Source organism: Malaclemys terrapin, chromosome 13 (assembly GCF_027887155.1).
Source record: "Malaclemys terrapin pileata isolate rMalTer1 chromosome 13, rMalTer1.hap1, whole genome shotgun sequence".
Taxonomy (NCBI): domain Eukaryota; kingdom Metazoa; phylum Chordata; order Testudines; family Emydidae; genus Malaclemys; species Malaclemys terrapin.
In genome coordinates this window covers 38,426,664-38,568,596 of record NC_071517.1, presented here as the reverse complement: position 1 = coordinate 38,568,596, position 141,933 = coordinate 38,426,664, and the positions used below count along the sequence as shown (strand labels likewise).

General features: G+C 49.4%; 4 protein-coding genes and 1 pseudogene across 5 annotated transcripts; 2 read left to right on the top strand and 3 right to left on the bottom strand.

The window, feature by feature from the left end:
• The first annotated feature begins 1,354 nt into the window (after positions 1–1,354).
• LOC128847251 (zinc finger protein RFP-like) lies at positions 1,355–11,048 on the top strand. The gene is made up of 7 exons (XM_054046640.1): positions 1,355–1,786; positions 3,787–3,882; positions 4,465–4,695; positions 5,672–5,694; positions 6,425–6,540; positions 8,802–8,861; positions 10,203–11,048. Exons 1-7 carry the CDS (start codon positions 1,370–1,372, stop codon positions 10,718–10,720), a joined length of 1,461 nt encoding a protein of 486 aa, XP_053902615.1. The 5' UTR covers positions 1,355–1,369; the 3' UTR covers positions 10,721–11,048.
• A 44,755-nt stretch (positions 11,049–55,803) lies between these two features.
• On the top strand, positions 55,804–66,330 carry LOC128847246 (zinc finger protein RFP-like). 2 transcript variants are annotated; one of them, XM_054046633.1, is made up of 7 exons: positions 55,804–56,261; positions 57,693–57,788; positions 59,718–59,948; positions 60,727–60,749; positions 61,482–61,597; positions 63,128–63,160; positions 64,401–66,330. In XM_054046633.1, the coding sequence occupies exons 1-7, from the start codon at positions 55,845–55,847 to the stop codon at positions 64,910–64,912; spliced, it is 1,428 nt and encodes a 475-aa protein (XP_053902608.1). In that variant the 5' UTR covers positions 55,804–55,844; the 3' UTR covers positions 64,913–66,330. The 2 variants fall into 2 exon arrangements, with proteins under 2 accessions (XP_053902608.1, XP_053902607.1); XM_054046632.1 differs by lacking the exon at positions 57,693–57,788 and having other exon boundaries at positions 55,819–56,261.
• A 2,860-nt stretch (positions 66,331–69,190) lies between these two features.
• LOC128847254 (uncharacterized) lies at positions 69,191–80,270 on the bottom strand. The gene is made up of 4 exons (XM_054046643.1): positions 79,964–80,270; positions 71,552–71,695; positions 70,401–70,991; positions 69,191–69,761 (listed from the first exon to the last, which is right to left on the bottom strand). The coding sequence occupies exons 3-4, from the start codon at positions 70,954–70,956 to the stop codon at positions 69,352–69,354; spliced, it is 966 nt and encodes a 321-aa protein (XP_053902618.1). The 5' UTR covers positions 70,957–70,991; positions 71,552–71,695; positions 79,964–80,270; the 3' UTR covers positions 69,191–69,351.
• A 3,168-nt stretch (positions 80,271–83,438) lies between these two features.
• Positions 83,439–99,993, bottom strand: LOC128847247 (zinc finger protein RFP-like; annotated as a pseudogene).
• Positions 99,994–107,404: 7,411 nt separating this feature from the next.
• On the bottom strand, positions 107,405–139,483 carry LOC128847366 (uncharacterized). Its single transcript, XM_054046755.1, has 19 exons — positions 139,041–139,483; positions 136,952–137,047; positions 135,318–135,450; positions 135,006–135,103; positions 134,652–134,674; positions 133,804–133,919; positions 132,566–132,672; positions 132,072–132,198; positions 131,656–131,715; positions 129,788–130,289; positions 127,288–127,338; positions 127,139–127,197; positions 123,721–124,187; positions 120,133–120,228; positions 114,518–114,748; positions 114,158–114,180; positions 113,632–113,747; positions 109,393–109,452; positions 107,405–108,502 (listed from the first exon to the last, which is right to left on the bottom strand). The coding sequence occupies exons 1-19, from the start codon at positions 139,449–139,451 to the stop codon at positions 107,985–107,987; spliced, it is 3,294 nt and encodes a 1,097-aa protein (XP_053902730.1). The 5' UTR covers positions 139,452–139,483; the 3' UTR covers positions 107,405–107,984.
• Positions 139,484–141,933: the final 2,450 nt, after the last annotated feature.

The following is a 141,933-nucleotide window of genomic DNA, read 5'->3' as shown; positions in this document are numbered from 1 at the left end:
AAATAAGCAAACAGAAAATAACAAACCAGTAACCACTTTGTCTGTTCTTCAGCCACCACACTTAAAACTCACTTAGAATTACTACCAGTACCTCAAAACAATCAGCTGTGCACAGATCGTGCCGACTACCCCACTGTGATGGGTTGGATCACAGACCCCCTTGGGAACTGCCAACTGATGTGCGAAGCCTACTTCTATCCTTGCCTTCCCTGCCAACTCAGGACTTCAGACCCTGGGTCTGTGTTGGAGCAGACGGGAGTGTCTGGCTCAGCAAGACAGGGTGCTGGAGTCCTAAGCTGGCAGGGAAGGCAGGGTTAGAAGTAGTAGTCTTGGCACATCATGTGGCAGCTCCCAAGGGGATTTCTGTGATCCAACCTGTCACAATCCCCTCCTGCACCTGGAATGGACAGGTGGCCTGAGAGCTCTCTCTTTATCCCACACCATGTACCCTGCAGGCCCCTAGTACAAGCTCCCCTCACTCCTGCTGCCCTCAGCCACTGGGCCCCAGCCCATAGCTTGTGGGGAAGAGCTTGGTCTCTGTACACCATTGAGTCCCTGGTCACTCTGCTGGGACTGACAAAAAGGGAGAAAATCGGTGCAGACCTTGCTGGGTGTGGTTGCGTGAAAGGGGAGTCACCTGCCCCACTAGGGCTAAGGCTGAGATTCCAGCATATTCCACGCTAGCCACTGAGCCACCATCAGATGGACTTTCAGCCTCTGTGCATATGGTCGGGGCGAGGAATTGGATTATTGCCCTCAGGGAGCTGCTGAGGGATGGAGAAGATTTACATGCTCACAGGAAAAATAAACGGTTATAAAGCGTTAACTTTTTGAATCTCAGTGTCCAGTGTCATTAAATAGTTATTGGCTGACCAAAATATTGTCTGATCCCTCCTGATTTCCCACAGCTGTGAATATTTAAATTGATAACAATTGGAATGAAATGCTGAAACCCAGATTTTTGTGCAACTGTGAAAGTTTAAATCAATAAATATAAAAATGGCTTAAAATAAACAATATCTGTCAAAATTATATATCATAAAAAACGAATTCTGCCAAGTCTGACTATCACTCCTTAGACACACAGGCCCTGCTCCTCCAGGTTCATCCTCACAGGGGGATGCTGATGTCCATGTGAAGCCCCAGTTACCCTCGACACCAGCACAGGGGCTGATTGCAGGACCAGAGCCCGAGTGGTACATTTTTCACCAAAGCCTCCAGGGATGTAAAGTTACGGGTGGGCCCCTTCCAATTCAGCAAACAGCACGAGTCAGTTCCAGGAAGGGAAATACCCCGTTGCTGCTGAAGGCGGGGCATAGTGTGAACTCAGGAAATTGAAACTTACGCTGTTACTCTGCCCAGAGGAGCCATGGCTGCGGAGACCCTTTTGGAAAGTCTCCAGGAGGAAGCTTCATGTCCCGTCTGTCTGGAGTATTTCACAGAACCTGTCACTCTGGAGTGTGGGCACAATTTCTGCCGAGCCTGCATCACCCAGTGCTGGGAGGGATCCGATACAGCCACCTCCTGCCCTCAGTGCAGAGAAACTGTGCAACAGAGAAACCTCAGGCCCAACAGGCAGCTGGCAAATGTTGTAGAAATTGCCAAAAGGCTGAGTTTACAGGCAACAAAGGCAGCAGGAGGGGATGGGGTGTGTGGGGAACACCAGGAGGCTCTGAAACTGTTCTGTGAAGAGGATCAAACCCCCATCTGTGTGATCTGCAGAGAGTCCCGGGCTCACCGCGCTCACTCTGTGGTTCCCATACAGGAAGCTGCCCAGGAGTACAAGGTACCGAGTTGCTGTCCAGTTTAATGGGTAATAACTTTGGATTTTAATTACAGGTTAGTGGCATCACAAGTTGCCCAAGACAGGTGTAACTGTGTCATTCAGCTGTGTGTAGCCTTCATTGCATGAAAGATGCTGTAGAAATTAATGATACTCCAGCCTGGCAAGAATGACAAGAGATGAAGATTTTAAAATTGTCTGATGTGGGAAAGTTTTCTCTGAGCAGTTGAATCCTTTTCAAACTCAGCTCCCACCAGTGAAATAAGGGAACTCTCTGCAGACAGGAAGTTATTAAATGACTAGTGAGGTTTTATTGACAAGAGCTGCAGGCCAGTCTATGGGAGTGCTGCCTTCAGACTGGAGAAGGGGGAGTTACAAGCTGTGGCTATTATTGCTGATTGCATCACAGTTTATTATTGTTATTTGCATCCCAGCAGCCCCTACAGACCCCAGATGAGATCTGAACTCGATTGTAGGGGGCCCTGCACAAAACCCAGTGAGGGACAATCCCTGCCCTGAGCCATTCACAGTCTAACTGGACAAGAGGGACAAAAGGTGGAAGGGGAAACTGAAGCACAGAGAGGGGAAGTGACTTGTCCAAGGTCACTCAGTAGGTCAGTGGCAGAGATGGGTATAAACCCCCACTTTTCCAAGGTCAAGCCAGTGCCCTAACCACTAGGCTACACTGCCTCCATCAGCAGCACTGAGCAGTGATGAAGTGCAGACAGTAGGAGGGAAAGACTCCTTGATAAAGGCCCTAGGCCCAGCAGGGAGACAAGGTTTCCCACTGAGATTCTGAACTCCTGTGTTGCTCCATGAAGGGTTAAACTCAGATGCTGCCGGCCTGCACTAGAGGAGATCATGGGGCTAAACGCTGTGTGAACCCCAAGCACCTTGAGTCCACACACAAAAGTGCTCCAGACAGCGCAGGTTCATGCCAAGTACCACTGGGATTACACTGGATTGTAGTAAAACTAACCACAGGCTGGAGCTGAGCCAGTCTGACCTGTTCTAGTGTGTACGTAGGCAAAGAGCAGCCTAAGTGGTTCCGTTAGTCCCACCAGGCAGCCTTTTGAAATCTCCCAGAATGCACTGCTTCCGGGATCTTTACTAGGGAATGGGACAGTGGGGACCTACCCAGAGCGCATTGCCACTGAAAAGGTTTAGGACAGTACTGAGGCAAACCCCAACCGTTCTTTATCCAAATCTGCATGTCTAATTAGGGAGGCTACTGAGGCATCCCCGGAATATAGGACATCCCCACGCCTGCCTCCGTGGGCCCTCCCACACCTGAATCAGTCAGCCTGTGTGGGCCCACCACCACCTTTGTCAGCACGCCCCCACCTGCATCATTCTGCATGGAAGTGCTATCCCCACCCTTGCCTCCACCCTCACTGGTATCCTCCTGCATCTTTGGTCTCCTCTTCTCTCTTTTTCATTGGACAAACACATGTCCAGTGCTGGGTCCCTACCAGACAGGGATAGTTCTCCACAAAACTGGGACTGCGCAGCTTCAAACCAGACGAATGGCCTCCATACTTCTCATGGGGTTTGCCCTGGTGCTTAAACCAGCTCTGTCCAACCACTGCAATCCCCAGGGATTCAGGGCTGAAATCCAGCCCATATTTGAACCCTGGTGGTTTCTGGGACTTGTATCACTTTGTTCGTTAAACCTTCTCAAAAACAAGTTTATTGATTCACCCCCAAGTGACTTCAGTGTCCTGTTATGCACTGAACCACTAATCAATTCACAAATACCAATAAAGTTTGGTTATAATTGAGATCTCTGTGTAATTACTAAAAAGACTGAACCTGAATGGGTAACAAGTTTGAATATGACACACTCCCAATCTGCATTAATAAGGTTTCATCTTCTTGGTGGCCCTGATGTCACAAAGTGATTAGGACCAACAGTAATCTTGAGTTTGGGTAGGAAAACATCCAACTCCACACCCCTCTCAACCCTCAAAGTGAAACTTCCCAAATCCTTTTGGTTTCTTCAGGAAAATATTCAGGCCCATTTGAAGACTCTGCGGGAAGAGAGAGAAAAGCTGTGGGGATTTCATGTGACTGGAGAGGGGAAACGCCAGGAGTATCTGGTAGGTGCCTGTTGTTATTAACCAGCAGAGAGTGGCAGTGGGAGGTCTGTTTGGAGGCAGATTCCTGCGTGGCCTTGGTGAACATCGGCTTGTGTGTTTCTCCATGATCATAGATTGCTGGGGTTAGATTCATGTGTAGACAAGCCCTAAGCTTCCATTTCAGCTGATGAGTTAATATCTAGCTCTTGTGGCTTTCCCAGAAATCCCCCCAAGTGAACTGAATGTCACCCATGACATGCTGTCCACTTGTCTAGTCATTTTGTGCATTAACATGTTTGTTTCTTTTTTCTCCCCTGGTGTCTGTCAGTGTAGTGCTGAGTCCTGCCTCCTGCTGCTCTGGGTCTGAATTCCCAGAGGCCATGAATAACTCAATATGCTGACCATGACAGACATGGAAACCTCCCTTTCAGAGATATAGGGGCTGAAGGGGAAGCTGTGAGAGAATGCTCTCCCTAGGGTAAAGTCAAATGTCAGAAATCAGGATTTTCAACGAAGTTCTCCCTCCTGCACACTCAGCGCTCCATGAAAGGACCCCAGGTGCCCTTCCTGTCCCTGACCAGCCCTTTCCCTATTTTCATACAGAAACAAATACAAACCGAGAGGCAGAAGATTGTGTCTGAATTTCAGCAACTGCGGCACTTCCTGGAGGAACAAGAGCGGCTCCTGCTGTCCCAACTGGAGAAGCTGGACGAGAAGACTGTGAGGATCCAGAATGAAAATGTCAGTAAACTGTCCAAGCAGATTTCCCATCTCAGTGAGCTGATCGGTGAGCTGGAGGGGAAGTGTCAGAAGCCAGCAAGTGAATTCCTGCAGGTGAGACTGAGGGAGAAACAGAGGTGCCGACTCCATGGGTGCTTAAATGCTAGAGCACCCACGGAAAAAAATTAGCAGATGCTTAGCACCCATCGGCAGCCAGCTCCCCCCACCCCCGCTTCCCCTCAGTGCCTCCTGCCCGCTGGCAGCCCTGCTGATCAACTCGTCCCCCTCCTTCCCAGCACTTCCCACCTGCTTCAATCAGCTGTTCCGTGATGTGCAGGAGGCACTGGGAGGGAGGGGGAGGAGTGGGAAGGGGGTGCGCATGAGGGAGGGGGCAGAAAGAGGTGGGGTGGGGGCAGAGTGGGGGTGGGAAGAGCTGGGCAAGAGTGTGGCATGGGGGAAGGGGTGGAGTGAGGCTTGGGGTTGTGCACCCCCAGGGACAATTGGAAGCCAGCACCTGTGGTCAGAAATATACCAGCTCCCCACACAGGGAAGGGAGGGCTCCTGAATCATAAGCACTGGGGGCCAGCAGTCAGAGATCTCAGTGTAACTCGGCATGTGCATTGCTGACATATGAATGACTATTATCTTTGCAGCGTTACAGACACATAGATATTAAAGGTGGAAAAGCATCATTAATTCAGGGAATCCATGGCCCTGGGGCCAGGGTAGGGCCTCTTTTCCCCATATTTGCAAAATGCCTACCATGGGATCTCCTCTGTGCGTCAGATGGGACTAAGGCTAGGTCTACACTACCCGCCTGAATCGGCGGGTAGAAATCGACCTCTCGGGGATCGATTTATCGCATCCCAACGGGACGCGACAATCGATCCCCAAATCGATGCTCTTACTCCACCAGTGAAGGTGGGAGTAAGGGCCGTCGACTGAAAGCCACAGAGGTCGATTTTGCCGCCGTCCCTACAGCGGGGTAAGTCGGCTGCGATACGTCAAATATTTGCGTATCTTAAATCGACCCCCCCCCCCGTAGTGAAGACCTACCCTAAGATTCTCTCTCTCTCTCTCTCCCCTCTAGGATGTCAGAAGCACCTTGAGCAAGTACGTGGCTCTCTCACTCCACCTCACACTTCACAATGCTTGGAAAGAGCTTGATGGTGCTGTTAGCACCACGTCTCCCCAGGGCTCTATAGCAAAATGTGTGGGGAAGGTCACATTCTGGATACAAATCTCTCTGATCAGCTTTATCCTGAGGTTCTCACCCTTGCACAGAAGACTCTGAAATTATCCATTCAGTGGGAAGGACTGACCTAAAGTATTTCCCAGAGATGTCACATCCTTGGGGGACTGGCTGCCCAGGATAGTGAGGATGGAATATGGGCCTGTCACTGCTGGGGCCCTGGGTACCATTCAGCCCAGGGCAGCAGTGGTCAAGAGTCTTTCCCACCTGAGGACTGTTTGGAGACCTGTGTGGAATGAGCTGAGGAGGGGGGAGTTAGTGTCTCAGTCTAGTTCCTAGTGGTCAGATTTCTACAGCACTTCACCTGGGAACCTCCTGTCCCTCAGAGCATGGAGGCCAAGGAGTGAATTGGCCATGGAGACTCAATTCCCCTTTTGTCCCCAGAGCTGATATCTCCAGGCCACATTTGAAGAATATTAATGGGACCTTTGCGGGGAAGGTTGCATGGCCATGGGCTGTGTCTCACCTGCTTTGAGGCTGGGAGAAGTAGAGGAATTCTAACTCCAGGCCCATTAGAGCAGTGACTCATTAGTAAGCACTTATAATGAGTCACTAAATGAAATATAATCACGTGAAATTGTTTCTCTTCAGGTGGGAGAAGGGGAAGTTCCAGCCGCCAGAGGAGATTTCTCCTGAACTGGAAGAGCAAATCAGTGGTTTCTCCCAGAAAAGTATTGCGCTATTAGAGGCTCTGAGGAAGTTCAAAGGTACCTAGAAGGGATCTAGGAGGGGAAATTGGGATCAGTGTCTGAGATTGTGGGAAGAGAATGGCGCTAGTCAGTTGGTTTAGATTAGACTTCTAGTTCATTGTTGGATGAGAATGCCACATACTTAGAGTCCAAGACACTCAGACTGATTAATTCAACCCCTTATTTGTTCCAAAAGCAAGTCTTGCTATTACAATTACTATGAAAGTAAGAAATGACAGACATACCGAAAGAAATACTGTTCATCTACCTTCTCCAGGGGAATAGGCAGGTCATGATACATTTTTCCTATGATGCTCCTACTACCCCTTACAATGTCTGACATATTAAACACATCCAGATTATATATTTATTAGTTCTTTTCCAATCACCTTTGTGTGTTATTCATTGTAAGTATCTTGTATAACTCACACACTACACATGCATGAACGTTCTAATTGGCAGGACTTTTGCTGTCCCAGCTATTTTCAAGTTATTCTCTTTTCTGATTCGTTCATTACCAGTCATTACACACTGATGTGCACAGGTCACTTTGACCCTTCTCTCCACATGGGATTTTTTGACTTTGGTAACTGCTCCTTGACAGCACATTCTGGGTGCCTGGTGTCTTTAAGCACATTGTGTGGTCAAAACATCTCTTTGTCCCACAGAGCAACTTATGAACACATCGCTTAATAACAAGGTCACTTAAGGCAACATTTCCCTTATGTCCAGCAAACTGCTCACCAGGCCAAAGCCGACTCAGTTAGTGCAAATGCACAATCTCCGTCTGTCCAAACTTATGTTTAAGAAATGACCCTTGCACCAATTCTCAATACTTAATAAGTAGTGGAAAGCAGAGAAATGGAACAAATGGAGCAGGGGCGGAGGCTCTGAGGAAGTTCAAAGGTACCTAGAAGGGATCTAGGAGGGGAAATTGGGATACATGTCTGAGACTGTGGGAAGAGAATGGAGCTGGTCAATTGGTTCATAATTAGATTATGCTTCTATTTAATTGTTGGATGAGAATGCCATACACTTAGAGTCCAAGACACACAGACTGATTAATTCAACCCCTTATTTGTTCCAAAAGCAAGTCTTGCTATTACAATTGCTATTCAAGTAAGAAATGACAGACATACCGAAAGAAATACTGCCCAGTTACCTTCTTCAGGGGCATAGGCAGGTCATGATACATTTCTCCTATGATGCTCCATCTACCCTTTACAATGTCTTACATATTAAACACATCCAAATTATATATTTATTAGTTCTTTTCCAATCACCTTTGTGTGTTATTCATTGTAAGTATCTTGTATAACTCATACATTACACATGCATGAATGTTCTAATTGGCAGGACTTTTGCTGGCCCAGCTATTTTCAAGTTATTCTCTTTTCTGATTCGTTCATTACCAGTCATTACACACTGATGTGCACAGGTCACTTTGACCCTTCTCTCCACATGGGATTTTTTGGACTTTTGTAACTGCTCCTTGACAGCACATTTTGGGTGCCTGGTGTCTTTAAGCACATTGTGTGGTCAAAACATCTCTTTGTCTTAAATAGCAACTTATGAACACATCACTTAATAACAAGGTCACTTAAGGCAACATTTTCCTTATGTCAAATACGATGATTTCTGAAAATCTTATTTCATCATATAAAAGAAAAGGTTCTACCAATCAGAAAGGATCGGACACATTACCTCCCAGGTTAGCGAATGTTTCAGATCTTACCCAAATACACGTTACAGCCATTTCTTATTAACTAAACTATATTAAAAAACAAAAGAGAGAGAGTATTGTTAGAAGATCAATATACATACAGACATGAGCTTGATTCATTGAGGTCCAGATTCATAGCAGAGATGGTGAGCTTCCTAGTTGTAAAGAGTTCTTTCAGAAATAGTTCATAGTCCACTGTCCAATATCACCCTCAGAGCATACCAGCATAACTGGGACCTCAGTCTTGCGACTCAAACTTCCCCTGATGAAGCCTAAGCAGCTCTGAGATGACAGAATCAGGACCCAAGGATCTTTTGTACAATTTCATGTCTTTTGACAAGTTGGGAGTTCAGAAGGATGTTGGTTCCATTGCTGGGAGATGCCTGAATGAGAGAGGAAAGAGAAGGTTTCAGACCGTTTTTACATTAAATACCTGAGTGTGTCTCTGTCTGTTTCTGTGTCGTGATGAAAACACAGATCTAGGAGTTAAGAGTGGTGATGCTGTTATAAATATGAAAGCTGGAAAACTCACGTCTCTTATCCTTTCCCCCTCCAGACATTCTGCCGTCTGCACTGGAAAGAAAAAGAGGGCAACCACTAGGCACGCACAGACAGGGTGAGATTGCAGCCGGTTCCTGGCATTGGCCCCAGAGTGGCTCCACCCCTGCTCCACTTCCTCCAGGGCTCTGCCCCCTGGCCAGGCCAGAAGCCAGAGCCGGGGTCTCACCCAGGGAACCCGAGCGGCACTGGCGAGTCCTGCACCCTCCACCTGCCCTGGGGTGGTGCACTACGGGGAGCGGGGACATGGGCAGGGGGCTGCTCGCAGGCCCCCCAGAAACCCACCCAGGGCAGGTGGAGGATCAGGAGATCTCCCCAGCAGCCAAGGCTCCCAGCCTGGCCAGGGGTCAGGGGCTCAGCGGGAAGAGGAGGAGGGGGCAGGGCCATGGAGTGGGTGGGGCCACCAGTAGTGGGACCTCGTGCCCCACCCCCAACTTCTACCAAGGGTCCGGAACTCCTGGGGAGATCCCAAGCTGACATCACACAAACAATCCTGACACCAACTTTAGTGCTGAGTTCATGCCCACGTTCATGAACAGAAACACTCACTGAGCAGCACCAAAACAGAGCTCTCTGCCCTGAGGGCTGACACATCCCTCTGCTTTACCCCGGTGCAGGGGGTCTCCCCTTCACTCTTCTCCAACATCGTGCCTTTCCTGTGGGCCGGCTGGACTCTCCCATTAGAGCTGCTCACTGCTTCATGGACTGGGGAGATGTTCTCCCTCCGATGCTGCCAGCTCCTCCCTTCTATCTGCGCTGGGGATGGGGCTACCCCATCTAATGCCACCTCCTACTGTCTGATTTTAAGCAGCTCTTCCCCAATGCTGCATCTTCCTCTCTGTTCCCCAGCTTGGGACTGGAGGCTGCCTTTAAGCTCTGCTGCGAGTGACTCCGTCGCGGCCGCTGCCCCTCGCGCCGCTCCTGACTCACCGCTGTTCGCTGGGCCGCCGCGCCCCGCCCGGGAATAAGTCGGTCAGGAGGAGTCTGTGCAGCCATGGCATTTAAAGATAGTGGCAAAGCACCTGTGGAACAGGAAGTAGCAATTCACCGTTTAAGGGACAGAGTTTCCCTCGGGGGTATAGAGCTGGTAACTGACTCCTCTGTCTGTTCCCTCCTCAATGAAAGCTTCTGACACCTTCCTGATTGTGTCTCTGCTGCTGGGAATGGAGCAGCCCCAGCAGAGGGAGCAGGGAGCTGAAGCTTCTGGAAGCAAATGAGAAACACACTGAGGAATTTCAGTGACATCTCTGCTCAGTCTCAGGTGCCCAATACAGAGGCAGCTCCCTGGGATCCAGAAGTGTCCCAGCCAAGACAGGGCTGCTGGGGAGTGTGAGAAATGGTCCCAGCCTCCCCCAGGGCTGAGCTCTGCCCCTAATGCTCTGATTCTCTCTCTCCCCAGCGAATGTGACTCTGGATCCAGACACAGTTTATCCCCAACTCGTCCTGTCTGAGGATCGGAAAAGTGTGAGATGGGGAGACACACGGCAGGATCTGCCCAACAACCCTGAGAGATTTGACACTGTGTTCTGTGTGCTGGGCTGTGAGGGATTCACGTCGGGGAGACATTGCTGGGAGGTGGAGGTGGGGGATAGGCGATTCTGGGCTGTGGGGGTGGCCAGAGAATCTGTGAGGAGGAAGGGACGGATCAGCCATAACCCTGAGGGGGGGATCTGGGCTGTGGAGTGCTGGTGGGGGGGTCGGTTCCAGGCTCTCACCTCCCCTGTGACCCCCCTGCCCCTGAGCCAGGTCCCCAGCAGGATCCGGGTTTGTCTGGACTGTGACCGGGGGCAGGTGACATTTATCAATGCTGGTGACAAGGCCCCGATCTTCACTTTCCCGCCAGGCTCCATCCCTGGGGAGAGAATCCGACCCTGGTTCTGGGTGTGGCTGGGATCCCAGCTCAGACTGTGTCCCTGAGATGGGGGAGCAGGGGAATATCTCACTAGGAGCCCTGAAATCAGCCTATCTAGCCTCGCACACCTTTGTCTCTATGGCTCCTTCCTGTGTACTTTGTATCATCAAGTCTCTCTGACCCTGGAGGTTGCTTCCAGTCTCAACTCTGTGCAGCCTCTGGACTGTCAAACCGTAGAGAGCATTGAGTGAGTGAGGAAGAGAAGCCAAATCTCATCACTGCCCCAGGGATTGTGCAGCCTGTTTGCCACTGTCCTCTATGAGCCAGGAAGACTCTGGGGATCCTGGGTCAGACAGTGTCACTGAGACATGGGGGGAACAGCCCACCGGGAATGGAAAAATGGGTTTCTCTAGCCAAATAATCCTAGCCCCTATGGCCTGGAGGACTCCTGTCTCCCAAACCTCTGGCCTCTTAGCTCTATGACCCCCGGAAGCTCCTTCCCCCTCCCTCTCAGCAGCACCAGGGTGGGAGGGGGTGGGTGAAGATCTTCTGGAGGTGCAGGAGGGGAAAGGGAGCCCTGAGGGGCAGCTGTGGGGGCTGCGGGGTCACAATTGGTGGAGGGACTGGGGGCAGAAGTGATGTGATGTTGTGGGGCTGGGGACAGGCATATGTGGGGTGGCAGGGACACAGAATTAATTGGGATTTGGCATTTTGGGAAGAAGCTGGAAGCTCTGCAACAGCCAGAAGCTCGGGAGAGGAAGACCCGGGGACTGGGAAGTGTGCATGCATCCCAATATCCAGTAGAAATGAGTGACTAGCGTAGACACTTCCTACATCGATAGAAGGGGCTTTACAATCAATGCAGCAAATCCACCTCTAGGAGAGGCAGTACCTAGGGCAACAAAGAATTCTTCCCTTAACCTATCTGCATCTACATCGGGGTTAGATCAACCCAACTACATCACACAGGGTGTGAAAGTTTTCACAGCTCTGAGCGATGTAGCTAGGCTGACCTAAGTTTTAGGTGTAGACCAGGTCTCCAGAAGAATAATGGTATATCTACGCTACAGTCGCTACTACAGCAGAGCTACAGCACTACAGCTGTGTTGCTGAAGTGTCATAGTGTAGATGCATCCTGCATTGATGGAATTGTTCCCCCCCCCCATTGTTCTAGTTTATCCCCCTTTCTGAGCAGCTGTAGCCAGGTCACCGGCAGAATTCCATTGTCTGCACCAGGGGTTAGGTCAATCTACTTGCAGCACTCAGAACACACAATGTTTCACAGCCCTGAATAATGTCACCAGGTTGACTTAAGTATTAAGTGTAGAGCAGGCCTAAGAGCGGTTTCCCTGGAGCTAGCTGAAAACACAGAGTCTGAGGGACTGGCTGGAGCTTGGTGTGTGTGAGACAGAAAGCCAAGAGAACCAGTTGTGAGTATGATCCCAGCAGGAAACGGAGAGACAGAGCTGGCTTCAGGCACAGGGTTCCCTGGAAAGGGAGATGTGGAGTTCTGAGAAAAGAAACTGTCGGCTGCTGTTTGTTTCTATCGTGTTCAGGACACAGGAATGTGTGGACATTATTCGTAAATAATAAAGTTATCACCAAAGAAATACCAAACTCCTATAATCAATTTCTCCTGCCAATGGAAGAACCTAGCAAGGCCCCAAACACTGGCTAACTGCTGAGGTCAAAGGAGCAATGGTACAACCCAGGTCAGATCTAGACCTGTGGAGGCAAATGCGTTGGTGGGAAACATTTGCCGGGAGCTCCAGCAGCAAAGAGCCTGTGCAGAGGAGCAGATTGCTGCTAATTGTGGACTTGAGCATGTCCAGCTTTGTGTGCCGAGCAGTCCCCATTGTCCCGTCTCTCCGGCCTGACACTCCCCTGCCCAGAGTCAGACAAACCAAAACATGGATCCCTGGCTCGTATTCCCCCCAGCAGACCCAGTCAACACAGTGATAATGAACTCAGTATTGGCCCCAGGAGAAAAAATGACAGGAAGAGACTGGGGCAGCTGGAACAGGGTGGAGGATTGGGGTGGGGAACGGGTAGGATTGTTACTTTCCCTTTTGTGTTTGGAGTTTTACAAAGTTAAAGCCTAAAATCTTCTTTCTAGCTCTTAGCTCATGTTTTGAAGGGGCTGGGCTGTAACCTTTAGACTGTGATGACATAAATCTTAGAAGATTTACCATAAAATCACCCTTCAGCTCAAGGGTTGCTCTGGGTTAATGAGTTGCTGCCATTTTCATGCCTTGTCACTAGGACACACCAGCTGCCTCTGCCTTAACCCAGGGAATCCCCTGTAGCCCGACTGGTCCCAGGAGGGTGGTTAGATGTTCAGCAAGATACAGTGAAGCCAAGGATCCTCTACACACACACTGTCACTGAAATAACTCAAGGGGGGTTTAGTTCCCACCTATAGTTCATAGATTCATAGATTCTAGGACTGGAAGGGACCTCGAGAGGTCATCGAATCCAGTCCCCTGCCCTCATGGCAGGACCAAATACTGTCTAGACCATCCCTGATAGACATTTATCTAACTTACTCTTAAATATCTCCAGAGATGGAGATTCCACAACCTCCCTAGGCAATTGATTCCAGTGTTTAACCACCCTGACAGTTAGGAACTTTTTCCTAATGTCCAACCTAGACCTCCCTTGCTGCAGTTTAAGCCCATTGCTTCTTGTTCTATCTGTAAGGGGAGTGTTGCCCCCTTACTAACATTCACTGGGGGTGTTTTGGTTGGTTAGCTCCCAGCACTAAAAGATTGGGGAGAGGCCAATGCTCCAGGTCAGCCTCAACATCTGAGCCTGATTGACAGGGTGGGCAGCTAATCAGAGAGTCAGGAGGCCTGGGGGGTCCCGTCCTCCGTGTGAGCTGGAATTGCCTGGGTCAGACTGAGTGGGGCCGAGCTAAGGAGAAAGCAGGGGCCCGAGCTGAGCTGGGGAGCAGAGCCGTGCCAGCCAGAGGGGCCAGAAAAGCAGCTCAGGAAGCAGGTCAGAGTTGCGAGCAGAGCTGCAGCCACAGAACCAGAGACAGCCCAGGTAGAGCAGATCCTGTGCAGCCGCAGAGCCAGGTGTGGTGAGCAAGTGGGGCCAGCCAAGGGGGGACCTTGGGCCAACGGCCCAGTGCAGAAAGACACCCCCAGACAAGGGCCCTTGCAGGCCAGACTGGGAGGGGGATCTTAACCTGATGGGGGGCTGATGCTGGGAAGAAGGGTCCCACCACCCAAAGCTCAGAAGTGTGTGGCCACCACCATTGCAAGTGTCCAACCCGCAGCATCCCTGCCATGGCCTGAGAAGGAGGCCTGGGACCTACAAGGAACAGACTGTGAAGTGCCCTGACGTTCCAGAGACACTGTTTGTGATGTTCCCTGCCACAGAGCGGGGTGATGTGTTTTCCTTCAACCTTTTCCATTTTTCCTTATTCTTTTTTTTAAGTAATTGTTAATTAAACAACTTGTATTTGTTTTAAATTGTATGAAATGATCAGTGGGTCTGGGAGGTGCCCAGTGCAGAGAGAGAACCCCGGAGTGGGGACACCCTAGCTCCTGTCCTAGGTGACCACAGCAGGGTTGGGGGTCGAATGCCCAGGAATCCTGGGCCCAGCCTTGTTGGGGTTACGAGGACTCTGCCAGACAGGAGAGTGGAAGGGGAGTCCTCAAGGGCAGGGAGGCCTCTGGGTACAGGGAGTAGGAGCGAGGACTCAGATCCTTTCGCTAGCCCACTTCACCGGGGTAGTGCAGAAGCCAGGAAAGTTCCCCACAATAGCAGGACCATTCCCCCGCTTACATATCCTTAGAGGCTAAGATGAACAAGTTTTCTCCCTCCTCCTTATGACACCCTTTTATATACCTGAAAACTGCTATCATGTGTTAGGGGGCTTATTCCTTCACCCTCTCACTTCCCTGGTCCTTCTTGCATGAACAGAGAGCAACAATACCCGAAGTCCGAAGGTGCAAACAATTCTATGTTTATTGGGGTGAACTTCCAGAAAGCATGATTCCAGTTTCCTTCCTCAGTGTCCCCCTTCCCAGCTCTGACACCACAGAGCCTTGCCTGTGTCCCTGTTCCTGTTCCCATTCCCTGTTCCCATTCCCCCCCTTAGCAAAACATGATTCCAATTCCCCCAGTCCCTGTTCCCATTCCCCCCTTACTTCCTGATTGACTGCAGACTATATAGTAAAACTTGAGTTCTGCTTAGCTATACCTTAACCAATCATTTTACTGAAATTTAACTAACCAATCCTAACATATTGTAACATGTTATTTAACCAATTATATCCCACCACCTTATTTGGTTTACACCCAACAAAATTAATTATACAGCAGACAGAAACAATCACAGAACCAGACAGAGATTATACAGACAAACAATAGGGAAGTGGAGACTACAGTGATAGAACAACACAGAAATGAGGATTTCACATCCCAGCTATTGATAAGTGAGTTCTTGCCAGACAGGATGCTATCAAACTAAGTTTCCTTTTACATCTTCTAGGCTCTTCCTTTTCTCTGGAGGTGATAGGAATATCAGGACAGAATTGTATTCCTAACAGCCCAATAGCACCTTATTTCAATGTGACTAGTTTGGAATGTGAGAATGTGACCATACACTTCCCAGTTTATGGCTGGCCTCTGCTGCTTAGCCGAAGGCCTTAGCCTAAGAACAGGGCCTCAGATTGTCACGGTAAGAGAAGGCCCTACTCCGGCAGACAGTGATTTTGATTCTTTCTTCTATAACTCTATAACTAGCTAAGTGATAAGAATACACCTAAATTCTTAAAGTATAGGCGTTTGCAGACAGGCCTGAATATCTATATCCTAACATCATGTCCCCTCTCAGTCTTCTCTTTTCCAAACTAAACAATCCCAATTCTTTCAGCCTTCCTTCATAGGTCATGTTCTCTAGACCTTTAATCATTCTTATTGCTTGTCTCTGGACTCTCTCCAAATCTTTCTTGAAATGCGGTGCCCAGAACTGGACACAATACTCCAGTTGAGGCCTAACCAGCGCAGAGTAGAGTGGAAGAATGACTTCTCATGTCTTGCTCACAACACACCTGTTTGTGTGTCTGTTTGCACTGTTGTTTCAGTGCAAGTCTGTGTGTGGCTGTGGATGCCCTCATTGTATATTAATATAACTCTTCTGCCCGGTGGAGCTGGCAGCAACCAGGGCCGGGTTTAATATCTAGGGATTCCTCTTCAACAATACAACACAGAACCGGCTCTAGCCCCCACCCAGTAACCTGCGAAAATTACACACCACCCCTGGGTGCCTCTGGGAGGCAATACTTCCCCTCTCGCAAGCACAGAGTCTGAGTATAGAAACAAAACTTTTAATGAAAGGAGGGAAATCACAGGGCATTCATTTGGGAAAACACTGCAAGCTGGATTAATAAACATAAAACCATGAGCAAAACCACCACCCTGGAGTACTTTGGGCAGTGACCTTTTGTCTCAGGCTCTTTAGTCAAGCAACCAAAAGTTCCTTTAACATACCCGTCCCTTCTCCTTCTGCCGCACTCACAGTGAAGACCCAGAATTTAGAGGTGCATCTGCAGAGTTCACCTCTCCCCCTGGTGGTGGGTGGAGGGGGTGCATCTTGCTTCCTCCACTGTCCAGGCATTTGCTCTGGCAGCGGCTGCCTTGCCAGCCACTCACAGCTCTACTTACCACTGCACCAGCTGCTCAGCCAGTTATTAGCTCACCGCCCCACACTCACTAGGACATCTTCAAGTCATACCACTTAGCACAGCTCTCAGTGATTTCAGCTGTTAGTGTGGGAAACTCACTGGTAGCACAGACAGGGCAGTCTATTGTATCGGAAAAACTCTCCCAAAGCAGATCTAATGCTTAAACCCGATAATCAGTTATTTCAGCTCTGTTCATACATAACAAGACTCCCCATTGAATCTTAACCATCTCTGTGATTACACAGTGGACACAGAAAGGATCAGATCACATCCAGGGCTTCCACCATCTAGTACAAATATCTCACCACCCCCTCACACCTCCACTAGTCTTTGGAACCCATGTCCCCTGCATAGCGAGTGCAGTTTAGTTGAGGGTGAGTCCCTCAATCAGGGTATGCCAAGCACAGTTCTGTTGCCCTTGATTCACACAACAAGGAGAACAACCCTTTAGTACCTGCCCCAATAACTAAGTGACTGGTGATCCAACACCAGCCAAAAGTGACCATTTGGTCAAAGCAGCTCCATCATGCTGAGCACCTAGGCAGGGTGGGTGTGTCCATGCAAACAAGGGCAGCTCCTGAGGTCCTCTTCCCCAGCTCATCAGTAGGTGTCAGGGGAGAGCTCATTCAGACCCTACTTACATTAAGAATGTCCTAGTTCAATTGAGGGCACATCTACACAGTACCTGGGAGGTGTGATTCCCAGCTCAGGTACATGTAAACATGCTGATACTGCTGGAGCGAGCACACTACCAATAGCAGTGAGGCCGTGGCAGCAAAGGGACGGCTTGGAGTAGCTGCTGGAGGGGAAGCAGCCCCAATGTCGCATGGAAGGGGAATCCCAGTGGTGCAGGGGGGCTGAAACCAGCGCTCCAGGGCACAGGCTGGGGGAGGGGCTGACTTTAGGGTGGACAGGATGTGCTGTGCTGGAGCCCTATGTCCTGGCCCCAGGCTGGGGGTGGATTTCACCTTCCCACCCCCTGGCACTTCATCTGCAGAGAACCCAGTTACTAGGATGCAGTGAATGGCACTTGGGGTGACTGACCAAGTCACTTAGCGATTGATCCAAAGGCCTTTGATGTGGTTGGGAATCTTTCCACTGATTTCAAGGGGCCAGCCTGCAAAAGAAGTTTATTAACACTCAGGTTATCGGCATCTTGGGGAACTGGCTAGTGAAGGTTTCTCAATAATTTTAAAATACAAATGACTAAGATCTATTGTCATTTTAATGATCATTTTGATTGTTAAACCCCCAGAGACCAACCAATCACCATCTTCACTGACTTGAGCTGTAGATACCTAAGGAAAACTGCACTGAGCACTTGTCCCTTTCCCTCGTCCCATAGTAACCAGACTGGGAAACAGGTACATACTTCAGGCCCAACCCTGAAAGGTGCTGAGTACCAACAACCCAGAATGAAGTCAGGGCCCAGCTCTGCTCCAGGCATTCTGAGAATTGTCTCACTGGAATCAATAGATGCAAATACCATAGACTGAGGCCATCATGCGCCTGGCTACTCCCCACTGCCCTTTGCTTCCAGTTCCCTGGAGTTTCTCCCAAGGTCTCTGTCTTTGACAAAGCTGCTGCTTTACAGTCGTAACCAGGATCCAAGGTTTCCTGAACACCCCAGGCTGTACCAGGGGTTTTCTCAGGAAATGGGGGGCAAAATGTTGTTTTGCTTCTTCTTGTATTTCCAGAACTCATTGTTCTGCTCCAGAAAGGCAGGTGGAACCCTGTGGGTCTTTTTGTGGGGCTCCAAGGTGTCATCTCATACTCCTGTTTGTTCCATATGCCAACAGACTTCCAGTGTGTTTACTTGCAATGCTTACCTTTTTTGTGAAAGAAAGAGACACATTTAACTGCCTGTCCAGGTACATTGGCCAGCCTGTGACATGTTCCTTTACGGCCTGTCTGGGTGTTTACTGCATATAACCATGTAACTCAGGAACTGTTCATGGAGCTCTGGAGGGAGCTGGCTGGTCACGGTGCCCATCAGCCTTCAAACATGCGAAGATGTGGCACCAGCAAGAAATATATGTGCTGAATAGCTGAAATGTGGAACAGCTGTGTTTGGTTGCACATTGTTCCATAACCTACAGATAAAAATGTTTATAAACTATAATCCTGCTTTAAAGTATTTTTTCCTTATTGTGTGAATTAAACAAACCATTAAAAAAAATAAAATAAAACAAATTGAACTACAACGCTTTTCTCCCTGGCTCTGCTACATGATTTGAATCTTGTCTTTTCGGAGCCCCACCATACCAGCTCTGGGAATAATTGTTGTGCTGTGTGTAGACCAGCCAGTAGAGGGGATGTGACATGTGCTTTGCCAGTGGGTTACACAAGTATTTGCTAGTCATCATCAGTAGAACATTTGTGATCAGGACTCTGGACTCCTATTGCTGGCTCTGCTGTAACGGTTAGAGACAGGTGACCTAATGAACAGATAGTTGATACTTTCAACCAAGGCAGTGGGGCTGAGTAGCTAAGACCTGGGCCTTCTATGTTGGAGACCCTGGTTCTATTCCCCATTTTGGCTTCAGTGACCTTTTGCAACTTCTCTGGTAAATTAGGAGTAGAATGGGTGGCAAAGGTGTTCAATACTAGACTGCCTGCTAGGGCTGGAAGGTCAAGTGAGAATTGTACTTGTCCTCTGGCTTGTTTCACTTTACCCCAGCCCATGTTTTTTGACCTAGCTGTTGGAAAGTGTCCCCACTCCCCCATCCCGCTGTTCCGCTCAGCAGTCTGGGAATTGTCTCATTGGCACAGTCAGCTGCCTGCAAGTGACATGGGCTGAGGGATTCATCTCTCCAGCCTCCCCCTCACAGCTCCTGGAGGCCACTTCTGTTGGCCAAAAATAATGGCATGTCATCTGTGTTTGACTGATGACTACAGTTCTCAGGCAGTACATTCACCAGCAAAAAACCCGCCGACAGTGAGAACCTCTGCTTCAGCACATCCACCAGAGCTGACAGCACCTGGCTGCCAAGAAGTAGCAAGACTGGTTGAAAGCAAGTTTGCCTTACACAATGGTTACAATACATCTCATCACAGTCTGAGTAAAGACGTAACAATATGGTATCTTGTTGCTCATGAAGTAACCAGCTGCTTCCCCAGAGCATCTCCGCCCAGCACGCCTGTCCCATCGCAGTTGCAGCTCCTGTTCTGGGTCCAGGCGGCCACTCCCCAGATTCCCTATTGAATCTGATCTCAAATCCACTCTGCTGCAAAAGAGTCCTGGCTGCAGTGCCCAGCCACAGGAAACAGCAGCAGAATAAAGGCATGTGACTGATGGCTACAGATCTCCAGCCATGCCTTCTCCAGCAAAACAGGAGCAGTGCCAGCCTTCCCTTTAAAGAAAATAATTTCAGCTCACACCATCCAGCTGCAAAAACTTAGGAATTCCACAGTGCACTGCATTAAATAGCTGTAACATTGTATCCAGCTGTACGGCAGCCCCTGTAACCAGCTACATCCTTGGCAAGCGTTCCCTTCTCACCACAGCTGGATTTCCATTTCTGGTCCCAGGAGGCTGCTCCCCAGATTCTCCCAGGCCCCCTCTGTCTGTCCCCAGATCCCCTCCTGCAGCCAGACTGGAAAAGGGGCCTGAGAGCCTTGGAGACAAGAGATCTCTGGTTAGCCCATCCCCTGTACAGCGCAGGAGCCCCAATGCCAGCTCCTCTCACACCCACTGTCATCTGCAGAGAGCCAGGAGCCCCCGAGAGCTGGGGAGACTGTGCAGGGAAACAGAAGCAGTAGCCACTTGGCTAAGAACAGGTGTGACGGCTGCCCTCTTGGCCAGTGCACCCAGCACTGAACCAGGGACTCCTAGAGCTCCCTGTTTATCCCACACCCTGTGCACTGCAGGACCCCAAGTGTGAGCTCCCTTCACACCCTCTCCCCTCAGCCATTGGGCCCCAGCCCTCACCTGGTGCGGAGGAGCTTGGTCTCTGTGGACCACTTAGTCCCTGAGTCTTCTGGGGACTGACAAAAAGGGAGAAAATTGGTGCAGGCCTTGCTGGGTGTGGTTGTGTTACAGGGTCACCTGCCCCACTAGGGCCAGCACATTCCACACTGGCCCCTGAGCTGCCATCAGATGGACTTTCAGCCTCTGTCCATGTGGTGGGGGGGGAGCCATTGGGTTAGTGCTCTGGGGGAGCTGCTTGGGGAGGGAGGAGATTTACCTGCTCACAGCCCCAATGGGCTGGTTTTACTTTATTTCCCCACCAGATGAGGAGCAGGGACTGGTAGAAATTGTGGGGGAGGGAGAAATGTTTGTCTCTCTTTCTCATCCCTTCCTCCAAAGGGATCTTAATGGGAACAGGGGATGCCCAGTAGAGAATCCCATCTAGGGAATGCAAACAGAACTGGGCGGAGATGGGGCTGCGGGCAGCTGGACCTAATAGCTGAGCACAGAAAGTGGCTGGGCATTCAGAGAGAACCTCAGCGTTTTACAGCAGGCCTGAAAAATGATTCACTTTCACTCCTATCCACCTGTACTGGGGTCTACACACACACACTCCATACGGAGTAGAGGTTTGTAGGGGGAGGGGAGCCCCTCCTGCCTGCAGGTGAGCAGCCTGACCACGCCCCCCCATAGATGCCTCAACTGCCAGTCAGGGAGGCAGGCACCCAGAGCTGCAACCAATAAGGGAAACAAGGCCTGCTATAACAGAAGAGAGGCCGGAGCTGGAAAGGGGGTAGAAAGGCTTGGACTAGCAAAGGGCTAATACTCTTGTACCTGGTTGCTTCTAGAGACACAGCCCAAAGGCACTGATACAGACTGCTTGGCCTAATTAGATTCCAAGGGCCAAGACCTGTTCTGACCAGGGGCTAACCAAAGAAAGCCAATTGGGGAGTAGCAGAGACCCCCTTGGAAAACCATATCAAGGACTGGTGACATCACCATTCTCACCTGACTCTGCACAGACTGGCCTAGAGACTGGAAGGAAGGTCAGTGAGATGATTATCAGACAAACTCTGTGCACGTGTGCATCTGCCCATCCCCTTCTCCTATCCCAGGCTCTGGCTGTAGAGGAAAAGGTTTGCCCAGTAGTTAAGGTGCTAAGTTAGCCTGAGCAGATCCAGGGTCCATTCCCTGCTCTGTGTGAAGTCAGGCAAGTCACTTATCCTGTCTGGGCCTGATTTTCTCTTGTCTAAAATGGAGGTAACAACCCTTCCCCATCTCCCAGCAGCAGAGGCACTGTGTGGGTGGGAGGGGGACAAAGAAATGGAGCCATGTGCCGCCCCTTTCCCCCCTGAGATTTGCTGCTTAGCTTGCAATGAGCGTGCTCAGTAACATCAGCTGGGAAGGCACTGCCCTGGCTCCCCACTATCAGCAGGTCCGGGTCTTCTCTGCCCAGCAATAGGTTGAGGCTAAGCCTGTAAGTCAGCAAAGCTCCGAAGACTTAAATGCCAGCTGAAGAATTGGCCTATAAACTTTGTGTTACTGTGGATTTATTGGCAGAAATAGAATATTGCATATACCAGTTACTTGTCTGTGGGTTTGCTGAGAAGTGAATGCAGCTGCAGCTCAGAGAAACTATCTACAGACTTAAGTTTTGTTCCTTACCTTTTGAGGAGGCAGAGAAGAGGTGGGGGCGGGACTTGGGGAAGGGGGTGGAATCGGCGCATACCCCCTCCATCTCCATGCCATGAGCACCCCCACAACCCCAGCCCACACCCCCAGCCATGCCCTGACCCCTGCACCCCCCTCATACCGCCCCGGCCCCCTGCCCTTACCCCTACACCCCCACACACACACACACACCCTGCCCTGACTCCTGCACTCCCACACATACCCAGCCCCCTGCCCCGACTCCTGCACCCCACCACATACCTAGACCCCCCTGCCCTGACTCCTGCACCCCACCACATACATAGCCCCCCACACCCTCTGCCCTGACTCCTGCACCCCCCCACACACCCCTGCCCTGACTCCTGCACCTCCCACACATACCCACCCCCACACCCCTGCCCTGACTCCTTCACCCCCACATCCCCACCCCCACCCTGAGCACTAAATGGGAGCTCCTGCACCCACCCCTCACATTCCCACCTGCACCCCTCGCACCAAACAGGAGCTGCCCCAGGTAAGCACACCACACCCCAACCTCCTGCCCCAACCCTGAGCCCCCTCCCTCGCCCTAGCTCCTGGCCAGACCCTGAACCCCAACATTTTTTTACATTTTTTTAATAAGCGTTCTTAACCAAAGTGCTTTACAATAGTTAGCTAACAGTACACTGTACAAACAATATTTGGAAAGATCATTAAGTGGTCCGTCAAGACCCTCAGCGATTTTCAAGTGGTCTGTGGAAAAATAAGTTGGACTACAAGAACAATCAAGGTACCTCACTTTATTTTCATTTACTTGCTATTACTTATAGGAGGAGGATGAAGAAAAAAAGAATGAAAAACGGGGGCAGGGGAGATAAGAGAGACTGTTCTTTCTCTTGGCTGGGTCCAGGGCCGGCTCTAGGCACCAGCACTCCAAGCATGTGATTGGGGCAGCACTTTCCAAGGGGCGGCACTCCAGGCCCCCCCCTTTTTTTTTCTTGGGGCACAAAAAGCCGGGAGCCGGACATGAAACAAGATGTTCCCTGTTAGCTGAGGCTTTCAGGCTGAGCTGGAACTGACGCTGCAGTTCTGGCTGCAGTCGCTAGATGGCGCTCATGGCAGCCGGAGTCGCACAGGCTGGACGGCAGTTCCGGCTGCCCGGCCGCTGGAGAGCCGGAGCGTCATCCCCGGAGCTGAGCCCGGCTGCGGCGGCGAGAGCCCAGCCTGGGTGTGAGGAGCCGGGGATGCAGGGATGGGGGAGGGGTCCTGCTGCTGCTCTGAGTCTCCCCAGGGCGGCGCGGCGTTTCCCCACCCAAGGGGGCTGGGCAGGCGCTGCCGGGCTGGGCAGTGGGCGGATCCCGGCTCGTGCGCTGACAGGGCGAGTGGCTGGGCAGCCCGAGCTGCCAGGGAGCTGCCGCCTCCTGCCCCCAGACCCAGCCTGCCACGCACCTCCCCTGCCTCAGCCCTGCGCTGCCTGCCCTGGGCGGGGAGAGGCAAAGCCCGGCTCCCGAGCGGGGCAGTGGAGGATACTGCCCTGCTGGGGGACCCCCGCAGCTCAGGCACCTGGGGGTCAGTGTCTAGGGTTACCATACGTCCTCTTTTTCCTGGACATGTCCGGCTTTTCAGCACTCAAACCCCCGTCCTGGGGGAATTGCCAAAAAGCCGAACATGTCCGGGAAAATGGCGGCTCTGCTCCTCCCCGACTCTTCGGCTCTGTTTAAGAGCCGGGCTGCCCAAGCGCTACCGGCTTCGGGCAGCCCCCGTGCCTCCGGACCCTGCGCCGCCGGAGCCCGGGAGGGGAAGTGCCTGGCTGGGGGCGCAGGGTCCGGAGGCATAGGGGCTGCCCAAAGCCCGAGCGCTACCAGCTTCACGGTTTGCCGGGCAGCCTCCAGACCCTGCGCCCCCGGCTGGGAGCTTCCCGTCCCGGGCTCCAGCTGCACTGGGGAAGCGCCGGCCGGGGGCGCAGGGTCTGGGGGCTGCCGAGCAAACCGTGAAGCCGGTACTGCTGGGGCAGCCCTTTCCCCGTGGCTGGGAGTGGGAGGGAGGAGGGGGCGGAGGTAGGGAGGGGAAGGGGCGGAGTTGGGGCAGGGCTAGGGGTGGGGAAATGGGCGGGGCCAGGACCTGTGGAGGGTCCTCTTTTTTTATTTATTAGATATGGTAACCCTATCAGTGTCTGTCCTCTCGGCTCTGCCTGGACGGGGCTGGGGAAGCAGCTGTCAGCGCCTGCTCCTCTCAGCCCTTGTACCCCCCATCCCGCTCGCAGCCCCTCCACTTGTACCTCCTCCATTGCTCCTTCGCTGCACCCCTTCCCCTTGTACTCTCCCTTCACCCACACCTCTCCCCTTGTACCCTCCCCCAGCCCTCTCCTCCCGCACCTCCCCCCTCCCCTGCACCTCTTCTCCCGCAACCCTCCTGATACCTCCCTCCTCCTCCACAAGCACCCCCACACCCGCTCCTCTGCCTGAACCCTCTTTACTAGCTCCCCATCCCTTTCTGGGTACAAGGTTTGAGGGTTAGTCCCTGTGCCTTCCATGTGCATTTGGAGCACTAAAGATGGGGTTGCGGGGGCGAGATTTATACTAAAGTGAAATAAAAATAGGAGAAACAGTTTGATTCCCACTGCAAGTGTAAATGGGGATTGCTGTGGTGAACAAGGAGGTCACATTTGGGGGGGAGCTAAGGGCTGGGGCAGCAGGGGGTGTGGGGGGGGGGGAAGAGAGAGTCCAGGGCTGGGGCATGCGGGTGGGGGAGGGCACTGGTGTGGGGGGGGGAAGAGCCCAGGGCTGGGGTGGTGGGCAGCCAAATTTTTTTTTTTGCTTGGGGCGGCAAAAAACCTAGAGCCGGCCCTGCGCCACCGGAGCCTCGGAGGGGAAGTGCCCGGCTGGCGGTGCAGGGTCCGGAGGCAGGGGGGCTGCCCGAAGCCGGTAGCGCTCGGGCAGCCCGGCTTTTAAACAGGGACGACGAGTCGGGGAGGAGCAGAGCCGCCATTTTCCCGGACATGTTCGGCTTTTTGGCAATTCCCCCCGGACGGGGGTTTGACTTCCGAAAAGCCGGACATGTCCGGGGAAAAAGAGGACGTATGGTAACCCTAGACACTGACCCCCAGGTGCCTGAGCTGCGGGGGTCCCCCGGCAGGGCAGTATCCCCCGCTGCCCCGCTTGGAGCCGGGCTTTGCCTCTCCCCTCCCAGGGCAGGCAGCGCAGGGCTGAGGCGGGGGAGGTGCGCGGCGAGCTGGGTCCGGGGGCAGCAGGGGGCGGCGGCAGCTCCCTGGCAGCTCGGGCTGCCCAGCCACTTGCCCTATCAGCGAGCGAGCCGGGATCCGCGCCCCCTGCCCAGCCCGGCGGCACCCTGCCCAGCCCCCTTGGGTGGGGAAACGCCGCGCTGTCCTGGGGAGATTCAGAGCAGCAGCGGCAGCAGGACCCCTCCCTGCCTCCCGGGCCCCACTTCCCTCCTCCCCGGCTCCTCACCCCCAGGCTGGGCTGCAGTTCAGGCTGCCCGGCCGCTGGAGCCGGAGCATCATCCCCCGGAGCTGAGCCCCTCTCGCCGCCGCAGCCGGGCTCAGCTCTGGGGATGACGCTCCGGCTCTCCAGCGGCCGGGCAGCCTGAACTGCCGTCCAGCCTGTGCGACTCCGGCTGCCATGAGCGCCATCTAGCGACTGCAGCCAGAACTGCAGTGTCAGTTCCAGCTCCTGAAATCCTCAGCTGGCAGGGAACATCTTGGTTCAGGTCCGGCTCCGGCTTTTTGTGCCCCAAGGAAAAAAAAGGGTGGGGGCCTGGAGTCCCGCCCCTTGGAAAGTGCCGCCCCAAGCACACGCTTGGAGCGCTGGTGCCTAGAGCCGGCCCTGATTACAACCAGGCCCTCATGTCCGGTCCCCCTGCCTTTGAGAGGGACTGTCACTCCTGGTTCCATTGCTGCCTATTGATCTGTGGGACTTTGAGCAAGTTACTCCCCCTCTCTATGGCTCTCTGGGACTCACATCCCTGAATGGGCTTTAAAAAAGACAATGGTTCAAGTTTGGCCCCAACTATTTCTTGTTTCTCTAGACTAGCCATTTTAGCAAAGTTTAGAATTCTTGACGTTCAACACCTGGAAACATCCCTTTGCAGATGGCTTGAACATACCTTATCTCACCCAGGCTCACTGCTGCCTGGAGTTAGAGAACTGACCCTATTCCCTTTGGACCTACCCAAGGTGTCACATAGCAAAGCGGTGACAGAGCCAGAAAGAGAAGCCAACAGTCCTAACTCTTGTTCTAACTAACAGACAACAACCCCCCCGGAGGCAGGGATAGAGCCCAGGAAATAAGGGGTGAAAATTTTCATGGAAACTGTTTTCTGTCAGAAAAATCCATTCAGACTAAACCACTTTGTTTCTTGAAATCATAACAAGTAGGAGGAAAATTCTTTGCAAAAATATTTGTTTGCAAAACAAGAGCATCTCCTGTTTGTCACAGTGCATTAAACTGTCTCGTCGTACATAAAGGGGAGACACTATGATCTAGAAAATTAGACGAGATGCTTCAGTCTGAGCTAAGTAGTTGCTGCTCTTAACAATTTCAAAAGCATAAAATACAAAGAAAATAGAATATTATGTCATAATCTGATATGGCTCAATGTGATAGGACACCTCCTATTCTGCACTGCTACTAGTGACACTCATCAATGGATCCCCATCATCCGCCCATCGCGAGGTAGGTGGGAGAGGATTGTTATTCGTACTTGACAGAAGGAGAATCTAAGGCTGAGAAAGGAGCAGTGACTTGCCTTAGCTGATGCAGCCAGTCAGTAGTAGAGTTGCTCTCAAATGAGCTACAGACCAACAATTGTTCATAGTAATTATTCAGCAAGTATTTTAGAAGAATTGGAATGTTAGAGAGGATCATGAACTGCTCTGAGATAATTAATGGAAAGCAGCATCAACATTGGTCAAACATATAACTGGTTGTGACTTCTTTGCTTGGTCATAAAAGAGAAGAAGAAAGACTAGAGTTTCCTCCCTGTCAATAGCCCCCACCTCAGCCAATCAAGGTTGAGACCTTGATGGGTGGGAGGCTAAGGGTTCTTATCAAATAGCCCAAAGAATGGCCCAGGTCACCACTGAGGGGATCACTCTCAGAGCACTATTCCAGTCTCACCTCTCTGTGAGGGCCTCCCACAAGGCCCCTGGCCTCCACTGCATACACAGAGCTCCTGGTGGTGGGAGGAGAGCAGAGGAAAAGGACAAAGGAAGCAAGAAGAGAAAGGTAGGAGGGACAGAGGAAAAGGGAAAATAAAAAGGAGAAACCCCAATGTCCCCAGTGATTCTAAGGGACAAAGTCCTACATTGGGAATACAGTGCTGCTACCTCAATCTAGTGTTTTCCATTCCTAGAATTCAGCCGGCACCTGATGGATCAGACTGAACAGGTTCCAAACCTCTCGGAGGCTCTTACCTTCTATACAGGGACGTCTGTTTTCTAGCAAAATCAATAAAAGAAAAGGAGAAAACTCTGAAGAGGGTCCTCCTTGCGCTCATGTATGTGAAAGTGAATTCTCTCTCAGTCCTCAAGGAGAGACTTCAAGAAGGAGACATGCTGAAGCAAAGCCACAGAGATCTCCAAGGTTGCCCCTGTCCTGCCTGGCTGATGTCAAGATCTCTCTGTGAGATCATCGCCTCCCCACCACCTTTGTCCAATAGGCTGAGGTCCTGCCAAAGGCCCTTGTGATGTCACTGCCACACCCACCCCTCCCCTGCAGTGCTGATGTCCTGTCCCCTGTCCAGCCACATTGGATGTTTGAGCTGCTTCCCCTGGATCACCCCACTCAGGGCCAGCTCTAGGCACCAGCGCTCCAAGCATGTGCTTGGGGCGGCACTTTCCAAGGGGCGGCACTCCAGGCCCCCCCCCCTTTTTTTTTCTTGGGGCACAAAAAGCCGGAGCCGGCCCTGAACCAAGCTGTTCCCTGTCAGCTGAGGCTTTCAGGCTGCGCTGGAACTGACGCTGCAGTTCTGGCTGCAGTCGCTAGATGGCGCTCATGGCAGCCGGAGTCGCACAGGCTGGACGGCAGAGAGGGGCTCAGCTCCGGGGGATGATGCTCCGGCTCTCCAGCGGCCGGGCAGCCTGAACTGCAGCCCAGCCTGGGGGTGAGGAGCCGGGGAGGGAGGAGGGAAGTGGGGCCTGGGATGCAGGGAGGGGGGAGGGGTCCTGCTGCCGCTGCTGCTCTGAGTCTCCCCAGGGCGGCGCGGCCTTTCCCCACCTGAGGGGGCTGGGCAGGTGCTGCCGGGCTGGGCAGGGGCCGCGGATCCTGGCTCTCGCGCTGATAGGGCGAGTGGCTGGGCAGCCCGAGCTGCCAGGGAGCTGCCGCCTCCTGCCCCTGGACCCAGCCCGCCGTGCACCTCCCCCGCCGCAGCCCTGCGCTGCCTGCCCTGGGCGGGGAGAGGCAGAGCCCGGCTCCGAGCGGGGCAGCGGGGGATACTGCCCTGCCGGGGGACCCCCACAGCTCAGGCACCTGGGGGTGAGTGTCTGTCCTCTCGGCTCTGCCTGCACGGGGCTGGGGAAGAAGCTGTCAGTGCCTGCCCCTCTCAGCCCTTGTACCCCCCATCCTGCTCGCAGCCCCTCCACTTGTACCTCCCCCATTGCTCCTTCACTGCACCCCTTCCCCTTGTACTCTCCCTTCACCCACACCTCTCCCCTTGTACCTTCCTCCAGCCCTCTCCTCCCGCACCTCCCCCCTCCCCTGCACCTCTTCTCCCGCAACCTTCCTGATACCCCCTCTCCTCCTCCACGAGTACATCACACCCCGTCTCTCTGCCAGTGTAGAGCCCCCAAGCACCCCCACACCCACTCCTCTGCCTGAACCCTCTTTACTAGCTCCCCATCCCTTTCTGGGTACAAGGTTTGAGGGTTAGTCCCTATGCCTTCCATGTGCATTTGGAGCACTAAAGATGGGGTTGCGGGGGACGGGGGGTGAGATTTATACTAAAGTGAAATAAAAATAGGAGAAACAGTTTGATTCCCACTGCAAGTGTAAATGGGGATTGCTGTGGTGAACAAGAAGGTCATGTTTGGGAGGGGAGCTAAGTGCTGGGGCAGCAGGGGGTGCGGGTGGGGGGGGAAGAGTGAGCCCAGGGCTGGGGCGTGCGGGTGGGGGAGGGCACTGCTGTGGGTGGGGGGGGAAGAGCCCAGGGCTGGGGTGGGGGGCAGCCAAATTTTTTTTTTGCTTGGGGCGGCAAAAAACCTAGAGCCGGCCCTGGCTGGTCCCAAGTAGGGACCCCAAAATGAAGCTGAGCACAGGGCTGGGGGACCCCACTAACTCTAAATCCACCACTGGCTGTCACGTCACCTGGGCTGGGGATACTGTGTCAACTGATCCTCACAGACTGTCTCCAACCTACCTGGGCAGTACAGCAGACATGGCCCTACCCACTAGCTCCTCTCCACTCCCTAGTCCACCCACCACTTGCTTCCCCCCTTCCCCCACTTAAGGCTTAGCCCTCTCACTTTTAAAAATGATTGCTTGCACCCCCCCCCCCCCAGGCTTTTCTGGCAGCCCTGTTGCTAGGTATCCAGTTTTAGACTGGAAACCCCAGTAGAAAACTGGACCTGAGTGTCCAGTTAGCAGTGCTGACTGGAAACTAAAAGTTTGGTTATAGGAGTAACCACATTAGCCTCCACTCCTCCCATTCCCAACACACACCCCAGAGGGCTGGAAAAGAACCTGTCCTGCTGCTGTGGGAGGAGGGGCAGCTCAGTGCAGAGAAAGGAAGAGAATGGGCTAGAACTACCAGGAAGAAGGTAGGTACACGCTCTATGTGGGCAGGGAGGGATCCTGTTTACCCCTCTCTGGCCCCTGCCTTGCTCCAGTCAGCAAGGACTAATCCTCCCCCCATACCCTTGTGCTCATCTTGCCCTTGGCCCCTGCTTTGCTCCAGCTGGGGACCAATCCTCCCTCCCTCTTGCCCCCGGCCCCTACCTCGCTCTGGGGACCAACCTGGGCAGCCTCCTACAAGCCAAGCCCTGGACTCCTCCCCACACTCTGCCAGTGCCCTTCACTTCTGAACTGCAGCCCTGAGCCCTCTGCCCATCCAACCCTTTCATTTTCTTTTCCTCCCCTGCAGTTATTTATGGAAAGGCACATGGTGTCAGTGGCATATGTATGCACTATAATATACGACAGGTGTGGGTGAGGTGCAAAGCAGGATTCTATAAACATAGGAGAATGAACAAATCCAAGTGATAAAGAAAATAATGATGAAAAAACATTTAAGTGGTGCTCAAAAATGGAGGCGTAAAGCAGAAGTTGAAGATAAGAATGCAAAAATGCATCGTATAAGCAGCTACTTCACTAATAATCATATAGAGACTCCCACTGATGATACTAATACTACTAGTAGTGATGAGTGTAATTAATGAAACTAGTATAAGGGCAGGTCCAGCCGACATTGATCATGGCTCTGAAGAACAGGCTCTTTCTTCTGATGAAATTCACCAAATAAAGAACAGCTGCTGCAAAACACATCAGTACAATTACTCTCCTCCGATGCTGCCTTCTGGACTGTTGATGTTTTCACCCAAGAGTACTGCATAGACGTGGGCCCCGATTTCTGCCGAAATCCTGCTAGTGATGGAAAATATGCAATGTCATCAAGACAGCATAAGGGCAGAACAAGGTAATTATAAATTTCTTATGCTTTTAAAAATCTATACATTACTTGAGCCATTTGATGAGATCAACTCTTTCCAGCAGGGGTTGACCTAATTATTATTTTTGTAAGACAATTGAAAGAAACAGGTTTTTGTTGTATCCATCTAAATGTAAAAATGTTCATTCCAGGTTGCTTGCTACTATACTATGATCCCCTTACTCTCTTAATGCCCCACAAATGTGCCTGTATTCATCACAAATGTTGGAGAACATGCATTAATAGTGACATGTTAATTATTTTAGGAAACTGTGATACAGCCTTCAACCAGGTGTCCCCGAATGGTGAAATTATTGAAAGGCTCTGGCTCATATACTCACCATCAACTGGCTGCGTCTTCTGTTTTGTGTGCAAATTGTTTCCTCCGAACAGCACATCTGCACTAGCTATGAGAGGGTTTGATTCATGGGCTCACATTGGCAGACTTGGTGAACATGAAAGTTCTACTGAACACCAACAAGCTCTCACCACTTATGTAATGCGTTTATCAAAAACTCAAACCCTTGATAAACATATAGTAGGTGGCTCTATTAAAGAAAGAAATTACTGGACAGAAGTGTTGAAGCGAGTCGTAGCAACAATAAAATTTCTGACAACAGGAGGTCTGGTACTGAGAGGGTCTAATGAAACCTTTTGCAGTCTTAATAATGGCAACTTCCTTGGCTGTTTAGAGCTCTTAGCACAGTTTGATTCTTTCCTGGCCTGCCACATCAACAAATATGGGAATGCTGGTCAGGGCACAACATCATATCTATCATAGAATCATAGACTTTAAGGTCAGAAAGGACCATTATGATCATCTAGTCTGACCTCCTGCACAACACAGGCCACAGAATCTCACCCACTCACTCCTGTAACAAATCCCTAACCTACATCTGAGCCATTGAAGTCCTCAAATCATGGTTTAAAGACTTCAAGGTGCAGAGAATCCTCCAGCAAGTGACCCATGCCCCACGCTACAGAGGAAGGCAAAAAAAACCCAGGGCCTCTGCCAATCTGCCCTAGGGGAAAATTCCTTCCCGACCCCAAATATGGTGATCAGCTAAACCCTGAGAATGTGGGCAAGACTCACCAGCCAGACACCCAGGAAAGAATTCTCTGTAGTAACTCAGATCCCACCCCATCTAACATCCCATCACAGGCCATTGGGCATATTTCATCAACAATCTGAAGAGTTCATCAAACTCATGGCTAACAAGGTAAAGCAGGACATTGTGGATGAGCTAAAATTGGCTAAGGATTTTTTCTTCAGGGTTGATTCCATACCGGATATTAGCCGTACTGATCAGCTGACATTTACTGTGAACTATGTGCTGAATAACTGCACACCTGTAGAATGCTTCTTGAATTTTGTTCCAGTTACATCACATACAGGTCTTCATCTATTTAATGTAATCAATGAAACCCTGAGCAATGAACTAAATATCAATCTAAAGGACTGCAGAGGTCAAACATACGACAATGCTAGTAACATATCTGGCATTTATTCTGGTGTGCAAGCTTGGGTAATTGCAGTCAATGAGAAAGCAGTGCACATCCCATGCATGATGCACTCACTACATCTATGTGGTATTGCAGCTGCAGAGTCATGCACTGATGCAATTAAATTTTTTGGATTTGTTAAAAAACTGTATGTTTTTTTTCTCAGGTTCAACTTATCGCTGGGGCCTGTTGTGAGATTCTCTGAAAGAGGAGACATCTGAGGCCAGTAAGAGAGAACTTCTCCCAAAGCTCCTTAGTGACACAAGGTGGTCCGGTCGAGCGGATGCGCTTCGCAGTTTATCATGCAACTACAAAAGCTATAAATCCGTGCTTCAGGCTTTTGGTGCAGATACTGTGCAGAACAATGAAAAACGAGCAGAGGCAAACTCATTAGTTGAAACCATGGATCATTTGGAGACTGCATTTATGACAACATTTTGGAGTAAAAAGCAACAGAGGGTCCTGTGGCACCTTTGAGACTAACAGAAGTATTGGGAGCATAAGCTTTCGTGGGTAAGAACCTCACTTCTTCAGATGCAAGTAATGGAAATCTCCAGAGGCAGGTATAAATCAGTGTGGAGATAACAAGGTTAGTTCAATCAGTGCTCTGCAGAGCACCTCACCCTCCCTGATTGAACTAATCTCGTTATCTCCACACTGATTTATACCTGCCTCTGGAGATTTCCATTACTTGCATCTGAAGAAGTGAGGTTCTTACCCACGAAAGCTTATGCTCCCAATACTTCTGTTAGTCTCAAAGGTGCCACAGGACCCTCTGTTGCTTTTTACAGATTCAGACTAACACGGCTACCCCTCTGATTTTGGAGTAGAATTCTTACAAGAGTAAACAAAACAAGTCAACTTCTGCAGTCTGAAACAATGGACTTAGGCACAGCTGGGATGCTGCTGAAGTCACTATCTGAGTTTGTGGCAGCGCAACAGAAGAGTTTTGAGGAATACCATGAATCTGCAATGTCTTTAAGTTCTACAGCTAACTTTCAGGTAAAGCAGCAATGTCATCCAAAGCGTATGGCGGATGATAGTGAAGAACCTGCTGTTGTGCTGACAGGGGAAGAGAAGTTCAAAGTTGAATCGTTCTACACCATAATAGATTCACTTGTCAGGCATCTCAACAGAAGAGTTCATGCATATTCAGCAATAAACAACTGTTTCTGTTTTTTAACAGGTGACCTTGACAGTACTGCTGTTAAAGAGTCTCTCAGAAGACCTCAGTGAAGAGACATTGTGGTCTCGGTTCTCTCAGTGAAGAGATCTTTGAAGAATGGGTACAGTGGTGCTCACCTGGAAAGCAGCTTGCCTCCAAGCCATTATCACAAGCTCTGCCTACACCACTGCAAGTGCTGACCATAATGAACATGCGTAATTTGCAAACTGCCTTTCAAATGTCTTTGTTGCACTATGCATTTACCTGACACTACCAGTCTCAAACTGCAGTGGTCAGGGCCGGCTCTAGGCACCAGCAAACCAAGCACGTGCTTGGGGCAGCACATTTTCAGGGGCAGCATTCCGGCCATTGGTTTTGGTTTTTTTTTTTTGCTTAGAGTGGCAAAAGCCTAGAGCCAGCCCTGCCAGCAGTAGCACGGGGGGGGGGGGCGCCCTGGGACCGCTGTGGTTCGTGTCGGGGAGCAGCGCCCACACCTTGTGACTGGGTTGAGCAGGCTCCAAGAGTGGGACACTCGGGCTCGGGACCGCCGCGTGGGGTGCACGGAGCTGCCTGCAGGTGCCGCAGGGCGGCCGCCCCCCAGCGCCGCAGCCAGGGCTGGGCGAAGTGGCCCGAGACACCCAGGAACTGCGGCTGGGCGACCGGGAGCAGCAGCAGCAGTGGGGCCATAGTGGGGACCGGTGCCCGGGGCGCTGCCGTGCGGGGCCTGCATCCCGCTCTCCAGGGCTCCGCTCCCTCTGGAGCTACCCTGCGCCAGCTCCTCAGTCCCCTGCTGGGGCAGTCCCCCAGCTCTGCCCTCCTGGGTCCCGGCCAGTCCTGGAGGCGGGAGCCCCGGCTGGAGGGACCCTGGGCTGAGGCACGGCCCAGGACCCCCGCTGCTTACCCCAACCCTGCCAGCGCTGGACCGGCTGGAGGTGAGGGGGGAGTGGGCAGAGTCAGCCACTGGTGGGGGGGGAGCCCAGGACTGGGGAGGCAGGGGGGTGTGTGGGGGAGCCCAAGGCTAGGGTGGGGGGCAGCCAAAAATTTTTTTTGCTTGAGGCGGCAAAAAACCTAGAGCTGGCCCTGGCAGTGGTGAAAAGGTCTTTTTCACATTTAAAAAGGATAAAAAGTGCTTTACGTGCTACAATGGTTCAAGAAAGACTTAACAGTCTTACTCTGTTATCCATTGAATCGGAGATGGTAAACTCAATAGACTTCTTGAGTTTAATTGAAACGTTTGCTGCAGTCACGTCAAAAAATCGGAAGAAAACTTTTGTACATTTTATTTACAGTATCATTCTTCATACTAGTTTTGCTTCAGATAAGTAATTTGTATATTACATAGTAAGTATTAATGTAACTTACTCAACCAAACCACTTTGTGTAGCTATTGTTAATAAAATCTGTGCAGCTATGTGCTGTGTCAAAGACAATTTCTGTGTCAATCTCCTGTCTTTTACAATCATTCCTCAGGGGGGTCCACAAATATGTTTGGCACCAGGCCCACAAAAAGTTAATCCAGCCCTGATTGAAGTTTGTGAAGTGCTCAGACAGTGCAGTGATGGGGGGCAGATAAGGATTTGCAATAGCTAGAAGTGATTTCACACTGACTCTTTCTCTAACTGCTGTTTCTCTTAATGCCCCAGCTCCTGGAATCCTGTGATTATGTGACAATCTCAGCTCTCACTTTAATAAAGGTCAATTTCTTGCTCTCAGTTTCTTGAGTAGGAAAGATTGCGAATGTGACTGGAGTGAATCCTGAATGCTCAGAAACAAACAAACAATATCCGGAATGTAATTTTTTACAAGAAAACCCGTCATGTTTCCTTCAACCAACCTCATTATTTTTGATTACGTGGTGCTGGCAATACTGCATGGGCAATGATGAGTTTGTATTTTCAGGCCTGTCTTCTCCAGCAAAGGCTCTAAAGACCTAAATATAAAAATTAACATCCTAATTTCTCTCTTTAGTTCACCCCCAATTCAGGGGGGCTGTGCTCATTTGCTGCTTGGGCCCACAGTCCGGCTCCATGAGCATTCCCACACCTTGCCCTCTTTGTCTAGTTCCCTTTCTGTTGACTGTGCTGTTTTAGATAAATCATGGCACTAAATTAGGGGGCTTTCCATGGGTAGTGAATAGAGAGTTAAGGCCTGAATTCTCACAGTATTACCAACTCCAAACTTTTAAAAATCATTAGTCAGAACCCCTGAAATGATGAGATTGCCTTAAAAACCATAAGTCTTAAAAATAATAAATGTTGGGTTCTTTCTATTTGCCATCTGGCTTCTCAGACCTTTAGGCTGCACTTGGATCATATTATTAAGTTTTTCTCTGCAATCAAGAAAGCTAGAAACTTCCTTTGTTTAGGAAACAAAAGCCAAGAGTCTCACCTCATCACATGCTTCCAGGAGCTAGGGCTTTAACACACACACCAAATAGCATAAGACTTATTATAAAATCAGGAGTGTTGGTGACACTGCAGCTCCTTTACACTGAGCCAGAGCAGCCTTAGTGTACGTGAGAATCAGGCCTATGAGACACTGATACCAGCTTAACCAAGTTTTTGTCCTTGGAATTTAATGTTACTAGACTTGGAAGGATTAGACTTTATTGGTAGATGTCTGTAACTGTTGATTTCACTGTACGTACACAGACCATGACAAAATATGTCCATTGCTGATCATGAAAAATTTACCAATAGTTACAGCAAGAGCAATACTGCATGAGAACGTATTAGACTTTGATTTAAGATGTAACATAATATTCCATATGCTTTATGAAAATATGCTTATGATCTGAATATGACATAACTGAGATATACTTTATGCAAGATGGGTCATGTAAGATATCATTGGAAAGGGTATGATTTACTGAATATGATTATCCCATTTGTATGCATGTATCCTTTTTGTAAATGAAGTTAGGAATACTGGCCTGTGTATCTGTATTTCATATTTGTTGTTTTATGTCACTCCAACTGCTAACACTTCAGGGACTACAATGGAAAAGCCAGACAGGGCTTGATCGCCCATCAGCAAAGACAATGGACTGTGAAAAGGCTTGGCCATCCTGTGGAGAAGATGCTGGGATGCTACAGAGTCAGGTGGCCTGGTCACCTGCTACTAACCAACTCCTTGGTCTGATGTTCTTCTCCATGGAGGGGTGGGGAATCAAACATGAAATAGCAGCAGAATGAAGAAGTGTGACTGGTTACAAATCTCCAGCCTCTCTCCTTTTACAAGTACAGGGGTGAATCCGGCCCATGGAGCCAACCTTCCCCCGTCTCAATTTCCACATGGATAAAATTATTTTAGTATTATTCCTGTTTCTGCCTATGGAGGACAAGGCCCCGTCGTGCTGCTTCCTGTAGAGACGCTGAGTAAACAGACCCAACAGCTCACAATATGAGCCAGGATTTCACAATCTCTGAACATCCCGTTAGAGTCAAAGGGACCAAAGTAGGTAAAATTACTTTTATGCCAAAGTCTTTGCGTGATCTGGGTCTAGGTTACGACAAAATGCAGTAAGTGAATAAGACAAACCAACTGGGGTCTGAAGGGTGGGAGGGGATGAGGAGGGGAAAAGTAAATCTCACTTACAGATTATGTGACCTGAGATTGTTGTGAGGCTGCAAGGATGTTGGTTCCATGGCTGGGAGACACCTGAATCAGAGAGGAAATAGAAGGTCTCAGGTTAGTTTATATTAAATAGCGGAGTGAGTCCCTGTGCCTCTCGGTATTTAATTAAAACACAGTTCTATGAGTTCAGAGTGGTGATGCTGTTATAAATATGAAAGCCTGAAATCCCATCTCTTGTCCTTTCCCTCTCCAGACACTCTGCCGTCTGCACTGGAGACAAAAACAGGGGAACCCCTAGGAGCACACAGACAGGGTGAGTTTGCAGGTGGAGATTATCTTTAAATTATGAGAAAATTCCAGAGAAAACATCTTCATGAGATTGTAGCCAAACTTACTAACCAAACCAACAGAGACCATAGCGCACACAGCCCTAAAAATAAAACCATTAAACAGTGAGGCAATCCCAAGCTAAAGTCACACAAACACTCCTGACACCAACCTTACTGCAGCTGCTGCTGCCGCCGCCGCGGGGGAATCCGCCTGCAGCTCCCCCCAGACACCTCAGCTCTGTGCAGCTGAAAAGCGGAGCTGCCCGAGCGCTACCGGCTTCACAGTTTGACAGGCAGCCTCCAGACCCTGTGCCCCTGGCCGGGCGCTTCCCCTCCCGGGCTCCGGCTGCGCTGGGGAAGTGCCTGGCCAGGGGCGCAGGGTCTGGAGATCTGGGGGCTGCCCGGCAAACCATGAAGCTGGTAGTGCTTGGGCAGCTGTTTTGCATGGCTGGGAGAGAGGAGGGGCAATGCGAGGTGCTGAGGGGAGGGGGCGGGGACTTTAGGGAAGAGGCGGAGTTGGGCAGGGAAGGGGCGGAGTTGGGGCTGGGGCCGGGGCAGGGGCGGGGCCAGCGCCCATGGAGTGTCCTCTTTTTTTAATGTTTAAATATCGTAACCGTAGGACTAACCCTCAAACCTTGTACCCAGAAAGGGATGGGGAGCTAGTAAAGAGGGTTCAGGCAGAGGAGCGGGTGTGGGGGTGCTTGTGGAGGAGGAGAGGGGGTATCAGGAGGGTTGCGGGAGAAGAGGTGCAGGGGAGGGGGGAGGTGCGGGAGGAGAGGGCTGGGGGAAGGTACAAGGGGAGAGATGTGGGTGAAGGGAGAGTACAAGGGGAAGGGGTGCGGTGAAGGAGCGATGGATGAGGTACAAGTGGAGGGGCTGCGAGCGGGATGGGGGGTACAAGGGCTGAGAGGGGCAGGCGCTGACAGCTGCTTCCCCAGCCCCGTCCAGGCAGAGCCGAGAGGACAGACACTCACCCCCAGGTGCCTGAGCTGTGGGGGTCCCCCGGCAGGGCAGTATCCCCCGCTGCCCCACTCGGAGCCGGGCTCTGCCTCTCCCCGCCCAGGGCAGGCAGCGCAGGGCTGAGGCGGGGGAGGTGCGCGGCGGGCTGGGTCCGGGGGCAGGAGGGGGCGGCGGCAGCTCCCTGGCAGCTCGGGCTGCCCAGCCACTCGCCCTATCAGCGCGCGAGCCGGGATCCGCCCCCTGCCCAGCCCGGTGGCGCCTGCCCAGCCCCCTCAGGAGGGGAAACGCCGCGCTGTCCTGGGGAGACTCGGAGCAGCAGCAGCAGCAGGACCCCTCCCCCCTCCCTGCATCCGGGCCCCACTTCCCTCCTCCCTCCCCGGCTCCTCACCCCCAGGCTGGGCTGCAGTTCAGGCTGCCCGGCCGCTGGAGAGCCGGAGCATCATCCCCCGGAGCTGAGCCCCTTTCGCCGCCGCAGCCGGGCTCAGCTCCGGGGATGACGCTCCGGCTCTCCAGCGGCCGGGCAGCCTGACCTGCCGTCCAGCCTGTGCGACTCCGGCTGCCATGAGCGCCATCTAGCGACTGCAGCCAGAACTGCAGCGTCAATTCCAGCTTAGCCTGAAAGCCTCAGCTGACAGGGAACATCTTGGTTCAGGTCCAGCTCCCGGCTTTTTGTGCCCCATGAAAAAAAAAAAGGGGGGGGGCCTGGAGTGCTGCCCCTTGGAAAGTGCTGCCCCAAGCACATGCTTGGAGCGCTGGTGCCTAGAGCCGGCCCTGAGTGGGGTGATCCAGGGGAAGCAGCTCAAACATCCAATGTGGCTGGACAGGGGCAGGACATCAGCACTGCAGGGGAGGGGTGGGTGTGGCAGTGACATCACAAGGGCCTGTGGCAGGACCTCAGCCTATTGGACAAAGGTGATGGGGAGGTGATGATCTCACAGAGAGATCTTGACATCAGCCAAGCAGGACAGGGGTGCAGGACTGGGGCAACCTTGGAGGTCCCTGTGACTTTGCTTCAGCATGTCTCCTTCTCGAGGTCTCTCCTTGAGAACTGAGAGAGAATTCACTTTCACATACGTGAGCGCAAGGAGGACCCTCTTCGGAGTTTTCTCCTTTTCTTGTATTGATTTTGCTAGAAAACAGACGTCCCTGTATAGAAGGTAAGAGCCTCCGAGAGGTTTGGAACCTGTTCAGTCTGATCCATCAGGTGCCGGCTGATTTTTAGGAAAGGAAAACACTAGATTGTGGGGGCAGCATTTTATTTCCGACCTAGGACTTTGTCCCTTAGAATCACTGGGGACATTGGGGTTTCTCCTTTTTGTTTTCCCTTTTCCTGTCTCTCCCTCCTTTCTCTTCTTCTCTTGCATCTTCGTCCTTTTCCCCTGCTCCCCTTTCACCACCAGGACCTGTCTGTGAATGTGGAGTGGGGGCGGGGAGTGGGTTGCACTCCAACTCTCATTGCAGGAGGCCCTCCGCAAGACATGTGGCTGGAAAGTGCTCTAAGAGTGACTCCCTCCGGTGGTGACCTGGGACATCTGGTGAGAACTCTCAGCTTTCTGATTCTCAGAGTCTCAATGCTGATTGGGCGAGCATGGGGCTATTGTGAGGGAGGAGACTCCGGTCTTTGTTACTCTCTTTTAAGACCAAGGAAATAAGCCATAAACAAACATGTATTTGAATACTCTTGCTGCTTTTCTCCATTCATTGTCTTTGAGTAATTCATGATTCTCTCTCTAATGGGCTAGTTCTTCTAAAATACTTACTGAATAATTAGTTTTTAATAAAGCCATATGCAAACCCATACTTCCAGTAACAGGAGTCAGGCGGCACCTTGCAGAATGGGGGACAGTCTGCTGGAAAGCAGTGAACCTGAAAAGGATTTTAGGGCCATAGTGGACGAGCTGCTCAACATGATCTGTCAATGTGAAACTGTGGTAGAAAAGGTTAAAGCCTTTTTGCCTCTTCCCACCACTGCATGAAACAATCAACCTCTCCTTTTGCCAATTTAGTTTTAGGTTGGCTGAGTTTGTCTTTTAAGACGTCCACTCGGTCTTTGTCCCAAGATCCTAACAGTGGCCACTGAGTTTTGGGATTCCCCTGAGTTAGCCTAGACCATTTTTCCAGAGATTTACAGGAGTCTGGACCCTTCCTAAAATGCATAAAATGAGCCGGCGGTCCTTGAGGGAACTGTCCCAACTTAGATGTCTGGTTTCCCATACAGGAGGACTTCACATACCAATCACACAAGAAGGAAATTCGGGTTCGTCAGAGCAATGCCCGGTGCAACACACAAAAGGAGCCCACAGGTTACTGCCTCATTCGCCCTTGCTTTCACACCAAGGGTTTTACCCAAGGTGCGGGTGCAGCTGCTATTGTGCAGTTTTCACTCATTCAGACCGCGGGGACAGGAACCCCTTGGTCGGCCGATCCCCAGACGGAGACGGCACCCAGACTCAAACACTCCACAGGAGGACGAATAGACACAGAGACAGGACAGTCCTCAGTCTGGAGGAAACACAAAAATAATTACCTGACCAGATTCCTGATGTCAGATCCCGGGATCCCTACTAGAACAGAGTGGGAACCAACAGGTTCGATGGCGTAGACTTCACTGTGGTCGTGCACCCTTCTGGTAAGGGGGAGGACCGCTCAGGCCAAATGCCCAGGTGCCGGCTGCCACGGTCATCCTACAAAAATGATCAGGAATCACATGGCCGCGGTGAAGATGGTTGCCATCTTGGTGGAATCTCCAAATTGTCAAAGTCAGATTCAGGACTCACAGTTTATCAGACCACTCTGTTTATTAGCAAAGCACTCTGCTAATACACCCAGATAATGTGAGCACCGTGCAAGACTCAAACTATCTTATTTATACAGATAAAAAGGTGCAAACTTAACAAGATAACAAAGGAAGCAGAACTGATACGTTTACCTGAGGCTAGACATACATATCTTATTTCCTTATTAACTATTACCAATCTCCTGTTAATGTCCCACCATTAGCTTAAGTGGACCCATTGTTTCATACCTTAATGTTTCTCTTCCTGACAACTATATTTCAACATTCCTTATTCCTGCTTAAAGGAACATACAGCATTTCTTTTATCCATTCTATTTTACAATATAATTCATTCTACTTTCACACATGACAGACATGGAAACCTCCCTTTCAGAGATATAGGGGCTGAAGCGGGAGCTGTGAGAGAATCCTCTCCCTAGGGTAAAATCAAATGTCAGAAATCAAGATTTTCAATGAAGTTCTCCTTCTTGCACACTCAGCTCTCCATGAAAGGACCCCAGGCGCCATTCCTGTCGCTAACCAGCCCTTTCCCTATTTTCATACAGAAACAAATACAAACTGAGAGGCAGAAGATTGTGTTTGAATTTCAGCAACTGCGGCAGTTCCTGGAAGAACAAGAGCGACTTCTGCTGGCCCAGCTGGAGAAGCTGGACGAGGAGATTGTGAGGATCCAGAATGAAAATGTCACTAAACTCTCCAAGCGGATTTCCCATCTCAGTGAGCTGATCAGTGAGTTGGAGGGGAAGCATCAGAAGCCAGTGAGTGAATTCCTGCAGGTGAGACTGAGGGAGAAACAGCGGCGCCGACTCTGTGGGTGCTTAAGGGCTGGAGCACCCATGAAAAAAAATCAGAGGATGCTTAGCACCCATCGGCAGCCAGCTCCCCCCTGCCTCCCCCAGCACCTCCTGACCGCCGGCAGCCCCATCGATCGACTCCTCCCCCTCCCTACCAGTGTGTCCGACCTGCCTCAATGAGCTGTTCTGTGGTGTGCAGGAGGCACTGGGAGGGAGGGGGAGGACCATGCATGGGGTGCGCACGAGGGAGGGAGCAGAAAGAGGTGAGGTGGGAGTGGAGTGGGGTTGGGAAGAGGCGGGGATGTGGCATTGTGGAAGGGGTGGAGTGGGGGCAGGGTCTGGGGTTGAGCACCCCCAGGAACAATTAGAAGCCAGCACTTGTGGTTAGAAACATTCCAGATCCCCACAGGGGAGGGCTCCTGAATCATAAGCACTGGGGCCAGCAGTCGGAGATCTCAGTGTAACTCCGCGTGTGCATTCCTGACATGTGAATAACTATTGTTCTTTGCAGAGTTACAGACACAGAGATATTAGAGATGGAAAAGCCCCATTAGCTCAGGGAATCCATAGCCCTGGGGCCAGGGTAGGGCCTCTAGTCCCCATATTTGCAAAATCCCTTCCCTGGGATCCCCTGTGTGAATCAGATAAGACTGAGACTCTTTCCTTGCTCTCTCTCTCTCCTCTAGGATGTCAGAAGCACTGTGAGCAGGTACCTGGCATTTTCTCCCTCCCCCTCACACTCCACAACACTGGGAAAGAGCTTGGTGGTGATGATAGCACTGCATCTCCCCAGGGCTCTACAGCAAAATGTGTGGGAAACGTCACATCCTGAGGTTCTCACCCTTGCACAGAAGACTCTGGAATCATCCATTCAGTGGGAACGACTGACCTAAAGTATTTCCTAGAGATGTCACCTTTCTGGGGGACTGGCTGCCTCAGGATTGTGGGGATGGAATATGGGTCTGTCACTGCTGGGGCCCTGGGTACCATTCAGCCCAGGGCAGCAGTGGTCAAGAGTCTTTCCCACCTGAGGGCTGTTTGGAGACCTGTGTGGAATGAGCTGGGGAGGGGGCAGATGGTGTCTCAGTCTAGTTCCTAGTGGTCAGATTTCTACAGCACTTCACCTGGGAACCTCCTGTCCCTCAGAGCATGGAGGTCATGGAGTGAATTGGCCATAGAGACTCAAGTGCCCTTTTATCTCCAGACCTGATCTCTCCAGGCCAGAGTTGAAGAACATTCATGGGACCTTTGGGGGGAAGATTGCACCGCCATAGGCTGTGTCGCACCTGCTCTGAGGCTGGGAGAAGTAGAGGAATTCTAACTCCAGGCCCATTAGAGCAGTGATTCCCTAGCAACCACTTATAATGAGTCCCTAAATGAAATATAATCACGCAAAATTGTTTCTCTCCAGGTGGGAGAAGTGGAAGTTCCAGCCGCCAGAGGAGATGTCTCCTGAACTGGAAGAGCAAGTCAGTGGTTTCTCCCAGAAAAGTATCGCACTAATGGAGGCTCTGAGGAAGTTCAAAGGTACCTAGAAGGGATCTAGGAGGGGAAATTGGGATAAGTGTCTGAGACCGTGGGAAGAGAATAGCACTGGTCAATTGGTTCATAATTAGATTATGCTTCTATTTAACTGTTGGATGAGAATGCCACACATTTGGGGTCCAAGACACACAGACTGATTAATTCAACCCCTTATTTGTTCCAAAAGCATGTCTTGCCATTACAATTGCTATTAAAGTAAGAAATGGCAGACATACCGAAAGAAATACTGCCCAGTCACCTTCTCCTGGGGCATAGGTGGGGCATGATGCATTTCTCCTATAATGCTCCAACTACCCCTTACAATGTCTGACATATTAAACACATCCAGATTATATATTTATTAGTTCTTTTCCAATCACCTTTGTGTGTTATTCATTGTTAGTATCTTGTATAACTCACACACTACACATGCATGAACTTTCTAATTGGCAGGAGTTTTGCTGTCCCAGCTATTTTCAAGTTATTCTCTTTTCTGATTCGTTCATTACCAGTCATTACAAACTGATGTGCACAGGTCACTTTGACCCTTCTCTCCACATGGGATTTTTTGGACTTTGATAACTGCTCCTTGACAGCACATTCTGGGTGCCTGGTGTCTTTAAGCACATTGTGTGGTCAAAACATCTCTTTGTCCCACAGAGCAACTTATGAACACATCGCTTAATAACAAGGTCACTTAAGGCAACATTTCCCTTATGTCCAGCAAACTGCTCACCAGGCCAAAGCCGACTCAGTCAGTGCAAACGCACAGTCTCCGTCTCTCCAAACTTATGTTTAAGAAATGACCCTTGCACCAATTCTCAATACTTAATAAGTAGTGGAAAGCAGAGAAATGGAACAAATGGAGCAGGGGCCCAGGCATCAGGATCTCAGATTAATTCACGATTTACCGAAGGTCACAACATTCAGGCCCCAATTTAGCAAAATGGCCTAATTTGGAGCACCTGAGTTTCTCTCCCAACGAGAGAGCTGCAGGGCAGGTGCTCCAGAGCTGTGCAGCCTCCACAGCTGCAGGTGGAGTCGGTGGGAGCTGCAGGTGCCCAAACCCCTCTGAGAACCAGGCCCCAGGTGCCTAAAGGTCGGCACCCAAAATCTAGTCCCTAAATTAAAGGCCATTTGTTAAATCTGGACCCAGCTCTTCACTGGGCTCTGGTCCCGTAGGGCAGCTAGTCTGGGCCAAATGGGCTGGAGGGAAGGAGAAAGCCCCTCCCCCACGGTGAGAGATCCCTCCAGCACAGGAGCCTCTTATGCCTCCTCCCCAGCAGCTGCAGGCAAAAGGCGTGTTCCTGAGAGGGCTGGGAATGGGGTGGGGGAGGGGTGAGGGGGGATGGAAGAGGGAGGGTGGTGGACGAGGGACAGAGGGACGTGGGCAGTGTAAAGCTGGACCTCTGACACTCTACACACTGGGCAAGACACACGGGCCCATTGTCATAGGGCTGTAACTCTGGCTGCTTCAGAACTTCCTCAGCCTGTGCCAAGGTTGGCACCAGTCCCTGCAGCCACAGAACAGCAGAGTCACAAATGGCCCCTCCCCTCTCTCCTTTTGTCAGTACAGGGGTGAATCTGGCCCATGAAGCCAACCTTCCCCTGCCTCAGTTTCCACATGGATAAAATGATTTTATTATTATTCCTGTTTCTGCTTATGGAGGACAAGAGCCCCATTGTACTGCTGACTGTAGAGACACTGAGTAAACAGACCCAACAGCTCACAATTAGAGCCGGGATTTTGCAAACACTCAACATCCTGTTAGTGTCAAAGTAAAGTAACTTTTATGCCAAAGTCTTTGCATGATCTGAGTCTAGGTTATGACAAAAGGCAGTAAGTGAATGAGAGAAACCAACTGGAATCTGAAGGGTGGGAGGGATGGTGAGGAGAAAAGTAAATCTCATTTACAGACTCTGTGTCCTGGGATGGATGTGAGGCCGCAAGGATGCTGGTTCCATTGATGGGAGAGGCCTGAATGAGAGAGGAAATAGAAGGTTTCTGACCTTTTTATAGGAAATACCTGAGTGTCTCTCTGTCTCTTTCTCTGTCAGTGGTGGCCCACCCATATAGGCAAACTAGGCGGTCATCTAGGGTGCCAAGTTAAATGGAGTGCCAAATTCAAGGAAAAAATTCAAATTAAAAAAAATGAAAAAGATGAAAAAAATACAAATAAAATAACGAAGATGTCATTATTTCAATTCCCATGCACGTACGGAGGGAATATGAATTATAATTCATTTCTCTACATTTCTGAGAATTTATTAATATGTGAAATATTTTATTTACTACAGAAATAAATAATATTTTAGCGAATTTTTTTCAATTTGCGACATAGTGTCAAGATGACCCACTCTGCAATTTTGATAAGCAATAACTCAGCCACAATGAAACACATCTGCCAGCGGCAAGCACTGCAATGCTAGTGACACATAACTTGAATATACATCAAGGTCACATAGCCGTAAATTCATGTAGAGCGGAGATATCGCGAGTTGATACATGTCAAAAGGTCATTTTAACATGTCGCAGGTAGATGGTTAAGAATTGAGCGAATACTGTGGAAAATTGTGTTTCTTGGTGCCAAAGAATAAAGAATAACATCTTTCAGCATTATAAATCCAAAATGTGAGTATCTTTAAGCGTTATTAAACCTTAGCATTATTATCAGTATAATTATGAACTTTTCTTTGTTATAGATGGTTCACATGTAATAAATAAGGTCCATAAAAGAAAAGTAACAGCATTAACACTTACTAGACTATGAAAGTGATGATGTCACACTCCAAGCGGGTAACTGTGAGGAAGGGAATTACTTTCCTAACAACCGGTGTTGGGATATAACGTCGAAAAAGGTCATTTTGTTTCTGTGTTAATGCTGTAACTAACTGTTTTAATAGGTGAGTGAGTGTATGTTACTAATCATTGGACCTTTAAGCAGTGAAAAGACATGTTGGGATGGCTGCAATGTGGTTTAAATCACCAACCATGTGGTGGATATGTCAGCCATCCTTAACGCTATAATGCTTGTAGTCGGGAGCACAGTACATAACAATATTCAAATGCCCCATGGCAGAAAGAGGAAAAAGAAAACCCTCAGGAGCTGAGTATCGTAAACGAAAGGCTGAGAAGGAAAAGGACCAAACAAAACAGCAGGGATCCTTCCTGAAATATCTTCTCTTTAATCCAAATAAAGATAGAAGCAGTTCACAGCATCCAGATGAAGGAATTTTACTTGGAGAGGAGGTTAGCTCACATCCGCATGGAAGCAGTTTGGAACATCAAGATGAAGGTATGTTACTTCAAGATGAGGGTAGCTCATATCCACAAAAAAACAGTTTGGAAACTAAAGATGATGGAAACTTACCTCTAGATGAAGGCAGCTCACAGCATCAGACTGATATGGAAGTGAAGAAAATATATTCACCTTCAGAGACACATGCAGAAATTGAAGTAAATGAAGTAGAAGGAAGAAAGGATGAGGAAGTTACAAACAAGTTACAGTATGGGCACCCAGCTTCATGGCCCAGATGTGATGACAGTGTGTGGCAAATACTCATGGAACATGGACCCGAACAAGTTCATGAATTTCCCTTCCCTAAGGATGGAAATAAAAGAAAATTCTCTGCTCAGCATTACAAGGGGAAACTCATTAATGGGGAAGAAATTCATCAAAACTGGTTACAATATTCAGTGTCGAAGGACTCGGTGTTTTGCTTTTGCTGCAAGTTGTTTAGAAATCAAGCAATTGGTATATCACTTACTGAAAATGGTTCGAAGGACTGGAAAAACATATCTTCAATTCTCTCTTCACATGAAAGAAGTACAGACCATTTGGAATGTTTTCAAAATTGGAAAGAACTTGTATTACGATTGAAAAAAGGAAAAACTATCGATGAAGAAAATGTACATGTGATCAAGGAAAAAGAAGAATATTGGCAACAAATCTTAGAGCATCTGATTGCTTTAGTGAGAGTTCTCAGTGGGAAAAATTTAACATTCCGCGACCACAGTAGAAATGAAAAATTATACATTCCAGGTAATGGAAACTTTTTAACATTTGTTAAATACCTAGCTTTGTTTGATCCAGTCATGAAGGAGCATCTACGTAAAATAACTGATCATGAAACACAGGTTAATTACTTAGGAAAAAATATGCAGAATGAACTGATTCAAATCCTAGCAAATGCCATTAAAAAGAAAATTGTAGAAGCTCCCCATCCTGCAAAATATTTTTCAATAATACTGGACTGTACAGTACACCAGATGTGAGTCATGTTGAACAAATGATGATCATTCACTTTCTGGATATAGAAAAGTCTGCAGATGAAGATAATGTTGAAGTGCTCATAAAGGCACATTTTTGGGGTTTCGTACCACTGAAGGAGACGACTGGAGCATTTATGACTGAAACTATTCTACAAGAGCTTGAAACAATATCATTATCTGTTGAAAACTTACGTGGCCAAGGCTATGATAATGGGAGTAATATGAAGGGTAAAGACAATGGTGTGCAAAGGAGAATGTTTCGTTCCTTGCAGTGCGCATTCTCTGAATTTGGTTGTCAATGATGCTGCTAGATACTGTTTGGAGGCAAGCAGTTTCTTTGACCTGGTGCAACGTGTTTATGTGTTTTTCTCAGGCTCAACACGCCGTTGAGAGATTCTGACTCACCATGTGAATTCTCTAACTGTGAAACCACTTAGTCAGACAAGATGGGAGAGTTGAATTGATGCTTTGAAGCCTCTTTCCTATGAACTTGGAAACATTTATGATGCCCTAATTGAAATTTCTGATGATACTGCCTTTACTGGATCATCTGGCAATATGGTACGTTCAGATGCAGAAGCTCTTGCAAATGGCCTTTTCAAGTTTAAATTTGTGACTTCACTCATTTTGTGGTATAATATCCTTTTCGACATTAACATCACTAGTAAGCAGCTTCAGGAAAAGAACTTGAACATACATTCTGCTATTCAAAAACTGCAGCAAACTAAAAATATTCTGGAGGAATTCAGAAGTGATGAAGGGTTAGAAAGAACACTGGTAGATTCTCTCGAGCTTGCTGAAGAAATAGACTTTCCGACATAATTTGAACCAGAGCCAGTTTGCATTCGGCAAAAGAAATAGCAGTTTTCGTATGAAGGACGAGACACACCCATTCAGAACCCAAAACAAAGGTTCAAAGTGAATTTCTACTTTGCCGTCCTTGATACTGCTATTCACTCGGTTGATGATAGATTTCAACAGATGCAGCAGCTAGAGTCAGAATTTGGCTTTCTATATGACTTCCACAGCTTACAGAAGAAAACAGCAAAACAGATCAGAGAATTTTGTATAAAACTGGAGTTGGCATTGACTCATGAAAATTAAAAAGACATTGATGCTACAGAATTGAGTAGTGAGCTTCAGGCTTTTTCAAAACGACTTAAGAAACATTCCACTCATAGAATCATAGAATATCAGGGTTGGAAGGGACCTCAGGAGGTCATCTAGTCCAACCCCCTGCTCAAAGCAGGACCAATTCCCAACTAAATCATCCCAGCCAGGGCTTTGTCAAGCCGGGCCTTAAAAACCGCCAAGGAAGGAGATTCCACCACCTCCCTAGGGAACCCATTCCAGTGCTTCACCACCCTCCTGAAGAAGTACTGAAGTTTGTGAAACTAAACTCACAGACAGTTTTCCAAACATTTTTATAGCTCTACGCATTCTTTTAACTTTGCCAGTTTCTGTAGCTAGTGGGGAACGTAGCTTCTCAAAGTTAAAATTGATAAAAACATATCTGCGTTCAACAATGGTGCAAGAGAGACTTGTTGGACTTGCCACAATGTCAATAGCGCATGAAATAGCTGGAAAACTAGATCTAAAAGAACTAGTGACTGAATTTTCAAAACTTAAAGCAAGAAAAGTCATGTTTTAAGAGCACAGAGTGTTTTTTATTCATAGTGTTTTGTAAATACATGTTAAAGTTCATTAAAGAGTTTTCTTATTTCTTTCTGTATTGGATGTGGTGGTAATGGCAGTTAAAGCAGGATAGTGTAATGGATAATTTTGGATTTGTAATAATAAAAATTATAATTAACATTTTTAATGCTTTTTTATTTGAAATCGGACTGAAATATCATCTAGCTGTCGTGTACAAATCTATTCTGAAAAGTTTGTGTCTATTTTATCTGATCTCAGAAACATTGGTTGGACAGACGGACCGACAGACAAACCGAATAATTAAGCCTCTGTTTAAAAAAAAAAAAAAAAACACTTAAAAAACATTAAAAGGAAAAAGTGGCAAAATGTTTCCCAGTTTACCAAAAACCTCAGCCTAGATCTGCCTTTGGGGGTGGGGGCGCCAACAGTAGCATAGCTAGGGGAGGTACGGGGAAGCAGCCGCTTCCCCTCAGCACGTTTTCCAAAAGCGGCGCCTTAGTTAGGGTTGGTTATCATGGCGCCAGCGGGCGGGGCCCACACTCCGCTCTGAAGCTTGGACTGACGGGCGGGGCTGGGCTCCTGCAGGCAAAGGAGGGCAGCACGCCCGGAGGAGCCATGGGTAGGGGGAGGCATGGCCGGAGGAGCGAGGGGGGGCACAGCATGGCGGCCCTCAACTCCCCCCTCGCTGCAGACAACTTTGATTCGGACGGTTTGGCAGCCGGGCCCCTTGGAGCGCTCCGCAGTGCAGAGGCAGCTGTCAACGATGAGGTCCGGGCAGTTCCTGCTGGCCCAGGAGAGCCCCGCCAGCGCGGCTGCAAAGTAGAGACAGCGGCAGAGCCCATGCATGGTGGAGGAGCGGACGCCGCGGCTCTGCGCTGCTCATGGCAAGCTCCACGCACAGCCCGCTGCGAGGGCAGCTCGGTGCCCGCCCCACCTCCTGCACTGACCGGGTCCCTGGGCACCCCTGGGGCAGGGAGGGTCTCCCCCTCCTCCTCGCGGCAGCCACACCAGGCGGACCCATGGCCGGTCACTCCCAGCAGGAGCCTCGGCGCCACCCTCAGCTCACCAGAATAAAACTCCCCTGAGGAGGGGAGAGCGCTTCCCCCGTCCCACCGCGGCCTGTCAGCACGACCCGCCCACAGCCAGGCTCCGCCAGCAGCCCCGGGCAGGGCAGTGCCCCCGGGCTGAGCGGGCGAGCCGGGCTGCAGCTCGCTCAGACCGCGCCTGGCAGGGCTCGCTGCCTTCTGCTCCCACCCCCCAAGGGGTAGGGCCAATGCTGAGCCTGGGCTGGTGCTGCACGCGGTGAGCCCCTCCGAGGCAGTGACAGCGTGAGGGACATCGTGGGAACCCAATTTGCAGCCAGCCTACTCCCCCCCCCCCACCCTCAGATGTGGGTTTGGAGACCGGAACTGAGTGGGGAGATGCCCCGGTGTCCCGCTACGCAAGAGCCGTTTGCACAAGCGGGTGGGACGACACAAAAAGCAGCTCCCCCCTCATCCGCACGAACACCACGATGGCTCTGTGCTCCCGGAACAGGGCCCTGAACGGGATCCTCTGCCCGTCTCTGTCCACCACCAGGCGGCGTCTCGCAGCTCCCCCGGCTCCTGGGTAGCCAAGTTCTAAGAACAGGGGGAGCAAACATAAAAAAGGTGCCAGCGGGTAGTATAGACATACCCTGAGAACTTGCTTCAGGCATAGGGTTCCCAGGAAAGGCAGACGTGGAGTTCTGAGACAGGAAACTGTCGGCTACTGTTTGTTTCTACCGTGTTCAGGACACAGACATGTGTGGATGTTCTTTGTAAATAATAAAGATTGCACCAAAGAAATACCTGACTCTTATAATCAGTTTCTCCTGCCAACAGAAGAACTTAGCAAGACCCCAAACACTGGCTAACTGCTGAGGTCAAAGGAGCAATGGAACAACCCGAGTCAGAATCTAGACCTATGGCAGCAAATGCGTTGGTGGGAAACACTTGCAGGAAGCTCCAGCAGCAAAGATCGTGAGCAGATTGGTGCTAATTGTGGACTTCAGCATATCCAGCTTTGTGTGCTGAGCAGGCCCCATTGTCCCTTCTCGCTGAGCTGACACCTCTCCCCAGAGTCCGGCAAAACCCAAACTAGGATCTCTGGCTCATATTCCCCCTAGCAGAACTAGTCCACGCAGCGATTACGGGCTCAGTATTGGCTCAGGGAGAAAAAACGACTGGAAGAGACTGGGGCAGCTGGAATGGGGCGAGGGTGGGGAATGGGTAGGATTGTTTCTTTCCGTTCTGTGTTTGCTGTTTTACAAAGTTTAAACCTAAAATCTTTCCAGCTCTTCGCTGGCGTTTTGAAGGGGCTGGGCTGTGACCTTTAGACTGCAAAGTCATAACGCTTAGCGCAGGGGTGGCCAGCCTGAGCCTGAGAAAGAGCCAGAATTTACCAGTGTAACTGTACATTGCCAAAGAGCCACAGTAATACATCAGCAGGCCCCAGTCAGCTCCCCCCTGCCCCGCTCCCAGCGCCCCCCGCCCACTGGCAGCCCCGCTGATTAGCGCCTCCCCCTCCCTTCCCGCCCGTCCCGATCAGCCGTTTCGTGGTGTGCAGGAGGCTGGGGGGGGGAGGGGAGGGGAGGAGCAAGGGCGTGGCAGGCTTAGGGGAGGGGGCAGGGCCTGTGGCAGAGCCAGGGGTTGAGCAGTGAGCTCCCCCTGCCACATCGGAAAGTTGGCGCCTGTAGCTCCAGCCCTGGAGTCGGTGCCTATACAAGGAGCCGCATGTTAACTTCTAAAGATCCGCATGTGGCTCTGGAGCCACAGCTTGGCCACCCCTGGCTTAGAGCATTTACCAATAAAATCACCCTTCAGCTCAAGGGTTGCTCCAGATTAATGAGTTGTTGCCATTTTCATGCCTTGTCACTAGTACATACCAGTTCCCTCTGACCTTAACCCAGGGAGTCCCTCTAGCCTGGCTGGTCCCAGGCGAGTGGTTAGATGTTCAGCAAGACACAGCCAAGCAAGGCTCCTCTGCACACACATTTTCACTGAAATAACTCAAGGGGGTTTAGTTCCCACCTATTGTTGTTTCAGTGCAAGTCTGTGTGTGGCTGTGGACGCCCTCATTGTGTATTAATATAACCCTTCTGCCAAGGGGAGTCAGCAGCAACCAGGGCCGGGTTCAATATCTAGGGGTTCCTCTTCAACAATATAACACAGAACTGGCTCTAGACCCCACCCAGTAACCTAGGAAAATTACACACCACCTCTGGATGGCTCTGGGAGACAATACTTCCCCTCTCACAAGCACAGAGTCAGAGTGTAGAAAATAAACTTTTAATGAAAGGAGGGAAGTAACCCGGCATTAATTTGGGAAAACGCCACAAGCAGGATTCATAAACAAAACCATGAGCAAACACCCACCTCAGAGTTCATTGGGCAGTGGCCTTTTGCCTCAGGTTTCTAAGTCCAGCAACCAAAAGTTCCTTTAACGTATCCCTCCCTTCTCCCCCCGCCACACTCACAGTAAAGACCCAGAGTTCAGTGGTGCATCTGCAGAGTGCACCTCCCAACCTGTCGGGAGTGTGGGGGGTGGTACACCTTGCTCGCTCTGCTGTCCAGGCATTTACTCTGGCATTGGCTGCCCTGCCAGCAGCTCACCGCTCTACTCGCCACTTCACCTGCCACTCAGCCAGCTGTCCGCTCCCCACCCCACCTTCTCTGGGCGGTCTTGAGGTCCTGCAAGTTAGCACAGCTCTCAGTGATTTCAGCTGTTAGTGGGGTAGCCTCATTATTGGCATAGGCAGGGCAGTCTATTGTATCAGAGACAGTGTCCCAAAGCAGGCCTAATGCTTAGGCCTGGTTATCTGTGATTTCAGTTTTGTTGATGTGCAACCAGACCCACCCTTGAGTCTCAATCAGCTTTGTTATTACACAGTAGAGAAAGAAAAGATCAAATAGTGTCTAGGGCCCACATCAAAGGGCACAAGTACCTGTCCTAACCCTCTCACAACTGCACTGGGCTTTGGCACCCACATCTCCTGCCCAGCGAGTGCAGTTTAGTTGAGGGTGAGCCCCTCAATCAGGGAATGCCAAGCACAGTTCTGCTGAAGGATAACAACCCTTTAGTACCCACCTCAATAACTAAGTGAGTGGTGATCCAACACCAGCCAAAAGTGACCATTTTGACAAAGCAGCTCCATCATGCTGAGTACCTAGACAGGGTGGTTGTGTCCATGCAAACAAGGGCAGCTCCTTAAGTCCTCTTCCCCAGCTCATCACTAGGTGTCAGGGGAGAGCTCATTCAGACCCTACTTACATTAAGAATGTCCTAGTTCGATTGATGGCACATCTACACAGCACCTGGGAGATGTGATTCCTAGGTTGGGTACATGTACACATGCTGACACTGCTGGAGCGAACACACTACCAATAGCAATGAGACCGCTGCAGCAAGGGGGCGGTGTGGGCTAGACACTGGAGTACAATCCAGCCAGACCCCCATCTGGACATGTACTGTGTAGACAGACCCTGTGTTTAAGCTTTTGTGTTCTTGTTTGTTTGTTTCCTTCTCCCTTTTTCCTTTCATTCCCTTTCTGCTTCTTTACATCCCGCTGCTCCTATTCCTTGCCTATGTAGTTCCTGCTTCCTTCTTTCCTTATCTTTCTCCTGCTCCACCTCCTGGCCTTTCCTTTCTCTTCACCTCATTCTGCTTCTGTGCCACTGACATGAGGCACCTCCCATTATCAGCAAAACCATTTCTGATTCAGAAAGAACAGAAGCCCAGAGATTCCAGTAGTCATGGCCACAGTGACACCTGTATGGGATATCCAAAAGGAAACCAAATGTCCCACCTGCCTAGAATATCTCATGGACCCAGTGACCATACACTGTGGGCACAACTTGTGCCGAGGCTGCATCACTCAGTACTGTGAGACATGGACAAAGGGGGACTATGATCCTTGGTGCTGCCCCAGCTGCAGAGCCCTGATCCAGAAAGGGGATCTCCAAAATAACTATCAGCCAGAAAATATAGTGGAAAATATTAAAAATTGGATTTCAAACAAGGAAAAGAGAATTTGTGTGAGAGAAACAACAAATGCCTGGATCTGTTCTGTGCAGAGGATGGGGAAGCCGTGTGTGTGGCTTGTGAGAGATCCACCGAGCACAGATCTCATACTGTGCTTCTCATGGAGGAGGCTAGTAGTATAAGGGGCCTACCATCAATCAAACATAGGCCCTGCCCCTAATCCCTCAGGACCCACCCACCTGTCACTCTAAGACCCATCCCATGGGGGTATTACTTCCAGGGTTAATATGGACACATGACTGGAAGCAAATGGTGTCATGTGACCCCTCTAAGAACTCCTCCCACCGCCCTCTACCAATCAGGATGGATTTCAGCTGCAGAGGACCTCCCCGAGAGCGGATTTGACCAATCGGGGGGGAGTTCCAGAGTGGGATGACCTGCCTAGAAGAGGGTCGTGTGACCCCTCTAAGAGCGCTAACTCAGCTTTGAACATCTCAAATCTGTTAGTCATTGTTAGTGAGCTTTCAATGCCCCCTCTCCCTCTCCACACAGTGTCTTTCTTTGATGCTTGACCTTTAGCAAACAGCAGAGTCAGTTCCAGGAAGGGAAATACCGAGTTGTGCTGCAGGTGGGGCATATTTCTGAGTTCAGGAAAGTGAAACTGACCTGTTCTACTGTCCAGAGGGAGCCACGGCTGCAGATAGCCCTGTGGAAAGTCTCCAGGATGAAGCTACTCATCCCATCTGTATGGAGTATTTCAGAGAACTTGTCACTCTGGAGCATGGGCACAATTTTAGCCAACCCTGAATCACCCAGTGCTGGGAGGGATCTGATGCAGATGTCTCCTGCCCTCAGTGCAGAGAAACTGTGCAACAGAGAAACCTCAGGCCCAACAGGCAGCTGGTGAAAGACACAGAAACAGCCAAACAGCTGAGTTTAGAGGCAGCAAAGGAATCAGCAGAGCTGTTCCTTGGGTAGGGTGAATCGGGATGATCGCCCGGGTAGGCGGTGTGCGGGTGGGAGGAGGCAAGTGGTAGCCATGCGGGCAGATGGTGAGGAGATTGGTGGAGAGGTGGGGGCGGGGGTGAGGAAGTGGGTGGGAAGGCGAGCGGTGGCCAGCCAGGAGGTGGGAGGCAGAGAGGAGGTGAGCGGCAGGCAGGCGGGTGAGGAGATAGCGGAGACAGCAAACCTTAATTAAACTGCCCCGTAAATCCACAGACTCGGTTTTCAGTGAAAGCACCCGGCCAGGTTTATTGTCGACGAAGCACGGTAATAGCACCTGGCAGATTCTACAAGGATACTAAAACATGTATGCTCATGACAATGGATGTAGCTCAGTCAGTGGTGAGACTTTCCACTGCTCCCTCTCTGAGATGGCTTTGGGAGTGGCTCCTGCAGGGGAATAGAAAGTCCCAGCCTGGGCCGGGACTAGCAGCTGCGATGCCCCCAGTCCTGTCCCTTCCCTACAATAGCCAGATTTCATGGTCCATGAAACATTTTTCACAGCCGTGAATTTGGTAGGGTCCTACTCATCACTCTTCATTCAAAGATTCTTTACAGTGCACAAAAAACAAACAGCATGTGACCGCACCCAGAAAAGAAACGCCTAATAAAAATGCAAACTTCAATCAACCCATTTCTGAGCAGAAGAAAGTGAAAGTAAATTCCTCTCTGGTCTCTTTCCTGCACTAGAAGCCATGGCTGCTGCGAATCCAGCAAAAACTCTCCAGGATGAACTGACCTGTCCCATCTGTCTGGAGTATTTTAAAGATCCGGTGTCTCTCGACTGTGATCACAGTTTCTGCCGAGCCTGCATCACCCAGTGCTGGGAGGGATTCGATACAGACGTCTCCTGCCCTCAGTGCAGAGAGATCTTTCCCCAGAGGAACCTCAGGCTGAACAGGCAGCTCAGGAATATTGTGGAAGCAGCCAGAGAACTCAGGTTGCAGACAGCGAAGGAACCAGAACCAGAGAGACTGTGTGAGAAACACAAGGAGCCTCTAAAACTGTTCTGCAAAGAGGATGAAATCCCCATCTGCCTGGTGTGTGACAGATCCAAGGAGCACAGAGATCACACCGTCATTCCTGCAGAGGAAGCTGCGGAAGAATTTAAGGTAGGAAATGACCAAATGTTATTTTTATAGCTAGCGAGAGGCTTGGGAAACTCACCTTCTACCAGCATTAGAGATTCCCTGAGCTCCAGACAGCCACTCAGTGAGCCTCCACTGGCAAAGAATAAGGGATTTCAGGCTTAAATAGGTTTCCCAGCAACTAGGAATCCTCCAAAGGGTCATGCAGGTGGAGAAGTGAGGCCCTCGATAAACGTCCTAAGTCTTACACATTGGAGTGAAGAGGGAGTGAAGAACCCGCAACCCACCATACTCAGCCCCAGTGGCAGCTTCTGTCCCACAGGGCTGGGTCCAGCTCTCCACAGAGGGGTCATGGCTGTAGAGAACCCTGTGGAAAAATTCCATCATGAATCTACTTGTCCCACCTGTCTGGAGTATTTCAGAGAACCTGTCAGTTGGGAGGGTGGGAATATTTTCTGCTGACCCCCAATGCTGGGAGGGATCCGATACAGCTGTCTCCTGAGTGAGCAATAATTAAGAAAGACCATTAGGAGGGAAAGACACCTAGATAAAGGTCCCAGGCCCAGAATGGAAATGAGGTTTCCCACTGGGATTCAGAACTCCGGTGTTTCTCCATGAGAAGTTTAACTCTAATGCCGGCCTGCACTAGAGGAAATCACTGGGCTAACACTGTGTAGACCCCGAGGACTTTGAGTCCACACACAAAAGGGCTCCATGCAGCACAGGTCCATGCCAAATACCATGGGGATTAGACTGTGTTGCAGCAAAACTAACCCCTGGGCGGTGCTAACCTGTGTCAGGCTGAAGAACCTGCCAAAGTGGTTCCATTAGTCCTTACACTGCTCTCCCACAGTGCAGCATTTTGAAATCTCTGGAACCCCCTTCTGGGATCTTTGCTGGGAGCTGGGGAACAGCTACCCAGGCAGCATTAGCACGGGAAGGGTTCAGGACAGCACTAGGGCAAACATCAAACATTCTTGTCAAAAATCAACACATCTAATAGGGTTTGCCTTCATGCTCAGACCAGTTCTGTCCAAGCAGTCCAGTCTCCAGGGCTTCAGGGCTGAAATTCAGTGGGAGTTGGGCTCCTTGGAGAATCCCAGCCCATATTTCAAGCCCTAGTGGCTTCTGGAATTTGTATCACTTTGTTTGTTAAACCTTCTTAAAAACAGGATATTTCACATAGTGACTGAAAAATCCAACTATCTGACTTCAGTTTCATGTTGGTGTAAATTAATGGAGAAACAAGATCAAACAATGTCAAGGAGTCTGAAAATAAAACACTCCCAGTGTCCAGTAATATGACTCCACTTCCTTGGTATATCTGATATCATAAACCTACTGGGTTCTCCGCTCATCAGTAGAGTGTTTGTTTGTTTGTGCTGGAAAAGTTCCCCACCCACCCACACTCTCACTCCTAAATAACACCCCTCAAATCATTTTCTGTTTCTCCAGGAAAAGATTCAGGCCCATTTGCAGACTCTGAGGGAAGAGAGAGAAAAGCTGCTGGGATGTAAAGTGAGTGTAGAGACGAGAAGCCAGGAATATCTGGTAAGTGTCTGTCATTATTAACCTGCATTGTTAACGAGCTGGATGGAGGGGCGTTCTGAATGAGAGCAATAAGGAGAGGCAGGGGCAATCTAGAGGCCCAATTCTGTTTTATCTCAATCACTTGGGGGTAAAGCAGAAATTCGTTAAGGAAATCAAAATTAGTTGTTTTAACAGGAATTACTGCTTTGGCCTACACCATGAACCAGTATTTTTCAACCTCTTTTCATTTGCGGACCCCTCTGGAAATTTCGAATGGAGGTGCAGAGACCCCTTTGGAAATCTATTGTTTGTGTGTATAGCTGAATTCTGGTCAGTCTGTTTTCAGTCTAAGTCTTTTGTGGACCCTTTAGACATAGTCCACGGACCCCCAGAGGTTTGCAGGCCACATGTTGAAAACCACTGCCATAAACTACTGTAAACTATTATTTTGATCTACTCCATATTAGCTATTAGTTTAATTAGACTCCTTTTATAGGTAACAGTTTATATTTATGAACTAACAGAATTTTGAATTAGAAAATCCAATGCACTAGAACAACCCCCCTGATACACAGTCACTCTGCAGTTTCACAGTTCTCAGTCTTCTATAAGCCCAGAGTTTGGAGGATGTTTAGTTTTGGGGAATCCTCTTGTGCAATCTTTGTTTACAGTTTTAAGCTCCAGTTTAAATACAGTCATGTATTCCTGCATGTGATGTGTTGGGTTCTATCCCTCTGCTCCCTTCTGGCTTACAGTCCCTTTGCGCTCTGACAATTTCCCCATTCCTGCCATTCACCTTGTATGCCTGAGGGTGTTGTCCAGAGGTGTTGTTTTACAGTCCTTACTATTTTCACTACAGTTCACATCCTCCTTATTTGTTAAGTCAGTTTCTTTTCATTAGAATTTATCTTTTAGTACAGCTTATTTCCTTCACATTTCACTCTTGTGAATGATTGATTTGTGGCCTTGGGGAATGTGGACTTCTGTCCATTGCTTCATGATCCTGGGATACTGTGTGTGTGTGTATATGTGCATCCATATAAAGGGCCTGAAAAATCCTCTCCCCAGAAAAGGATAACCTGTTGCTATACAGATTCTAAGCTTTCATTTTAATTAGTGAGTTAATTTCTAGCTTTTGTGGCTATGATAAAAATCTTCCCAATGTGAACTGAGTGTATCAAAAGCACAGCTCTCTGCCTGAGTCTGAAGTTTTTCGTGTCATAGTTTCATCTGTTTTTTTCTCCCCATCTGTCTCTGTCCACCTGGTTCAGTGTAGAGCTGGGCAAATACCAGATCTTTTCCCCTGGCTAGATATTAAAAAAAAAATTGGCTCGAACCAAAAATTATTTTTATAATATTTTCAGCAAATAATAAATTTGACTTTTTCTTGGTTTCATTTTGACAAAATCAAAATGTTTGGTTTCAATTTTGACCATTTCTTTAAAAATATATCATTATATAAAAAAGAAGGAAATGTTCAACCACCAAGTAATTTCACATTTAAAATCCTGGAAAAAAAATTAAAAAGAAAATATTTTGATTTTTCATTTATCTTTGTAACAAAACAACTGAGGGACAGTGACAGGAATTCATGAAACGTTTCAGTGTCGACAAAGCTGCATTTTTCCCCCCCAAAAAAAAATTGTGCAGAAAATGTCACCCAGCTGTAGTGGCTGAGTCCTCCTGCTGTTTTGGATTTGCATCTCCGAGGCCATCAATAATACATTATTTGAGCCGTATCAGACGTGGGAATGTCCCTTTATGAGATTCTGGGGCCAAAAGGAAAGGTGTGAGAAAATCCTCTCTCTAGTGACGACAGGGCATTGCACAGTGTCAGGTGACTTAAATTTTGCAAAGAAATTCTCCCTCCTGCACACTCAGCGCTCTGTGACAAGACCCCAGGCTCCATCCATATCCCTGACCAGCCCGTTCCCTATTTTTTTGTTACAGAGAAAGACACTAACCAAGAGACAGAAGATTGTGTCTGAATTTCAGCAACTGCGGCAATTCCTGGAGGAACAAGAGCGACTCCTGCTGGCCCAGCTGGAGAAGCTGGACGAGGAGATTGTGAAGATACAGAATGAAAATATCACCAAACTCTCGGAGGAGATTTCCTGTCTCAGTGAGCTGATCAGTGAGATGGAGGGGAAGTGTCAGAAGCCAACAAGTGAATTCCTGCAGGTGAGACTGAGTTAGAAATACTCCAGATCCCAATACAGGGACAGGACTGCTCCTAAAACATGAGCACGGCAGTCCAGCAGTCAGAGATCACAGTGTAACTCAGTGTGTGCGTTCCTGAAATGTGAATTATTCTTCTTCTTTGCAGAGCCACAGACACATTGATATTAGAGATGGATAAGCTCCATTAGCTCAGGGAATCCATGGCCCTGGAGCCAGGGAAGGGACTCTTTCATAGGTGCCGACTCCATGGATGAACCAGGGCTGGAGCACCCACGGAGAAAAATTAGTGGGTGCTTAGCACCCATGGGCAGCCAAGCTCCCCCTCTCGCCCTTCCTCCCAGCACCTCTTGCTCACTGGCAGCCCCACTGATCAATTCCTCCCCCTCCCTCCCAGCGCCTCCCAACCACCACAAATCAGCTGTTTCGCAGCATGCAGGAGGCTCTGGGAGGGCGGGGGAGGAGCGGGTATGGGGCGTGCTTGGGGGCAGGGAGCAGAAAAAGGCGGAGTCGGGAGAAGCGGTCAGGAAGAGGTGGGATGGGGGCGTAGGTTTGGCGGAGGGGGTGGAGTGGGGGCAGGGCATGTGAGGGGTTGGGGTGGGAAGAGGCGGTGTGTGGGAATTGGGGGAAGGAGTGGAGTGGGGGGGTCAAGCACCCCCTGGCTAGAGGGGAAGTTGGCGCCTATGGCCTCTTTCCCCCATACTTCCAAAATCCCTTCTTTGGAGTGTTAAGTGTGTGTCAGGTGGGACTGAAATACACTCTCTCGCTCTCTCTCCTCTAGGATGTCAGAAGCACCTTGGGCAGGTATGTGTCTCTCTCTCTCACTCCCCCTCACACTTCACAACGCTGGGAAAGAGCTTGGAGATGATGTTAGCACCGCATCTCGCAGGGGCTATACAGCAAAATGTGTGGGGAAGGTCACATTCTGGATACAAATCTCTCTGATCAATTTTATCCTGAGGTTCTCACCCTTTTATAGAAGACTCTGGAATTATCCATACAGTGGGGAAAACTGACCTCAAGTATTTCCTAGACATGTCACCTCCCTGGGGGACTGGCTGCCTCAGGATAGTGAGGATGGAATATGGGCCTTTCACTGCTGGGGCCCTGGTCACCATTCAGCCCAGGGTAGCAGTGGTCCAAGAGTCTGTCTCATCTGAGGACTGTTTGGAGACCTGTGTGGAATGAGCTGGGGAGGGGGGAGTTGGTGTCTCAGTCTAGTTCCTAGTGGTCAGATTTCTACAACACTTCACCTGGGAACCTCCTGTCCATCAGAGCATGGAGGTGAAGGAGTGAATTGGCCATGGAGACTCAATTCCCCTTTTATCCCCAGAGCTGGTATCTCCAGGCCAGAGTTGAAGAATATTAATGGGTCCTTTTGGGGGAAGGTTTCACTGCCATGGCCTGCGCTGCACCTGCTCTGAGGCTGGGAGAAGTTGAGGAATTCTAACTCCAGGCCCATTAGAGAAGTAGCTTACTAGCAAGAACTTATGAGTCAATACATGAAATAGAATCACATGAAATTATTCCGTCCAGGTGTGAGAAGGGGAAGTTCCAACAGCCAGAGGAGATTTCTCCTGAACTAGAAGAGCGAATCAGTGGTTTCTCCCAGAAAACTATTGCACTATTGGAGACTGTGAGGAAGTTCAAAGGTACCAGAAGGGATCTAGGAGGGGAAATTGGGATGAGCATCTGAGTCTATCAGAGGAGAATGTCTCTGGCCAATTGGTTCATAATTAGATTATGTGTGTATTTAATTGTTGGGTGAGAATGCCACACACTTGGGGTCCAAGTCACTCAGGTTGATTAATTCAAACCTTTATTTGTATCTAAAGCATGCCTTGCAATTACAATTACTATGAAAGTACGAAATGACAGATATACTTAAAGAAGTACTGGCCAGTTGCCTACTCCTGGACCATAGGCGGGTTATGGTGGATTTCTCTATGAAACTCTGATTACCCCTTACAATGTCTGAGCTATTATACACATCCAAATTATGTGTTTATTAGCTTTTTTTTCCAATCACCTTTGAGTGTTATGAATATTAAGTATCTTCTATAACTCATACAGTGCAGATGCATGAACTTTTTAATTCTCAGGGATTTTGCTGTCCAAGCTATTTCCATGTCATTATTTTTTTTTTCTGTTTGGCTAATTACCACTGATTATGCATAGGTCTCTTCGACCCTGTTCTCTGCATAGGTTTTTTTTTTTACTTTGCTAAGTGCTCCTGAACAGTACATTTTGGGTGTCTGTTGTCTTTAAGCACATTGTGTGGTCAAAAAATCTTTGTCTCACATGGGAACTTATGAACATGTCACTTAATTACAAGACAACTTAAGGCAACATTTCCTTATGTCAAGCAAACTGCTAACCAGGCGAAAGCCAAGTCAGTCAGTATAAACGCACAATCTCGGTCTGTGCAAACTTCTGCATGACCCTTGTACCAATTCTCAATTCTGAACATAATAACTAGTGGAAAGCAGATAAACTGAGGAGATGTAGGGGGCCCAGGTATCAGGATGTCTTACATAAATTCATGACTTACTGAAGGTCACAACATTCAGGCCCAAATTGAGCAAAACGACCTAATTTGGGGCACCTGAGTTTTTCTCTCCCAACGAGAGAGCTGCAGGGCAGGTGCTCCAGAGCTGTGCAGCCTCCACAGCTGCAGGTGGAGTCAGTGGGAGCTGCAGGTGCCCAACCCCTCTGAGAACCAGGCCCCAGGTGCCTAAGGTCAGCACCCAAAATCTAGACCCTAAATGAAAGACCATTTGTTAGAGCTGGACTCAGCCCATCACTGGGCTCTGGTCCCATACAGCAGCTAGTCTGGGCACATGGGCTGTATGGAAGGAGAAAGCCCCTCCCCCATGGTGAGAGATCCCTCCAGCACAGGAGCCTCTGGTGCCTCCTCCACAGCAGCTGCAGGCACAAGGTGGGTTCCTGAGAGGGCTGGGAATGGGATGGGGGAGGGCGGGGGACAGAGGGATGTGGGCAGTGTAAAGCTGGGCCTCTGACACTCTGCACACTGGGCAAGACACACGGGGCCCATTGTCATAGGGCTGTAACTCTGGCTGGCTTCAGAACTTCCTCAGCCTGTGCCAAGGTCTGCCCCGGCCCCTGCAGCCACAGAACAGCAGAGTCACAAGTTTTATCTCTTTCCTCCTTTCCCCATTCAGACACTCTGCCGTCTGCACTGGAGACAAAAAGAGGTAGGTTGACGAAATTTCCCAAAGGGTAAACAGGACACCGTGTGGGGCTAGTCCGAGCCCTCCCCGCTCCACCCCAACAGGGCTGGTGTTGCTGCTTGCCCAAGCACTGCCTGCCCCCCATGCACTGGCATCGTTGCTAGCTTGAGCCCCGCCTTCCTCCCTGCCTGAGCTCTGCCTCCCCGCCTGTTTGGGGCTGGCATCACCACTCGCCCCCCTGCTCGTTCCTCTGCACCCCATTTTTGTCAAAAAAGTCGGGATGGCCAGGACAAGGCTTAAATGGGATCGTTCAGACAGGGTGAGAATGTGTTTAAATTATGAGAAAATTCCTATGAAAACATCTTCATGAGATTGTAGCTAAAGTTACCAACCAAATCAACCCCAGCCATGGCACCCAACCTGAAAAATAAACCCATTAAACAGTGAGGAGATCAGAAGCTGAAGTCACATAAACAATCATAAACACCAACCTTTTTTGCTGAATTCATGCCCACACTGATGATCAGAAACACTCTCCCTGAGCCGCATCCAAACACCCTTAACTCTGACCTTGGGGTTTTCATAGACAATCACAGGTCTTTTAATATAAATTGAGAGGAATGAGAGCTCCCTCTCCTGAGTGCTGACAGATCCCTCTCCTTCACCCCAGTGCAGGGGGTCTCTCCATCACTCTTCTCCAACATCCTGCCTTTCCTTTCCCATTAGAGATGTTCACTCTTTCATGGATTGGGGAGATGCTCTCGCTCTGATGCTGGCTCCTCTCCCTTCTCTCTGGGCTGGGGATGGGGCTACCCCACCCAATGCCACTTCCTACTCTCTGGCCTTAATTGGCGCTCCACAATGCTGCCCCTTCCTCTCTGTTCCTTGACCCTGGAGTGGAGGCTGCATTAGGGAAGGGAGCTTCCCTCTGGGGTTTAAAGCTGGTACCTGCCTCTTCTCATCCCTCCTCACCAAAAGCTTCTGACACCTGCCTTGCTGTGTCTCTGTCACTGAGAATGGAGCAGCCCCAGCAGGAGGAACTGAAGCCTCTGCAAACAAATGAGAAACCAGTGAATTGGTTCCTATTAAACAGTGAGGAACTGCAGTGACATCTCTGCTCAATCTCAGGTGCCCAGGACAGAGGCAGCTCCCTGGGATCTAGGACTGTCCCAGCCAAACCAGGGCTGCTGGGGAGTGTGAGAAATGGTCCCAACCTTCCCCAGGGCTGAGCTCTGCCTCCAACGCTCTGATTCTCTCTCCCCAGTGAACGTGACTCTGGATCCAGACACGGTTCATCCCCAACTTGTCCTGTCTGAGGATTGGAAAAGTGTGAGATGGGAAGAAACATGGCAGGATCTGCCTGACAATCCTGAAAGATTTGACACTGAGCCCTGTGTGCTGGGCTGTGAGGGATTCACCTCCGGGAGACATTGCTGGGAGGTGGAGCTGGGTTGTGGGGGAGGCTGGTTTGTGGGGGTGGCCAGAGAGTCTGTGAGGAGGAAGGGACAGATCAGCCCTGAGGAGGGGATCTGGGGTGTGGGGTATGTGTTGGATCAGTTCTGGGCTCTCACCTCCCCTGCGACCCCCCTGCCCCTGAGCCGGGCCCCCAGCAGGATCCGGGTTTGTCTGGACTGTGACCGGGGGCAGGTGACATTTATCGATGCTGGTGACAAGGCCCCGATCTTCACTTTCCCGCCGGGCTCCGTCCCTGGGGAGAGAATCCGACCCTGGCTCTGGGTGCTGGGGGAAGGATCCCGGCTCTGCCTGTGTCCCTGAGACCATGGGGGTGGGGGAAGAGAGAGGGAGAGGAATATCCCACTGGGGAGCCTGAAATCAGCCTCTCTAGCCTCAGACAGTGTCGTCTCTATGATCTCCTCCTGTGGACTTTCTATCATGAAGTCTCTGTGACCCTCGAAGTTGCATCGGGTCTCAACTCTGTGCAGTCTCTGGTGTCAAACCACAGAGAGCATTAGGTGAGGTAGAGAAGCCGATCTCATCACTGCCCCAGGGATTGTGCAGCCTGTTTGCCACTGTCCTCTATGATACAGGAGGACTCTGGGGATCCTTCGTTAGACAGTGCCACTGACATGGGAGGGAACAGCCCACTGGGATGAAAAATGGGCTTCTCTAGCCACAGTCATCCTAGTCTCTATGACCAGGAGGATTCCCATCTAGCGTGTTCTGATTCGTTTCTATGCCCCTGGAGGACCCGTCTACCCAACCCCCGATATCTCATCTCTATGGCCCCTGAAAGCTCCTCCCCCTCCCTGCAGCACCAGGGATGGGAGGGGGTGGAGGGAAGAACCCCTGGAGGAGCAGAGGGGTCTTGAGGGGCAGATGTGGGGCTGCAGGGGCATAGCTGAGGGAGGAGCTGGGGGCAGAAGTGATGTGGAGGTTAAGTATAGAATTAGCAGCCGGGCTGGGGACAGGCAGATGTGGGGGTGACAGGGACACAGAATTAATTAATTAGGATTTGGGGTTTTGGGGAGAAGCTGGAGGCTCCCTAGGAGCAGGGAGCCTGGGAGAGGGAGACCCAGAAACTGGAGAGTGTGACCTACAAGTCAGGAGGGAAGGGATGCTATAGTGGGAACCAGTTAGAGGGTGGGGTGATGTCAGCTGGCTGAAGATGTGGAGAGTCAAGTACAGGGTAGGTTTAACCAAAACGGGGGAAAGAAATGAAAGAATAAAAAAGGAAAAATAAAACAAAACCAGTGTAAAGACAGAAGCCTGGAGAAAGTCGTGGGAAACTTAAATGAAGAGTGAAAGCAAAATCATCCTGAGAAGGGAAATGCTCTGGGGCAGGCAGCAAGAGAGGAAGGGATAAACTCAGGGGATAGAACTGGGAACCTGGAGTATTATGATCTGTGATACGGAATAGAGAAGGGTTGGGAAGACGCAGAGAAATAAACAGATGGGAAAGGAGTGCTAGAGAAAATGAGGTGTAAAAGTAGATGAAATTAAAGAAAAGGGAGGCGAGAGAACATAAGATCGAGATGTATAAAATATTTCTGAAAGTGAGAGTCTGTAATATTAATTCAACCCCATAGTTCAGGGCCAATATTTCCACTTTGGTACTTTTCAGAGCAACACTTCTTCAAATTTGTGGATGTTTTTACCATGTATTCTAGTTATGAAAGTTCCCTCTCAGCTCCTTTTAACCTGACATTTACTTAAGGTAAATAAACAAGACACATGTTTTATATGTTTCATTTCTCTTTAATTTTCCAGCTGTGATTTTTGAAGGCAGACATGGATTGACATAAGCAATTTGGGGGGGGAGGGAGGGGGCGGAGTCCCAATTCCAATGAGGACCTCTGTGTATGTCATTATGATGATAGCAACGTATTATGGTAAGATCCAGGCTATTGAGCCTGCACTCTGGGTCATGTGCTTTATATAAAGATACACATCAGGAATTGTTCAAGAGGAGAGAGCTGGTTGGGTCACTTTACTTCTCAGTTTCCAAACCCGTCAGCGTGTGGCAGATGTTCACAGTTTGGAACAGTGGGATTTTATGGCACATCGCCCCACAATCAACAGATTATAACAGTTTTAACTATCATGTGAATTGAACTATTAAAAAAAAAGAAAACTAAAATATAGATCAAGTAGAACCACTCAATCCCCACTCCCACAGCTGCAGGGTTTGTAGCCTGGCCTCTGTGGTCCCCAGCACACGTCCCCACCATTTGAACTTCAGGAGGAATTGCCATTGTTTCTGAGGCCAAACACCAGAGTGGGACTTGACACACACTGTGCCAGCAGGTCCACAAATGCTTACTAGACAGATTAGAACAGGGGTAGGCAACCTAAGGCACACGTGCCGAAGGCGGCACGCAAGCTGATTTTCAGTGGCACTAACACTGCCCGGGTCCTGGCCACCAGTCTGGGGGGCTCTGCATTTTAATTTAATTTTAAATGAAGTTTCTTAAACATTTTAAAAACCTTATTTACTTTACATACAGCAATAGTTTAGTTATATATTATAGACTTATAGAAAGAGACCTTCTAAAAACGTTAAAATGTATTACCGGCACGCGAAATCTTAAATTAGAGTGAATAAATGAAGACGCGGCACACCCCTTCTGAAAGGTTGCCAACTCCTGGATTAGAATATTAGAGATCACAAGTCTAGTGCTCTCTTCCTGGCTCCATTGTGCAGTGGTGGGTAGTGACACGTAACCAGGTTGTATCTATTTCATACATTTATCCCAAAAGGCAGTAGGAATGCGTGGCTAGTGCCTGGGCTTTCCACATTGGAGACCTGGGTTCTCTTTCCAGTTCCACCTGAAGTGACCTTGCGCAGCTTCCCAATCACCTTGTAAACTGGGGGAGGAAGTGCCTGATACTTCTCTGCTTTCTAGGGCTGGGGATATGGGGTTTTATTAATGATAAAGTTTGTGATCAGTGGCAGCATTAGGGGGGAATTCCAAGGACTACAGCCACCCCAAAATTTCCCTTACCCACCCCTGTAGCCACCCCTCCCAGTGCAAAGGTGAAATGGGCTGAAGCCGAGCTGTGGCTGGAGCTGTACAGAGCCGTGCCCACTCCCTAGCGCAGGGCCACCCCAGCTGGGACAGGCTCTGAGGTGCAGTGTCCCCCTGGGAGGCTGCTTGTGTAGCTGCAGCCCCACCAGCTCCAGCAGGAGCACAGGGATGAAGTGAGTGGGCCATGAAGGTGAATGACCAGGTGCTGGTATCCGGGCTCAGTGAGTGGGGGGCAGGAGCCTCTCTGGCCAGGGCAGGGGGGCTGGGGAGGGGACCTGGGTGGGGGGTATCATGGAAGGGGAGATGAGGGATGATCGAGGGGGCTAGGGGAGGGGAGCTGGGTAGGGGGTGATTAGGAGGTTTAGGAGAGGGGAACTGGGTGGGGGGCAATCAGGGCTTTCTTGCCTTGACTGAACTCACTCCAAGTCCCTTGTCCAGCAGAGGACCTGCCACTGATGGTGAGTACTACAATTATTCACGCATATTTTATTTTACATTTGTATTGCTGTATAAAATGACATTTTCAGTAGCGATACCACAGTTTTAACAGGTATTTCACAGTAATTATTCATGATTTTTTTTCTTAATAAACGTGTGGGGGGGTGTATTTGTTATTGGAAAGACGAATCATAAAGATAAGATGGAGAGCTCATGTGTACTAAGCATTGTTTTCTTCCAAACTCCGATACTAAAATAAGCCACAATCGGCTTGAAAGTTTTTAACATGTTTTTATATATAACATGATAGGCTGCAGGAGTTCCAACCTCTGTAACAATTTAATTCATAATTAAAACTAGTGCAATAGCTATTTTTATACATCTCACTTTGTGTATTTTGAAAGGGTGAGTTTATGGAAATATGTATTGTTTCAGCTCCATTGCATAACAGTGCAGCTATGGTTAAAGGCTCTGTAACAGTTCTATTTTATACATCTCAACCATTAGGATCTTACCTTTTAGGCATAGATATTTGCTCCAGGCTCCATTTTGGGATTAAAGAACCTGAGCCCAAATTATATTTTTGGTACAGTTTTGTTTTGAAAAAGGCTCTCTCTGTTCTTAGAGGTGTGTAAATGCAAAAACAAAAGATACATGAATTCATTCCTGTACTCTTCTTTAAAAAACAAGTTTGTTTGTTTTTTTTTTTAAATACGGAGCCCGATTCTCATTTACACAAAGTCCTTTTTTACGCAACTCAATCAACATAAAGGGGCCTTGATTTGCGAGGAACTGATGTTTACGCCCACTGTAAGGGCTCACTTTACACAGTCAAAGCTGTGTAAAAGGGCCCTTCATGTTAGTCAGCCTCAATCCCTAGAAGTTTTCATGTCATTTGACCATCACGTGGACTGGTACATAGGAGTCACTACTTTTTAAAGCAGTATCTTAGTAACAATTTCTGCCCTTGGATACTGATGTGCTCCTCTCTTTGAGTTAAACAGGTGCAACAAGAGTCTATCCACGGTCAGACTTTGACCCTTAATAACCTATAGTTATTTGCCAAATTCATGGCCCCACCCTGTTCAGGCACCCCTGGCTGGAGACTAATAAAGATACTTATGAAAACTGAATTTACATTTTTATTCCACACCTATGCAAACATACCTAGGTAATGCTAAAGTAAAAACTTCATACATACAGGGGAAAGTATCTTTGAAGGGGAAGGAAGAGGGAATTCACAAGCACATACACCCAAAAGGCTCTCACAGCTGGGTGTACGTGCAGCTGTCATTGTGTGTAATCTTCCGTGGGGTGGAGTGCCTGGGGTACTGCTGCGGGCCCAGAAGATACATGGAGGCCAGTATAGGGAGGTCCCGGAATGCAGTTCTCTATGGGCTGCAGGGGGAGGCGAGCACGGATGTGTTCGGCCTGAAGTTCAATCAGAGACCGCAGCATGTCTGTCTGCTCCCGGAGCAATGTGATCATCTCTTGCTGCCCGTTTCTCCTGTCCTCGCTATCCCTGTGCATTTTGTCATTGATCATTATCCTCCAAGCCCTCTGCTCACGCTCCGAAGCGCGGGAGGCTCGCAGGACCTCCTGAAACATGTCTTCCCTTGTCCTCTTCTTTCTCCTCCTCACCTGGCCCAGCCGCTCCTCTGGGGTGGATGGAGAGGCCCTCAAGGCCGCATTTGCAGCTGCTAAAGAAACAATGGACAGAGGTACCATTGCCAGTGCATTTACTCCCCTTACAAGCACAACATGCTCACTTCCCCTTGGGACTCAGAGCACGGTGGCAGCCCCACCCATGGCGAGTATGGCTGGGGGTGGGATGGGCGTTGGGACAATAAGGAGGGGATAGCACTCAATACAAGTGGATAAGGCTACTGTACTGCAGACTAGCCCCATTTCCACAGGCGGTGGTGATTGTAGCGGATCTCTCACTCCTGAGGGAACAGCTCCTGGCTGCAGACCGGGTCGGTATGCTGCTAGCCTGTGCACTGCAATGGTGCCTGATGAAGTAATTGCTGAGTGGTGTGGCAAAGCGTCCCACCATAGGGGAAGAAACAAGGCAGCCCTCCCAAGAAACCTTCGGCAGAGGATTGCAGAGTACCTCCCAGGAAAGTTTCCTAGAGATCTCTATGGAGGATTCACAGAACATCCTGGTGTGAATAAACAAACTATTCTGCAGGGCCCCCTCTGCCTAGTTGTACAGGGGAATGAGAAGCAGATAGCAACCGTACCTGTATGGGTTATTTCACTTCCTCTTCTAGCCTATTACAAAAAGCTGTACATGAGCAGATGTGTCTCTGCAGCATTGAAGCAAACTGAGTACTTACCAGAGGTTCCCTCCCCTGCATCAGGTTCACCGGGGCTGGACTGCTGGGACTGGCTAGACTGCTCAGGAGTCAAAAAGAAGTCCTGGCTCGCCACACCGCCGGATCCCCCTGTCGCCTGTGCCCCATACTCCTCCTCTTCCTCGTCATCCTCTTCCTTGATCATCACCTCGATCTCAGGGTTCACTCCGGTGGCCTGTGACTCCAGGTCCCCCAAAGTATCCACAGGATGCTTGGCGGTGGAGGTGGAGTCGCCGTCGAGGATGGCGTGCAGCTCCTTGTAGAAGCGGCACGTCTGCGGCTCCGCACCGGAGCGACTATTTGCCTCCTTTGCCTTCTGGTAGGCCTGCCGCAGCTCCTTGATTTTTACGCGGCACTGCTGCGGATCCCTGTCGTAGCCCTTCTCCTCCATGCCCCGAGCAATCTGGCTGTAGACGTCGAAGTTCCGACGGCTGTTTCGGAGCTGTGCCTGCACGTCCCCCTGTCCCCACAGGCCCAGGAGATCCACCACCTCCGGCGTACTCCAGGCAGGAGCCCGCCTGCCGCGTGGAGCCGGCATGCTCAGCTGAGAAGTTGCTAGGGGAGCTCTCCACGCTGAGCAAACAGGAAGAACAATTTCAAAAATTCCCAGGCTTTAAAAGGGGAGGGGTATGTACCTGGCTGCCAAGCAGTGGAGTTCAAAATGGTGACCAGAGAAGTCACTGTGGGGCATTGTGGGACACCTCCTGGAGGCCACTGAAGTGGACATAAGCAATGCAGTGTTTACACTGACACCACATCACCCTAAGTGCTATGCCTCTTGGTGAAGTGGATTTATTAGGTTGGCATAGCAGGGGAGTTAAAGCAGTGGGAAGAACACTGTATTGTAGACATCTCCATAGTGAGGCAGCTTATGTCGACCTAACTCTGTAGCATACACAAAGCCTCAGAAACTGGGTTCTACCTCCACATCCCATCCAAACACTCATAGGGAAGTAAAGTCAGGGAGGAAACTCCTGACAGTTAACAGGATGGGTGTGGGAAGCTATCGCTGATATTTGCCTTGATGCCACAAAACCTGCTGACTGCAGCCCTGACCTGAGTGGGACGGGGCAGAACTGAGGGCTCTCGCTCACAGCCCATTTTTGGGAGTCAAGGCTTTTTCCTTCACTCACCAGATGGTTTCTCTGTCAGTTTCACAGACTCCTCACTTGTGTGGGTGCCTCTCAGGATCTCCCTTTCCTTGGAGGCCTGGAGGTCCCACGGTTCTTCTCCTCGTTCCAACCTGGTGATCAGGTCAGGTTTGGTAATGGGGAACCCTGTGCAGGGGATAAAATCAGGCAAGATCAGGGCACATGGAGTCTTGGTAGAGTATCTGTCACAAGGAACATTCCCTGAGATTAACCTGACCCTACATGGGACTGTGGTAACTCCGACCCCTTGGGAGCAGCAGATATTTGGGGGCAGGGGGTGTTGTCACGCCCTCACTAGGAGTTCTCAGGGTAGATGCGCTCTGGGGAACTTGCTGACACACACACACACACACACACCCCTCTCAGATGTTAAACTCCTGCCTATTTCCAAGCCTGCAGCACCGAGAGCCCTCCCCAGGGATGGAGCTAGTCCCAAGATGGCAGGCGAACGGTGTGTGAAGAAGAAATAATACAGGCAGGACGATACCCTGTTTCTGGCCCCTTGAAAGCTGGGGAGATGGAGATGAATTAGCCTGTCCATTAGGTTTGACTCCCCTGTTCCCTTCAAGGGGATATGGAAATGAAAGTGTCTCTCACACTGGAGCTGTGGACTATGTGACCCATTCTCCCCAAATCCAACTGAGCAGGGAAGAACCTGACCAGAGTCAGAAATGCAGACCCCACGGCTTCTAATAGCCGAGGGCCCAGGAATCCCTTACCCAGCAAGGTCACAGTCTCATAATTCTCCTGCATAATGTCCCTATAAAGGGCTCTCTGACCGGAGTCCACCAGAGCCCTCTGCCCCTTATTGAAATACACAACCATCTCCTTGAAGGTCACTGAACCCTGAAACAACATCAGTTTCCCCACTCAGTGCCTGCCAACTAATCCTGTCCCAAGCAGGGGACCAGGACAGGAATCCCAAGAGCTTCATATTTCATGGCAGCCTCTGGCTAGTGGGTTCAGGCTTCAGCACTGAGAAACTGGTCTGTTTTCCCAGCCCTGTCCATGGGGATGTTTCCTAGGGTTACCATACGCCTGGGTTTTCCCAGACATGACCTCTTTTTTGACCCTCTCATCTCCATCCAGGCAGATTTTTGAAATATGAACAAATATCCGTGATTTTTCCTTGCTCATCCTTTTTCCAGCACTGAATCTGGATGAACTGCTATTCCTGGCGTACCCTAACAGCTGCTGGCTGGGCACCCAGCCCCGAAAGCAGGGCCGCCACCAGCAGCAGCCGCCCAGAAATAAGGGTGGCATGATATTGGCTACTGAGTTGCTGAAAGGAATCCTGCTTGTACAGCTCAACTTCAGGCACACATCCGGCAAAGACGTTCATGGCTATTTGATGAGCAATCAACCACTGCTGAGAAAGACACGCTCTACAGAGACGTGTGCATGGGCACAACAGGAAGAAGCGCAGTAGGAAAGGACTGACTGCATGCAAAGAGGTACATTGTAAATCAAATTTAAATTTATTTTTGAGGCCGTTACGCTTGTTATTTATAAATGTTAGATATTCAAAGTGGAAAGAAACTGTACAGTAAAGACAGAACTCCCCCCCCCCCCCCCCCCCCCCGGCCCAGTTTGGGAACTTGAAATATGTTAACTATAGAAATGGGGGAATGTTCACTCCCTGCCAATGGGCCTGTTCTGAAAATCAGGCCCAGGTTGAACATGTCCCAGCAGGTTTATTACACCACCACCACCATCCCTCACCTCACCCTATGTATTTCCTGCCCTACCCCAACCCCCCCCGGCAGCTCGCTGAAAATCCCCTACCTGTGCTGGCTCCACCACAGCCACTTCCCTGTTTCCTAGGAGGATGGGACGATCAGGAGCGAAACATGGATGTGATTCCTCAGCCTGTCAGGGCGAGAGGGGCGATGGGGGAGGTTTCAGAAGGGGTTTGAGTCCATTTCATACCCTGATTCCCCCCAGGGTCTTTCCCTGAAGACAGATGTTCTGCCATGCTGGGAAAATGCTTAGCTTAAAAAACCCTCAGTCACTTTATTACAAAACAGGCCCGGACCCTCCCACCAGCATTGAACCCACCAGGTCACTTTTAACCCCCCGCCCCCAGGGACAGAGTCTCTAAGACAAATGCTAGAAAAGAGCAGAATCATTTTGGGGGTTCCCCCTGACATTGGCCCGGAGGGCAGCACATGCCCCCAGCAGTGCGGGGACTCGGCTGGGGCAAAACCTGGCTTTTCCTCTGTCAGCTCCTCTCCTGGGAACAAGGGGAGTCAGTCAGCCCAGGGGGATGCAGGGAATGGAACCAGGCAGGGCTGGGGGCTGGGAACCTCCCTCCCCACTTCTTGCTCCTGCTGCCCCTTTCGGTCTCACCCCTCCCCTTCCTGTCTCCATCCCTCTCCCGAGGAGAGCTGGTGACTGTCCCGTTCCCATAGGCATTTGCTCTTCAATGTGAGAGTGGGTGTGGGTCTGAAGGCAGCAGCTCTGGGAGCCGCAGACATACAGGGAGCCCCTACCCTCCGGTACAAACTCAGTAGCAGAGTGTCACTTTCCTGCCTGGCCCCAGCCCTTTCCCCCGGGTCTCTCTCCTCACTTGGAGGCTCAGGAGCCGATGTTGGCAGAGCCCAGGACTGCCCCAGGGGGCTAGTTCCAAGCACTGCGGAGAGTCCCCACCTGGGCTGGGCACAGAGGGAGCTAGAATGACAGTCTCTCCCTGACACAGACCCCTGCTGAGGGAGCAGCAGCTGCTCAGTCTAGGCTCCCAGATCACAAGGGAGGAGGCAGCTGCATCTAGAATTTTCCCCAGGAATTGAAATTTGGGGGGTGTTCGAATTTAAAGGAAGGATGAGGGCCCAGGGCTGAGACCGTGAGGGCGAACATGGACTGATGGTGAAACATTTTTTTCGTTTTATTAGATTTAACTCACGTTGTAAAAATCAAACAAATTTAAATTGGCTACTCAAGCCTTCTATGAAGCACGACATCTACATCCTTCTTCGTTTCTTGCTATAATTTTGCACAAGTCTGTTAATGAACTTCTTGAATGCAATGCGTTCATCTTTGCTGGCTTCTTGTGTGTATGGAACTTCCAGGCCTTCAAGTGATATGCTCATTAGTTCATTCACCTGATCAGGCAGAAGGCGACTTCTTTCAGAACACAAAATTCTGTTCAATGATGAAAAAGAACACTCAACTGTAGTTGTTGTGACTGGGAGTAGCAAGAGATGCATTCCTACTTCTTTCATCCCAGGACACATAACACAAAGATCGGGTCAAGCCACTAGTGACGATAAAAACGAAGCTGAAGTGAAATCTTCATTCATTCGTCATATGACATTCCATTCTGTGTTCAAATTCTCTATTCTGTCCTGATCGCATCTCAGCCCCATTTCTGGTAGTGCCTCACTCCACTCAACTATCGGTGTTTTACAAGATAGGCATCTGTAAAAGGTTGAGTGGAATCCAGAAGCTTCTGATGTAGATTTGTAAGAATCAAGTCTGTGTACTTTTTCAGCTGGCTTAACAAACACTTCTCCTCTTCACTTAAGGATTCAACACAAGTGCCTTCATTAGTCAACTTCTGGACTGAAGTCTTTGCTTCTTCCAGTATGTTTTCAGTGGATCTCTCTCTGATTGATCCAAGTATAGCTTTTATTGCTGGACAAAGATCTACTACTGTTGTAGCAGATGCCTGGATGACATTGTTTAATGACCCAAGTGGTTTTAACAGTAGACTTAAAAGAAAGAGAATGGTGATTGTCTTCTCTGAACATAGTAGCAAAAGTAGTCCACCTGCCTCACTACTTAGATCCATCCCATCTTGGTAGATACTTTCCAAAGCCAGTAATAATAGTTGCAGTAATTTTAAGGCAACATCCAAGGATCACTCATCAGAAAACCAGTGGGATTTCCCAGGTTGGACTAATTTGAACTTCAGTCCTGGAGCATCTTCTAGTTTTTTCAAGACGTTCAGTCTTTTTGGACTCTTGTTGAAAAAGAGATTATAACAAAGGCATTAAATTTATGGCTTTTTAAATGTCTTTTGAAGATTCTGCAGCTTGTACTAGTGCTAGTTGAGTAGATCATAGAATCACTGGTCTGGAAGGAACCTGGAGAGGTCTTCTAGTCCAGTCCCCTGCATTCAAGGCAGGACTAGAGTATTATCTAGACTATTCCTGTCAGGTGTTTGTCTCACCTGCTTTTAAAAAAAAACTCCAGTGAAGGTGATTCCACAACCTCTCTAGGCAATTTATTCCAGTGCTTAACTACCCAGGCAGTTAGGAAGTTTTCCCTGATGTGCAACCTAAAACTTCCCTTGCTACAATTTCAGCCCATTGTTTTTTATATTATCCTTGGAGGTTAAGGAGAACATTTTTTCTCCCCCTGTAACAACCTTTTATGTACTTGAAAACTGTTATGTCCCCTCTCAGTCTTTTCTTTTGCAGACTAAGCAAACCCAGGTTTTTCCATCTTCCCTCATAGGTCATGTTTTCTAGACCTTTAATCATTTTTTTGCCTCTCTGTGGACTTTCTCCAATTTGTCCACATCTTTCCTGAAATGTGGCACCCAGAACTGGACACAATACTCCAGTTGAGGCCGTATCAGTACAAAATAGAGCAGAAGAATTACTTCTTGTGTCTTGCTTACAACACTTGTGCTAATACATCCCAGAATATTTGCTTTTTTTGCAACAGTGTTACACCGTTGATTCATATTTATCTTGTGATCCCCTATGACCCCCAGATCACTTTCCGCAGTACTCCTTCCTAGGCAGTCATTTCCCATTTTGTATGTGTGCAATTGATTATTCCTTCACAAATGGAGTACTTTGCATTTATCCTTATTGAATTTCATCCTATTTACTTCAGTCCATTTCTCCAGATCATTTGGAATTTTAATCCTATCCTCCAAAGCACTTGAAACCCCTCCCAGCTTGGTATCATCTGCAAACTTTACAAGTGCACTCTCTATGCCCTTATCTATATCACTGATGAAGATGTTTGAACAGAACCAGACCCAGGAGCAATCCCTGTGGAACCCTGCTCGATATGCCCTTCCAGCTTGACTGTGAACCACTGATAACTACTCTCTGGGAACAATTTTCCAACCAGTTATGCACCCACCTTATAGTAGTTCCATCTAAGTTGTATTTCCTTAGTTTGTTTATGAGAAGGTCATATCAAAAGCCTTACTAAAGTCAAGATATACAACTACCACTTTCCCCCATCCACAGGGCTTGTTATCCTGTCAAAGAAAGCTATTAGGTTGGTTTGACATGCTTTGTTCTTGAAAAATCCATGCTGTTACTTATTTATTATCTCCTAGTTGTTTTCAAATTGATTCTTTGATTATTTGCTCCATTATCTTTCTGGGTACTGAAGATAAGATGGCCTCTGCAGCGTGTATAGGAAATATTAGGAAATATCACTTTTCTCTGAGCAAAACTCGTACTCCACTGTGTCTTCCAGGGAAGTTTGCAGCTCCATCAAATGCACAAGCAGGCATCTGTTTGGGGTCCAATTGACAAGCATTTAACTCTTCTAAGATGTGGGTTGTCACAGATGCAGCCAATGTGTCTTCTATAACCTGAACATCTAGAAATGTATCTACTGGGCTACCACTAACATCATGACAATGTAAACACTGACTTAATACCCATTTGCATGGGTGCATTCATCAGCCATGTATGCAAATGTTTTAAGATGATGAAAGAGTTCTTCACTTTTTCCAAATGCCAAGAGCCTTTCACTGTTGCACTGCAAGCTTCTAAGCAGTCAGTTGAGTTTCTAGCAGAAAGATAGTGAGCATTTGCCAGTCTTGTTTGGAACCAGTGTCCAATTTCAGGGTTAACAAGTGACAATGCACTTAACATTGGCCTCCAGCTTGTGTGTGGTATCCCTTGCTTAAATAGAAAGTATGTAGTGACAGCCATGTTTGTTCGCATGAACCATGTTGTGTCTCCAGCATTCTTAACAGCCTCATCAAGTACTTCTAAAACTGGCTTTGACGGTGACCGACAAACATCGGGATTTAGGTTGCGCAGACAGTTTCTTCAGTAGGTAGCTGTATTTGTGCTTCAGGCTGTTTGGATGTTGAAATACCACTTGAACCTTCAGGTGACATGTTGGTATATTCTTGGTATGTTCGTCATCTTGGTTTGTTTGACCACTGAAGTGGGTGATGGGAGAGTTGGGGGCAGCAGGACGGAGTGTAGGGAAATCCCTGGAAGCATCTGATCCAGGAAGCTCAACTAACTCTAGGACTCTAATATCATGAGCAGAGAAAGCATATGTCTACACTACCCACGTTACAGCGCAGCAGCACTGTGACGTGGGCAGTATAGACTTGCTTTATCACCAGGGAAGAGCTGTCCAGGCAATAAAAAAACCCACTCCTAACGAGCGGTGGTAGCTTTATCGCCAGGAGTGCGGCTCCCAGCGATAAAGCACTGTCTATGCTGGTGCTTTTCAGCGCTAAAACTTTTGTCGCTCAGGGGGTGTTTTTTCACACACCTGAATGACAAAAGTTTTAGCGCTGAAAGTGGCAGTGTAGACACAGCCAAAGACACAGACACCAGCCTCCTCTGCCTTAGGGCACGTCTTCACTGGCAACGTTAAAGGGCTGCCGCAGCAGCGCTTTAATATGACTTGGTTAGTCGCTGCAGAGAGCTCTCCCAGCACTCCAAAAAAACCACCTCCACAAGGGGCGTAGCTCCCAGCGCTGGTGCACTGTCTGTACTGCCATGTTACAAAGCTAAAACTCGGTAGCACTCAGGGTGGTGTTTTTTCACATCCCTGAGCGAGCAAGTTGCAGCGCTGTAAACTGCCAGTGTAGACAAGCCCTTAGCAATAACCAGCTTTCCCCCCTCCATCCCCTCCTGACTGAGCCTCCCTGGGTTGGGGGTTGTCCTGGCAGCCCCCATGGACAGTTCGGCAGCTGCAGATTTCATTTGTCCACCTGGACTCACACCAGAACAGAACCAGTTTGAACTGATATTTTTAACTGAACTGGAACCAGACTTAAACCCTAATTTTTCCTCTTACTCAGGGAATCTGAATCGAACTGGGGGGGAGGAAAGGAGGGGGAAAATGGTTGCCAGTTAAAATAAAGTTTCAGCAATTTTTCAGCTCAATAATTGATAAAAATGAAATAAAAGCTACTCTGATCTTACTTTCATTATAAAAACAAAACAACACCCTGGCATGTGATTGCTATCAGAATGGCATAGAATCATAGAATATCAGGGTTGGAAGGGACCTCAGGAGATCATCTAGTCCAACCCCCTGCTCAAAGCAGGACCAATTCCCAACTAAATCATCCCAGCCAGTAGAAGAAAAGAAGGGGGGAGCCAACAGGAGCAGGGAGGGAGATGAGAAAAGAAGTGCGGGGGCTTCCTAGTCCCAGAAGTTAACAATAACTCTTCAAGTTCAAGGAGAAAGGCTGTTCAACTCTTCTCCCTCTTAGACAGGACTTCTCTCATCCCCTCGTGCAGCTCCTTCCTCCAATTGCCCCACCTGACACAGGCCCCATGCCCCAACTTCATCTCCCCACTGAAGCAAGCTGTGAGGCCCCCCTTCTTAGGCACTGCCCGGTAACCAAACCATTTTGTGGTGTATTGAACCAGGAACTGAACATACTGACTGCCACTGAACCCGAACCAAACCCCAGTTCCACTCCTTGTGGCTCGCAATGACTCTGGTTGGACACCGAATCCTGTGCAGAAATCAGACCAGCCCCTGTTCAATGCTGTCAACCCAGGAGTCAGACCCCCCAAATAATGAGAGTGTCTTTAAACTGGAAGTAAAAAGTGTGTGGAGGGGGAGGGATTGCATGTGGACTTTTGCCTTGTACATTTTCAGCCCTTCCGGAAAGTTTCCTGCCCACCCACCCCCCTGCTTGTTTGACCATTCCTGAGGGGGAACCCACTGGCTGCTGGGCGGGGCAACCTGTCACCCTCCCCTACCCCATGGGGCGGGGGAGCTGCCTGGTGTCTCTCCCCTCCCCTCTCCCTTCCCCAGCCAGTCTCCTCTTGCTCTCAGTCTCCCTCCAGCTTCCCACATCCCCCCTTTCCCTCGCAGTGACCCCCCCTCACATCTTCCCTCCGTTCCCCTCAGCCCCATAATTCTCCCCTGCCCCCGATCACCCTGCATCGCCCCAACCTCCCTTCAGTGCAATCACCGACCCCTGCATCCCGTCCTGCCCCCGGCCTCCTTGTTCCCCCCTTACCCCCCCCCCACACCCCGCCCCCACGTGTCGTGTCGCGTCCCCCCGCCCTGCACACAATGGGACTTGGGGGCCATCTTTCCTAGATACACAACACAGGGAATCGCAGCCAGCTCCGCGGGGAGCCGCCTCGGGCCAACCCCCCCCCTGCAGCCCGGGGGTGACGGGGGGAGGGGCGGGGGTGTTTCTCTTACCTTCCCTCCGAGCGGGGCCCCCTGGGGCAGGGGCCGGGCCGGGAAGGGGCCTGGCCGGGCTGGGGGCTCTGCCCTGGGAGAGGCTCCTGGGGAGCAGCGGGAAGGGCCCTGCTGGAGATTCCCCTCTCCCGGCTGCAGCCCGGGCTCCGGGCTCCCAGCACCAGCCGCCGGGGCTCGGGGATCTCGCCAGGAGCCAGGCTGGGACCCAGCGGCCGCGAGTCACCCCGAACGGAGCCAAAGCCCGGGCCGGAGCAGGCCTGGCAGGAGGCGGGGAATCCCTGGGCCAACCATTCCGGAGACTCCGTGTAGCCAGCTCAGCCAAAGAGATACACTGAGGCCCTTTCCGCTACCTGATTGGTGCTCTCACCTGCCTATCACATTTCCCTGCTCTCTGATTGGTATGCAAGGGAACGTCCCGCCTTCTCTTTATTATACTTCAGCCATCCCAGAGGGGGTGTGGGGAGGATGTTTCCGTTCGACTCTGGTCGATGATTGGCCCAGTGCGAAGAGCAAAGGGGGCTGTGATTGGAGGTCAGACCAGGTACTCACCGCTCCTTTGTTACGTTGGGCCTGGGACACGTGGGTGGGAGAGTTGGATCCGTACCCTATCAGCTGGGGGTTCAAGCAGATTGCAGGGATCAGCCCCAGGCCAGCAGCATCAGAGCAGTGAGGGTGGTACCCTCACTGTGTCAGGTTTGGAGGGGTGGCTATGGGGGAGGCCGCTAAGGCAATTTTTGGGGTGGCTACAGCCCCCACAAGCCCCCCTGCCCTTTTCAGCAAGGCTAAAAATACGTGGGTTGGGGTAAAGGGAAACAAGCTAGATGCCAAGAGACCTTGAGTATAAAGCTCACCTTTACTGAGTGCTGTTTGTATTTGCAGTCACTTTCCAGTGCTTTTCGCTGACCAAGCCAGTGTGTTCCCAGCCCTCGAAGGCAATCAAATATTGAATGTCTTTGCTGCCCATTTTACAAATAAGTTAAAAAGAAGTTGCGTAAGATCACTGACATCAAAATGGGGAATAGGACCATGGTCTCCAACAGGGAAGCCCCAGGTCTTAGCTAGTCAGCTCCACTGTCTTTAGTCTGAAAGCATTAGACGTGTGTTTTGGTTCTCCTGTTGCTAACTGCTAGACTGCAACAGGAGCTGGGAGTCCTGATCACAAATGTTCTACTGATGACTAGCAAATACTTGTGTAACCCACTGGCAAAGTGGCAGCTGGTCCACGCACAGCAATTTTTCCCATATCGGAAGTGGTGGGGTGTTTAGTGGGGATCTGCAAAGACATGATTCAAATCCTGTAGCAGAACCATAGAAGGGGAACTTCGTAGTTCAGTGTGGTTTGTATTTGTTTTGTTTTTGTTTCTTGTTTGGGGAGTTCTTTAAAAAAATCTTTGTCTGTGGGGACCCAGATGACTGGGCTTGGGTTGCCAGAGGCTGTGGATTTTAGGGGGTCTGCATTGCAGCCCATTTCACACTAGAGGCAGGTAGTGGGGAGGTGCCTCAAACCTAGACAAATTGGAGGGTTGGGCCAAAAGAAATCTGATGAGGTTCAACAAGGAAAAGTGCAAGTTTGATCTTTGGAGCAGCTCCCCTCCCATTAACACCCCTGTGGCTATCACAGCAATTGCTGATGGGTGGAAGAAATGTGAACAACATACTTCAAGTACTTTAAAAAGAACAGGAGTACTTGTGGCACCTTAGAGACTAACAAATTTATTAGAGCATCAGCTTTTGTGGACTACAGCCCACTTCTTCGGATGCATAGTCCACGAAAGCTTATGCTCTAATAAATTTGTTAGTCTCTAAGGTGCCACAAGTACTCCTGTTCTTTTTGCGGATACAGACTAACACGGCTGCTACTCGGAAACCTGTCATTATTCAAGTACTTTAGTTCCCTTTCCAAATGGAAAGCAGGAGGATCAGCACCATGTGGCCAGCAGAGCTCCCAAGTCACTAAATTAGTGGGAAGTTCACTATTTGCACTAATTTCAGCTGCTTTTTTGTGCTTTTGTCGTGCTTCAAAAGCAGGCAGTCTTTCATAGACATGTGAGAGAGACTCTTCTGCCAGCAAATATCCAGTACCAATGACAAAGTGCAACAAAGTAGGAGCTAGAAACCCATGAGTTCAAATATCACCACAGCCCCAACCCGAGTAACTAGAGAAGTATTAGGCACTTTCTCCTCTAGATTACAAGTTAATTGAGTGGCTGCACAAGGTCACTTCAGGTGGAACAGGGAAGAGAACCCAGATCTCCAATATGGAAAGTCCAGGCAGGAGCCATTCATTCCTACTGCCTTTTGGGATGAATGTAGACAACAGATACGATCTGGTTACCTGTCACTACCACTGCACAATGGAGCCAGGAAGAGAACCCTGGAGCTCTGATCCCTAATATTCTAATCTGTCTAGTAAGCATTTCTGTACCTGCTGGCAAAGTGTGTGTCAAGTTCCCCTCCGGTGATTGGCCTCAGAAATAATGGCAATTTGTCCTGAGGTTCAAGTGGTGGGGACATGTACTGGGGACCAGGGAGGCTGTACAACAAACTCTGATGGTGTGGGAGTGGGGATTGTGTGGTTTTGTTTGATAGATATTTTAGTTTTCTTTTTTAATAGTTTATTGAATTACCACAATAGTTAAAACCATTATAATCTGTTGATTGTCAGGCTATGTGCCATAAAATCCAGGTATTCCAGATTGCAAACATCTGTCACGCATTTTGATTGCCGGTGTCACGCATGGATAGGTTGGGAAGTTGAGAAGTAAAGTGACCCAGATATCCTCTCTGGGGCCAGGTTGACACAAACAATTTAGGGGAAAACAATCCCATGTCTACCTCCAAAAGTCACAGCTGGGAAATTAAAGGGAAATCGACAAGAAGCATATTTTTATGTGTTTCATTTTCCTTAAGTAAATATCAGGCTGAAAAGGAGCTGATCAGGAACTTTTATAACCAGAACACAGGGTAAAAATTTGAAATCTTTTTTCTGAAAGATACCAAGTGGAAATACCATCCATGAACTATGGGGTGGAATTAATGTTAGTCTCACTTTCAGAAACAGTTTATACATCTCCATCTCACTCTCTCTTTCCCTTTCCTTTTCCCTTTTCTTTGATTTAATCCAGTTTTACCCATCATTTTCTCCAGCACTTGTTCTCTGTCTGTTTATTTCTCGGAGTCTCTCTAACTCTTCTCTAATCCATGTTACTGATCATTCCAACTCACGTACCAAGTTTTCTCTGCTGAATTTAATCCCTCCACTCTCGGTGCCCCCCGAGCTTTTTCCCTTCTCGGGATTGTTTTGCCTTCACTCTCCTCGTTTCAGCTTCCCCCCACTTGCCCCAGGCTTCTGTTTATTCTTGTTTTACTTTATTTTCACTTTTTCCCATTTTATTTCTTCTCTCCCTTCTGGTTAAACCTGCCCTGTACCTGACTCTTCCCCCCCCACCCCCCCAGCCACCTCTTCTTCATCCAGATGACATATCCCCACCCGCATCTCCTTCCCAAAGCAGCATCCCTTCCCTGGTGGCCTGGAGGTCACACTCCCCAATCCCTGGGTCTCCCTCTCCCAGGATCCCTGCTAATACAGAAACTCCAGCCCCTTCCACCCTCAGGGACACAGTCTGAGCCGGGATCCCCATCCCACCCAGAGCGAGGGAGAGATTCTCTCCCCATTGAATAAGCCCAGTGGGAAAGTGAAGATCAGGGCATTGTCACCAGCATCGATAAATGTAACCTGCCCCGGGTCACAGTCCAGACAAACGCGGATCCTGATGGGGACCCGGTGCTGGGGCAGGAGGGTCACAGGGGAGGTGAGAGCCTGGAACCGGCCCACCCACTGCCCCACAGCCCAGATCCCCATCTCAGGGCTATGGCTGATCTCTCCCTTCCTCCTCACAGACTCTCTGGCCACCCCCACAGCCCAGTATAGCCCACCCCCCACCTCCACCTCCCAGCAGCGTCTCCCCGAGGTGAATCCCTCACAGCCCAGCACACAGGGCTCAGTGTCAAATCTCTCAGGGTTCTTGGGCAGGTACTGCTAGGTTAATCCATATCTCACACTTTTCCCATCCTCAAACAGGACAAGGTCAGGATGAGCCGTGTCTGGATCCAGTGTCATATGCACTGGGGAGAGAAAGAATCAGAGCGTTAGGGGCAGAGCTCGTCCCTGGAGGAGGCTGGGACCATTTCTCACACTCCCCAGCAGCCCTAGTCTGGCTGGGACAGGCCTGGATCCCAGGAAGCTGCCTCTGTCCTGGGCACCTGAGACTGAGCAGAGATGTCACTGTAGGCGCAAAGTTTCTCCGGTGCCGGTGGGTGCCTGCGCCCGGCCCTGGCCCTGCCCCTGCCCCCATTCCAACCCCATCCCTGAAGTCCCCGTCCTAGCTCCGCCCCTCCCTGCCCCTATTGGATCCCTTCCCCAAATCCCCGGCCTTGCCTCTTCCCCCAGCGCGCCGCATTCCCCCTCCCTCCCTGCCCCGTTAATCAGCTGTTTCGCAGTGCAAGCGCTGGTAGGGAGAGGGGAGAAGCAGAACGTGGCGGCGCGCTCACGGAGGAGGCGGAGGTAAGCTGGAGTGGGTGCTGAGCACCCACCAATTTTTTTCCGGTGGGTGCATCCATGGAGTCGGCGCCTATGGATGTCACTGCAGCTCCTCAGTCTATATAGTGTGACCCACTTCATTAGTTTCTCATTGGTTTGCAGAGGCTTCAGCTCCCAGCTTCCCATTCTGGGGCTTATCTATTCCCAGCAGCAGAGACACAGACAGGAAGGTGTCAGAAGCTTTTACTGAGGAGGGAGCAGAAGTGGCAGGTACCAGATTTAAACCCCTGAGGCAACCTCCCTCCCCAATGCAGCCTCCACTCCCAGGCCAGGGAACAGAGAGGAAGGTGCAGCATTGGGGAAGAGCTGCTGAAGACCAAAGAGTAACAAGTGGCATTGGGTGGGGTAGCCCCATCCCCAGCTCTGAGAGAAGGGAGGAGCTGGCAGTATCAGAGGGAGAGCGTCTCCCCAATCCAGGAAGCAGTGAGACGCTCCAATGGGAAAGCCCAGCCCTGCCCAAAGGAAAGGCAGGATGTTGGATAAGAGCAATGGGGGAGATCCCCTCTGCTGGGATAAAGGAGAGGGATGTCTGCCCTCAAAGGAGGGAGCTCTCTACTCAATCCTCCATTTCATATTAAAAGTCCTGTGATTGTCTGTGAAAACCCCAGAGTCAGAATTAAGGGTGTTTGGATGCTGCTCAGGGAGAGTGTTTCTGTGCAACAGTGTGGACATGAACGCAACACCAAGGTTGATGTCGGGATTGTTTCTGTGACTTCAGCGTGGGATCTCCTCACTGTTCAAGGTGTTTATTTTTAGGGCTGTGTGTGTCATGGCAGGGTGTCGGTTTGGTTGGTAACTTTAGCTACAATCTCATGAAGATGTTTTCATTGGAATTTTCTCATAATTTAAACACGATCTCACCCTGTCTGAACGATCCCGTTTAAGCCTTGTCCTGGCCATCCCGACTTTTTTGGCAAAAGTGGGGTGCAGAGGAACGTGCAGGGGGGTGAGCGGCAATGCCAGCCCCATGCAGACAGGAAGGCAGGAGAGAGGCAAGCGGGGCTCGAGCTAACAGCGACACCCACCCGTGCGTGGGGGCAGGCAGTGCTTGGGCAAGCAGTACCTGTAGCCCTGCCAGGGTGGGGGAGGGGAGGACTAGCCCCACATGGTGTCTCATTATCACTTTGAAAAATATCATCACCCTACCTCTTTTTGTCACCAGTGGAGATGACAGAGTGACTGGAGAGGGAAAAGAGACGAGATTTCAGGCTTTCATATTTATAACTCCATTCCCACTCTGGACTCCTAGAGCTGTGTTTTTCATTTTGTCATGACAGAGAAACAGACCGAGAGGCCCAGAGACACACTCAGGTATTTAATATAAAAAGTTCTGAAATCTTCTACTTCCTCTCTCATTCAGGCATCTCCCAGTGATGGAACCAATGTGCATGAAGCCTCACAACCACCCCAGGACACAATCTCTAAGAGATTTAATTTTCCCTCATCATCCCCTCCCACCCTTCAGACTCCAATTGGTTTCTCCCATTCACTTGCTGCCTTTTGTAGTAACCTAGACCCAGATCATGCAAAGACTTTGACATAAAAGTAACTTCACCAACTTGGGTCCCTTTGACACTAACGGGATGTTCAGACTTTGTGAAATCCTGGCTCTAATTGTGAGCTGTTGAGTCTGTTTACTCAGTCTCTACAGAGAGCAGCACGATGGGGCCTCGTCCTCCATAGGCAGAAACAGGAATAATAATAAAATCATTTTATTCATGTGGACACTGAGGCAGGGAGATGGTTGGTACAAGGGTAATTTCTTATGCAGTAGCTTTGACAGACCGAGATTGTGCGTTTATACTGAGTGACGTGGCCTGGTTAGCAGTTTGCTTGACATAAGATAAATGTTTCCTTAAGTTGCCGTGATGTGTTCATAAGATCCTATGTGGGACAAGATGTTTTGGTCACACAATGTGCTTAGAGACAACAGACACCCACAACATATTGCCAAGGAGCAGTTAGCAAAGTCCAAAACTTCTATGTAGAGAACAGGATCAAAGTGACCTATGCATAATCAGTGGTAATCAGCCAATCAGAAAAGAAAATAATAACAACATGGAAATAGTTTGGACAGCAAAAGCTCTGACAATTAAAAAGTTCATGTATGTTTAGTGTCTAAGTTATACAGTGGAACCCCACTATAACGCGATCATTGGGGTCCAAAAAATTCAATTGCGGTAAATGCGGGGTCGTGTTATAGCGGGGTTCCACTGTACTTGTGTCCAGCTTCCGCACCCTGGCTAGGGGGAGGGAGGGAGCAGGGGAGAGAGAGAAGGGGGGTGGCCAGGGCTTCCTTCAGCTGGGGCACTGTCCACTCAGCCCTTCCTGCTGCCAGGGCCGGCAGGGCCCGATTCCTGGGCCGGCACTTGGGATTGCTAGCTGGGGAATGGGGGGCCGCGGGGCTGGCCATGCTGCGGCCGGAGGTCCCACCGGGGTCGCGGGGCTGGCCATGCTCCGGCCGGGAGAGCAGAGCCGGGGGCTGCCACGCTGCAGGCGGGGCCGCAGGGCTGCTGCACTCTGGCCGGAGGTCCCGCCGGGAGAGCGGGGCTGGCCGCGCTCCGGCCGGAGGGAGAGCCGCACCTGCTGCAGCCGCTGGGGTGTGGACCCCAAACGTCCCACGCCTGCTGCAGCCCCTGGGGCCAGACTCGCCCTGCGTTATAAATGAATTTGTGTTATCGCGGGGCATGTTATAGTGGGGTTCCAGTGTATAAGATACTAAATATTCATAACACTCAAAGGTGATTGGGAAAAGAATAAATATATAATTTAGATGTGTATAATATGACAGTCTGAGTTTCATAGGATAAATCCACTATGACCCACCTATGCCCAGGAGAAGCCAACTGGCCAGTACATCTTTCAGTATGTCTGTCATTTCTTATTTTAATAGTAACTGTAATTGCAAGGCATGCTTCTGGTACAAATAAAAGTTTGAATTAATCAAACGGAGTGATTTGCACCCCAAGTGTGTGGCATTCTCATCCAACTATTAAATAGATGCACAATCTAATTATGAACCAATGGGCCAGAGCCATTCTCCTCCGACAGTCTCAAAGGTTCATCCCAATTTCCCCTCCTAGATCCCTTCTAGGTACCTTTGAACTTCCTCAGAGTCTCCATTAGAGCAACAGTTTTCTGGGAGAAATCACTGAGTCTCAGTTTGAGTTCAGGAGAAATCTCCTCTGGCTGCTGGAACTTCCCCTTCTCCCACCTGGAGAGAAACAGTTTTACATGGTTACATTTCATGTAGTGACTCATAAGTTATTTCTAGTGAGTCGCTGCTCTAATGGGTTTGGAGTTACAATTCCTCTTTCTCCCAGCCTCAGAGCAGGTGCAGCACAGGCCACAGCCGTGCAACATTCCCTTCAAAGGACCCATTATCTGGGGCTTATCTGGGGAAAAATGGGGAATTGAGTCTTTATGGTTAATTCACTCCATGGCCTCCCTGCTCTGGGGGCAGGAGGTTCTCATGTGAAGTGCTGTAGAAATCTGACCACTAGAAACTAGACTGAAAAACCAACTCACTCTCTTCTCTCCCCGCTCCCCCCCCCCCCCCCCAGCTCATTCCACACAGGTCTCCAAACAGTCCTCAGGTATGACCTATGCTGCCCTGGGCTGAATGGTAACCAGGGCCCCAGAAGTGACAGGCCCATATTCCATCTCCACTATCCTGAGGCAGACATGTCCAGAAAATACTTGGTTAGTCATTCCAACTGAATGGGAAATTCCAGTCTTCTCTAGAAGGGTGAGAACCTCATCATTAAACTTACTGGAGGGATTTGTATCCAAAGTGTGACCTTCCCCACACATTTTGCTGTAGAACCCTGGGAAGATGCGGTGCTAACGTCATCTCAAAGCGCTTTCCCAGCATTCTGAAGTGTGAGGGGGAGTGAGAGAGAGAGCCACGTACCTGCTCAGGAGGCTTCTGACGTCCCTGAGGGGAGAGAGAGAAAAAAAATAAGTCCCACATGACACACTTTGAATTCGAAAGAAGGGATTTAGCAAGTGTGGGGAATAGAGGCCCCGGCTCGGCCCCAGGGCCATGGATTTGCTGAGCTAATAGGGCTTTTGCATCTCTAATATCAATGTGTCTGAGTCTACAAAGAAGAAGAAGAATTTACATTTCCAGAACGCACACACTGAATTACACTGTGATCTCTGACTGCTGGACTCCCGTGCTCATGTTTTAGGAGCTGTCCTGTTCCTGTATTGGGATCTGGAGTATTTCTAACTCAGTCTCACCTGCAGGAATTCACTTGCTGGCTTCTGACACTTTCCCTCAATCTCACTGATCAGCTCACTGAGACGGGAAATCTCCTCTGATAGTGTGGTGATATTTTCATTCTGTATCTTCACAATCTCCTCGTTCACATCTGCCAGCTGGGCCAGCAGGAGTCGCTCTTGTTTCCAGGAACCGCCGCAGTTGCTGAAATTCAGACACAATCTTCTGTCTCTTTGGGTATGTCTACACTACGGGATTAATCCGAATTTACAGAATTCGAATTTTGGAAACAGATTGTATAAAGTCGAATGTATGCGGCCACACTAAGCACATTAATTCGGCGGTGTGCGTCCATGTACCGGGGCTAGCGTCGATTTCCGGAGCGTTGCACTGCAGGTAGTTATCCCATAGTTCCCGCAGTCTCCCCTGCCCATTGGAATTCTGGGTTGAGATCCCAGTGCTTGATGGGGCAAAAAACATTGTTGCAGGTGGTTCTGGGTACAGCCTCACACCTCCCTCCATGAAAGCAATGGCAGACAACCGTTTTGCGCCTTTTTTTCCTGGGTGAACTGTGCAGACGCCATACCATGGCAAGCATGGAGCCCGCTCAGCTCAAGACAGCAGTCATGAACATTGTAAACACCTCGCGCATTATCGTGCAGTTTATGCTGAACCAGGACCAGAAAAACGAGGCAAGGAGGCGGTGGTGACGGCAGCGCGGCCGTGATGGCAGCGCAGCCACAAGAGTGATATGGACATGAACACAGACTTCTCTCAAACTGCGGGTCCCGGTGCTTTGGAGATCATGTTGTTAATGGGGCAGGTTCTAGCTGTGGAACGCCGATTCTGGGCCCGGGAAACAAGCACAAACTGGTGGGACCGCATAGTTTTGCAGGTGTGGGATGAATTCCCAGTGGCTGCGAAACTTTCGCATGTGTAAGGGCACTTTCATGGAACTTTGTGACTTGCTTTCCCCTGCCCTGAAGCGCCAGAATACCAGGATGAGAGCAGCCCTCACAGTTGAGAAGCGAGTGGCGATAGCCCTGTGGAAGCTTGCAACGCCAGACAGCTACCAGTCAGTTGGGAATCAATTTGGAGTGGGCAAATCTACTGTGGGGGCTGCTGTCATGCAAGTAGCCAAAGCAATCATTGAGCTGCTGCTACGAAAGGTAGTGACTCTGGGAAATGTGCAGGCCATAGTGGATGGCTTTGCTGCAATGGGATTCTGTAACTGTGGTGGGGTGATAGATGGAACCCATATCCCTATCTTGGCACCGGAGCACCAGGGTACCCAGTACAGAAACTGCAAAGGTTACTTTTCAATGGTGCTGCAAGCACTGGTGGATCACGGGACGTTTCACCAACATCAACGTGGGCTGGCCGGGAAGGGTTCATGACGCTCACGTCTTCAGGAACACTAATCTGTTTAAATGGCTGCAGCAAGGGACTTACTTCCCGGACCAGAAAATAACCATTGGGGATGTTGAAATGCCTATCGTGATCCTTGGGGACCCAGCCTACCCCTTAATGCCATGGCTTATGAAGCCATACACAGGCAGCCTGGACAGGAGTCAGGAGCTGTTCAACTACAGGCTGAGAAAGTGCAGAATGGTGGTAGAATGTGCATTTGGCTGTTTAAAAGGTCGCTGGCGATCATTATTGACTCGCTCTGACCTCAGCCAAACCAATATCCCCATTGTTATTGCTGCTTGCTGTGTGCTCCACAATCTTTGAGAGTATGGGGGAGACCTTTATGGTGGGGTGGGAGGCTGAGGCAAATCACCTGGCTGCTGATTATGCGCAGCCAGACACCAGGGCGATTAGAAGAGCACACCAGGAAGCGCTGCGCATCATAGAAGCTTTGAAAACCAGTTTCATGACTGGCCAGGCTACCGTGTGAACATTCTGTTTGTTTCTCCTTGATGAAAACCCACCCCCTTTATTGACTCATTCTCTGTAGGCAACCCACCCTCCCCCTTCGATCACAGCTTGCTTTCAAAGGAAATAAAGTCACTACATGATTTTTAAACGATATTCTTTATTAATTGATTATAAAAAGAGGGAGAGAACTGAGAAGGTAGCCTGGGTGGGGTTTGGGAGGAGGATCGGAGGGAAGGAAAAGGCCACTTAAAAAAAAGTTAAAATAATGACAGCCTTTTACTTGGGCTGTCCACTGGGGTGGAATGGGAGGGTGCACGGAGCCTCCTCCTCCCCCCCCCCCGTGTTCTTACACGTCTGGGTGAGGAGGCTATGGAACATGGTGAGGGGAGAGGGTGGTTATACAGGGGCTGTAGCGGCACTCTGTTATCCTGCTGCTGTTCCTGAAGCTCCACCAAACGCCGGAGCATGTCCGTTTGCTCACGCAGCAGCCCCAGCGTTGCATCCTGCCTCCTCCTGATCTTCCTGCCGCCACCTCTCATCTCGAGTGTCTCTCTTCTCCTTACGTTGGTCCCTCCTGTCCTCACGTTCACTGGCATCTTTTCCTGTACTTTGATACCATGTCCTTCCACTCATTCAGATGAGCTCGTTCATTGCGGGTGGATTCCATGATTTCCGCGAACATCTCATCTCGCGTCCTCTTTTTCCGACGCTTTATCTGAGATATCCTTCGGGACGGAAGAGAGAGGCTTGAAAAATTTGCAGCTGCTAGAGGGAGGGAAAAAAGGAGAGAATTTTTTAAAAAGATACATTTTACAGAACAATGCTTATACTCTTTCACGGTGAACGACGCTATTCACATTACATAGCACATGTGTTTTCTGTGCAAGGTCACATTTTGTCTCTTAATATTGAGTGCCTGTGGCTTTGCTGCTAGAGATCACAGACGCAGGTCCAGGCAACAGAATTCGGCTTGCATGTGGCCATAGTAAGCCATTGTCTTTCGGCTTCTGCGCCCTTCTTTCCCACATACCAAGCAAAGCTCGTTGAGTGCTGCGGTTTTCCTGTTAACCTTCGGCAGCAGAAAACAAACTAACCCCCCCCTCCATCCAGTTCTCTGGAATAATCGCTTTATCCCTCCCCCCGCCGCATGGCTGGTATCAGGGAAGATCCCTGCTAGCCACACGTGAAAAGCTCAGCGCCAATCTTCCTCCCCCCCGCGCTTGGCTTACTACAGGGAAGGATTTCTTTTCAGCCACAGGCAAACAGCCCAGTAGGAACAGCCACCTCTGTCCCCTTAATTAAATTCCCGTATTTCAACCAGGTTACCATGAGCGATATCACTCTCCTGAGGATTACACAGCGAGATAAAGAACGGATGTTGCTTGAATGCTAGCAAACATCGGGACCATACGCTGCCAGGCTTTGTCATGCAATGATACCAGATTACTTGCTACTAGCATGGCGTGGTCAAGTGTCCTACCATGGAGGACGGAATAAGGCTGAACTGCCCAGAAACTTTCTGCAAAGGCTTTCTGAGTACCTCCAGGAGAGCTTCATGGAGATGTCCCTGGAGGATTCCCGCTCCATCCCCAGACACATTAACAGACTTTTCCAGTAGCTCTACTGGCCATGAATGCATCCCAAGTCCTCAGGGCAAATTAATCATTAAACGCTTGCTTTTAAACCATGTTTTATATTTTAAAAGGTAAACTCCCCTGAGGTCCCTTCCATGGGGTCATGGTCTTGGGTACTGGCTTGGGAGGGTACTTCAGTCAGGCTGAGAAAAAGATCCTGGCTGTTGGGGAGAACGGAGTGCTGTGTGCTCTCCACAAGCTTGTCCTCCTCCTCCTCCTTTTCCCCGTCCGCAGAATCCTCAGTTATGGCTGATGAGATTACCCCTGCCTCGGAATCCACGGTCAGAGGTGGGGTAGTGGTGGCGGCCCCCCCTAGAATTGCATGCAGCTCGGCGTAGAAGCAGCATGTCTGCAGCTCTGACCCGGAGCGACCGTTTGCCTCCTTTGTTTTTTGATAGGCTTGTCTGAGCTTCTTGACTTTCACGCGGCACTGATCTGAGTCCCTATTGTGGCCTCTCTCCATCATGCCCTTGGAGATTTTTTGAAAAGTTTTGGCATTTCGTCTTTTGGAACGAAGTTCTGCTAGCACTGAATCCTCTCCCCATAGAGCGATCAGATTCAGTACCTCCCGTATGGTCCATGCTGGTGCTCTTTTTCTATTATCAGCCTGCATGGTTACCTGTGCTGATGAGTGCTCTGTGGTCACCTGTGCTCTCCTGTGCTGGGCAAACAGGAAATTAAATTCAAATGTTCGTGGGGCTTTTCCTGTCTACCTGGCCAGTGCATCTGAGTTCAGGTTGCTGTCCAGAGCGGTCACAATGGTGCACTCTGGGATAGCTCCCGGAGGCCAATACTATTGAATTGTGGCCACACTAACCCTAATTCGAAATGACAATATAGATTTCGGCACTACTCCCCTCGTCGGGGTGGAGTACAGAAATCGATTTTAAGAGCCCTTTATTTCGAAATAAATGGCTTTGTTGTGTGGATGGGTGCAGGGTTAATTTGGTTTAACGTTGCTAAATTTGAACTAAACTCATAGTGTAGACCAGGCCTTTGTTACTGTCTGTCTTTCTCTGTAACAAAAAATAGGGAAAGGGCTGGTCAGGGACATGGATGGAGTGTGGGGTCCTCGCGCAGAGCGCTGAGTGTGCAGGAGGGAGAATTTCTTTGCAGATTCTAAGTCATCTCTGACACTGAACAGTATCCTGTGGTTACTAGAGAGAATTCTCACACCTTTCTATTTGGCCCCAGAATCTTGTAAAGGCACGTTCCCATGTCTGACATGATTCGGATCGTGCATTATTGATGGCCTCGGAGACGCAGATCCAAAGCAGCAGGGGGCAGGACTCCGCACTAGAGCTGGGGGACATTTTCTGCACTCAATTTTTTTTCCAGGGAAAATGCAGATTTGTTGACACTGAAACGTTTCCTAGATTTCTGTCAGCGTCACCCAGTTGTTTTGTTATAAAAAGAAATGAATGAACAATCAAAACATTTCCATTTTTAATTTTTTTCCCAGGATTTTAAAGTTCAAATTACTTTTTGTTATAAAATTTCCTTGTTTTTATATATTAAAGAAATGGTTAAAACGGAAACAAAACTGATCTGGTATTTGCCCAGCTCTGCCCAGAACCACATTGACAAACACAGGGGGAGAGAAAAAATAAAATAAAACTATGACACACAAAAACTGCAGGCTCAGGCAGAGAGTTCTGCATTGTTTACATTCAGTTCACACTGGGAAGATTTTTATCACCGCCACAAAATCTGGCAATTAATTCATTAATTGAAATGAAAGTTTAGAATCTGAAGAGGATCATGTTGCCCTTTCGTAGGGAGAGGATTTTTTGGACCCTCTGCAGGGATGTGTGGACGTGCGTGTGTGCACACACAAAATCCCAGGATCATGAAGCAACAGAGCAATCATTCACAAGAGTGAAATGTGAAGGAAATAACATGTAATAAAAGAGAAACTGCAATTAAAGAGAAACTGATTTAAGAAATAAGCAGGGTGCGAGCTGTAGTGAAAATAAGGAAATCGTAAGGACTGTAAAACAACATCGCTGGACAGCACCCTCAGGCATACAAGGGGAATGACAGGATTGGAGAAATTGTCAGAGTGCAAAGGGTCTGTAAGCCAGAAGGGAGTGGAAGGAGAGAACCCAACACATCACACCCAGGATTACGTGACTTTATTTAAACTGGAACTCAGAACAGTAAACAAAGCTCGCACAACAGGATTCCTCAAGTTATAACTAAACATCCTCCAAACTCTGGGCTGACAGAGGCTGAAAACTGAGAAACTGCGGAGTGACCAAGTATTTTGGGGGTGGGGAGGTGTTCTAGTGCATTCAATTTTCTAATTCAAAATTCTATTATTTCATTAATGTAAATTGTAACCTATGAAGTGAGTTTAATTAAGCTAACAGTAATAAATATAGAGTAGATAAGAATAATAGTTTATGACAGTGGTTTTCAACCTGTGGTTTGCGGACATGTCTAAGGGGTCCGCAAAAGACTTAAACTGAAAACTGACTGAACAGAATTCAACTATACATACAGATTATAGAGTTCCAAAGGGGTCTCTGCACCTCCATTCGAAATTTCCAGAAGGATCCGCAAATGCAAAAAAGTTGAAAACCTCCGGTTTATGATGTAAGCCTAAATAGTAATTCTGCCAAAACAACTAATTTTGCTTTACTTGTGATTATTCCCCACTGAACGGATTTCTGCTTTACACCCAATTGATTGAGATAAAACAGAATTTGGCCTCTAAATTGCCCCTGCCTCTCATTGCTCTGATTCAGAATGCCCATCCATCTGGCTTGTTACAAATATAGGTTAAATATGACTGGCACCTACCAGATATTCCTGGCTTCTCTGCGCACTTTACATCCCAGCAGCTTTTCTCTCTCTTCCCTCAGAGTCTGCAAATGGGCCTGAATCTTTTCCTGAAGAAACAGAAAATGATTTGAGTGCTGTTATTTTTACTTTTAGGAGTGAGTGTGTGTGTGTGTGTGGGGGGGGGAGTTTTTCCAACACAAACAAACACATTACCGATGACTGGAGAATCCAGTAGGTTTATGAGGATTCTGATCAACCTGTCTGTACTGGGCTATCTTGATTACCACTTCAAAAGTTTTTTTTCCTCTTACTTAATTGGCCTCTCAAAGTTGGTAAGACAACTCCCCACCTGTTCATGCTCTCTGTATGTGTGTATATATATCTCCTCAATATAGGTTCCATTCTGTGCATCCGAAGAAGTGGGCTGTAGTCCACGAAAGCTTATGCTCAAATAAATTTGTTAGTCTCTAAGGTGCCACAAGTACTCCTGTTCTTCTTTCAGTAGGTTTATGATATCAAAGACATAGGCGCTGACTCCATGGGTGCTCTGAGCCTGGAGCACCCATGGAAAAAAAACAGTGGGTGCTCAGCACCCATCAATCACAGCTGGTCAGGATGCCCCCAATCAGCTAGTTGGAGGTGCTGTCAAACAGCTGATCAGCAGCTCAGGGAGGGAGGGGTTTAGGGGAGGGTGAAGAGCAGCGAGCAACAGGTGGGCAGGGGTGGGAAGAGGCCGAGTGAGGGTGGGGCAGTGCAGAGAGGGGTTGGAGCACCCCTAGGAAAAAATAAAAGTCAGCGCCTATGATCAGAGATACCAAGGAAGTGGAGTCATATAAATGGACACTGGGAGTGTTTCATTTTCAGGCTCCTTGAAATTGTTTGACCTTGTTTCTCCATTGATTTACACCAAGATGAAACTGGCATCACATCCTTGGATTTTTCTTTCAGTGTGTGAAATATCCTGTTTTTGAGGAAGTTTCACAAAGTGATACAAATCCCAGAAACCACCAGGGCTCGAAATAGGGGCTGGGATTCTCTAAGGAGCCCAACTCCCACTGAATTTCAGCTCTGAAGCCCTGGAGACTGAACTGGTTGGGCAGAACTGATCAGAGCACTACGGCAAACCCCATTAGACATGTTCATGTTTGTCAAGAATGTTTGGTGTTTGCCCTAGTGCTGTCCTGAACCCTTCCCGTGCTAATGCTGCCTGGGTAGCTGTTCCCCAGCTCCCAGCAAAGCTCCCAGAAGGGGGTTCCAGAGATTTGAAAATGTTGCGCTGTGGGAGAGCAGTGTAAGGACGAGTGAATCCACTTTGGCTGGTTCTTCAGCCTGACACCGGTCAGCACTGCCCAGGGATTAGATTTGCTACAATCCAGTCTAATCCTAGTCATACTTGGCATGGACCTGCTCTGGCTGGAGCCCTTTTGTGTGTGCACTCAAAGTCCTCAGTGTCTACACAGTGTTTAGCACAGTGATCTCCTCTAGTGCAGGCCGGCATCTGAGTTTAGCCCTACATGGAACAGCACAGGAGTTCAGAATCCCAGTGGGAAACCTCATCTCCTGCCGGGTCTGGGACCTTTATCAAGGAATCTTTCCCTCCTAATGGCCTTTCTTAATTATTGCTCAGATTGGAGACGCCTGTATCCAGGGCCGGATTAACCTTTTGTGGGCCCCCATAGGGACAATGGAGCATGGCGCGGGGTGGTCAGTCTATGGAGAGAGGGGCCAGCCAGGGAAATGGGGCACGGCATGGCGGGGGTGGTCCCGCTTTTCCCAGCCCAGTGCAAGGGCACTGTTTACAAACTGGCAGGTGCCAGACCTACACTGGCCCACTCGGCCCTGTGTTCAGGGCCGGCTCCAGGCCACTCCGGACAGGGGCGGCAGGTCCAGCTATTCGGCGGCAATTCGGCGGACGGTCCTTCACTCCCGCTAGGAGCGAAGGACCTTCCGCTGAATTGCCGCCACAGATTGCGATCACGATCGCGGCTTTTTTTTTTTCTTTTTTGTGGCTGCTTGGGGCGGCCAAATCCCTGGAGCCGGCCCTGCCAGTGTTGCCAGCATGACCCTTCCCCTCAGGGGCAGTCCCATGCTGCCCCACACAACCCACCACACCTGCTGCACTCCCTATGCCCAACACCCCCCCCGAACCTGCTATGCCCAATGCCTCTGCACAGACCCCCCACTGCCTAGCGCCCCAAAACACAAAACCCTCCCCCACTGCCCAATGCCCATGCCCCCTCACAGCCCAGCACCCCCATGCCCTGCCCTTGTCCGCACTCATGGGCCCTGCTGAGCCAGTGCAGAGCAGGCATCCCCCCTCCCAGCACAATGTTAGTGGGCAGGACAGCTGACGCTCAGGAGCACAGAGCAGCCCCATCCCCCAGGGCCCCACACAACCCTGCCTGCCTGGCACTGGTGATGCCCGCAGCAGAAAGGAGGTGTTTCCTTGTGCGTGGGGGCAGTCGTTGACTTCCCCAACCCGCCGCTTCCGCAGAGTGGCAGGGAGAGGTGGGCCCCGCCCCTGGGGAGCCCAAAGTGCATGGTCACTGGTGTGGAGCAGCAGCAATTGAGAGCGTCTTTCCGCCCCATTACTGGCAGGCAGCCACTGGCTGCTAGTGAACGGGGTGGAGAGGAGCCCACGGAGAGGAGCAGTGGGCTGGGGGGAGGAGAGCAGAGAGGAGCCAGCGGGCAGGGCCAGGGGGTGGAGAGAAGTCCTGGGCTGGCTGAGAGGAGAGAGCAGTGGAGGAAGAGGGACTGAGCCGGGGAGGGGAGCCAGTAGCTCAGGGCACAGCAGAAATGGAGCAGGCTGGGTCAGGGCCCCTTTTTAGCATGGGCTCCTGGCGCCATTGTAAACCGGTACTGCCTATATCGGATTAAGCCCAGCATTGGGTGAGGCAGGTGTGGCAGAAAATGTTCCCATCGTCCCGACTGACAGGTTCTCTGAAATGCTCCAGACAGGTGCATAGGCGCCAACTTTCTCCGGCACCGGTGGGGGCCCGTGCCCCCTCCCGCCCCTTTCCCCACCCGCATTCCAACCCCATCCCCAAAGTCCCTGCCCTAACTCTGCCCCCTCCCTGCCCCTATTGTATCCCTTCCCCAAATCCCCGCCCTGGCCCCGCCTCTTCTCCCAGCGCGCTGCGTTCCCCTTCCTCCCCCCTCCCTGCCCCATGAATCAGCTGTTTCACAGTGCAAGCGCTGGGAGGGAGGGGGGAGAAGCAGGACACGGCGGCGCGCTGGTGGAGGAGGCAGAGGCGGAGGTGAGCTGGGATGGGGCAGGGCCACGGGGAGCTGCTGGTGGGTGCTGAGCACCCACTAATTTTTTTCCGTGGGTGCTCCAGCCCCGGAGCACCCACGGAGTCGGCACCTATGGACAGATGGGACAAGTAGGTTCATGCTGGAATCTTTCCACAGGGTTCTCTGCAGCCATAACCCCTCTGTGGGGAGCTGAACCCAGCCCTGTGGGACAAAAGCTGCTGTTGGGGGTGGGTATGGGTGTGGGGGAGGCTCACTCTGCCACTCCTCTCCCATCAGAGCCTCCCCTCTGCACCAAGCCAACAACCCATCAACAACTTCCCATGACACCCTGGTGGGTCACAACCCACCATTGGGGAAACAGCACCCATGGGGATGTCGCTACCCTAAGCCTGATTCCGATGTCCCTGCCAAGCCCACAGGAGGGAGGGGAGACTGGGCCATGGACTTCTGCTCATGCCTGCTGCCTGAGGTCGGAATCCTCTCCCACACCCTAACCCCTTGCCCCAACCCAGAGCCCCCTCCCACACCCTGAACCCCTCGTTTCTGGCCCCACCCCAGAGCCTGCACCCCAGCTGGAGGCCTCACCCCTTCTGCATCCCAACCCCTGCCCCAGCCCAGTGAAAGTGAGTGAGGGTGGGGGAGAATGAGTGACGGAGGAAGGGGGGCTGGAGTGAGTAGGGGCAGGGCCTCACAGGAAGGGCGTGGCCTCCAGGAAGGGGCATGCAGGGGGTGGGGCAAGGGTGTTCAGTTTTGTGCAATTAGAAAATTGGCAACCCTAACTTTGGGAAGGGGTCAAAGTGGGGAGGGACGGAGAAGGGGGATCCTTCACTGCCCAGGAATCCATGTACCAGGAGCAGGAGAAGTTCAGTGTGGGTTCTTCACTCCTTCTTACTACGACACGTAAGCCTTGGGACATTTATTGAGGGCCACACTTCTCCACCAGTTGCTCGGAAACCTACTTAGGCCTGAAATCCCTCATTCCTCTCCAGTGGAATCTAACTGAGTGGCTGTCTGGGGCTCAGGGAAACCCTAATGTTGGGGGAAGGTGACTTTCCCAAAGCTCTGGCTATAAAAATAACAGTTGGTCCTTTCATACTTTGAATTCTTCAACAGCTTCCTCTGCAGGAATCACGGTGTGATCTCTGTGCTCCTTGGATCTGTCACACACCAGGCAGATGGGGATTTCGACCTCTTTGCAGAACAGTTTTAGAGGCTCCTTGTGTTTCTCACACAATCTCTGTTTCTGGTTCCCTCCCTGTCTGCAACCTGAGTTCTCTGGCTGCTTCCACAATATTCCTGAGCTGCCTGTTTAGCCTGAGGTTCCTCTGGGGAAAGAGCTTTCCACATTCCGGGCAGGAGGCGGCTGTATCAAATCCCTCCCAGCACGGGGTGATGCAGGCTCGGCAGAAACTGTGATCACAGTCTAGAGACACCGGATCTTTAAAATACTCCAGATTAGGGTGACCAGATGTCCCGATTTTATAAGGACAGTCCCGATTTTTGGGCCTTTTTCTTATATGGGCTCCTATTACCCCACCCCCCACCCCCTGTCCCAATTTTTCACATTTGCTGTCTGGTCACCCTACTCCAGACAAAGGGTACAGGTGATTTCATCCTGGAGAGTTTTTGCTAGATTTGCAGCAGCCATGGCTTCTAGTGCAGGAAAGAGACCAGAAAGGAATATAGTTTTATTTCCTTCTTGTCAGAAATGGGCTGATTGAATTTGTCACAGTCATTAGGCATTTCTTTTCTGGGTGCGATCTCATGCTGTTTGTTTTTTATGGATTGAAACGAATCTTTGATTGTAGTGTGATGAGCAGGGCCCTACCAAATTCACCAGTGTGAAAAACGGGTCAAGAAATGTGAAATATGATCTCCCCCATGAAATCCAGCTATTGTAGGGGAGGGGCGGGGGGCTCCCCAGCCAGGATTCCTACCATGCTTCATACCAGCCTGGGCTGATACTTTCTCTTCCCCTGCAGGGGCCACTCCTGAAGCCGGCTCAGACCAAACTCCGGGAACCTCTCCCGGCTGCAGTAACCTCCGTGGCTGCTGGCTGGAAGCCCAGCTCTGAAGGGAGAGCAGAAGTGAGGGTGATGGTCATCCCCTGACCAGGGCAGAGAGGCAGTGACCCCAGCTGTCAACCCGCAACTGGGACGGGAAGCTGCCGGGAACACCCGGATGTATGGTAACCCTCCTACCATAACCTGAAACCCTCACTTCTGCGCTGATGCTGGCAGTGGTGCTGGCTCTGGCTTTAGAACTGGGGGCCCAGCCAGCAGCCAGTTCTCCAGCCCCCTAGTTCTGAAGGCAGCGCCCCTGCCAGTAGCAGTGCAGAAGTAAGGGTGGCAATCCTACAATCCCCCTACAATAGCCTTATGACACCCTCCCATGACCCCCTTTTGGGTTGGGAACCCCATGGTTACACCACCATAAACATTTCAGAGGGAAACATCTGAAACTGTGAAATTGATTATTTAAAAAATCCTATGACCATGAAATTGATCAAAATGGACCCTGAATGTGCTAGGGACCTTGTGATGAGTCCAAATTGACATTAACTCCTCCAAAATATTGCAGCCTGCCCTGTCCTCTAGTCACTCACTTGTAAAAATTAGAGCTGGTCAAAAAAATTTCTAAAGGAACAATTTTCCTGTCAGAAAAATGTCATGCCATTTTGTTCAAATCAAAACTTTGCATGGGAATGTGTCCACTTGGATGATTTTTCAGTGAAGCATTTCTATAAGGTTTGTGACGCTGTATGGAATATGTGGGACACTTTCTCAAATTGTTGATACCAAAATTATAAAAGTGCAATGATCTTACCAGATATACCCTGTAAGGTATCAGTGGAAAAGTTTTATAATTTGCCAAATAGGATAAGCACGTTTATATGTTTGTATCATCTTTGTATCGTGAGGTATGAGTGTGTGTGATGTATCTATATTTCAAGCTTGTGCTGTGTTTCTGTGTGACACCTCAGACAGATTGGTATCAGCACCAATTAGCCTGTTCCATGGCCCATCAAGGGTCATCAGCTGTACAATGGATCCATTGAAAGAAACCAGGGGCTACACCTGATGAATCAGCGAGTCTTGTATTGGCATGGCTATGGAAGAGAACTCTAAAGCTGGGTCTACACTACCCGCCTGAATCGGCAGGTAGAAATCAACCTCTCGGGGATCGATTTATACAATCGATCCGCGAATCGACGCTCTTACTCCACCAGCGGAGGTGGGAGTAAGCGCCGTCGACGGGAAGCTGCAGAGGTCGATTTTGCCGCCGTCCCTACAGCAGGTAAGTCAGCTGCGATACGTCGAAGTCAGCTACGCTATTCGCGTAGCTGAATTTGCGTATCTTAAATCGACACCCCCCCCGTAGTGTAGATGTAGCCTTAGGCTTTTCCATGGCATGTGCTGTAAAGCTTGTGTTTGGGACACAGGAAGTACAAGCCACATGGCAAAAAGAATATAAAAAAAAAGATGCATCATCTCCATTTTGTCTTCAATAATACTGCTTCCTACCTTTCAAGCAACTTCTCTACAAACTGAAGCTCTGAACAACGGATTGAATGATACATCCAAGCTTCAGATGTGTTCCAGAGGGATTTTACAAGCCGGCAAAATCACCAATACTGCTAAGAACCTGACATATGGACTTTGAAGTCTTATGTATGTACCTGATAGCTTTACCATTTAACAACTCTCTCCTTGTTCTTTCCTTTTCTTTTATAATAAACCTTTAGTTTTACACACTCAAGGATTGGCTGGCAGCCTGGTATTTTGGGTAAGATCCAAACTAATACTGACCTGGCAATGTGACTGACCCTTTGGGGTTCAGAAGAACATTTTCTATAGTGAGCAGAGTTTCAAATAACTTCTCACTGTACTGGACCTAGGTGCTGATTGGGAGCCAGAGAACTGGAATGCAATGAAGGGGGCTGTGTGAGTTCTTTTTTTCAGCTTCTTGCTAACCAGTGTGGGGGATCAGGAGCACAGTTTGTGACTGGTTGGTGAGTCTAACTTCAGTATTATCCACCAGTTATAGGAGAAACTCTTCTCCTTTTGCAACCTGCTCTGACTTTGGAATTTTCAACGTGGGCTACCCCAGACACCCCGGGTCACAAGGTTAAAATGTTCCCTTTTGTTTTTTCAGTTTGAAACAACTTTGTTTCAAAGTTTATTTCACATTACATTATCAACTGTAATACACAATGAAAAAGTCAAAATCAGACTAGAACTGTACAATTTTGCTGAAATGAAACATTTCAATTCACCCCAAATTATTAATGTGTATTTAGTGTTTTTGTTTTCATTCTGATTCAGTACAAAATATAAAAATGGAATTTCCCACAAAAAGGACATTCTGGTTCCTGACCCGCTCCAATGCAAAGCACCAATTCCTTCTACATGGTACTAGACACATCCAGCACACAAGCCACATAGACAGCAACATGTAAAGACCTGTGACTGAACTCCCATACCCACCTCTCTAGCTACTCCTTTGCACCTCCTTCAGTGAGACAGCCATGGAATCCTTTCCAGTAACTACACTGTGCAGATCTGGTCACCCCATCTCAAAAAAGATGTATTGGAATTAGAAAAGGTACAGAAAAGGGCGACAAAAATGATTAGGGGTATGGAACAGCTTCTGTATGAACACAAGTTAATAAAACAGGGACTTTTCAGCTTGGAAAAGAGACGACTAAGGGGGATATGATTGAGGTCTATAAAATCATGACGGGTGTGGAGAAAATAAATAAGGAAGTGTTATTTACTCCTTCTCATAACACAAGAACACAAGATCATCAAATGATCCATTCCCTGTTGCCCATTCCTAGATTCTGGCAAACAGAGGCTAGGGACACCAACCCTGCCCATCCTGGCTAATAGCCATTGATGGACGTATCGTCCAGGTACTTATCTAGTTCTATTTTTAACCCTGTTATAGTCTTGGCCTGCACAACATCCTCTGGCACAAGAACACAAGAACAGTGGTCACCAAATGAAATTAATAGATATCAGGTTTGAAACAAACAAATTATTTCTTCACAGAACACACTGTCAAACTGTGGAACTCTTTGCCAGAGGATGTTTTGAAGGCCAAGACTATAACAGGGTTAAAAAAAGAACTAGATAAATACCTGGATGATACGTCCATCAATGGCTATTAGCCAGGACGGGCAGGGTTGGTGTCCCTAGCCTCTGTTTGCCAGAATCTAGGAATGGGCGACAGGGAATGGATCACTTGATGATTCCCTGTTCTGTTCATTCCTTCTGGGCACCTGGCATTGGCCACTGTCGGAAGACAGGATACTGGGCTAGATGGAACTTTCGTCTGACCCAGTATCGCTGTTCTTATGTTCTTAAGAAGCCTGGGACCCACAGTCACTGCAGCAGCTATGATTCACTGAGAGCAGAGCCAAACCCGGCCCAGAGCTGGCCTGCCAGGAGGCAGGGAATCCCTGAACCAATCATTCCAGAGACTCTGTGTAGCCAGCTCCTCCAAAGAGATACACCGAGCCTCTCTCCACTGTCTGATTGGCGCTCCCTATCCAGTGATGAGCTGCCAAAATATTAACAACCAGTTCCCTCCTCCTCACCCCACAAGGGGGTCATGCCCCCAGGACTCCTGTCCCATCCAACTCCCCACGTTTCTTGACATCCCCATCCCCGGGACCCCTGCCCCATCCACCCCCCTTCCCTGTCCCCTAACTGCCCCCTGCCGCCCCATCCCACCCCTCCTGTCATTCCTGATGGCCCCCCGGGACATCTGCCCCATCCAACCACCCCTTCTTTCTGTCCTGACTGCCCCTGGAACCCCTGCCCCGACTGCCCCCCACCGCCCCATCCAACACCCCTGCTCCTTCCTGACTGCCCCCCCAGGACCCTTGCCCCATTCAATTCCCCTTTTCCCTGCCCTCTGACCGCTCCGAGTCCCAACCCTAATCCACCCCCCCGCCCCCCTTACCGCGCCGCCCAGAGATGAGGGCCGCGTCGCCCGGAGTCGGGGCCGGGGGCTAGGCCGGAGTCAGGGGCTGGACCGGAGTCGGGGCCGGGAGCCAGGCCGGAGCCGCTGGCTGGCCCGAAGTCAGGGGTCCACCCGGAGCTGCGGGCCGGAGTCAGGGGCCGGGGGCTGGAGCCGCGGGCTGGCCCAAAGGTGGGGGCTGGCCTAGAGCCGCGCCACCCGGAGTCAGGGCCGGGGCTGCCCAGAGCCGTGCGGAGCCTGAAGCCCTCCTCGTGCCCCCCCCCACCCCGTCCCAGCTCACCTGCAGGAAGCTGCTGCTTCCTTCTCAGCCCTCTCAGGCTTCCCGCGCGAACATCTGATTCGCGGGAAGCTGGGAGGGGGAGCCGGAGCCAGGTGAGCTGGGCCTGGGGGCAGGGCAGGGCAGGGAGCTGCTGGAGTTTTTGTTAAATTTAAAAGCTCTTTTAGAACCAGAACAACCAGTTCTAATAGGGCTTCTAAATTTAACAACCGGCTCCAGCTCACCACTGTCCCTATCACATCTCCTGGCCTAAAGTTGTAGGGTGTTCAGGGGGGATCTCAAAAACACAATTCAAATCCTGTAGCAGAACCTTAGAGAGGAACTTTGCAGTTCAGTGTGGTTTGCATTTGTTTTGTTTTCGTTTGGTTTTTTGGTGATTCTTTAAAAAATCTTTGTCTGTGGGGAACCGTCCCAGATGGCCAGGCTTGGGTTGCCAGAGGCTGTGCATTTTGGGGAGCTGAGTTGCATCTGGCATAGACAAGCCCATTTCATGCTACAGGCAGGTACTGGGGCGGTGTCTCATAAACCTAGGAGCGTCATACTGTTCAGCCATCTTGTTTTAAGAGCATTACCATGGTCAATGGGAAACAGAGATGTACCCACTGCAGGGGCTGCCGCAGAGTCCTTCAGATATTTATAGCTCATTGGAAGGGAGACAGTGATTGGTGGGTCTCTGGCACAGTGTGTGTCAAGTCCCTCTCTGGAGATTGGCCTCAGACATAAAGGAAATTCCTCCTGAAGCTCAAAGGGTGGGGATGTGTGCTGTGAACCGTGGAGACCATACTACAAACCCTGCTGCTGTGGGAGTGAGTATTGAGTGGTTCCATTTGATATATATTTTAGGTTTTTTTAATAGTTTATTTAATTACCACAATAATAAAAACCATTATAATCTGTCAAAGGCGCCAACTTTTCCAGGCGCCGGTGGGTGCTCGCCCCCGGTCCCAGCCCCAGCCCCACCCCGCCCCCTCCTGCCCATGCCCCGCCCCCTTCCCAACCCCTTCCCCAAAGTCCCCGCCCCACTCCATCCCTCCCTGCCCCTATTGGACCCCTTCCCCAACTCCCCGCCCCGGGACCGACTCTTCCCCAAGCGCGTCGCATTCCCCACCCCCCCAGCGCTTGCCGCCGCAAATCAGCTGTTTCACGGCAAGAAGCGTTGGGAGGGAGGGGGGAGAAGCAGAGCCTCGGCGTGTGCTCAGGGGAGGAGGCGGGGCGGAGGTGAGCTGGCGCGAGGGGGGGGAGCTGTCGGTGGGTGCAGAGCACCCACCAATTTTTCCCCATGGGTGCTCCAGCTCCGGAGCACCCACGGAGTCAGCGCCTATGGGTGCTGGTGTGATGTGCCATAAAATCCAGGTGTTCCAGATTGTAAACATCTGTCACACAGTTTGGTTGCTGGTGTCACACACAGGCAAGGTTGGAAGTTGAGAAATAAAATGATCCAACCAGCTCTCTACAGAGCACAGCTGAACAATTCCTGACATACATGCACATGACCCAGAGTGCAGGATGGAGAGCAACATATCACAGTAAGGTCCAGGCTATCATCATTGTGACATACACAGATATCCTCACTGGTGTTGGATTCACACAACAAATTTATGCAGGGAATCCCATGTCTCCCATGTCTCCCTTCAAAAATCACATCTGGGAAATTAAAGGGAAACAGACAAGAAGAATGTTTTATATATTTCAAGTATCAGAGGGGTAGCCGTGTTAGTCTGAATCTGTAAAAAGCAACAGAGGGTCCTGTGGCACTTTAAGACTAACAGAAGTATTGGGAGCATAAACTTTCGTGGGTAAGAACCTCACTCAGTCTTGCATCTGAAGAAGTGAGGTTCTTACCCACGAAAGCTTATGCTCCCAATACTTCTGTTAGTCTTAAAGGTGCCACAGGACCCTCTGTTGCTTTTTATATATTTCATTTACTTTAAGTAAATATCAGGCTTAAAAGGAGCGGAGAGGGAACTTTCATAACCAGAACACATGGTAAAAACATCCACAAATGTGAAGTGTTTTGCCCTGAAAGGTACCTAAGTAGATGGGGTGGAATTAATGTTATAGTTTCACTTTCAGAAACATTTTATAGATCTCTATCTCCCTCTCATGTTCTCTTTCTTTTTCACTTTTTTTTTCATTTCATCCAGTTTTACACAGCGTTTTATTTAGCACTCATTTCCCATCTGTTTATTTCTCTGAGTCTCCCTAACTCTTCTCTAATCCATGTCACTGATCATTTCAACGCAGGTGCCCAGTTCTCTCTGCTGAATTTATCACCTCCCCTGTCCATGCCCGCTGAGGTTTTTCCTTCTCAGGATTGTTTTGCTTTCAGGCTTCTCATTTCAGTCCGTCCCATCCCCCCCACTCCCCATTTTCCCCAGTCTTCTCTCCTTACTCTTGTTTTATTTTATTTTCACCTTCTCCCATTTCATTTCTTCTCTCCCTTCTGGTTAAACCTGCCCTGTACCTGACTCCCCTCCCCACAGCCACCTCTTCTTCATCCAGCTGACATCTCCCCACTCCACAACTCCTTTCCTCCCGGAGCATCTCTTCCCTGGTGGCCTGTAGGTCATATTCTCCAGGGCCTGGGTCTCCCTCTCCAAGGCTCCTGGCTGGTGCTGAGCCTCGAGCTTCCCCCAAGGCCTCAAATTAGAATTAATTAATTCTGTGTCCCTGGCACCCCAAAATCTGCCTGTCCCCAGCTCAGGTGTGAGTACTACCCCCCTGCCCAGCCCTCACCTCTGCCTGTCCCCAGCCCAGCTGTTAATTCTACCCCCAAACCCCACATCACTTCTGCCCCCAGCCCCTCCTTCAGTTCTGACCCTGCAGCCCCCACCTCTGCCCCTCAGGGCCCCTCTGCTCCTCCTGCAGCTCCAGGGGCTCTTCCCCCTCCCCCTCCCATCGCTGGTGCTACAGGGAGAGCAGGGGGAGGAGCTTCCTGGTGACACTGAGACTGGGCCAGAGGCTGGGTAGATGGGAGTCCTCCAGCATCTTAGAGATTACGATGACTGTGGCTAGAAAAGCCCATATTTTCATGGCTGTTTCTCCCCTCCCCCTCTCCATTGTCTCAGTGGCACTGTCTGACCCAGGATCCTGAGTCCTCCTGGACCATAGAGGACAGTGACTAAGAGGCTGCACAATCCCTGGAGTAGTGAGATTGGCTTCTCCATTTCAATCACTTCCTGCTTTCTATGGTTTGACAGTCCCCAGAGACCATCCCCACCCCACCCCCACTGAGCACACAGAGTCATAGAGACTGTGCAGTAGAAAGTCTGCAGGAAGACAGGAGTCCTCCAGGGTCATAGAGAATATGGTTTCTGAAGTTTGCAGGGCTGATTTCAGGATACCTAGGTTTATTTCGATGCCCCCGCCCTGTCTCAGGCACACAATCTGAGCCCAGATCCTGGTCCCAGCACTTGGAGCCAGGGTTGGATTCTCTCCCCGGGAACAGACCCCAGCAGGAAAGTGAAGATCGGGGCCTCGTCATCAGCATTGATAAATGTTACCTGCCCCCGGTCACAGTCCAGACAAACCCAGATCCTGCTGGGGAACCGGCTCAGGGGCAGGGGGGTCACAGGGGAAGTGAGTGCTTGGAAGTGACTCCCCCACTGCCCCACAGCCCAGATCCCCCCCTCAGGGCTACGACTGATCTGTCCCTTTCTCCTCACAGACTCTCTGGCCACCCCCACAGCCCAGCATCGCCCAGCAACCACTTCCACCTCCCAGCAGTGTCTCCCCGAGGTGAATCCCTCCCAGCCCAGCACACAGGGCTCAGTGTCAAATCTCTCAAGGTTCTTGGGTAGATCCTGCCCTGTGTTTCCCCGTCTCACACTTTTCCAGTCCTCAGACAGGACGAGTTCTGGATGAGCCGTGTCTGGATCCAGAGTCACATTTGCTGGGGAGAGAGAGAATCAGAGCGTGAGGGGCAGTGCTCAGCCCTGGGGGAGGCTGGGACCATTTCTCACACTCCCCAGCAGCCCTGTCCTGACTGGGACACTCCTGGATCTCAGGGAGCTGCCTCTGTCCTGGGCACCTGGGACCGAGCAGAGATGTTACTGCAGTTCCTCAGTCTGTTTAATGGGACCCACTTCATTAGTTTCTCCTTTAATGCAGAGGCTTCAGCTCCCAGCTCCATTCCCAGCATTAGAGACACAGCAAGGAAGGTGTCAAAATCTTTTAGTGAGGCAGGAGCACAGGAGACAGGTAACAGCTTTTAACCCCTGAAGCAACCTCCCTCCCCAATGCAGCCTCCACTTCCAGGCCAGGGAACAGAGAGGAAGGTGCAGCATTGGGGAAGAGCTGCTTAAGACTAGAAAGTAGGAGGTGGCATTGGGTGGGGTAGCCCCATCCCCAGCCCAGAGAGAAGGGAGGAGCTGCCAACATCAGAGGGAGAGCATCTCCTCAATCAAGGAAGCAGTGAGCAGCTCCAATAGGAGAGCCCAGCCCAGCCCAAAGTAAAGGCAGGATATTGGAGAAGAGCAATGGGGAGACCCCCTGCATCAGGGTCAAGCAGAGGGATGTGTCAGCCCTCAGGGCAGAGAGCTCTGTTTGGATGCTGCTCAGGGAGAGTTCATCAGCTTGGGCATGAACTGAGCACTAAGGAAACTGTCAGGAGTGTTTGTGTGACTTCAGCTTGGGATCTCCTCACTGTTCAGTGGGTTTATTTATAGGGCTGTGTGTCATGGCTGCTGTCGGTGTGGTTGGTAATTTTAGCTACTCTCTCATGAAGATGTTTTCACTGGAATTTTCTCACAATTTAAAGACAATCTCCACCTGCAAACTCACCCTGTCTAAATGTTCCTAGGGATTCCCCTCTTCTTGTCTCCAGTGCAAACGGCAGAGTGTCTGGAGGGCGAAAGGATAAGAGAGGTGAGATTTCATATTTATAAAAGCATTCCTATTCTGAACTCCTAAAACTGTGTTTTAATTATGAGAGAGAAACAGACAGAGAGGCCCAGAGACACACTCAGATATCCTCTCATATTTGGTCATCTCTTAGCAATGGACCCAATATCTTTACAGCCTCACATCCATCTCAGGACACACAATCTGTAAGTGAGATTTTCTTTTCTCCTCCTCATCCCCTCCCACCCTTCAGACTCCAGTTAGTTTGTCTCATTCACTTACTGCCTTTTGTCATAACCTAGACCCAGATCATACAAAGACTTTGACATGAAAGTAACGTTACCCAGTTTGGTCCCTTTGACACTAACGGGATGTTTAGAGTTTGTGAAATCCTGGCTCTATTTGTAAGCTGGTGGGTCTGTTTACTCAGTGTCTCTACAGAGAGCAGCACGATGGGGCCCTCGTCCTCCATAGGCAGAAACAGGAATAATAATAAAATCATTTTATAAATGTGGAAATTGAGGTGGGGAAAGGTTGATTCAATGCGCCAGATTCACTCCTGTGTGTGACACTCTGACACCCCAATATTCACAACTGTCATGTAATTAGGATATATTTTATACAAAGTATGTCTTATGAGGTATCATTCTAAAAGACGTGATGTGCTAGACATTAATATCTCCTTGGATTGTATGTGCTATCGTCGTGTGTGCAGTTATAAAGTTTGGTTATGTATGTGTTATGGAAACATGTTGTGAGGTTGAAAACACCCACCAGCAGCCTTTCAGGTACAACAGTAAAAAGGCCAACCAATGTTAATGGCTTATTGAGGGAATGCACACAAGCACAAGGATTACCCCAGGAACTGTGTACAATAGAAACCTCTCAGAGATAGCACTACACAATGTGAACTGTTTGACCCAGGTGACAGCAAAAGAACTTTCCAGCAAGTGGGGAGAAGATATAAAAGGGGGACAATGACATCATGAGGGTATCTCACTCTCCCTGCAACAACACACCTGGACACATCTGAGGGGTAAGGACTGAACTGTTGTAAGTGATAGTCCAAGAATAGAAGGAACTAGCCTGTGTATGAAAACCTGGGAAAGCCAAGGCAACTTGTGCCTTAAGAATCTGCCAGCCTGTTTATCACTCAGGGTGAGGATTTGCTCATTTATATCCTACCTATCTAGTGTGTTAAGCTCAGTTTGCGGTTTTTGTTTATTTACTAAGGTAATCTGCTTTGATCTGTTTGCTAACCCTTATAATAACTTAAAATCTATCTTTTGTAGTTAATAAACTTGTTTTGTTTATTCTTAAACCCAGTTTGTGGAATTCATAATTGGTTGCAAAAATTGGAGAACACTTCAATCTCCCTGGACATTCAATAACAGATTTAAAAGTAGCCATCCTTCAACAAAAAAAACTTCAAAAACAGACTTCAAAGAGAAACTGCAGAGCTACAATTCATTTGCAAACTTAACACCATTAATTCAGGCTTGAATAGGGACTGGGAGTGGCTGGCTCACTACCAAAGCAATTTTCCCTCTCTTGGTATTGACACTTCCTCACCAATTATTGGGAGTGGACTACATCCACCCTGACTGAATTGGCCTTCAGCACTAGTTCTCCACTTGTGAGGTAACTCCCTTCTCTTCATGTGCCAATATATATTTATGCCTGTATCTGCAATTTTCACTTCATGCATCTGAAGAAGTGGGGTTTTTACCCACGAAAGCTTATGCCCAAATAAATCTGTTAGTCTTTAAGGTGCCACCGGACTTCTTGCTGTTTTCCTCCACACTTAGGGAGGGAGCAAATTTCATGAGCTTACGCTGCAGTTTTCTGTGTAGCGAAAGACAATACAATTTTGGGTTTCCACCCTAGAAGGGGTGTGCATTTGAGCACTGGGCAATTCCCTACCTGTGTGTGTACTGGAGGAGGCTTGAGGGCCTGGCACAGCAGGATAGGGTGAGGGAGCCCAGGCTGGTGGAACGAGCAGGCTCAGTGGGACCCCAGTACTTCAGGTGGCACCCCAGAGTGGGGGGCAACCCGTCACAGTGGCGCAGGGTCATGTGCACAGCTTTTTGCTCTGGGACACTGGTGGTGATTTTAAGTGAGTTTTAAGTGTGTTGGCTGGAGGAAAGACCAGTTTGTTATTTTCTGATTGCTTATTTCAGGCAAGGGAAGTAGGGGCAGAAAAGCAGGAAAATGAGTGATAGTGCAACAGTTGCAAAATTGGAGCTCTGCAGATTGCAGGCAGCAGAAAACGAAAAAGAGCACAAAAGACGTATGGAATTACAGTTTCTGCAGATGGAGGCAGAAGCACCAGGCAAAAAGCTGAGAGACAAAGAAATGGAGGTCCAGAAGCAACCCATGGAGGAGAAGGAAAAAGTGAGACAGCATAAACTGGCCTTAATTGAGAGGCAGAACCAGAACCCCACACCAGGGGGCCCCACCTCTTCCAAAATCCACAAATGGGAGCGATTGGGTCCTGTCTACAGTGCAACTGGGGACACTGCTGAATTTTTCATCACCTTTGAGAGGCTGGGTGTGCTGCATGAGATTCCTGATGAGCACTTTGGTTGCAAAGCTGTCTGGGAGAGCTCTGGATATATTCAATAAGATGCCAGTGGGTGACACTTCCAATTATGGTAAATTCAAGAAAATAGTTTTAAAACAGTTTACGATTACTCCTGAAACCTGCAGAGTAAAATTTAGAAGCCTCAAGAGAGGGGCTGGAATGAGTAATGTGGCATATGTAAACCAAATCTGAGATTAACTGGCTAAGTGGGTAAGGGGGAAAGGTATTTCAGGCTTTGAAGAAATGTGTAATGTCCCTCTATCCCTGCCCACCCCCTCCCTCTTCCTCCCACCTTCACCAGCCCCACCCCATTCCCAGCCCTCTCAGGAACACGCCTTGTGCCTGCAGCCGCTGGGGAGGAGGCACAAGGGGCTCCTGTGCTGGAGGAATCACTCACCATGTGGGAGGGGCTTTCTCCTTCCTTGCAGCCCATTTGAACCAGACTAGCTGCCACACGGGACCAGAGCCCAGTGATGGGCTAGGTCCAGCTTTAACAAGTGGACTTTAATTTACAGTCCTGATCTTTAGGTACCCGGGGCCTGGTTCTCAGAGGGGTTGAGCACCTGCAGCTCCCACTGACTCCACCTGCAGATGTGGAGGCTGCACAGCTCTGGAGCACCTGCCCTGCAGCTCCCTAGTTGGGCGAGAGAAACTCAGGTGTCCCAAATTAGGCCATTTTTCGTAAATATGGGCCTTAATGTTGTGACGTTTGGTAAGTCCTGAATTAATGGGAGACATCTTGATGTCTAGGCCCCTGCTACATATGTCTACTTTCCACTAGTTGTTATGTTCAGAATTGAGAATTGGTACAAGGGTCATGCATAAGTTTGGACAGACTGAGATTATGCGTTTATACTGACTGGCTTGGCTTTGGCCTGGTTATCCGTTTGCTTGACATAAGGGAAATGCTGCCTTAAAAGACCTTGTTATTAAGTGATGTGTTCATAAGTTGCTATGTGGGACAAAGAGATGTTTTGACCACACAATGTGCTTAAAGACAACAGACACCCAAAATGTAGTGCCAAGGACTAGTTAGCAAAGTCCAAAAATCCCCATACAGAGACAAAGGTCAAAGTGACCTGTGCATAATCGGTGGTAATAAACCAATCAGAAAAGAGAATAATAACATGGAACTGGCTGGGATAGCAAAAGCCCTGAAAATTAAAAAGTTCATGCATGTGTATCCTATGAGCTATATAAGATACTTAATAGTCATAACACTCATAGAGGATTGGAAAAGAACTAAAAAATATATTAGCTGGATGTGTATATATGTCAGTCATTGTAAGGGTAATGACCGCTTCATAGGAGAAATCCACCGCGACGCACCTATGTCCCAGGAGAAGGCAACTGGCCAGTACGTCTTTCGGTATGTCTGTCATTTCTTACTTTCATTGTAATTGAAGGCATCCTTTTGGTACAAACAAAAGTTTCAGTTAATGAACCTGAGTGACTTGGACTCCAAGTGTGTGGCATTCTCATCCAACAATTAAAGAGAAGCATAATCTAATTATGAACCAATTGACCAGAGTCATTCTCCTCCAACAGTCTCAGAGGCTCATCCCAATTTCCCATTCTAGATCCCTTCTAGGTACCTTTGAACTTCCTCAGAGTCTCCATTAGAGCAACAGTTTTCTGGGAGAAATCACTGAGTCTGTTATCCTGTTTAGGAGAAATCTCCAGTGGCTGCTGGAACTTTCCTTTCTCACACCTGGACAGAAACAATGTCACATGGTTATATTTCATTTAGTGACTCATTATAAGTTCTTGCTAGTGAGATGCTGCTCTAAGGGGCTGGGAGTTAGAGTTCCTGGTAACCAGGGACCCAGCAGTGACAGGCCCATATTCCATCCCCACAATCCTGAGGAAGTCAGCCCCCAGGGATGTGACATCTCTGGACAATACTTGACGTCAGTCTTCCCCACTGTATGGGAAATTCCAGAGTCTTCTGTAGAAGGGTGAAAACCTCAGGATTAAGTTTATTAGACAGATTTGTATCCAACATGTGACCTTCCCCACACATTTTGCTGTAGAGCCCCTGTGAGATGCGGTGCTAATATCATCTCCAAACTCTTTCCCAGCATTGTGAAGTGTGAGGGGGAGTGAGAGAGAGACACGTACCTGCTCAGGGTGCTTCTGACATCCTAGAAGAGAGAGAGAGAGAGAGAGAGAGAGAGAGAGAGAGAGAGTATTTCAGTCCCACCTGACACACACTTAACATTCCCAAGAAGGGATTTTGCAAGTATGGGGAAAAGAGGCTCTGCCCTGGCTCCAGGGCCACGTGTTCGCTGAGCTTATGGGGCTTTTCCATCTCTAATATCAATGTGTCTGTCACTCTGCAATGTACAATAGTCATTCACATGTCAGGAATGCACACGCTGAGTTACACTGAGATCTCTGACTGCTGGAACCCAGTGCTTATACTTTAGCAGCTGTCCTGTCCCTGTGTGGGGATCCTGGATGTTTCTCACTCAGTCTCACCTGCAGGAATTCACTCGCTGGCTTCTGACACTTCCCCTCCAGCTCACTGATCAGCTCACTGAGATGGGAAATCTGCTTGGAGAGTTTAGTGGCATTTTCATTCTGTATTTTCTCAATCTCCTTGTCCAGCTTTTCCAGCTGAGCCAGCAGGAGCCGCTCTTGTTCCTCCAGGAAGTGCCGCAGTTGCTGAAATTCAGACACAATCTTCTGCCTCTCGGTTTGTGTCTTTCTCTGTAAACAAAAATAGGAAAAGGGCTGGTCAGAATATGGCTGAAACCTGGGGTCCCTTCACAGAGTGCTGAGCAGGGCTGGATTACCCAATAGACAGACTAACCTTGTGCTTAGGGCACCAGCAAAGCAGGGGGCACCAAAAAAATGAGATTTTTTTTTTGAAAAAATTTGATGTTTGATCTTTCAAAAAAAGCATTGAAGTAGTCATCATGGGAAAAATCAGAACTTTCTTAGATTTCCTTACACTCCACTACACGCTCTTCCCCCGTTTTTCTGTTCTCTTTTCATTACTTATCCCCACCTAAACCAGGGGGGCTTCCTACTAACGTAGATCAAAATAATGCGAGGAAATCAGATCCTGTCATGTATTGCAATAAATTTATGTTTTATTATTGATATATTCTTCTGAGTTATATGTACTTGATTCATTTTTTCTTTCTTATATATATATTATATGTACATAAAAATAGTGTACATTGTGTAATTTGTTGTTGTTTTTTTAAGTTCACATAACTGAGATAAGGGGCAGGATGGAACATAACCAACTGAGTGGAGCACAGAAACATAAACTGGCGGAAGAAAAGAAACAAAAAATTAGTGAAATTTTCCAAAACCTTCCAAAGCTGACATCATTTTTCAAAGCAAATCCATCAGAAGCAACATCTTCTCTCAGTAGCACAGACATCGTTCCAAAACCTGTAGGTGTTTCAGAGATTGACCCTTCTTCTATTGGTGAAACTAACACCATTCCAGAACATGTGGATGTGTCAGAGACTTAACTTATCATCCTACTCCTGGTGGTAAAACAGACATTGTTCTAGAAGGTGTGGATGTGTCAAAGACTGAACCTCCTCATGCTGTAAATAATAGAAAAGATCCTGGTATGTGGGTTGATTTCAGTACCGATGATGTAACTTACTGGATAGATCCTGGACCAAATGACTGTCAACACCACACTGGGCCATTTGAGAAATCACATTGGACTTTTACCAATGGCAAACTAACAAGATATTGTCCACAAAAAATATTTTTCGGCATGAAAGTGAATGATGGGAAATATACTCGAAAATGGCTACTGTATTCACCATCAACAGGGTCTGTGTACTGTTTTGTTTGCAAACTTTTTGCATATAAACCTTCAACATCCCGGTTTGCTGCAGATGGATTTAGTGACTGGCGGAATACTGTTTTAATTGAACAACATGAAAATAGCACCACTCAGGGATTCAATGTTGACATATTTAAATCGAAGACAGGGCTTTGGATTGACACAAAAATTGGAAGAACAAATTAAAGGGGAGCGCGAATACTGGCAACATGTCTTGCAGAGTGTTATAGCTGTTATTCAGACATTAACTGAACATGGCCTGCCTTTCCGGGGATCAAATGACACATTTGGAGCATTGCAGAATGGAAATTTCTTGGGATTGTTGGAGCTTGTGGCTCAGTTTGACCCATTTTTAGCAGGCCATATCTCAAAATATGGGAATGCTGGCAAAGGTAACCCATCATACTTATCCAAGACAATATGTGATGAACTCATTGGTCTAATGAGTGACAAAGTTCATTCAGCTATTGTGGATGAAATAAGTACTGCTGGGTACTTCAGTTTATCTGTTGACTCTACACCTGATCTTTCACATATTGATCAATTGAGTATTGTACTAAGATATGTGTCTCCCACAGATGGAAAACCAGTTGAACGATTTATAACATTCCTCAATTTGAAAAGCCACACTGGTGAAGAAATGGCAAATCGAGTACTGCATTTTCTGTGCCAAGTTTGCAAAATAGATTTCTCAAAGTGCAGAGGTCAATCTTATGACAACACTGCCAACATGTCAGGGTGTTATCAAGGAACGCAGAAGAAGCTTTTAGAACAGAACAAATATGCCATATTCATACCACGTGCTGCACACTCTCTCAATCTTGTTGCCTGCAGTGCTGTTGATTGTTGTCCCGTGGCAGTAAGGTTTTTCTCAACAGTCCAGTTACTTTATACATTTTTCTCTGCCTCAACACACCGATGGGCAGTTCTTAAAACATATTTGGGCAATGATCGTGTGTTGAAATCTCTTTCTAATATTCAGTGGGAGGCACATGCAGTGGCAACAAGTGCAATTCTGGAGTCCTTCTCAAAGATTGTGGATGCATTAGAAAGTATAGCTGAAGACCAATCACAAAAGGGAGAAACTATATGAGAGGCAGAAAACATTGCGAACAAGATGCAAGAACTAGAGTTTGTATTCATGTTGACCAAGTGGAATTAAATTTTACAACACTTTTACCACACAAGTCAAGCTTTTCAAGAAAAAGAATTGGATTTGAAAACATGTGCAGACCTCTGTCAATCATTAGCAGCCACTTACACACTTTGAGGAATGATTGCAAAAGATTTGAAGACATATCAAAAGATATCTTGCCTGATACTAACTACAAAGAAACCCAGTCCCTCAAGTGAATCAGGAAAAAACAAGCAAATGATAGCAGTGCAACAGAAACAACGTTGAATCCTAGAGACAAATTTCGCGTATCTAATTACTACATAATTATAATTGATACACTTGAAGCTCATATGAAGAGGAGAGGTGAGATTTTCTTTTCTAAACAATATGAACTTATCTGACAAACAATATTCACAAGGTTCCCAAAAGCTAGTTGACTCATACCCTGTTGACTTGAACATGAATCTCTGTGGAGAAGTACGGCAGTTCCACTGTTATATGGCGCAAAGTTTAATGAAACAGGAAAAATGAAATTCAGTCACATTGATCTTCATAACATAATACTGAAAGACGGAATACAATGTGTATTTCCAAATGTAGAGATCGCACTACATATTTTAATAACATTTATGATTACTAACTGCTCCGCAGAATGCTCTTTTTCTCAGCTGAAAAGAATAACAAACCCTCAGAGAACAACAATGTGTCAGGACAGACTTGATTCACTTTCCCTATTGTGTATGGAAGCGGACATGCTTTGTCGAGTCAGCTTCGATGAATTTATCCAGAATTTTGCAATCAGAAAATCTAGAAAGAAGCTATTTTAATTTCAGCATACATGTAAGTTTTGTGTCATTTCAAAAAATAAAATTTTATTTTACGGTATAGTATTGTTTTTATTTTGAATTACATATGTGGGGGGCACCATAACCTTTTCAGAGCTTAGGGCCTCTAAAGGTCTTAATCCGGCCCTGGTGCTGAGTGTGCAGGAGGGAGAATTTCTTTGTAAATTCTAAATCACCTGACACTGAACAATATCCTGTGGTTACTAGAGAGAGGGTTTTCTCACACCTTTCAACGTTTCCATGTCTGACATGGATAGTGCATTATCGAGAGCCTCGGAGACGCAGATCCAAAGCAGCAGGGGGCAGGACTCAGCACTAAAGCTGGGGGACATTTTCTGCACTAACATTTTTTTCCAGGGAAAATACAGATTTGTCGACATTGAAATGTTTTATGAATTCCTGTCAATGTCACCAGTTGTTTTCTTACAAAAATAAATAAAGGAAAAATCAAAACATTTTCTTGTTCTTTTTTCCCCCAGGATTTTATAATGGTCTAAACGGAAACAAAACATCTTTGATTCCACCCATTTTTTTTTAATAGCCAGCCAGTGAAAAAGTTCTGGTATTTGCTGAGCCCTACTCACACCCACGTTAACAGAGACATGTGGGGAGAAAAAAAAGCAAATGAAACTATAACACAAAAAACTGCAGACTCAGGCAGAGAGCTCCGCATTGGATACATTCAGTTCACATTGGGAAAAATTTTATTACAGCCACAAAAGCTGGAAATTAAATCATTAATAGAAATGAAAATTTAGAATCCGAAGAGGATCATGTTGCCCTTTTCGGGCCCTCTGTATGGATGTGTGCACAGGTACACACTCACACGCACACCACACCGTATTTAAGGATCATGAAGCAGCAGACAAACGTTCACATTCCCAAAGGCCACAAAGCAATCATTCACAAGAGTGACATGTGAAGGAAGTAACCTGGAATAAAAGATAAACTGTAACTAAAGAAAAAAGAACAGGAGTACTTGTGGCACCTTAGAGACTAACAAATTTATTTCAGCATAAGCTTTCGTGGGCTACAGCCCACTTCTTCAGATGCATAGAATGGAACACACAGACAGAAGATAGAAGAACAGGAGTACTTGTGGCACCTTAGAGACTAACAAATTTATTAGAGCATAAGCTTTCGTGGACTACAGCCCACTTCTACATACAGGGAACATGAAAAGATGGAAGTAGGCATACCGACTGTAAGAGGCCAATCAATTGAGATGAGCTATCAGCAGTAGAAGAAAAAAAACCTTTGAAGTGATAATCAAGATGACTCATAGAAGGTATGAGGAGAACTTAGCATGGGGGGGAAAAAATTAATTAGTGTAATGACCCAACCATTCCCAGTCTCTGTTTCAACCTAAGTTAATTGTATCTAATTTGCATATTAATTCGAGTTCAGCAGTCTCTCTCTAGAGTCTGTTTTTGAAGTTTACTAAAAGAGTAACTAAAGAGAAACTGACTTAAGAAATAAGGAGGATGTGAGCTGTAGTGAAAATAAGAAAATCAACATATCTGGACAGCACCCTCAGGCATACAAGGGGAATGACAGGCCTGGAGAAATTGTCAGAGCACAAAAAGACTGTAAGCCAGAAGGGAGCGGAGGGATAGAACCCAACACGTCACACCCAGGAATACGTGGCTTTATTTAAGCTGGAACTCAGAACAGGAAACAAACTCAGAACAGGAAACAAAGCTCGCACAACAGGATTCATCAAGACAAAACTAAACATCCTCCAAACTCTGGGCTGACAGAGGCAGAGAACTGTGAAATGAGGAGTGAACATGTAACATGGGGGTTTGTTCTAATGGGTTGGATTTTCTAATTCAAAATTCTGTTATTTCATTCATGTTAATTGTTACCTATGCAGTGAGTTTAATTAAGGTAACAGTAGTTAATATGCAGTAGATAAGAATCGTGGTTCACATTAGTTTATGGCAGTGGTTTTCAACCTGTGGTCCGCAGAGCCAGACAATGTCTAAGAGGTTCGCAAAAGACTTAGACTGAAAACTGACTGAACAGAAATTAACTATACACACAATGGATTTTCCAAGGAGTCCACAACTCCATTTGAAATTTGCAAATGCAAAAAGGTTGATAACCACTCATTTATGATATAAGCCTAAGTAGTAATTCCTGCAAATTTATTTCTGCTTTACCCCCAACTGATTTCTGCTTTACCCCCAATTGATTGAGATAAAACACAATTTGGCCTCTAGATTGCCCCGGCCTCTCCTTATTGCTCTCATTCAGAACGCCCCTCCATCCGGCTCCTTACAACTGCAGGTTAATAACGACGGGCACCTACTAGATATTCCTGTTTTCTCTTCTCTCCGCTCACTTTACATCCCAGCAGCTTTTCTCTCTCTTCCCTCAGAGTCTGCAAATGGGCCTGAATCTTTTCCTGAAGAAACAGAAAATGATTTGAGTGGTGTTATTTTTAGTTTTAGGAGTGGGGGGAGGGGGCGGGCTTTTCCAACACAAACACTGCAGAGATGACTGGAGAATCCAGTAGGTTTATAATATCAGAGATATTAAGGAAGTGGAGTCGTATTAATAGACGCTGGGAGTGTTTTATTTTCAGACTCTTTGAAGTTGTTTGATCTTATTACTCCATTGATTTACACCAACAGGAAACTGGCATCACATACTTGGACCTGGCGAGTGGTGTGTGTCGAGGGGGGGTGTCACAACCTCAGGGGTTCCTCTGGGGAAGGCAGATCAGCACTGCATGTTGCTAACGCTGTTGCAAGCATTGTAAAGCATTTTGGGGAAGGTCAAAGGTGTGAGTGTAGAGTGGAAGATTCCTTTGCAGGCTGCGAGAGGCCAAAGGAGGAAGGAAAAAGAGAGCAGAGAACGGATTAACTGAACACTGCAGCTAGCAAGCTCAGTTGGACAATAAAACGCTGGCCCCAGTCCAAGGTCACAGTGCTAAGTGAGAAGTTTATCTCTCACCCAGCCACAGCCAGCCATAAAAAAAAGAAAAAGTACACTGAACCAGGGCTGCAAAAATAAAAAACACAGGCGAAACAACTAGGGGCGGGGGAGCAGAGCTTCGCGTCCTTTTGGGAAAGTGAGGAAGACCACAGAAAGCCAGTTTGGACTGGCACAAAGAGCACCAGGAACAGAGGTTGCAAAATGGAACACCCCCAAGGGAACCCAGGACTTAAAACCCTCCTAAGAGCTGGAGCAATTCGGAGATCACAGCGGACCCTGGATGACCTGTGCACACAGGACAGAACTCCCATCCACCCTTTCCCCTCTTCTTCTTACATTACACCCAGGCCTGGCCAGCCTCAGGTAGTAAGTGTGTGAGCATAAAAGTGGGTTAGGGCACTAATGTTTTCTTCCTTCCTCTAAGTAACATGGGGAGCACCCATGGCTCACCACCGTTATTTTATTATTTTATTAATAAAGCTTCACAACTTAGACACTTGGTGTGTTCTGTCATCTCCTCCCAAACAATCATGTGGCCTCAGCCTAATCACCTGATGCCTCAAGCAAATTGGTAACAAAAATCTGTCACAGAGGGAGTTCGTGGGGGTGGGGGATGGAGGAAAGAAGGAACTTAGTGGGCGGGGGGCCTCACGAGAGAGGAGGTGGAGGAGAGGAGGGACGCAGCGAGCGGTGGGGACCTCCAGAGAGGGGGCGTGGAGTGGAGGAGGCCTCGGGAAAGGGGCAGAGCAGGGATGGGAAGAAGTGGAACGCAAGTGGTGCCACCATGGCCCAAGAGTCCAGCAGCGGGTTGGTGGTGGCTGCGCCAGGGGAGGTTTAGGCTTAGCCTCCCCTAGCCTATTATACCTGCTGACTGTGGGAGACTTGGCTGTAGACTCCTCCTAGTGCCTGCTGCTACACAAGCACCTTAAACATTCCCTATAGAAAAGTGCGGGCACCTAAGTCTGCACCAGAAAAAATGGACAGGTTTGAAATCTGGAATGGTGGCCACCCATGATGACCTAAGTATCGCGATTGCCAGTGTATGCAAACACAACTCTCTTTAGGTGTCCCCCACTCCCACCCCCAGTTGTTTCTTTATCCACCTGCTGCAGATCATCTTAGACTCTGACTGTGAGCTCTCTTTGCCTGACTTGTCTGTACGGTGCCTCGCACAATGGGACCCTAATCCCTCACTGGGGCTCAGAGATGCTACTGTAATAGAAATCAGTACATTCTATTGATTACAAATTATTATTATTGTTATTAATGTCAACATGGAAACTTTATGGGCACTGAAATCTATGGCCAAAATTTCCAAACTGAAATTTTCAGGACTGGGACTCTCTCCCTGTGGGCTCAGGAGATGTGGAAGAGGGATGATGCTGGGTCACAGGGTGGCTGGCCCTATAAAGGTGGAGGGGTCTCTGCCCCACCTGTGATATAGCCAGTTCTCCTCCGCAGGTAGGGAAAATGGAGGAGTGGTGGCTGGGGGGGATCATGTGATTCAATCAGGCCTGGGGCTGGCAAAACAGAGGCCTATGGAGAGCCAGAGGTAGGAGGCCTGTGGAGAAGGCAGAGGAGGCCTTGGTGCTTCCGTGAGGGATAAGGCTGAACTCCAGACTGAAGTCCTGCAAGTCACTACTGAGAGAGCAGGGGTGTTACTGGCCACAAAAAGCCACTGTGGATTTTTTCTGGGAACCTCAGAGGGAAACTGAGGCAGAGCCCCAGGCCAGGAGGGAGCACTCTGGAGGCAATGACCCTGCACAAGGCTAACGGCATTTTGGGCTGTATAAGTAGGGGCATTGCCAGCAGATCGAGGGACATGATCATTCCCCTCTATTCTGAATTGGTGAGGCCTCATCTAGAATACTGTGTCCAGTTTTGGGCCCCACACTACAAGAAGGGTGTGGAAAAACTGGAAAGAGTCCAGCGGAGGGCAACAAAAATGATTAGGGGGCTGGAGCACATGACTTATGAGGAGAGGCTGAGGGAACTGGGATTGTTTAGTCTCCAGAAGAGAAGAATGAGGGGGGATTTGAACCTGAAGGGGGGTTCCAAAGAGGATGGAGCTCGGCTGTTCTCAGTGGTGGCAGATGACAGAAAAAGGAGCAATGGTCTCAAGTTGCAGTGGGGGAGGTCTAGGTTGGATATTAGGAAACACTATTTCACTAGGAGGGTGGTGAAGCACTGGAATGCGTTACCTAGGGAGGTGGTGGAATCTCCTTCCTTAGAGGTTTTTAAGGCCCGGTTTGACAAAGCCCTGGCTGGGATGATTTAGCTGGGAATTGGTCCTGCTTTGAGCAGGGGATTGGACTAGATGACCTCCTGAGGTCCCTTCCAACCCTGATATTCTATGATTCTATGATTGCTCTGCTGCCCCCTCCAACCCAGTCCCTGCTTCCTACATCAGACAGATTGGCTAGGCTCTGCAGAATGGGAGCTCCACTCCAGTCCCCTCCTACGTCTCATGAGGGAGGGTTCAGCGCAGCTCCCGCGGTTCCTGCCTGGGTGAGGAGCTCTGCAGGAAAATGATGAAGGGGATGTGGGCCAAGAGGGCAGCCCCAGCTACATCCTTCTGCTCCCTCAGCCCCAAGGACAGGAGCAGCACGGACATGGTGTTAATAGCTTTGGGAGATGGTGGAAGTGGGGAAGGACAGAGAAGGGGGGTCACTGCCCAGGACTCCACATACGGGGAGCAGGAGGAGTGGGGTGCGGGTTACTCACTCCCCCCACACTCCAGCATGTTAGCCTTAGCATATTTCTTTAAGGCCACACTTCTCCACCTGCACAAGCCTTTGGAGGATTCCCAGTTGCTGGGAAACCTACTTAGGCCTGAATTCTCTTGTTCCTCTCCAGTGCAGGCTCACTGTCTGGGGCTCAGGAAATCCCTCACGCTTGGGGAAGGTGAGTTTCCCAAGGCCTTATCTGGCTGTAAAAATAACATTTGGTCATTTCATACCTTGAATTCTTCGGCAGCTTCCTCTGCAGGAATGACGGTGTGATCTCTGTGCTGCTTGGATCTGTCACACACCAGGCAGATGGGGATTTCATCCTCTTTGCAGAACAGTTTTAGAGGCTCCTTGTGTTTCTCACACAGTCTCTCTGGTTCTGGTTCTTTCCCTGTCTGCAACCTGAGTTCTCTGGCTGCTTCCACAACATTCCTGAGCTGCCTGTTCAGCCTGAGGTTCCTCTGGGGAAAGAGCTTTCCGCATTCCGGGCAGGAGACGTCTGTATCGAATCCCTCCCAGCACTGGGTGATGCAGGCTCGGCAGAAACTGTGATCACAGTCTAGAGACACCGGATCTTTAAAATACTCCAGACAGAGGGTACAGGTGATTTCATCCTGGAGAGTTTTTGCTGGATGTGCAGCAGCCATGGCTTCTAGTGCAGGAAAGAGACCAGAGAGGAGTTTAGTTTCACTTCCTTCTGCTCAGAATGGGCTGGCTGAACTTTGCCTAGTCATTAGGCATTTCCTTTCTGGGTGCGGATTCCTGTTGTTTGTTTTTTGTTGACTGTAAAGAACCTTTGAAAGAAGTGTGATGAGCAGGGCCCTACCAAATTCTCCACTGTGAAAAACGCTTCACGGAATGTGAAATCTGATCTCCCCCATGCAATCTGTCTATTGTTGGGGAGAGGCAGAGCTGGGGGCACCCCAGCTTGGGGCTCCTACCATGTGCCGGGTGCATGTCCCGGCCCAGTATGGGGAGGGATGGGTCTTTATATTCCCCTGCAGGAGCCGCTTCTGAAGTCGGCTCAGACCCCCCTCTGGGAACCTCTCCCGGCTGCAGGAAGCTCTGGGGCTGCTGGTTCAGAACCCAGCTCTGAAGGCAGTGTACAAGTGAAGGTGGCTGTCAGCCCCTGACCAGGGCAGAGAGGCTGTGGCCCCAGCTGTCAGTCCCCAACCCGGGTGGAAGGCTGCCAGGAACACTCCGCCCCCCCCCCACCTCCCCAATACCCTGCCACCCTGATTTCTGCCCTGCTGCTGGTGATGTTGCTGGTTCTGGCTTTAGAACTGGGTGCCTGGCCAGCAGCCACTGTTCTCCTTGTGTCGCTGGAGCCCATCCACACTAGCAACTCTTGCATCGACACAGAGAGCAGGGCACTGTGGTAACTATCCCACTGTACAACTGGCCGCGGGATGCTTTGAGAAGGATTTGCAATGCCCCATGGGGCAGGTACAGCGTCACATGATGCAAGTTTCTCCATCCCAGTATTCCATGGGCATCCTACTAAGTGTGGGGGGAGAGAGTGTGTGACAGGGAGCATGTGTGTATGAGGCGGGGGGAGACAGTGTGTGTTGGGGGAGGGTGACTGTGTGGACATGCTATCTCTTAAGTTCAGACAGCAGCTGGAAGCAACCTGTCCTGATGCAGGGGGAGGGGAAACCCCGACATCAGCCCCGACCGCCCTTCCTGGCTCTGTGCAGAACAGAGTCTCTCTCTCACATCCACCCCTGCCTGCCTGGCTCTGTGCTCCTATTGTGGGAGGCAGCAGGAGCATTCCACCTTAATGATTTGGGCTTTGTTTCCCAGCTTTGAAAGGGGAGGGGCATATGCCTGCAGGGCTGCTGAGTTCCAAACAATGAGCAGAGCGATCACTGCAGGCCTAGTGGGACACCCCCGGAGGCCAATTACGAGGTGTTTACACTGGCACTTTGGCGATAAAACCTTTGTGCCAGAAGCCTTCTCCGTCCTGTGGAGGTGGTTTTCTTACAACACTGCAACTGAGGCGTTTCATGGCAAAAAGTGACTTTGCAGTGTGTGCACCTCCGCTGTGTCAGCGCCAACAGCTGGCTTTTGGCGGAAAAACTTGGCAGTTTAGACCAGGCCATAATTCGATCTGTAGGTTGCCCCGGCCTCTCCTTATTGCTCTGATTCACAACACCCCTCCATCGGGCTCCTTACAAACGAGGTTAATTATGATGGGCACTTATCAGGTATTCCTGGCTTCGCTTCTCTCCACTCAGGCTGTGTCTCCACTGCCACTTTCAGCGCTAAAACTTTAGTCGTTTGAGGTGTGAAAAAACATCTCCCTGAGTGACAAAAGTTTTAGCGCTGAAAAGCTCCAGTATAGACAGCACGTTATCACTGGGAGCCACGTTCCCGGCAATAAAGCTACCAGCCCTCGTTCAGGGTGGTTATTTTTCATCGCCAGGAGAGTTCTCCCCAGCGATAAAGCGTGACTATACTGCCCACATCACAGCACTGCCACGGCTGGGGGAAGAGGTGGGGCTCAGGAGGCAGGTACAGGGAGTAGGAGTGAAGAAAATGCAGGGATTAGGGGCACAGGAGGGGAGTGCATGGATGGGGTGAAGGGGGCACAGTGCACAGCTTGGGGGGAAGGGAGAGTGGGGAGCACAAGAGGGCACCAGGGGCAATGTGGGAGGGACACTAAATGCAAGCTCACCAGTGTGCCATTTTCCCTAAAGCCGACCCTGACTGGGGAGACCATATTATAAACCCTGCTGCTGTGGGAGTGGGGATTGAGTGGTTCCATTTGATATATATTTTAGTTTTCATTTTTAATAGTTTATTTGATTATCACAGTAATTAAAGCCATTATAATCTGTTGATTGTCGGGCGATGTGCCATAAAATCCAGGTATTCCAGATTGCAAACATCTGTCACACAGTTTGATGGCTGGTGTCACACACGGGCAGGTTTGGAAGGTGAGAAGTAAAGTGACCCAAGTAGCTCTCTCCCGAGCACAGCTGGACAATCCCTGAGGTACATGTTTATATGAAGCACATGGCCCAAGGTGCAGGCTGGAGAGCAACGTACTACAGTAGGGTCCAGGCTACCATCCTAGTCACGTACACAGATATCCCCACTGGTGCTGGATTGACACAGGCAATTTAGGGGGGAAATATCCCATGTGTGCCTTCAAAAATCACAGCTGGGAAATTAAAGGGAAATAGACAAGAAGAATGTTTTATATGTTTCATTGACCTTAAGTAAATGTCAGGCTTAAAAGGAGCAGAGAGGAAACTTTCATCACCAGAACACATGATAAAAACATCCACAAATTGGAAGAAGTGTTGGTCTGAAAGGCACTAAAGTGGAAACACTGTCCATGAACTATGGGGTGGAATTAATGTTACAGTCTCACTTTCAGAAACATTTTATACATCTCCAGCTCCATCTCCCTCTCTCTTTCCCTTTCCTTTCATTTCACCCTGTTTTACCCATTGTTTTCTCTAGCACTGCTTCTCCAGCTGTTTATTTCCGAGTCTCCCTAAGACTATGTCTACACTGCGCACCTTACAATGGCGCGGCTGTGTGGTGAGGTGCGCTGTGTAGCCGCTCTATATTGCCAGGAGAGAGCTCTTCTGGCAACAAAATAAAACCACCTCTAACGAGGGGCGGTAGCATCGTCACCGGCAGCGTGGCTCTCGCCGATGTAGCGCTGTCCACACCAGCTCTTTTTGTCGTTATAACTTTCGTCATTCAAGGGAGTGTTTTTTTACACCCCTGAGTGACAAAAGTTATAATGATGAAAGTGCCAGTGTAGACATGGCCTAACTCACCGTTTCTCAAATGCGGCCACCAAGGGGGTTTCCTGCTGCCACGACAGCTTCCTGGGCGGTGATGAGGGAGGGCAAAAGCATCGGCCTCTCTTCCTCCCTCCCTGATGCTCCTGAATGTGCCACTCTGCACATCTCCGGAGACAGGTGGGGCACAGCGCTGAAGGAGCTAGGTGACTTCTCTACCTTGGGGAGGGGATGGGGGGACTTAGTGGGGGGGGCGGTGGGGAGTTAGGGAGCCTTGCTGCAGACTAGGACTGCAGCCATGGGGCTTCAGGCTCCAATCCCTGGCCATGCGGCAGCAGGCTCCGATCCCTGGCTCTGGCTGCGTGGTGCCGACCCCCAATCCCGCCAGCGGCCGCTGGCCCCAGGTGATGACCTCGTCCGTGTGCTCCGACCCCCAGCCCTAGTCACTGACCCAAAGTGCCGGCCCCAGTTGCCGACCCTGAGCTCCAGCGGCTGCCGGCCCTGGGTGCAAATCCCCAGTTCTGGCCTTGGGCTCCAACGGGTGCAGACTCTGGATGCCAACCCCTAGCCCTGGCCATGCGGCAGCAGGCACAGACCCCAAGTGCCAGACCCAAACCCTGGCGGCAGCCAACTGCCGGCCACGCGCTCCAACCCCCAGCCCTGGCCGCTGACCCCGGGCACGGCTCCTAGATGTTGATCCTGGGTTCCGGTAGGTGCTGGCCATAGGCACCGATCCCCAGCCCCAGGTGCAGATCCCCAGCCCCAGTAATGCAGCAGCGGGCACCAACCCCTGGCTCCGGTGAATGCTGGCCCAGGACACTCACTCCTAGCCCCAGCTGTAAGGCAGCAGGCGCGGACCCCAAACGCCAACCCTGGGTGCCAGCCCCCAGCTCCAGTCACACAGCAGTTGGTGCTGGCCCAGGGCACCGACCTCCAACCCTAGGCTCCGACCCACACCTCTGACCATGTGCTGACAGTAGCGGGGCCCCACCTCCATCGCCCCGGCCTCTGATGCCTCACCCCCCACCCATCCATCCATCCTCCCTGGCCCCCGCTGCTTCACCCCCCACCCACCCATCCATCCATCCAGGTCTTAACTTGCCAGGACTTGCTGGGAAAAGTGATATTAACAAACATACAAATACCACTTTTCACAGCAATAATAGTGACTTTTAAATCTGTAATGGAATGACCAGGGAGATTGAAGTGTTCACTTACTGGCTTTTGTATGTTACCATTCCTGATGTCCGATTTGTGTCCATTCATTCTTTTGCGGAGGGACTGTCCGGTTTGGCCAATGTACATGGCAGAGGGGCCTTGCTGGCACATGATGGCATATATAACATTAGTAGATGTGCAGGTGAATGAGCCCTTGATGGTGTGGCTGATGTGGTTGGGTCCTCTGATGGTGTCGCCACAGTAGATATGGGGACAGAGTAGGCAACAAGGTTTGCTACAGGGATTGGTTCCTGGGTTGGTGTTTCCGCAAAAGAATGAATGGACACAAATCGGACATCAGGAATGGTAACAGATTTAAAAGTCACTATTATTGAACAAAACTTCAGGAACAGACTTCAAAGAGAAACAGCAGAACTAAAATTCATTTGCAAATTTAACACCATTAATCTGGGTTTGAATAGGGACTGGGAGTGGCTGGCTCACTACAGAAGCAGCTTTTCCTCTCCTGGAATTGACACCTCCTCATCTATTATTGGTTTCAGAGTAGCAGCCGTGTTAGTCTGTATCTGCAAAAAGAACAGGAGTACTTGTGGCACCTTAGAGACTAACATCCGAAGAAGTGGGCTGCAGTCCACGAAAGCTTATGCTCTAATAAATTTATTAGTCTCTAAGGTGCCACAAGTACTCCTCATCTATTATTGGGAGTGGACTACATCCACCCTGATTGAATTGGCCCTGTCAACACTGGTTCTCCACTTGCGAAGTAACTCCCTGCTCTCCATGTGTCAGTATATAATGCCTGCATCTGTAACTTTCACTCTATGCATCCGAAGAAGTGAGGTTTTTACCCACGAAAGCTTATGCCCAAATAAATCTGTTAGTCTTTAAGGTACCACCAGACTCCTTGTTGGTTTTGTCCATAGGTATGTCCCTGCATGCCTTGCTGAATCACAAGGTGTATCTGCCTTCTCTCAGTGGGTCAATTGTATAGCTGATGGTCCTTAATGGGCCATCAAGCAGGCTAGGGAGACCTGATGCCAACTTGTCTGGGGTGTCACCCAGAGGCATAGCACAAGTTTGAAATACAGACAATATAGAGCCAACACTTATAACTTTAAATACAAAATTTAAATACAAAATATACAGAGAGCATAATCATAACCAGCAAACTATAACCTTGTCTTAGACACCTTATTTTACCCACTTTATACAGGATTTGGTACCACTACAGGACCTTGGTTGAACCAATGATCTATATGGTCCCAGTTCATGTCAACAACGTCACAAAGGCTAGAGAGGCTGATTTAAGGGTCTGTGGGATATTCCCCCCCACCCACTCCCGGTATCTCAGGGACACAGTCTGAGCCGGGATCCCCCCACCCAGAGCCAGGGTCGGATTCTCACCCCAGAGACAGAGCCCAGCGGGAAAGTGAAGATCGGGGCGTTGTCACCAGCATCGATAAATGTCACCTGCCCCCAGTCACAGTCCAGACAAACCCGGATCCTGCTGGGGGCCCGACTCAGGGGCAGGGGGGTCACAGGGGAGGTGAGAGCCAGGAACTGACCCAGCCACCGCTCCACAGCCCAGATCCCCTCCTCAGGGCTACGGCTGATCTCTCCCTTCCTCCTCACAGACTCTCTGGCCACCCCCACAGCCCAGAATCGCCCATCCCCCACCTCCACCTCCCAGCAATGTCTCCCCGAGGTGAATCCCTCACAGGCCAGCACATAGCGCACAGCGTCAAATCTCTCAGGATTGTTGGGCAGTCGCTGCCGTGTGTCTCCCAGTCTCACACTTTTCTGATCTTCAGACAGGACGAGTTGGGGATGAGCCGTGTCTGGATCCAGAGTCACATTCGCTGGGGAGAGAGAGAATCAGAGCATTAGGGGCAGAGCTCAGCCCTGGGGAAGGCTGGGACCATTTCTCACACTCCCCAGCAGCCGTGTCCTGGCTGGGACAGTCCTGGATCCCAGGGAGCTGCCTCTGTCCTGGGCACCTGAGACTGAGCAGAGATGTCACTGCAGCTCCTCAGTCTTTAGAATGGGACTCACTACATTAGTTTTTCATTTGCTTGCTGAGACTTCAGCTCCCAACTCCCCCTGCTGGGGCTGCTCCATTCCCAGCATCAGAGAGACAGCCGGGAAGGTGTCAGAAGCTTTTAGTGAGGCTGGAGCAGAGGAGGCAGGTACCAGCTTTAAAACGCAGAGGCGACCTCCCTCCCCTAATGCAGCCTCCACTCCCAGATCAAGGAACAGAGAGGAAGGTGCAGCATTGGGGAAGAGCCACTTAAGACCAGAAAGTAGGAGGTGGCATTGGGTGGGGTAACCCCATCCACAGCCCAGAGAGAAGGGAAGGGGCAGCATCAGAGGGAGAGCGTCTCCCCAATCCATGAAAGAGTGAGAAGCTCCAATGGGAGAGCCCAGCCCTGCCCAAAGGAAAAGTAGGATGTTGGAGAAGAGTGATGGGGGAGACCAGAGAGGCCGACTTTGTAATTTTCCGGGGTGGGTGCTTGACCCTCCACTCCGCCCGAGACCCCGCCCCGATTCCACCCCTTCCCCGAAGGCCTCACACCTCTGCCCCACCTCTTCCCACCCCCGCTCCACCCCATCTCATCCCATTCTGCACCCCCCCCCGAGAATGCCCCGCCCTAGCTCAGTCCCCTCCCTGCAGCGCCTCCTGCACACTGTTTAACAGCTGATTGCAGCGGGCGAGAGGCGCTGGGAGGGAGGGGGAAGAGCTCATTGGAAGAGCCACAGGCGGGTGGGAGGTGCTAGAGGAGAGTGGGAGGAGTGGCCGCTGGTGAGTGCTGAGCACTAACTCTTTTTTTCCTGTGGGAGCTTCAGCCCCCGAGCACCCACGAGTCGACGCCTATGGGGGAAACCCCCTCGGCCAGGATATAGGAGAGGGATGTGTCAGTCCTCGGGGGAGAGAGCTCTCTACTCATTCCTCTCAATATAATATTAAAAGTCCTGTCAATGTCTAGGAAAACCCCAGGGTCAGAGTTAAGGGTGTTTGGATGCAGTTCAGGGAGACTGTTTTTGTTCATCAGCATGGGCATGAACTCAGCACCAATGTTAATGTCAGGATTGTTTCTGTGACTTTAGCTTAGGGTCTCCTCACTGTTCAATGTGTTCATTTTTAGGGCTCTGTGTGTCATGGTCGCTGTCGATTTGGTTGGTAACTTTAGCTACAATCTCATGAAGATCTTTTCTCTGGAATCTCACCCTGTCTGTGTGCTCCTACAGGTTCCCCTCTTCTTGTCTCCAGTGCAGACGGCAGAGTGTCTAGAAGGGGAAAGGAGAAAAGAGATGGGATTTCAGGCTTTCATATTTATAGCAACATTCCCACTCTGAACTCCTAGAACTGTGTTTCAGTTATGACAGAGAAACAGACCGAGAGGCACAGAGACAAACTCAGGTATTTAATATAAACTAATCTGAAACTTTATCTTTTCTCTCTCATTCAGGCATCTCACAGAAATGGAAGCCTCACAACCATCCCAGAACATACAGAGATTTAATTTTTCCTCATCATCCCCTCCCATTCTTCAGACTCCACTTGGTTTCTCCCATTCATTTACTGCATTTTGTTGTAATCTAGACCCAGATCATGCAAGACATTGGCATAAAAGTAACTTTACCCACTTGGGTCCCTTTGACACTAACAGGATTTTCAGAGTTTGCTAAATCCTGGCTCTGATTGTGAGCTGTTGGGTCTGTTTGCCTATAGTCTCTACAGAGAGCAGGATGACGGAGACTTCGTCCTCCCTAGGCAGAAATAGGAATAACAATAAAATCATTTTATTCATGTGGACATTGAGGCAGGGGAAGGTTGGCTGAATGGGCCAGATTCACCCCTGTACCGGCAAAAGGAGAGAGGGGAGGGGCCATTTGTGACTCTGCTATTCAGTGGCTGCAGGGGCCAGTGCAGACCTTGGCACAGGCTGAGGAAGTTCTGAAGCAGCCAGAGTTACATCCCGATGACAATGGGCCCCGTGTGTCTTGCCCAGTGTGCAGAGTGTCAGAGGCCCAGCTTGACATTGCCCACGTCCCTCTGACGCTCATCCACCCCCTCCCTCTTCCACCCGCCCTCACCCCTCCCCCCACCCCATTCCCAGCCCTCTCAGGAACCTACCTTGTGCCTGCACCTGCTGTGGAGGAGGCAGAAGAGGCTTCTGTGCTGGAGAAATCCGTCTCCGTAGGGGAGGCGCTTTCTTCTTCCCCACATCCCATGTGCCCAGACTAGCTGCAGTACGGGACCAGAGCACAGTGATAGACTGGGTCCAGCTTTAACAAGTGGCCTTTAATTTACAATCCCATCCTGTAGGCACCTGGGCCCTGCTTCTCAGAGGGGTTGGGCACCTGCAGCTCCACTGACACCACCTGCAGCTGTGGAGGCTGCACAGCTCTGGAGCACCTGCCCTGCAGTTCTCGAGTTGGGAGAGAGAAACTGAGGTGCCCCAAATTAGGCCATTTTTACTAAATATGGGCCTTAATATTGTGACCTTAGGTAAATCATGAATCAATGGGAAACATCCTGACACCTGGTCCCTGCTACATCTGCTCCATTTGTCTGCTTTCCACTAGTTATTATGTCAGTATTGAGAATTGGTACAAGGGTCAGACTGAGATTGTGCATTATACTGACTGACTTTGGCCTGGTTAGCAGTTAGCTTGACATAAGGGTAATGACCTTCTTATTAAGTGATGTGTTCATAAGTTGCTCTGTGGGACAAAGAGATGTTTTGACCACACAATGTGCTTAAAGACACCAGGCACCCAAAATGTAGTGCCAAGGAGCAGTTAGCAAAGTCCGAAAACCCCCAGGCGGAGACAAGGGTCAAAGTGACCTATGCATAATCGGTGGTAATTAGCAAATCAGAAAAGAGAATAATAACATGGAAATTGCTTGGACAGCAAAAGCCCTGAAAATTAAAAAGTTCATGCATGTGTATTGTATGAGCCACATAATATACTTAATAGTCATAAAACTCAAAGAGGATTGGAAAAAACCCTTAAATATATTAGTTGGATGTGTATAATATGTCAGACATTATAAGTGTAATGAGAGCTTCATAGGAGAAATCCACCATGACACACCTATGTCCCAGAAGAAGGCAACTGGCCAGTATGTCTTTCAATATGTCTGTCATTTCTTACTTTCATAGTAATTCCAATTGCAAGGCACGCTTTTGGTACAAACAAAGGTTTCAATTAATGAACCTGAGTGACTTGGACTCCAAGTGTGTGGCATTCTCACCCAACAATTAAAGAGAAGCATAATCTAATTATGAACCAATTGGCCAGAGCCATTCTCCTCCAACAGTCTCAAAGGCTCATCCCAATTTCCCCTCCTAGATCCCTTCTAGGTACCTTTGAACTTCCTCAGAGTCTCCATTAGAGCAACAGTTTTCTGGGAGAAATCACTGAGTCTCTTATCCTGTTTAGGAGAAATCTCCACTGGCTGCTGGAACTTCCCTTTCTCACACCTGGACAGAAACAATGTCACATGGTTATATTTCATTTAGTGACTCATTATAAGTTCTTGCTAGTGAGATGCTGCTCTAATGGGCTTGGAGTTAGAATTCCTCTACTTCTCCCAGCCTCAGAACAGGTGCAGCACAGCCCATGGCAGTGAAACCTTCCCCTCAAAAGTCCCATTAATATTTTTCAATTCTGGCCTGGAGAGATCTGCTCTGGGGATAAAAGGGGAATTGAGGCTCTCTGGCCAATTCACTCCTTGGCCTCCATGCTCTGAGGGACAGGAGGTTCCCATGTGAAGTGCTGTAGAAATCTGACCACTAGGTATTAGACTAAGACATCAACTCTCCCCTCCCCAGTTCATTCCACACAGGGCTCCAAACAGTCCTCAGGTAGGAAAGACTCTTGACCACTGCTGTCCTGGGCTGAATGGTAACCAGGGACCCAGCAGTGACAGGCCCATATTCCATCCCCACAATCCTGAGGAAGTCAGCCCCCAGGGGTGTGACATCTCTGGACAATACTTGACGTCAGTCTTCCCCACTGTATGGGAAATTCCAGAGTCTTCTGTAGAAGGGTGAAAACCTCAGGATTAAGTTTATTGGAGAGATTTGTATCCAACATGTGACATTCCCCACACATTTTGCTGTAGAGCCCTGGGGGGATGTGATGCTAACATCATCTCCAATCTTCTTCCCAGCATTGTGAAGTGTGAGGGGGAGTGAGAGAGAGCCACGTACCTGCTCAGGGTGCTTCTGACATCCTAGAAGAGAGAGAGAGAGAGAGAGAGAGAGAGAGAGAGTATTTCAGTCCCACCTGACACACACTTAACATTCCCAAGAAGGGCTTTTGCAAATATGGGGGAAAGAGGCTCTGCCCTGGCTCCAGGGCCACGTGTTCGCTGAGCTTATGGGGCTTTTCCATCTCTAATATCTCTGTGTCTGTCACTCTGCAATGTACAATAGTAATTCACATGTCAGGAACGCACATGCTGAGTTACACTGGGATCTCTGACTGCTGGAACCCAGTGCTTATAATTTAGCAGCTGTCCTGTCCCTGTGTGGGGATCCTGGATGTTTCTCACTCAGTCTCACCTGCAGGAATTCACTCGCTGGCTTCTGACACTTCCCCTCCATCTCACTGATCAGCTCACTGAGACAGGAAATCTGCTTGGAGAGTTTAGTGGCATTTTAAATAATAATAATAAATAATAATAATGGAGATATCCCATCTCCTAGAACTGGAAGGGACCTTGAAAGGTCATCAAGTCCAGCCCCCTGCCTTCACTAGCAGGACCAAGTACTGATTTTGCCCCACATCCCCAAGTGGCCCCCTCAAGGATTGAACTCACAACCCTGGGTTTAGCAGGCCAATGCTCAAACCACTGAGCTATCCCTCCCCCCCCTCATTCTCTATTTCCTCAATCTCCTCATCCAGCTTCTCCAGCTGGGCCAGCAGGAGTCGCTCTTGTTCCTCCAGGAAGTGCTGCAGTTGCTGAAATTCAGACACAATCTTCTGCCTCTCGGTTTGTGTCTTTCTCTGTAAACAAAAATAGGGAAAGGGCTGGTCAGAGACATGGCTGGAGCCTGGGGTCCTTTCACAGTGCGCTAAGTGTGCAGGAGGGAGAATTTCTTTGCAAATTCTAAATCATCTGACATGAACAATATCCTGTGGTTACTAGAGAGGATTTTCTCACACCTTTCCACGTTCCCATGTCTGACAGGACAGTACGTTGCCGATGGCCTCGGAGACACAGATCGAAAGCCACAGGAGACAGGACTAGAGCTGGGTGACATTTTCTGCACTAAATTTTTTTTCCAGGAAAAATACAGATTTGTCGAGCTTGAAACGTTTTATGAATTCCTGTCAATATAAAGGAATTCCTGTCCATGAAGGTCAATATGTACAGCTTTCCTCTCGGTGTCTTTTTAGGGAAAGGACCCAGAATATTCACAGCTACATACACAGATGATCATGTTGCCCTTTTCTAGGGAGAGAATTTTTGGGCCCTCTATATGGATGTGTGCACAAGTGTACACACTCACACGCAAACCACAAAGTATCCCAGGATCATGAAGCAGCAGACAAAAGTCCACATTCCCAAAGGCCACAAAGCAATCATTCACAAGAGTGACATGTGAAGGAAATAACCTGGAATAATAGAAAAACTGTAACTAAAGAGAAAGTGACTTAAGAAATAAGGAGGATGTGAGCTGTAGTGACAATAAGAAAATCAACATATCTGGACAGCACCCTCAGGCAGACAAGGGGAATGACAGGAATGGAGAAATTGTCAGAGCACAAAGGGACTGTAAACCAGAAGGGGGTGGAGGGATAGAACCCAACACATCACACCCAGGAATACGTGGCTTTATTTAAACTGGAACTCAGAACAGTAAACAAAGATCGCACAGGAGGATTCATCAAGATATAACTAAACATCCTCCAACCTCTGGGCTGACTGAGGCAGAGAACTGTGAAATGAGGAGTGAACGTGTAACAGTGGGGGTTTGTTCTAATGGGTTGGATTTTCTAATTCAAAATTCTGTTATTTCATTCATGTTAATTGTTACCTATGCAGTGAGTTTAATTAAAGTAACAGTAGTTAATATACAGTAGATAAGAATAATAGTTCACAGCAGTTTATGGCCGTGGTTTTCAACCTGTGGTCCGCAGACCCAGACAACGTCAAAGAGATCCGCAAAAGACTTAGACTGAAAACTGATTGAACAGAATTCAGCTACACACAGACAATCCGTTTCCAAAGGAGTCCGCACCTCTATTCAAAATTTGCAAATGCAAAAAGGTTGAAAACCACTCATTTACGGTGTAAGCCTAAGTAGTAATTCCTGCAAAAAAACCTAATTTTGATTTATTTGTGATTATTCCCCACTGAACGGATTTCTGCTTTACCCCCAACTGATTGAGATAAAACAGAATTGGGCCTCTAGATTGCCCCGGCCTCTCCTTATTGCTCTGATTCAGAATGCTCCTCCATCCGGCTCCTTACACATACAGGTTAATAATGGCAGGCACCTACCAGATATTCCTGGCTTCTCTTCTCTCTGCTCACTTTACATCCCAGCAGCTTTTCTCTCTCTTCCCTCAGAGTCTGCAAATGGGCCTGAATCTTTTCCTGAAGAAACAGAAAATGATTTGAGTGGTGTTATTTTTAGTTTTAGGAGTGTGTGTGGGGCGGGGCGGGGGAGGCTTTTCCAACACAAACAAACACTCTACTGATGAGTGGAGAACTCAGTTTATGATATTAAGGAAGTGGAGTCATATTAATAGACACTGGGAGTGTTTTATTTTCAGACTCTTTGAAGTTGTTTGACCTGGTTACTCCATTGATTTACACCAACAGGAAACTGGCATCACATACTTGGACACGGCAAGCGGTATGTGTGTGGGAAGAGTTCGAGGGGGAGGAAGTTGGGGAGAAGAGGGGCACAGCGAGTGGTGGGGACCTACAGAGAGGGGTGGAGTGGAGGTGACGAGCAACTCACCAGGCAGCGGTGGGTGGAGGGGGCCTCGGGGAAGGGGCAGAGCATGGACAGGAAGAGGCGGATCATAGGCGAGGCCACCACGGCCTAAGCATCTTAGCTCCTCCCCTTGCCTATTATACCCGCCGACTATCGGAGATTGGGCCATAGACGCCTCCTAGTGCCTGCTGCCACTCAAGCACCTAAACCATTCCCCAGAGAAAAGTACGAGCATCTAAGTCTGCACCAGAGAAAATGGACAGCTTTGAAATCTGGAATGGTGGCCACCCATGATGACCTAAGTATCGCGATTGCAAGTGTATGCAAACACAAAGCTCTTCATTTGTCCCTCACTCCAACCTCCGGTTGTTTCTTTAGCCACCTGCTGCATATTGTCTTCGTTAGACTCTGCCTGTGAGCTCTTTGCCTGACTTGTCTGTACGGTGCCTGGCACAACGGGGCCCTAATCCCTCATGGGGGACAGAGATGCTACTGTAATAGAAATCAGTACATTCTATTGATTATGAATTATTATTATTGTTATTAATGTCAACATTGAAACTTTATGGGCACTGAAATCTACGGCCAAAATTTCCAAACAGAAATTTTCAGGACTGGGACTCTCTTCCTATGCCCTCAGGAGACATGGAAGAGGGATGATGCTGGTCACAGGCCCTATAACGGGAGAGGGGTCTCTGTCCCACCTGTGATATAGCCAGTTCTCCTCCCCAGGTGGGGAAAATGGGGAGCAGTGACCGGTGGGATAATGTGATTCAACCAGGCTTGGGGTAGGTAAAACAGAGGCCTATGGAGAGCCAGAGGGAGGAGACCTGTGGAGAAGGCAGAGGAGGCCTTGCAGCTTCCTTGTAGTGATAAGGCCAAACTCCAGACTAGAAGTCCTGCGAGTCACTGCTGAGAGAGCACGGGTTATACTGGCCCCAAAAAACCTTTGTGGATTATTTCTGGAAACCTCAGAGGGAAACTGAGGCAGAGCCCCAGGCCAGGAGGGGGCACTCGGAGGCAATGACCCTGCTACATGCCCCATTGCTCTGCTGCCCCCTCCAACTCAGTCTCTGTTTCCTGCATCAGACAAATTTGCTAGGCTCTGCAGGATGGGAGCTCCACTCCAGTCCCCTCCTACGTCTCATGAGGGAGGGTTCAGCGCAGCTCCCGCGGTTCCTGTCTGGGTGAGGAGCTCTGCAGGAAAACAATGAAGGGGATGTGGGCCACGAGGAAAGCCCCAACTACATCCTTCTGCTCCCTCAGCCCCAAGGACAGGAGCAGCACGGACATGGTGTTAATAGCTTTGGGAGGTAGTGGAAGTTGGGAAGGTCAGAGAAGGGGGGTCCTTCACTGCCCAGGACTCCACATATAGGGAGCAGGAGAGGGTGGGGTGCGGGTTACTCACTCCCCCCACACTCCAGCATGTTAGCCTTAGCATATTTATTTAGGGCCACACTTCTCCACCTGCACAAGCTTTCGGAGAATTCCCAGTTGCTGGGAAACCTACTTCGGCCTGAAGTCCCTCGTTCCTCTCCAGTGGAGGCTCATTGAGTGACTGTCTGGGGCTCAGGGAAACCCTAATGCTGTGGGAAAGTGAGTTTCCCAAGGTTCTGGCTATAAAAATAACAGTTGGTCATTTCCTACCTTGAATTCTTCAGCAGCTTCCTCTGCAGGAATGACGGTGTGATCTCTGTGTTGTTTGGATCTGTCACACACCAGGCAGATGGGGATTTCATCCTCTTTGCAGAACAGTTTTAGAGGCTCCTTGTGTTTCTCACACAGTCTCTCTGGTTCCTTCACTGTCTGCAACCTGAGTTCTCTAGCTGCTTCCACAATATTCCTGAGCTGCCTGTTTGGCCTGAGGTTCCTCTGGGGAAAGATCTCTCTGCACTGAGGGCAGGAGACGTCTGTATCGAATCCCTCCCAGCACTGGGTGATGCAGGCTCGGCAGAAACTGTGATCACAGTCTAGAGACACCGGATCTTTAAAATACTCCAGACAGATGGGACAGGTCACTTCATCCTGGAGAGTTTTTGCTGGATTTGCAGCAGCCATGGCTTCTAGTGCAGGAAAGAGACCAGAGAGGAATATAGTTTTATTTCCTTCTTGTCAGAAATGGGCTGATTGAATTTGGCACAGTCATTAGGCATTTCTTGTCAGGGTGCGGTCTCATGCTGTTTGCTTTTTGTACATTGAAAAGAATCTTTGATTGTAGTGTGATGAGCAGGGCCCTTCCAAATTCACCACTGTAAAAAACGGGTCAAGGAATGTGAAATCTGATCTCCTCCATGAAATCTGGCTATTGTTTGGGAGGGGCAGGGCTGGGGGTGTGACATTATTGACACAAACTGGGACCATATAGATCATTGTTGCAACCAAGGTCCTGTAGTGGCACCAAATCTTGTATAAAGGGGGTAAAATAAGGTGTCTAAGACAAGGTTATGATTTGCTGGTTATGATTGTGCTATCTGTATGCATCTATCATTTTTTTATTTAAAGTTATAAGTATAGGCTCTATAATGTCTATATTTCAAATTTGTGCTATGCTTCTGGGTGTGGAAGCAGAGAAAGAACTGACAGGAAGGGAATTGCAATGCATGACAGTTTGTTAGCAAGAGTCAGGCTAACTGTAACCCTAATAACGCGAGATTTGTAGAAGCGAGGATTGTGAGAGGCGAGTGGGAAAGAACTGTGTGAGAAGTTGTTGCGACCTTGTGTAGATAATATGGAATGTAGACTAAAAGTCTACATTAGTGAGAAATACAAGATATCAGAATGACCTATGTATAAACAAAATGCAGCTGTTGCTCATTATTGTCTGTAACAAAAGGTATAAATGCTTGCTGTAATTGTTTACCTGTTGAGAGACCTGCCTAGGAGGGGGAGACTCTGTGTCCTAGTGCACTCTCTCCCTCTATGCAATTGATAGAGAGAGAATAAAGTATCTGACTTGGCTGTACCCAAACAAAAAGCAAGAACTGTGTTTTTCTCCGACAATCTGGGGGCTCATCCGGGATGGCAATGCCCGCAGAGGCACCGGCAGTTGCTGCAGATCGTTCCCCTTCAAACCTCATGGTGCCACAATAGAGGTATGAGACCTTTTGAAATCTCTGTTGGGGTGTCGGAGGAGGACTGTCCGTGGAGCCGTCTGTCCCTGTTGGGCTCACGCCATCCAAACTTATTGACTGTGCAGCAAGATCAGATGCAGAGTGGTTCTGGGGAATTGTTTTGTCGCCCCCAATAAGGTAGTTTTATGCGGGTCTCGGGAACTGTTAGTTTGGCCGCCCCCATATGCATAAGGGAAATGCATTAGGTACGCACCGGTGCTGAGGGGTTTTTACCACCTTAAGAAGGGTTGTTACCACCTCATAGTGTATTGAGTCTGGACATAAGGTATAGATGCATCGTGGTATTTAGAAATAGAGGCCTTGGTGTGTGTGTGTGTGTGTGTGTGTGTGTGTGTGTGTGTGTGTGTGTGTGTGTGTGTGTGTGTGTGTGTGTGTGTGTGTGTGTGTGTGAGAGAGAGAGAGAGAGAGAGAGAGAGAGAGAGAGAGAGAGAGAAACTTACCGGAAGTCGCCCAGAGTATTCTGCGAAGTCGTTTGGCTCGTGACCAGAACTATTCTAATGCAAGCCTGGTAACTAGAGGATCTTTAGAAGATCCGACCCACGGTGGGCTAACTCGGCCTGGCATCGTCCAGCGAGGAAACTACCTGGGTCTAGGAGTGTGTGAACCCATCTTCCCTCCCCTTTCCTCTCTGTGTGAGCCACTGACAGTCTGATCATCTCGCTGGATGCAAAGAGAGTGAGCGGTGCCATCTCTCTGAGACTAGCCGGCGCTCTTTGCTGAAGGGAGGTGTAGGAGGGTCATGGCCATCCTCGTTAGCCTCTCCTGTGTGAGTACCCTGTAGGGAGAGATCCTTAGTTTTTCTGAGCACTAGTGCGGACAGGGCGTTCTCCCTGTGTGTGTGATTGGAAAATGGGTGCGGGACAGTCTAAGCATTCCCTTTCACCCCCAAGGGTACTCCAGCTTATTTCATGTACGTACATTATGGTCCTAAAACCTGCAGGTATTTAGAGAATTGGAATCTTTACACGCATGAAAATCCATCTAAATAATGCCCACTAGAAGATACCTTCAATCTAGATAAGATCATACATCTCAGAGGAGCTTTTAATCACCAAAAAAAAGCCTCTGACACACAATGGGAGCAATTTATCTATTGAGGAAAGGAACGGGTTAATTTGAAATTCAGCTTGGTCCAGAGATAAAGAGAAAGTTGCTCTGCGTTCAAGGTCTCCGACATCGGTGACACCCCAGACAAGTTGGCTTCGGCTCTGCCTACCCTGCTTGATGGCCCATTAAGGACCATCAGCTATACAATTGACCCACTGAGAGAAGGCAGATACACCTTGTGACTCAGCAAGGTATGCAGGGACCTGCCTATGGACAGTACTCTACAGTTTTTCTATGCCATGTGCTGGACAGTGTGTCTTGGGGACAAAACAAGCAGAATCCACATGGCAAAAGACTATAAA

Excerpts from the sequence above, each read along its gene's own strand:
- LOC128847251 (XM_054046640.1), top strand. The coding sequence starts at position 1,370 with ATGGCTGCGGAGACCCTTTTGGAAAGTCTCCAGGAGGAAGCTTCATGT. Across the intron at positions 3,883-4,464 it reads GGAAACGCCAGGAGTATCTG|AAACAAATACAAACCGAGAG; the intron begins GTAGGTGCCTGT and ends ATTTTCATACAG. Across the intron at positions 4,696-5,671 it reads CAGCAAGTGAATTCCTGCAG|GATGTCAGAAGCACCTTGAG; the intron begins GTGAGACTGAGG and ends TCTCCCCTCTAG.
- LOC128847246 (XM_054046633.1), top strand. The coding sequence starts at position 55,845 with ATGGCTGCTGCGAATCCAGCAAAAACTCTCCAGGATGAACTGACCTGT. Across the intron at positions 56,262-57,692 it reads AAGCTGCGGAAGAATTTAAG|GAAAAGATTCAGGCCCATTT; the intron begins GTAGGAAATGAC and ends CTGTTTCTCCAG. Across the intron at positions 61,598-63,127 it reads GACTGTGAGGAAGTTCAAAG|ACACTCTGCCGTCTGCACTG; the intron begins GTACCAGAAGGG and ends TTCCCCATTCAG.
- LOC128847254 (XM_054046643.1), bottom strand. The coding sequence starts at position 70,956 with ATGCCGGCTCCACGCGGCAGGCGGGCTCCTGCCTGGAGTACGCCGGAG. Across the intron at positions 69,762-70,400 it reads TGCAGGGGAGGGAACCTCTG|CAGCTGCAAATGCGGCCTTG; the intron begins GTAAGTACTCAG and ends TTGTTTCTTTAG.
- LOC128847366 (XM_054046755.1), bottom strand. The coding sequence starts at position 139,451 with ATGGCTGCTGCAAATCCAGCAAAAACTCTCCAGGATGAAGTGACCTGT. Across the intron at positions 133,920-134,651 it reads GTCAGAAGCACCCTGAGCAG|GTGTGAGAAAGGGAAGTTCC; the intron begins GTACGTGGCTCT and ends GTTTCTGTCCAG. Across the intron at positions 114,749-120,132 it reads AGAGAAAACAGGAATATCTA|AGAAAGACACAAACCGAGAG; the intron begins GTAGGTGCCCGT and ends TTTTGTTTACAG.